Raw genomic sequence first — 142,744 nt, forward strand, 5'->3', positions numbered from 1 at the left:
TATATCTCAACTACTATGTACAGTATATCTCAACTACCACTATACTGTTCCTTGTTCAACTACTGATTCTACTGCCACTATTCTACTGTTATTACTACTGCTACAAGTTTCTACAACCTCCACCGGCACCACCATAACCACCACCACCACTAACCCCACCGCTACACTCTAAGAAAAAAAGGTATTATCTAGAACCCAAAAGGGTTCTTCGGCTGTCCCCATAGGAGAACCCTTTGAATAACACTTTTCGGTTCCACAGAGGAACCCAAAGGGGTTCTATCTGGAACCAAAATGGGTTTTACCTGAAACCAAAAAGGGGACAGCTGAAGAACCCTTTTGGAACCCTTTTTTCCAAGAGTGTACTACTACAACAACAAACAATAACCAAAACAAACCATCTTAAGGCTGATGTAGGTCTTACCGGCGGCGCCTGTGGTAGTTGTCCATTGCCAAAACACAAGTAATAGAGGCAGAGAGAGACCCACCAAGTCCATGTTAGCCCTCCTCTCCCATACACAACCACAGATGAGCGGACAGACAGAGAGATAGAGAGAGAGAGACAGGGGCTCCTGATCCAACCAGCTACAGCTCTCTAAATTAGCTCAGAGTGTGTGCGTTACACACTGGGTCCCCTCTATCATTCAAAGTAGCAGTTTAGGTCTCAGTAAAGTAGAGATGGAGAGGGATTGAGTGAGTGAGTGAGTGAGTGAGTGAGTGAGTGAGTGAGTGAGTGAGTGAGTGAGTGAGTGAGTGAGTGAGAGAGTGAGTGAGAGTGAGTGAGTGAGAGTGAGAGTGAGAGAGAGAGAGAGAGAGAGAGAGAGAGAGAGAGAGAGGGGGGGGATGGACGGACAGACAGAGTGAAGGGGGAGAATTTAAATAATAGTGGAATATAGAGAATGGGGAGAGTGGAGGTGATTGGAGAATTTGTGTGAAAGAGAGCGCTAGAGAAAGAGAGATAGAAAGAGAGGGAGCGTGAGTGAGTGAAAGAGTGCTAGAGAAAGAGAGATAGAAAGAGAGGGAGCGTGAGTGAGTGAGAGGGGGTAGCCGGACGTATTGCTAAACTCTGTCTGGGTTGGTTGATGTATGAGCTTGAAACAAAAGTAGACTAATCCATCCATTGGTAATCTAGATAACTCCTGTACATCGGTGAGAAAGTGGGCATGTTGGCGTGTGTGTATGTCTTATTTGTTTGTTTTCAGAACAAGCTGTTATTAGCGTTTGCATGAAGCACTGGGCAGCAGGACAGAGTATGACAGAGGGAAACAGAGGGAGGGATGGGGATGAACAGACCTGCTTTAGGACCCAGAAGGATGGGGATGAACAGACCTGCTTTAGGACCTAGAAGGATGGGGATGAACAGACCTGCTTTAGGACCTAGAAGGATGGGGATGAACAGACCTGCTTTAGGACCTAGAAGGATGGGGATGAACAGACCTGCTTTAGGACCTAGAATGATGGGGATTAACAGACCTGCTTTAGGACCTAGAAGGATGGGGATGAACAGACCTGCTTTAGGACCCAGAAGGATGGGGATGAACAGACCTGCTTTAGGACCTAGAAGGATGGGGATGAACAGACCTGCTTTAGGACCCAGAAGGATGGGGATGAGCAGACCTGCTTTAGGACCCAGAAGGATGGGGATGAACAGACCTGCTTTAGGACCTAGAAGGATGGGGATGAACAGACCTGCTTTAGGACCCAGAAGGATGGGGAGGAACAGACCTGCTTTAGGACCCAGAAGGATGGGGATGAACAGACCTGCTTTAGGACCTAGAAGGATGGGGATGAACAGACCTGCTTTAGGACCCAGGAGGATGGGGATGAACAGACCTGCTTTAGGACCCAGAAGGATGGGGATGAACAGTCCTGCTTTAGGACCCAGAAGGATGGGGAGGAACAGACCTGCTTTAGGACCCAGAAGGATGGGGATGAACAGACCTGCTTTAGGACCCAGAAGGATGGGGATGAACAGTCCTGCTTTAGGACCCAGAAGGATGGGGATGAACAGTCCTGCTTTAGGACCCAGAAGGATGGGGATGAACAGACCTGCTTTAGGACCCAGAAGGATGGGGATGAACAGACCTGCTTTAGGACCCAGAAGGATGGGGATGAACAGACCTGCTTTAGGACCCAGAAGGATGGGGATGAACAGTCCTGCTTTAGGACCCAGAAGGATGGGGATGAACAGTCCTGCTTTAGGACCCAGAAGGATGGGGATGAACAGACCTGCTTTAGGACCCAGAAGGATGGGGATGAACAGTCCTGCTTTAGGACCCAGAAGGATGGGGATGAACAGTCCTGCTTTAGGACCCAGAAGGATGGGGATGAACAGACCTGCTTTAGGACCCAGAAGGATGGGGATGAACAGACCTGCTTTAGGACCCAGAAGGATGGGGATGAACAGACCTGCTTTAGGACCCAGAAGGATGGGGATGAACAGTCCTGCTTTAGGACCCAGAAGGATGGGGATGAACAGTCCTGCTTTAGGACCCAGAAGGATGGGGATGAACAGACCTGCTTTAGGACCCAGAAGGATGGGGATGAACAGTCCTGCTTTAGGACCTAGAACAGGGGTGTCAAACTCAAATACCCAGTGGGCCAAAATGTAAAACCTGAACAAAGTCACGGGCCAACATTGAACAAATTAACCTTTTAATATGGACCCAAACAAGTTTTGCTTTAACATTGAATATGGAACAAGCATCGCTTATTACCATACAATATATAATTTAATAGTGGAGACATGCAAAATCGAATTTCAAATGAAAAAACACATCAATGGCATTAATTTATTAAATAAATAAAATTTAAATAAAAATTGTATGCCTCTTTTCTATTTGCAGCCTTCTGATTTAAATACCAAAATAAACTTTTTCCACTGGCTAATAATTTTACAAATAAAATGATAATAAATCAATCAACCATTCAAGCCCATGCCTTGTAGCAAGAAAAGGTGCATAAAGAAAACGTTAATTATTGCACACTGGTCTAATCTGATGTGCCCAAGCCAGATACCTGGCATCTCTTCTTGGATGCTAGTTCATCAATGTCTGGGCTCAAGCTCTGAGCTGAAGAAATCCTCAGTATCGAGCGAAGATGTTCATCAGTCAGACGTCTCCTGTGAGTTGTTTTGGTCATCTTCATCGAGGAGAAAAGTTGCTCGAATAGATAAGTGCTGCCGAACATGGAGAGCATCTGAGCAGCTTGGGTGCGGAGCTGAGGCATTGTGTCAGGGATGAACCGTGGAAACTGTGCGGCGCCCACAGCATCATACTTTGACTTCAGCGTGTCGTTGCACTGGAGTTCAATCAGCTCCATTTGGATGTTGGTTGGTGCATTTTCCACATCAACTGCGAAGGGATTACTAAGCAGTTCAAACTTGCATTTCTGGGCATCGAAGTCGGCAAATCGCCGGCTAAACTCAGCGGCGAGAACACTGAGTTTTTCAGCAAACTGTGCGCATGGGAACACGGCGGTAGAGATCTGCGCTTTTATGGATTGGCAGCAGGGAAAATGGCAAGGGTTTCCTTGCAGCATCTGATTCTCCCACAGGCACAGTTTAGTTTTGAAGGCCCTCACTGCAGCGTACATGTCTGTGATGATGCGCCCCCGCCCCTGAAGCTGCAGGTTCCGCGCATCGAGATGGCTCGAGATGTCACAGAGAAAGGCCAGCTCACACAGGAACTTTTGCTCCCGGAGCTCTGCTGTATCCTTCCCTTTGGTTTCCAGGAATTGACATATTTCCTCACGCAGCTCGAAACATCTGTTCAGTACTTTTCCTCTGCTTAGCCATCTCACCTCTGTGTGATACGGCACGTCTGCTTATTCCGAACCACACTCCTCCAGAAAAGATTTAAACTGGCGGTGATTTAGACCTTTGGCTCTTATAAAGTTAACTACCTGTGTTACTGTGGTCATAACATGTTCCATCTTTAGGGCTTTGGCACACAGTGCTTCCTGATGTATGATGCAGTGGTAAACAGTTAGCTCACCTGCACAGTTCTCTTCCCGCATCTTCTCCCGAACCATGCCCACCAGTCCACTCTTTTTACCGCACATCGCTGGCGCACCATCTGTCGTTAATCCAACGAGTTTATCCCACGGCAGCTTTATTTCAGTTACACATTTGGAAACCTCCTCAAAGATTTCCTTTCCTGTGGTTGTGCCATGCATTGATTTGAATCCTAATAGCTCCTCCGTAACACACATATTTGAGTCCACTCCACGGATGAAAACTGACAGCTGAGCAGTATCAGATGCGTCGCAGCTCTCATCCACAGCGAGGGAGACCGCAACAAAATCTTTTCCCTTTTCCATCAGCTGGTCATACAGATTGGTGGCAAGATCACATGTGCGATCAGCTACTGTGTTCCTGCTCAGGCTCACGTTTGAAAATGCTTGTTTTTTCTCTGGGCATACGAGGTCACAAACCTTCATCATGCACTTTTTCATGAACTCTCCCTCATTAAAGGGCCGGGCTGATTTTGCGATCTCTGCTGCCACTATATAACTAGCCTTTACAGCAGCCTCGCTTTGTGATGTGGCTTTTTTAAACATATTCTGTTGTGAAACCAAACTTCTTTTCATCTCCTCTACTTTCTGGCTCCTTTGAGTCATGTCCAGGTCCTTGTATTTGTCATGGTGTTTCGTTTCATAGTGTTGTCTAATGTTGTACTCCTTACTTACAGCCACGTTGACTCCACAAACAAGACAAACAGGTTTGTCTTTTACATATGTAAACAGATATTCTGCCTCCCACTTGTCCAGAAAGCTCCTGTTTTCTGCCTTTCTTTTCGCCATTTTTGGGAAGGGTTAGCTCGCTGACAGTTGTAGCGTCTATGTTGCTATGACTACTGTCACAGAGGAGAGAGCGTTTCTGGGTCCTGTCCTGATTGGCGCGCGAAAACAGCAGAGCATTATGGGATTCGTAGTATTAGTGGTGAATGCGCTGTATAATACCGGCGGGCCAGCTCTAGTAGTAATTTGGTATTGTCTCGCGGGCCAAATATAATTACCCCGCGGGCCAAATTTGGCCCACGGGCCAGAGTTTGACACCCATGAAGGATGGGGATGAACAGACCTGCTTTAGATCCCAGAGGAATGGCCACTCTGCTCCGCTGTGTCTTCAAGTTAAAAAAAAGGTCATTTAAGTAATATTAGAGGAGAATGAAGTTGCCCATAGTATTAGAGGAGAATGAAGTTGCCCATAGTATTAGAGGAGAATGAAGTTGCCCATTGGCACTGATCTAAAGTCAGTTCTGAGTTTCTCCCTTAACACTTAGGCTACTTAGGTTAGAATTTGGTGAAGATACACTTATCCTAGATCTGTGCCTAAGGCAACCCCTATCTGGTGCCAGATTGTCTTCTCCATGACCAATATACTAGTGTTTGAAAATAGAGGAATAATCCACATCCAAAGCAATGACTACAGGCCTGAACTGTTACCTTGGGAACGGTGACACACACACACACACACACACACACACACACATAGATTCATGCTATACACATCACAACTGCTGCTACCAGACTCTTATTTACTGTTACTAATACTGACCCATTTAAACACTTGACCCCCAATCCCCCTTTCCCTGATGTGTAAATATTGTACTATAAATTGTTCCTTCCTGTATACTTATGCTAAAAATGTATTATATTCTACTGAGCCATTTCCTTTGTGTTCTTATTATTATGTTTTATTATTTATTTTTGGTGTTGGATTGTCGAGAAGGAACCTGCAAGTAAGCATTTCGATGGACGATGTATATCGGTGTATATCGTGTATCGTTAAATAAAGGCTAAATAACAACAAAAAATACATACAACTAATAAAACGTGAAACTTGAAAGTGAGAACAGAGCCCTCTAGCGTTGGTAAGTGGCAAGAACAATAGTGTTTCGTCGTGTGCAGCAGCAACAGGACATTTGTACAATGGATGCAAATCCTTGACGCATGAAAACAATTGTAGACGCCAGGGGGAGCCCTATTCACACAATATTGTGGATGGAGTTCTATCAACAATAGAAAGGACACTTCGGGTCCTCTCTGTTTTGCCAGGAAATGTACATATTTTAAAACATATCTGCTATTTGCATATTATATTTGGAGGGAGATATTATTTCCATAAAACCACTGAATATGCATATTGCTATATATAATGCTGACCACAAGTCTGTTTTTGTGAGATATGCACAATTGGTTTGGGACCAAAATATTTGGACGTTTTCTATTATGTCTATGTGTTGTCTTGATAGGCGTAAATTCAACAACTAGGCCTAGAGCTAAAGCCTATAACTTTTCATCTCTCGTATCAACGGTATTTTTCTTTTTACAACGCCCATTAACAATAACCTACATCCTTTCCTCTTCCAATTTGCTCTCAGCACTGTGCGGTTGGCCGTTCAAACGTGCAACCCATTGAATAATGTTATGCAATTGCTATGACCTATAACAGCTTTCTATTGGCTCGGCAACATCGTAGGGGGCGTGGCGAATACTTTTCTCCCTATACCATTGGTTACACATGTGTAGGGGGGCGTGGCCTATCGGCTTCATTCACAAATCTCGGCTTGAGCGCCTCTTGTTCATGAGCGCGAGGAACTTAAAGGACCCGGCACATCTTCAGAGCGACATGTTTCCCGATCAGCAGTGTGTGTTTGCCCTCCATTAGTTTATTCATGCCGTCGTTATCACATCATCAGAACACAGAGATTAAATAGATAACATTCCTGTGTGTTCTCTTTTTGCCAAACTGTTGTTATGGAATGTGGTCTCCCACAGCCAAACAATGTGCAGGTGCCAGGTGCAGACCACGTGAGAACACAGCCTGGAGAGAGAGAAGGCTAGTTAGTGTCTGATGTCCCCCTCTGGCTTGGCTGTCTAATAGGAGCCTGATACAGCACTGTTAAACTGGGATAGAGAGGGAAGGGGAGGAGATGTGCAGTTTACATAATCCTTCTGTATAGCGTTCCTCCAAGAGGTACACTACAAAGCAAATCAACTTGTCTAAATATTCTGAAATAACTTTGACATGTTTTAAAAAGATACACTTGAAATGGGCATGGTCGAATTCACTTAACAACAAATAACACATATCTAAGTTTAGCTTCCTTAAAGAACCATAAAATCAACAGTACTTTCTGGCTATTTATCAAAGTTAGCTGGCTAACTGCTTTGTAGTATCCTTCAGGTTTATCAGTTTACTGGTGTCTGATCTGTCACTACCCTCACTGACCTGGCCTCTAGTCCTACCTACAGACACCCACCACACCTTTACCACACATATCCTTCAGGTTTATCAGTTTACTGGTGTCTGATCTGTCACTACCCTCACTGACCTGGCCTCTAGTCCTACCTACAGACACCCACCACACCTTTACCACACATATCCTTCAGGTTTATCAGTTTACTGGTGTCTGATCTGTCACTACCCTCACTGACCTGGCCTCTAGTCCTACCTACAGACACCCACCACACCTTTACCACACATATCCTTCAGGTTTATCAGTTTACTGGTGTCTGATCTGTCACTACCCTCACTGACCTGGCCTCTAGTCCTACCTACAGACACCCACCACACCTTTACCACACATATCCTTCAGGTTTATCAGTTTACTGGTGTCTGATCTGTCACTACCCTCACTGACCTGGCCTCTAGTCCTACCTACAGACACCCACCACACCTTTACCACACATATCCTTCAGGTTTATCAGTTTACTGGTGTCTGATCTGTCACTACCCTCACTGACCTGGCCTCTAGTCCTACCTACAGACACCCACCACACCTTTACCACACATATCCTTCAGGTTTATCAGTTTACTGGTGTCTGATCTGTCACTACCCTCACTGACCTGGCCTCTAGTCCTACCTACAGACACCCACCACACCTTTACCACACATATCCTTCAGGTTTATCAGTTTACTGGTGTCTGATCTGTCACTACCCTCACTGACCTGGCCTCTAGTCCTACCTACAGACACCCACCACACCTTTACCACACATATCCTTCAGGTTTATCAGTTTACTGGTGTCTGATCTGTCACTACCCTCACTGACCTGGCCTCTAGTCCTACCTACAGACACCCACCACACCTTTACCACACATATCCTTCAGGTTTATCAGTTTACTGGTGTCTGATCTGTCACTACCCTCACTGACCTGGCCTCTAGTCCTACCTACAGACACCCACCACACCTTTACCACACATATCCTTCAGGTTTATCAGTTTACTGGTGTCTGATCTGTCACTACCCTCACTGACCTGGCCTCTAGTCCTACCTACAGACACCCACCACACCTTTACCACACATATCCTTCAGGTTTATCAGTTTACTGGTGTCTGATCTGTCACTACCCTCACTGACCTGGCCTCTAGTCCTACCTACAGACACCCACCACACCTTTACCACACATATCCTTCAGGTTTATCAGTTTACTGGTGTCTGATCTGTCACTACCCTCACTGACCTGGCCTCTAGTCCTACCTACAGACACCCACCACACCTTTACCACACATATCCTTCAGACAGACCTTTTACAACAACAACGGACGTAAACTCATCGCACCCAAAATGTGACACGTACGTGCATCAACGTTCTACAGTCATGGCGTCTCAGCCTTTTCTAACCAAGGAAGTTTTCTAGGTTCCAGTCTTTCTAGTTTACTTCTCAAGCTCTGACCCTCTGGCGTATGTTAGTTCCCATGAGTCACAGTCAGCTTGTATTCCACCCATACCTGTGCTCTTCTCCATTACTTGCACCATTAATACACATTGTATAGGGCTACAGAACCCTTTATTTACACCAGCTACAGCTTTACAACACTGGAACTCTCATGTCACAGGGAGAGCACCTGTCACTCAACCAGTTGTCCTGTCATCTTTCACCCCTCCTGTCAGCCACCCAGTCATCTCAAAATAGAAAAAGATTAGATTATCAAAGATTTTCATATTGACTGATCTGATATCACTGATCACTTTCTGGCATAGCACCCAGCTAAAGAACATTTAGAGAGGGAGAAGGGTAGAGAGGGGGAAGGGTAGAGAGGGGGTGGGTAGAGAGGGGGATGGTTGGAGAGGGGGTGGGTAGAGAGAGGAAGGGTAGAGAGGGGGATGGTAGAGAGGGGGAGGGTGGAGAGGGGGAAGAGTAGAGGGGGAAAGGTAGAGAGGGAATGTGTGGAGAGGGGATGATAGAGAGGGGAAGGGTAGAGGGGGAAAGGTAGAGAGAGGGATGGGTGGAGAGGGGGAAGGGTAGAGAGGGGGAAGGGTGGAGAGGGGGAAGGGTGGAGAGGGGGATAGGTAGAGAGGGGATGGGTAGAGAGGGGAATGGGTGGAGAGGGGAAGGGTGGAGAGGGGGAGGGTAGAGAGGGGGTGGGTAGAGAGGGGGATGGTTGGAGAGGGGGAAGGGTGGAGAGGGGGATAGGTAGTGAGGGGAATGGGTAGAGAGGGGGAAGGGTGGAGAGGGGGATAGGTAGAGAGGGGATGGGTAGAGAGGGGAATGTGTGGAGAGGGGGAAGGGTGGAGAGGGGGAAGGGTGGAGAGGGGGAGGGTAGAGAGGGGGAAGGGTAGAGAGGGGGATGGGTGGAGAGGGGGAAGGGTGGAGAGGGGGATAGGTAGAGAGGGGATGGGTAGAGAGGGGAATGTGTGGAGAGGGGAAGGGTGGAGAGGGGGATGGGTGGAGAGGGGGTGGGTAGAGAGGGGGTGGGTAGAGAAGGGGGTGGGTAGAGAGGGAGAAGGGTAGAGAGGGGGTGGGTAGAGAGGGGGAAGGGTAGAGAGGGGGATGGGTAGAGAGGGGGGTAGAGAGGGGGGTAGAGAGGGGGATGGGTAGAGAGGGGGAATGGTAGAGGGGGTGAAGGGTAGAGAGGGGGAAGGGTAGAGAGGGGGTGGGTAGAGAGGGGGAAGGGTAGAGAGGGGATGGATGGAGAGGGGTGGGTAGAGAGGGGGAAGGGTAGAAGGGGGAAGGGTAGAGAGGGGGATAGGTAGAGAGGGGATGGGTAGAGAGGGGAATGTGTGGAGAGGGGGTGGGTGGAGAGGGGGAAGGGTGGAGAGGGGGAGGGTAGAGAGGGGGTGGGTAGAGAGGGGGATGGTTGGAGAGGGGGAAGGGTGGAGAGGGGGATAGGTAGAGAGGGGAATGGGTAGAGAGGGGGAAGGGTGGAGAGGGGGATAGGTAGAGAGGGGATGGGTAGAGAGGGGAATGTGTGGAGAGGGGGAAGGGTGGAGAGGGGGAAGGGTGGAGAGGGGGAGGGTAGAGAGGGGGAAGGGTAGAGAGGGGGAAGGGTAGAGAGGGGGAAGGGTGGAGAGGGGGAAGGGTAGAGAGGGGAAGGGTGGAGAGGGGAAGGGTGGAGAGGGGGATAGGTAGAGAGGGGATGGGTAGAGAGGGGAATGTGTGGAGAGGGGGAAGGGTGGAGAGGGGGATGGGTGGAGAAGGGGAAGGGTAGAGAGGGGATGGTTGGAGAGCGGGGTGAGTAGAGAGGGGGTGGGTAGAGAGGGGAAGGGTGGAGAGGGGAAGGGTAGAGAGGGGGGATGGTTGGAGAGCGGGGTGAGTAGAGAGGGGAAGGGTAGAGAGGGGAAGGGTGGAGAGGGGGAAGGGTAGAGAGGGGGTGGGTAGAGAAGGGGGTGGGTAGAGAGGGAGAAGGGTAGAGAGGGGGTGGGTAGAGAGGGGAAGGGTAGAGAGGGGGATGGGTAGAGAGGGGGAGGGTAGAGAGGGGGGTAGAGAGGGGGATGGGTAGAGAGGGGGAATGGTAGAGGGGGAAGGGTAGAGAGGGGGAAGGGTAGAGAGGGGGAAGGGTAGAGAGGGTGTGGGTAGAGAGGGGGAAGGGTAGAGAGGGGGATGGGTGGAGAGGGGGTGGGTAGAGGGGGGAAGGGTAGAAGGGGGAAGGGTAGAGAGGGGGTGGGTAGAGAGGGGGAAGGGTAGAAGGGGTGGGTAGAGAGGGGGAAGGGTAGAGAGGGGTGGGTAGAGAGGGGGAAGGGTAGAGAGGGGGAAGGGTAGAGAGGGGTGGGTAGAGAGGGGATGGGTAGAGAGGGGAATGTGTGGAGAGGGGGAAGGATGGAGAGGGGGATGGGTAGAGAGGGGATGGGTAGAGAGGGGGATGGTTGGAGAGGGGGGTGGGTAGAGAGGGGGATGGTTGGAGAGGGGGTGGGTAGAGAGGGGGGGAAGGGTAGAGAGGGGTGGGTAGAGAGGGGGAAGGGTAGAGAGGGGGAAGGGTAGAGAGGGGATGGGTAGAGAGGGGGAAGGGTAGAGAGGGGGAAGGGTAGAGAGGGGGTGGGTAGAGAGGGGAAGGGTAGAGAGGGGGTGGGTAGAGAGGGGGAAGGGTAGAGAGGGGGTGGGTAGAGAGGGGGTGGGTAGAGAGGGGTGAGTAGAGAGGGGTGGGTAGAGAGGGGGAAGGGTAGAGAGGGGGTGGGTAGAGAGGGGAAGGGTAGAGAGGGGAAGGGTAGAAGGGGGAAGGGTAGAGAGGGGGAAGGGTAGAGAGGGGGTGGGTAGAGAGGGGGAAGGGTAGAAGGGGGTGGGTAGAGAGGGGGAAGGGTAGAGAGGGGGAATGGGTAGAGAGGGGGAAGGGTGGAGAGGGGGATAGGTAGAGAGGGGATGGGTAGAGAGGGAATGTGTGGAGAGGGGGAAGGATGGAGAGGGGGATGGGTAGAGAGGGGATGGGTAGAGAGGGGGATGGTTGGAGAGGGGGTGGGTAGAGAGGGGGATGGTTGGAGAGGGGGTGGGTAGAGAGGGGAATGGGTAGCGAGGGGAAAGGTGGAGAGGGGGAAGGGTAGAGAGGGGGATGGTTGGAGAGCGGGGTGAGTAGAGAGGAAAGGGTGGAGAGGGGGATAGGTAGAGAGGGGGAAGGGTAGAGAGGGGGTGGGTAGAGAAGGGGTGGGTAGAGAGGGAGAAGGGTAGAGAGGGGGTGGGTAGAGAGGGGGAGGGTTGAGAGGGGGAAGGGTAGAGAGGGGGAAGGGTGGAGAGGGGGAGGTAGAGAGGGGGATGGGTGGAGATGGGATGGGTAGAGAGGGGATGTGTGGAGAGGGGGAAGGGTGGAGAGGGGGAAGGGTGGAGAGGGGGATAGATAGAGAGGGGAATGGGTGGAGAGGGAATGTGGGAGAGGGGGAAGGGTGGAGAGGGGGAAGGGTGGAGAGGGGGATAGGTAGAGAGGGGTATGGTTGGAGAGGGGAGGGTTGAGAGGGGGAAGGGTAGAGAGGGGGAAGGGTGGAGAGGGGGAGGTAGAGAGGGGGATGGGTGGAGATGGGATGGGTAGAGGGGGATGTGTGGAGAGGGGAAGGGTGGAGAGGGGGAAGGGTGGAGAGGGGATGGGTAGAGAGGGGAATGTGTGGAGGGGGAAGGGTGGAGAGGGGAATGGGTGGAGAGGGGATGGGTAGAGAGGGGATGTGTGGAGAGGGGAAGGGTGGAGAGGGGGAAGGGTGGAGAGGGGGATAGGTAGAGAGGGGAATGGGTGGAGAGGGGATGGGTAGAGAGGGGATGTGTGGAGAGGGGGAAGGGTGGAGAGGGGGATGGGTAGAGAGGGGGAGGGTGGAGAGGGGGAGGTAGAGAGGGTGATGGGTGGAGATGGGATGGGTAGAGAGGGGATGTGGAGAGGGGGAAGGGTGGAGGGGGGAAGGGTGGAGAGGGGATAGATAGAGAGGGGAATGGGTGGAGAGGGGAATGTGTGGAGGGGGAAGGGTGGAGAGGGGGAAGGGTGGAGAGGGGGATAGGTAGAGAGGGGTATGGTTGGAGAGGGGGAGGGTTGAGAGGGGAAGGGTAGAGAGGGGGAAGGGTGGAGAGGGGGGAAGGGTAGAGAGGGTGTGGGTAGAGAGGGGGAAGGGTAGAGAGGGGGATGGGTGGAGAGGGGTGGGTAGAGAGGGGGAAGGGTAGAAGGGGGAAGGGTAGAGAGGGGGTGGGTAGAGAGGGGGAAGGGTAGAAGGGGGAAGGGTAGAGAGGGGGTGGGTAGAGAGGGGATGGGTAGAGAGGGGAATGTGTGGAGAGGGGGGGAAGGATGGAGAGGGGGATGGGTAGAGAGGGGGATGGGTAGAGAGGGGGATGGTTGGAGAGGGGGGTGGGTAGAGAGGGGGATGGTTGGAGAGGGGGTGGGTAGAGAGGGGGAAGGGTAGAGAGGGGTGGGTAGAGAGGGGAAGGGTAGAGAGGGGGAAGGGTAGAGAGGGGATGGGTAGAGAGGGGGAAGGGTAGAGAGGGGAAGGGTAGAGAGGGGTGGGTAGAGAGGGGGAAGGGTAGAGAGGGGGTGGGTAGAGAGGGGGAAGGGTAGAGAGGGGGTGGGTAGAGAGGGGGAAGGGTAGAGAGGGGGAAGGGTAGAGAGGGGTGGGTAGAGAGGGGTGGGTAGAGAGGGGTGGGTAGAGAGGGGGAAGGGTAGAGAGGGGGGTGGGTAGAGAGGGGGAAGGGTAGAGAGGGGGAAGGGTAGAAGGGGGAAGGGTAGAGAGGGGAAGGGTAGAGAGGGGGTGGGTAGAGAGGGAAGGGTAGAAGGGGGTGGGTAGAGAGGGGAAGGGTAGAGAGGGGAAGGGGTAGAGAGGGGGAATGGGTAGAGAGGGGGAAGGGTGGAGAGGGGGATAGGTAGAGAGGGGATGGGTAGAGAGGGGAATGTGTGGAGGGGGAAGGATGGAGAGGGGGATGGGTAGAGAGGGGGATGGGTAGAGAGGGGGATGGTTGGAGAGGGGTGGGTAGAGAGGGGGATGGTTGGAGAGGGGGTGGGTAGAGAGGGAATGGGTAGCGAGGGGGAAAGGTGGAGAGGGGAAGGGTAGAGAGGGGGATGGTTGGAGAGCGGGGTGAGTAGAGAGAGGAAGGGTGGAGAGGGGGATAGGTAGAGAGGGGGAAGGGTAGAGAGGGGTGGGTAGAGAAGGGGTGGGTAGAGAGGGAGAAGGGTAGAGAGGGGGGTGGGTAGAGAGGGGGGAGGGTTGAGAGGGGGAAGGGTAGAGGGAATGGGTGGAGAGGGGAATGTGTGGAGAGGGGGAAGGGTGGAGAGGGGGGAAGGGTGGAGAGGGGGATAGGTAGAGAGGGGTATGGTTGGAGAGGGGGGAGGGTTGAGAGGGGGAAGGGTAGAGAGGGGGAAGGGTGGAGAGGGGGAGGTAGAGAGGGGGATGGGTGGAGATGGGATGGGTAGAGAGGGGATGTGTGGAGAGGGGGAAGGGTGGAGAGGGGGAAGGGTGGAGAGGGGATGGGTAGAGAGGGGAATGTGTGGAGAGGGGGAAGGGTGGAGAGGGGGATGGGTAGAGAGGGGGATGGGTAGAGAGGGGGAAGGGTAGAGAGGGGAATGGGTGGAGAGGGGATGTGTGGAGAGGGGGAAGGGTGGAGAGGGGGATGGGTAAAGAGGGGGATGGTTGGAGAGGGGGAAGGTTGGAGAGGGGATGGGTAGAGAGGGGGATGGTTGGAGAGGGGGAAGGGTGGAGAGGGGGAAGGGTGGAGGGGGGATGGGTAGAGAGGGAATGTGTGGAGAGGGGAAGGGTAGAGAGGGAATGGGTGGAGAGGGATGGGTAGAGAGGGGATGTGTGGAGAGGGGGAAGGGTGGAGAGGGGGATGGGTAGAGAGGGGGATGGTTGGAGAGCGGGGTGAGTAGAGAGGGGATGGGTAGAGAGGGGGATGTGTGGAGAGGGGGATAGGTAGAGAGGGGGATGGTTGGAGAGGGGGATAGGTAGAGAGGGGAATGGGTAGAGAGGGGGAAGGGTGGAGAGGGGGATAGGTAGAGAGGGGATGGGTAGAGAGGGAATGTGTGGAGAGGGGGAAGGATGGAGAGGGGGATGGGTAGAGAGGGGGATGGTTGGAGAGGGGGTGGGTAGAGAGGGGGATGGTTGGAGAGGGGGTGGGTAGAGAGGGGAATGGGTAGAGAGGGGGAAAGGTGGAGAGGGGGATGGTTGGAGAGCGGGGTGAGTAGAGAGGGATGTGTGGAGAGGGGGAGGGTTGAGAGGGGGTGGGTAGAGAGGGGGTGGGTAGAGAGGAGAAAGGGTAGAGAGGGGGTGGGTAGAGAGGGGAAGGGTAGAGAGGGGGAAGGGTGGAGAGGGGGAGGTAGAGAGGGGGATGGGTGGAGAGGGGGATGGGTAGAGAGGGGGATGGGTAGAGAGGGGGAAGGGTAGAGAGGGGAATGGGTGGAGAGGGATGTGTGAGAGGGGAAGGGTGGAGAGGGGGATGGGTAAAGAGGGGATGGTTGGAGAGGGGGAAGGTTGGAGAGGGGGATGGGTAGAGAGGGGGATGGTTGGAGAGGGGGAAGGCTGGAGAGGGGGAAGGGTGGAGAGGGGGATGGGTAGAGAGGGGAATGTGTGAGAGGGGGAAGGGTAGAGAGGGGAATGGGTGGAGAGGGGATGGGTAGAGAGGGGATGTGTGGAGAGGGGTAAGGGTGGAGAGGGGGATGGGTAGAGAGGGGGATGGTTGGAGAGGGGGTGAGTAGAGAGGGGGATGGGTAGAGAGGGGGATGATGTGGAGGGGGATAGGTAGAGAGGGGGATGGTTGGAGAGGGGGATAGGTAGAGAGGGGAATGGGTAGAGAGGGGAAGGGTGGAGAGGGGATAGGTAGAGAGGGGATGGGTAGAGAGGGGAATGTGTGGAGAGGGGGAAGGATGGAGAGGGGGATGGGTAGAGAGGGGATGGTTGGAGAGGGGGTGGGTAGAGAGGGGGGATGGTTGGAGAGGGGGTGGGTAGAGAGGGGAATGGGTAGAGAGGGGGAAAGGTGGAGAGGGGGATGGTTGGAGAGCGGGGTGAGTAGAGAGGGGAAGGGTGGAGAGGGGGATAGGTAGAGAGGGGGAAGGGTAGAGAGGGGGTGGGTAGAAAAGGGGGTGGGTAGAGAGGGAGAAGGGTAGAGAGGGGGTGGGTAGAGAGGGGAGGGTTGAGAGGGGGTGGGTAGAGAGGGGTGGGTAGAGAGGGAGAAGGGTAGAGAGGGGGGGGTGGGTAGAGAGGGGGAGGGTTGAGAGGGGGAAGGGTAGAGAGGGGGTGGGTAGAGAGGGGGAATGGGTAGAGAGGGGAAGGGTAGAGAGGGGGTGGGTAGAGAGGGGGAGGGTTGAGAGGGGGAAGGGTAGAGAGGGGGTGGGTAGAGAGGGGAAGGGTAGAGAGGGGGAAGGGTGGAGAGGGGGGAGGTAGAGAGGGGGATGGGTGGAGAGGGGGATGGGTAGAGAGGGGATAGGTAGAGAGGGGGAAGGTTAGAGAGGGGGAGGGTTGAGAGGGGGTGGGTAGAGAGGGAGAAGGGTAGAGGGGGATGTGTGGAGAGGGGGAAGGGTGGAGAGGGGATGGGTAGAGAGGGGGTGGGTAGAGAGGGGTATGGTTGGAGAGGGGGTGGGTAGAGAGGGGAATGGGTAGAGAGGGGGATGTGTGGAGAGGGGGAAGGGTGGAGAGGGGATGGGTAGAGAGGGGTATGGTTGGAGAGGGGGTGGGTAGAGAGGGGGATGTGTGGAGAGGGGGAGAGGTTAGAGAGGGGGATGGTTGGAGAGGGGTATGGTTGGAGAGAGGGGTGGGTAGAGGGGAATGGGTAGAGAGGGAATGGGTAGAGAGGGGGTAAGGTGGAGAGGGGGGATGGTTGGAGAGCGGGGTGAGTAGAGAGGGGAAGGGTGGAGAGGGGGATAGGTAGAGAGGGGGAAGGGTAGAGAGGGGGTGGGTAGAGAAGGGGTGGGTAGAGAGGGAGAAGGGTAGAGAGGGGGTGGGTAGAGAGGGGGAAGGGTAGAGAGGGGGAAGGGTAGAGGGGGAAGGGTAGAGAGGGGGAAGGGTAGAGAGGGGGAAGGGTAGAGGGGGGAAGGGTAGAGATGGGGATGGGTAGAGAGGGGGAAGGGTAGAGAGGGGAAGGGTAGAGGGGGAAGGGTAGAGAGGGGGAAGGGTAGAGAGGGGAAGGGTAGAGAGGGGATGGGTAGAGAGGGGGAAGGGTAGAGAGGGGGAAGGGTGGAGAGGGGGATAGGTAGAGAGGGGAATGGGTAGAGAGGGGAATGTGTGGAGAGGGGAAGGGTGGAGAGGGGGAAGGGTGGAGAGGGGGAAGGGTAGAGAGGGGGATGGGTGGAGAGGGGGAAGGGTAGAGAGGGGGATGGGTAGAGGGGAAGGGTGGAGAGGGGGGAGGGTTGAGAGGGAGAAGGGTAGAGGGGGGATGGGTAGAGAGGGGGATGTGTGGAGAGGGGGAAGGTTAGAGAGGGTGGAGGGTTGAGAGGGGGGTGGGTAGAGAGGGAGAAGGGTAGAGGGGGGATGTGTGGAGAGGGGGAAGGTTAGAGAGGGGGGAGGGTTGAGAGTGGGGTGGGTAGAGAGGGAGAAGGGTAGAGGGGGATGTGTGGAGAGGGGGAAGGGTGGAGAGGGGGATGGGTAGAGAGGGGTGGGTAGAGAGGGGTATGGTTGGAGAGGGGTGGGTAGAGAGGGGAATGGGTAGAGAGGGGGATGTGTGGAGAGGGGGAAGGGTGGAGAGGGGATGGGTAGAGAGGGGTATGGTTGGAGAGGGGGTGGGTAGAGAGGGGGATGTGTGAGAGGGGGAAGGTTAGAGAGGGGATGGTTGGAGAGGGGTATGGTTGGAGAGAGGGGTGGGTAGAGAGGGAATGGGTAGAGAGGGGAATGGGTAGAGAGGGGGTAAGGTGGAGAGGGGGATGGTTGGAGAGCGGGGTGAGTAGAGAGGGGAAGGGTGGAGAGGGGGATAGGTAGAGAGGGGGAAGGGTAGAGAGGGTGGGTAGAGAAGGGGTGGGTAGAGAGGGAGAAGGGTAGAGAGGGGGTGGGTAGAGAGGGGGAAGGGTAGAGAGGGGGATAGGTAGAGAGGGGGAGGGTTGAGAGGGGTTGGGTAGAGAGGGGATGGGTAGAGAGGGGGGTAGAGAGGGGGATGGGTAGAGAGGGGAATGGTAGAGGGGGAAGGGTAGAGGGGGAAGGGTAGAAGGGGGAAGGGTAGAGAGGGGGAAGGGTAGAGAGGGGGAAGGGTAGAGAGGGGTGGGTAGAGAGGGAGAAGGGTAGAGAGGGGGTGGGTAGAGAGGGGGAAGGGTTGAGAGGGGGTTGGGTAGAGAGGGGGATGGGTAGAGAGGGGGTAGAGAGGGGGATGGGTAGAGAGGGGGAATGGTAGAGGGGGAAGGGTAGAGAGGGGGAAGGGTAGAAGGGGGAAGGGTAGAGAGGGGGAAGGGTAGACAGGGGGAAGGGTAGAGAGGGGGTGGGTAGAGAGGAGAAGGGTAGAGAGGGGGAAGGGTAGAGAGGGGGAAGGGTAGAGGGGGAAGGGTAGAGAGGGGGAAGGGTAGAGAGGGGGAAGGGTAGAGGGGGAAGGGTAGAGATGGGGATGGGTAGAGAGGGGGAAAGGTAGAGAGGGGGAAGGGTAGAGGGGGAAGGGTAGAGAGGGGGAAGGGTAGAGAGGGGAAGGGTAGAGAGGGGGATGGGTAGAGAGGGGGAAGGGTAGAGAGGGGGAAGGGTGGAGAGGGGATAGGTAGAGAGGGGAATGGGTAGAGAGGGGAATGTGTGGAGAGGGGGAAGGGTGGAGAGGGGGAAGGGTGGAGAGGGGGAAGGGTAGAGAGGGGATGGGTGGAGAGGGGAAGGGTAGAGAGGGGGATGGGTAGAGAGGGGGAAGGGTGGAGAGGGGGAGGGTTGAGAGGGAGAAGGGTAGAGGGGGATGGGTAGAGAGGGGGATGTGTGGAGAGGGGAAGGTTAGAGAGGGTGGAGGGTTGAGAGGGGGTGGGTAGAGAGGGAGAAGGGTAGAGGGGGATGTGTGGAGAGGGGGAAGGTTAGAGAGGGGGAGGGTTGAGAGGGGGTGGGTAGAGAGGAGAAGGGTAGAGGGGGATGTGTGGAGAGGGGGAAGGGTGGAGAGGGGATGGGTAGAGAGGGGGTGGGTAGAGAGGGGTATGGTTGGAGAGGGGGTGGGTAGAGAGGGAATGGGTAGAGAGGGGGATGTGTGGAGAGGGGGAAGGGTGGAGAGGGGGATGGGTAGAGAGGGGTATGGTTGGAGAGGGGGTGGGTAGAGAGCGGGATGTGTGGAGAGGGGGGAAGGTTAGAGAGGGGGATGGTTGGAGAGGGGTATGGTTGGAGAGAGGGGTGGGTAGAGAGGGGAATGGGTAGAGAGGGGAATGGGTAGAGAGGGGGAAGGTTAGAGAGGGTGGAGGGTTGAGAGGGGGTGGGTAGAGAGGGAGAAGGGTAGAGGGGGGATGTTTGGAGAGGGGGAAGGTTAGAGAGGGTGGAGGGTTGAGAGGGGGGGTGGGTAGAGAGGGAGAAGGGTAGAGGGGGGATGTGTGGAGAGGGGGAAGGTTAGAGAGGGGAGGGTTGAGAGGGGGTGGGTAGAGAGGAGAAGGGTAGAGGGGGATGTGTGGAGAGGGGGAAGGGTGGAGAGGGGGATGGGTAGAGAGGGGGTGGGTAGAGAGGGGTATGGTTGGAGAGGGGGTGGGTAGAGAGGGGAATGGGTAGAGAGGGGATGTGGAGAGGGGGAAGGGTGGAGAGGGGGATGGGTAGAGAGGGGTATGGTTGGAGAGGGGGTGGGTAGAGAGGGGATGTGTGGAGAGGGGGAGGTTAGAGAGGGGGATGGTTGGAGAGGGGTATGGTTGGAGAGAGGGGGGTAGAGAGGGGGAATGGGTAGAGAGGGGAATGGGTAGAGAGGGGGTAAGGTGGAGAGGGGGATGGTTGGAGAGCGGGGTGAGTAGAGAGGGGAAGGGGTGGAGAGGGGGATAGGTAGAGAGGGGGAAGGGTAGAGAGGGGTGGGTAGAGAAGGGGGTGGGTAGAGAGGGAGAAGGGTAGAGAGGGGGTGGGTAGAGAGGGGGAAGGGTAGAGAGGGGGAAGGGTAGAGAGGGGGAAGGGTAGAGAGGGGGAAGGGTAGAGGGGGAAGGGTAGAGATGGGGATGGGTAGAGAGGGGGGAAGGGTAGAGAGGGGGAAGGGTAGAGGGGAAGGGTAGAGAGGGGGAAGGGTAGAGAGGGGGAAGGGTAGAGAGGGGGATGGGTAGAGAGGGGGAAGGGTAGAGAGGGGGAAGGGTAGAGAGGGGGAAGGGTGGAGAGGGGGATAGGTAGAGAGGGGAATGGGTAGAGGGGAATGTGTGGAGAGGGGGAAGGGTGGAGAGGGGGAAGGGTGGAGAGGGGGAAGGGTAGAGAGGGGGATGGGTGGAGAGGGGGAAGGGTAGAGAGGGGGATGGGTAGAGAGGGGAAGGGTGGAGAGGGGGAGGGTTGAGAGGGAGAAGGGTAGAGGGGGGATGGGTAGAGAGGGGGATGTGTGGAGAGGGGGAAGGTTAGAGAGGGTGGAGGGTTGAGAGGGGGTGGGTAGAGAGGAGAAGGGTAGAGGGGGATGTGTGGAGAGGGGGAAGGGTGGAGAGGGGATGGGTAGAGAGGGGGGTGGGTAGAGAGGGGTATGGTTGGAGAGGGGGTGGGTAGAGAGGGGAATGGGTAGAGAGGGGGATGTGTGGAGAGGGGGAAGGGTGGAGAGGGGGATGGGTAGAGAGGGGTATGGTTGGAGAGGGGGTGGGTAGAGAGGGGGATGTGTGGAGAGGGGGAAGGTTAGAGAGGGGGATGGTTGGAGAGGGGTATGGTTGGAGAGAGGGGTGGGTAGAGAGGGAATGGGTAGAGAGGGGAATGGGTAGAGAGGGGGTAAGGTGGAGAGGGGGATGGTTGGAGAGCGGGGTGAGTAGAGAGGGGAAGGGTGGAGAGGGGGATAGGTAGAGAGGGGGAAGGGTAGAGAGGGGGTGGGTAGAGAAGGGGTGGGTAGAGAGGGAGAAGGGTAGAGAGGGGGTGGGTAGAGAGGGGGAAGGGTAGAGAGGGGGATAGGTAGAGAGGGGGAGGGTTGAGAGGGGTTGGGTAGAGAGGGGATGGGTAGAGAGGGGGGTAGAGAGGGGGATGGGTAGAGAGGGGGAATGGTAGAGGGGGAAGGGTAGAGAGGGGGAAGGGTAGAGAGGGGAAGGGTAGAGAGGGGTGGGTAGAGAGGGAGAAGGGTAGAGAGGGGGTGGGTAGAGAGGGGGAAGGGTTGAGAGGGGGTTGGGTAGAGAGGGGGATGGGTAGAGAGGGGGGGTAGAGAGGGGGATGGGTAGAGAGGGGGAATGGTAGAGGGGGAAGGGTAGAGAGGGGGAAGGGTAGAAGGGGGAAGGGTAGAGAGGGGGAAGGGTAGACAGGGGGAAGGGTAGAGAGGGGGTGGGTAGAGAGGGAGAAGGGTAGAGAGGGGGGTGGGTAGAGAGGGGAAGGGTAGAGAGGGGGTTGGGTAGAGAGGGGATGGGTAGAGAGGGGGGGTAGAGAAGGGGTGGGTAGAGAGGAGAAGGGTAGGGAGGGGGGTGGGTAGAGAGGGGGAAGGGTAGAGAGGGGGATAGGTAGAGAGGGGAGGGTTGAGAGGGGGTTGGGTAGAGAGGGGATGGGTAGAGAGGGGGGTAGAGAGGAGGATGGGTAGAGAGGGGGAATGGTAGAGGGGGAAGGGTAGAGAGGGGGAAGGGTAGAAGGGGGAAGGGTAGAGAGGGGGAAGGGTAGAGAGGGGGAAGGGTAGAGAGGGGGTGGGTAGAGAGGGAGAAGGGTAGAGAGGGGTGGGTAGAGAGGGGGAAGGGTTGAGAGGGGTTGGGTAGAGAGGGGGATGGGTAGAGAGGGGGGTAGAGAGGGGATGGGTAGAGAGGGGGAATGGTAGAGGGGGGAAGGGTAGAGAGGGGAAGGGTAGAAGGGGGAAGGGTAGAGAGGGGGAAGGGTAGACAGGGGGAAGGGTAGAGAGGGGGTGGGTAGAGAGGGAGAAGGGTAGAGGGGGTGGGTAGAGAGGGGGAAGGGTAGAGAGGGGGTGGGTAGAGAGGGGGAAGGGTAGAGAGGGGGAAGGGGAGTGAAGGATAATGAGAGAGATTTTCCTTTTAGTACTTTATTTGCACATTGTGACAACACTGTACATAGCCATAATATGACATTTGAAATGTCTCTACTCCTTTTGAACTTTTGTGAGTGTAAAGTTTACTGTTCATTTTATATTGTTTATTTCACTTTTGTTTATTATTACATTGCTTTGGCAATGTAAACATATGTTTCCCATGCCAATAAAGCCCTTTTAATTTAATTTAATTAAGAGAGAGAGAGATCGGGACAGGTAGTGGGGTGGTCGTACTCGTCAGCACCAGTGAACCCTGTGAAGGGGAGGATCACTGAGTTCATTCTGCTTTGGAATGTATGGGGGAGGAAAGCCCTTGTATCGACTTAGGACCTCACGTTAGCCTATATATACACACCCAATAACCCACCATCATAAAGGACCTCACGTTAGCCTATATATACACACTCAATAACCCACCATCATAAATGCCAAGAGTGTGCAAAGCTGTCATCAAGGCAAAGGTTGGCTACATTGAAGAATTTCAAATATAAAATATATTTAGATTTATTTAACACTTTTTTGGTTTCTACATGATTCCATATGTGTTATTTCATAGTTTTGATGTCTTCACTATTATTTTACAATGTAGAAAACAGTACTAATAAAGAAAAACCCTTGAATGAGTAGGTGTGTCCAAACCTTTGACTGGTACTGTAATGCCCAGAAAAACACCAGCAAATCTGAAAGTGATCCCTGTTTCACATCAAACCAATTAAGATATTATTAAATAAAAAGTAGCTCATACATTGCTGTACTATTTAAATACTTAATGTTAAAAACACATTTTTAGAGCGATATGATGATAGATGTATACACAGTGAAACGATGGACAGGTTTTCGCCAACAGGGACAGTGAATGGGAAATGTTGAAGAGGAGTGTTGCTGAGTTCATAGTGAGTTGTTGCTGAGTTCATAGTGAGTATACTGTATGCTATACACTGTATACACACCCAGAAAACAGCAAATCTGAAATGAGTTCCTGTTTCACATCAAAGCAATGAACACCTTTATTAAATCAAGAGTAGCCTATACATTATTGTTGTATGTGTGTGTGTCAAATCATTCTAATCAAAACAAATTGCATTTTCACGTGCCGAATACGAGTTAATAAATGCTTGCTTACAAGTCTTTCCCAACCTTTAAAAATTCAAGAGGAATAAAATACACGAATACACAAGTGTGTGTGTGTGTGTGTGTGTGTGTGTGTGTGTGTGTGTGTGTTGTGTTTACGTGCGAGTGTGTGTGTGTGTGTTTACATGCGAGTGTATGTGTGTTGCATGGTGAAGAGGAGGGTCATTGGGTTAATGTTTAGCTGTATGTATAAGGGGATGGAAAGCTTTAGGTCCCTAAGCACCGTATGCTATATGCCTCTGTGACTGTATTGGCTTTCCAAGCCTAGAAGACCATATCAAATCCTAAAGTGTTTACTATTTGACCATAAAACACACAGTGAGTGAGGAGAATATTTGCATTGTTGGGAAGTTTGTGTTACCTGTCCACACATCTCTGTATTGAAAACACATTTACACATTTCTGACTTATTGAAAACCATTATTGCCTAACATTGACATTATACAGTACAAAACAACACAAACAGCCACATTCACAAAAAAACATACTGGCATGGATTCTACAGGCTGCAGCAGCCCATAATAATTGTATCAATATAATCTTCGTTCTCCTATCTGTTCCTGAGGTAGCCTATTTCACACGTTGATAATGACTTGTGGTTTGTGTGTTTCTCTAGATCAGAACGATGAGAACAGAACTCTGTTCCAGACCCGGTGTGAGGGGTGACCTTGAATGGTGCCGCGCATTCACGTGCGCACTTCTCATGTCCATGAGAGAACCCTTAGCCCACCAGTTTATTCAGTTATAGGCCTGCCTAATATAGCACTTAGGACTAGACCATCAGGTACAAATTAGTCAGCATATTGGCCTACGCCTCTATCCTAAATATTTTATACAGTATATCTAATTTTTGTTCGAGGCATTCATTACAATAACTCTACAGGCCTAAAAAGGCGTGCTCGTGTTTACACCGCTCAGCCGTAGTAGACTGAGGCACGAGTAGACTGACTACCCACTCAGCCCTAACCACGAGCCCCACATGCATGGGCGGGGCTTTGAGTGCCCCGCTGACCAACCAATCAGCAGGCAGTAAAGAATTCACTGGCTGCATGGATCCACCAATGGAGTTTGTAACTTCAGACGAACAACCAATAGGGCACGAACAAATGTGGGCACGTGTATCCGTGCACATGTTGAAGATCGTAAACCGTGGAGATAGAAAGAACTAGCAAAGAGGCAAACCAATGAAAGTCCGGTGATCGTGAGAGGAAGGAGACTGCCGACCTGATGTTCCAACGAGTGTGAGACAAATATCTGCAAGTGGGTTACAGAGATAGACGTTATCAAGGCCGTTTCTGGCAACCGTGGCCGGTTCTACTGCTGTTATTTTGTTGCAATATTTCAGGTGAGAGTTCTCTTTAAAATGTTACATTGCTACATTCCTGCGCGGTTTACGGAATTGACTGTGATAGACTATACCAGAGACATGATACAATGTTTCCTTAATTACGTTCGTTGTGTTTAGTGTAGGCTACTCCTGATTTGTTACATCGTTGATGGTAGATGTAATACAGTGTTATAGAGCTGTAGGCTAGCGTTCATTCTAAAAGCATGGAACAATTGCTAGACCTTTGTCAACGTCAGACTTTAACATAATATATTACATTTGTGAGTGTTCTTTATAAGTATAATTATTGTGCTGAGTGTCATTTGTGTCAGTTGTAATGTTTGTGTTTGTCATGATCACGTTTCTCAAACACACACAAACACACACCACCTGAGACACAGTCAAATTCCCCTGCAACCTACATACCTACACGGGGCCGGGCCAACACACACACACACACACCGAAAGAAAGCTGAGGAGTGTATAGGTTTTGGCTCATATGATGCAGTGGGTTGATCCATTGGTCCATGTTACGTCTTTGTATTACATAATATTGGCATGCATCCAGACATTCATCTTTACATTCCCAAAAAGTCTATCCAAATGATAGGCGTAATTGGGAAAGCACAAGCCCCAGGAAAGAGCCACTATAGTTATAATCAATCTGTCATAATCGATTTTAGGATTGTTACACTTATATTCCCCAAGTGTACTGTGGTCTTCTGTGTCAGACTATTAAACAGTGACGTGAATGAATAAGTGTGTGTGTGGAATCAAAACAAATTGTATTTGTCACATGTGCCGAATATGATGTGTGTAGACTTTACCGTGAAATGCTTACGAGTCTTTCCCAACAATGCAGAGTTAAAAATACACCATTCAAAATCAAGAGGAATAAAATACACAACTACATGTGTGTGTGTGTGTGTGTGTAGTTATAAAACTCACAACTTCTATGACAGACTATTAAACAGTGAAGTGAATTAATAAGTATGTGTGTGGATGTGTGTCTGTCTGTGTGTGTGTACATTGCAGAGGGACTATTGCCACTGGGGGGTTTGCTCTCTAGCAGAATGTGCTTGGCGAGACTTTATCAGTGTGTGTGTGGGATGTGTTAAACGGTATGTTGTGTGTGTGTGTACATTTGTGTGCGTGGAGGGTGTATATACGAAAGTGTGTATTTTTGGGTGGTGGGCATTAGACCGTGTGTGTGTGTGTGTGTGTGGAGATACTGGTGTGCTCATGTTACCCCTCTTAATGTAGTCTGAGGTCACAAACCAACAGGGACTCCCAGAATAGAGAGGGGGCAATACTGTCTACAGAGGAGGGGGTTAGAGGGGAGGAAGAGATGGGAGGCAGACAGAAACAGAGGAGGGGGGTGGTATAATGAGTGAATCAGAGTGAGGGGGGATGGAGAGAAAGAGCGAGTCAGAGGAGAGGAGCGAGAGAGAACCCTGGAGGCCGAGGAGGAGAGAGAGAGACCCAGCCTGCCTTATTGGATTCTACTACTGCTTATTCTACTCACACCCTTCCCCCTCGCGTTTCACTCTCTCTTTCCCCATCTCCTCGCCCTCAATGGGAGCCAGACATGCACTGCCATTGTGTGCCTACTGCATACCCCCAGTCACACTCCACATCATGTTTAACTAGGCCACTGGTAGACCCACCATTTTGAATTGCTGTTATTATTTTGGGGTTGTAGGATTTAAAAAATGTCTCCCCTATAGCAATTTCCACAGCAATGTTGCTCTTCCTCTTTCAATTCAAATTCAATTGAAGGGCTTTATTGGCATGGGCAACATATGTTTACATTGCCAAAACAAGTGAAATAGATAATAAACAAAAGTGAAATGAACAATGGAAAAAAAAATACCTGTAAACATTACTAACAAAAGTTCAAAAATAATTAAAAGATATTTGAAATGTCATATGTGCAAATAGTTAAAGTACAAAAGGGAACATAAATAAACATAAATATGGGTTGGATTTTTCTTTCTCTCCGTTGAATATACAATGTCATTTGGCTGTTGTCATAGAGGACACATTTTGTTACTTGGCAGTTATTCTAAATCTTTTCTCTGTTTACCCCACTCCCCCCTGCTCTCTCGCCTCTCCCCCTTCCCCCTCTCTCTCCAATCACACAGTGATGCAATCACAGGGCAGCACTTCCTCCCAGCCCTCTGTTGATTCGCTGAGCTCCAGTGACAGCTACCTGTTCAACCACTCTGAGCAGGCGGAGGATGACACTGACGTCTTCCTGTCTGAACGCTCCCCCGCCGTCATCCTCGGCACTGGGGGCATGGTCAGGGGCAACGGGAGTGCCGGGGCAGAGAGTCCCGAGTCCCAGTGGGCGTGTGACGGCTTCACTGACCGCGAGGAGGAGGAGTCACGGGGTTCAGAGGTCACTGGAGGTCACCCCAGGGTCACAGCTGAGAGACAGAGAACAAGCGAGACGGAGAGAGAGAAGACAGAGGGAGACCTGCTCTTTGCCCAGAAGGTGAATGTCAGAGAGAGATGAAGGGATTGGGATGGAAGACACAGTACTGTACCCCATTAATAATAATCATTTCTCTCCCTCTCTCCCTCCCAGTGTGCTGAGCTGCAGGGATTTGTAAGGCCCCTACTGGAGCTGCTGAATGGACTGAAGGGGGGACGATTTGACCGTGGTAAGCACCATTCTCCTACACTGGTGTGTGATGCTGCAGCCTGTATTGATCTAGTCTGTATGGATCTAGTCTGCAGCTACTGTGTCTGTAGTTTTCATCTGTAGGCGTATTGGTGTGTCTCGTGTGTGTGTGTGTGTGTGTGTTGACTGTAGCGTGTCAGACAGTGTTACAGTGAATGCTGACTGGAGGATTGTGTATTTGATTGACAGGTCTGAGTAGTTTCCAGCAGAGTGCAGCCATGGACCGCATCCAGAGGATCGTAGGGGTCTTACGGAGACCCAGCATCGGGTAAGGCCACACACACACACACCTGTTTATGTGCATACTGGACTCAACCCTGCACTACTCAGTTTCAGCATTCTGTCACAACAGCAGAAAAAGAGAGCTTTCATAATAAGTAGTCCAGTTTGAATGTTTAGAGACAGAAGTGGATTTAGTCTGGATCTGTGTTTAGTAGATGAGAACAGGAATGTTAATGTCCATGCTAGTCTTAGAAGGGTTGTTTTCTAAACCTTATAATCCTCTCTCTCTCCATTCTCTCCATCTCTCTATTCTCTCCTCCCTCTATCTCCACCTCCATAGGGAAAAGTATATGAACACTCTTCTCCAGGTGGAGACGATGCTGAAGATGTGGTTTCCACAGGTGTCCCCCTTGGCCCCACCTACTGCCCCTACCATCTTCCCCCCTCACCTCTCCCCCCGGGACAGCCCCAGCAGCACCCCCCCACACAGGCACAGAGACCAGTCGCACATCCCTGTGAAGGTGAGAACAAACACGCGCACACACACACACACACACACACACACACACACACACACACACACACACACACACACACACACATAATATGTTGATAAGTTGTGGCTGACAACATTCTCTCTGTCTCTCTCCAGAAGCGCAGACTGAGTTGGTCAGACACAGACTCTGACACCCCTCCTCCTGTACTCTTTAAGAGGCTCAACGCCGGTGGAGGAAAGGAGAGGAGGAAGGAGGGGGGAGACGTCCCCTCGGCAACTTCAGGGGTACCCCCACACCCCCAGGACCCCACCAGCAACCAAGAGAATGAGAGAAAGGAAGATGAGGACAGCAAAGAGGGAGAGGGCGAGTCATCAAGCAACAAAGCGGGGCTCTGTTCTGAGCCCGGTCCCACCTTGGTTCTTGTAGTGCCCATCCTTTCTCCCTGGAAACCAATGGAGGGGAAACAGCTGCTGCCTGTCATGCCACCTCCCACCACCAGGGGCGGTCCAGCCATGCAGGACAGCGTAATCTCTTCCACCACGCCCTTCAACAACCTCCAAAGTCAGCAGCAGCCAATCGGGTGCCAAAGCCAGCCTGTTTCCGGGATGACTGGGAAAAAGACAGTAAAGACCTGTCAGGGGCGGGTCCAGGCTCATTCAATCACGGCAAAGCCTTTGAAAAGGGGGGAGTGTAAGAGCAGGGTTAACCCCGCCCCTTTATAGACCTGATGCACTGAGCACACTCCTCCGCCCAGCAGGCTAGTGTGACTACGTCAACATGCTAAAGCTGCTGTGATAGGGAGAGTCAGGGGTAGAAATAGGCTGCAGTCCAAACACTTTATGTTTAGCCCCTCAGCCCTCGCACTAGCCACTCTCCCTTGGGGGAATCCCCTTTGAAACCGGATGCAGTTTGATTGCCATCTTAAGTGGAGGTCCAATTCACTAACGTTGCCCCCTCGGCCCTCGATTTAGCTCGAGGAAGCGAGTGAAGAACTTTGGTCACTTGTGGGGTTTATATGACCCACAATTCAATGCAAATTGTAGTCATGTATCATACTCCGGTGGCCGCGAATGTCACGTCACTCACCACGGCTGCATTTTCGGCCTGTCAGAAAAAATGATGATTCTGGGGCAAAAAACGTATTTAGTCAGCCACCAATTATGCAAGTTCTCCCACTTAAAAAGATGAGGCCTGTAATTTTCATCATAGGTACACTTCAACTATGACAGACAAAATGAGAAAAAAAATCCAGAAAATCACATTGTAGGATTTTTAATGAATTTATTTGCAAATTGTGGAAAATAAGTATTTGGTCAATAACAAACAAGCAGGATTTCTGGCTCTCACAGACCTGTAACTTCTTCTTTAAGAGGCTCCTCTGTCCTCCACTTGTTACCTGTATTAATGGGACCTGTTTGAACTTGTTATCAGTATAAAAGACACCTGTCCACAACCTCAAACAGTCACACTCCAAACTCCACTATGGCCAAGACCAAAGAGCTGTCAAAGGACACCAGAAACAAAATTGTAGACCTGCACCAGGCTGGGAAGACTGAATCTGCAATAGGTAAGCAGCTTGGTTTGAAGAAATCAATTGTGGGAGCAATTATTAGGAAATGGAAGACATACAAGACCACTGATAATCTCCCTCGATCTGGGGCTCCATGCAAGATCTCACCCCGTGGGGTCAAAATGATCACAAGAACGGTGAGCAAAAATCCCAGAGCCACATGGGGGACCTAGTGAAGGACCTGCAGAGAGCTGGGACCAAAGTAACAAAGCCTACCATCAGTAACACACTATGCCGCCAGGGACTCAAATCCTGCAGTGCCAGACTTGTCCCCCTGCTTAAGCCAGTACATTTCCAGGCCCGTCTGAAGTTTGCTAGAGAGCATTTGGATGATCCAGAAGAAGATTGGGAGAATGTCATATGGTCAGATGAAACCAAAATACAACTTTTTGGTAAAAACTCAACTCGTCATGTTTGGAGGACAAAGAATGCTGAGTTGCATCCAAAGAACACCATACCTACTGTGAAGCATGGGGGTGAAAACATCATGCTTTGGGGCTGTTTTTCTGCAAAGGGACCAGGACGACTGATCCGTGTAAAGGAAAGAATGAATGGGGCCATGTATTGTGAGATTTTGAGTGAAAACCTCCTTCCATCAGCAAGGGCATTGAAGATGAAACGTGGCTGGGTCTTTCAGCATGACAATGATCCCAAACACACCGCCCGGGCAACGAAGGAGTGGCTTCGTAAGAAGCATTTCAAGGTCCTGGATTGGCCTAGCCAGTCTCCAGATCTCAACCCCATAGAAAATCTTTGGAGGGAGTTGAAAGTCCGTGTTTCCCAGCAACCGCCCCAAAACATCACTGCTCTAGAGGAGATCTGCATGGAGGAATGGGCCAAAATACCAGTGTGTGAAAACCTTGTGAAGACTTACAGAAAACGTTTGACCTTTGTCATTTCCAACAAAGGGTATATAACAAAGTATTGAGATAAACTTTTGTTATTGACCAAATACTTATTTTCCACCATAATTTGCAAATAAATTCATTAAAAATCCTACAATGTGATTTTCTGGATTTATTTCTCATTTTGTCTGTCATAGTTGAAGTGTACCTATGATGAAAATTACAGGCCTCTCGTCTTTTTAAGTGGGAGAATTTGCACAATTGGTGGCTGACTAAATACTTTTTTGCCCCACTGTATATATGACATTGATTTTAGCGTTGCCAAATTGGCTTAGTCTCGTAGTGAGGAGCCTATAAAACCTAGCTAGCTTCATAAACATTTTTGGGAATTCTGAAATGTATTGCAATAAATGACCAAACTGTAAAACTAGCTAGCCAGCTATGGAGAACTGTAGCTAGCCAGCTATGGAGAACTGTAGCGAGCCAGCTATGGAGAACTGTAGCGAGCCAGCTATGGATAACTGTAGCTAGCCAGCTATGGAGAACTGTAGCTAGCCAGCTATGGAGAACTGTAGCGAGCCAGCTATGGATAACTGTAGCGAGCCAGCTATGGAGAACTGTAGCTAGCCAGCTATGGATAACTGTAGCTAGCCAGCTATGGATAACTGTTGCTAGCCAGCTATGGATAACTGTTGCTAGCCAGCTATGGATAACTGTAGCTAGCCAGCTATGGATAACTGTAGCGAGCCAGCTATGGATAACTGTAGCGAGCCAGCTATGGATAACTGTAGCTAGCTAGCTAGCTATGGATAACTGTAGCTAGCTAGCTAGCTATGGATAACTGTAGCGAGCCAGCTATGGATAACTGTAGCGAGCCAGCTATGGATAACTGTAGCGAGCCAGCTATGGATAACTGTAGCTAGCCAGCTATGGATAACTGTTGCTAGCTAGCTACGTTAGCTTGCTAGATACACGAATAGCTGTGGGTTGGTTGTTTTTAAGCTCAACTTCAATATTTCCACTAAGGACGTTGCCTCCGATCATCACACTCTAATTAGAATTTGGACTGCAGCCATGGTTTTAGGTGCTGATGAGTTTCCTTCATGATGGATCTTTTGCAACTCCCTAAACGCAATTAGGACCATTAATGAAAATGATATCTGAGAGACTACAGTTATTACTACATGAGAACAGAATGTGTCCTTGTGAATCATAATCACAGTTCCATAAATCAGATTTTTTTGCACAAATAGTGGTTGTAGATTGGAAGGTTGGTAAGCACCTCTTATAGCCCATCGCTTGTTTATAGAATATTGGATTTCTGATTGACCGAATGATATACTCTCTTACTCCACTTAAGAAAAGGTAAATGCTACTATGCAAACTTAATCGAAACGCTGTTGGCTTAGGAATATTTGGGATTCAGGTGGTTGGAGGCAAGGAGGTGAGAGGTGACGAGGAGAGGATGGTTAGAAGGACAGATGGAATAAGATTTGGGGATTAAGGATAGTTATATTCCTGGAATGATATTCCTGGAATCTCCTCAGAGATGATGCTTCCAGTGAATAACAGCAGACAGACAGTTCAATAGACCGAGGCATTACGGATAGAAGTGAGGAATAATCATTAGACTACTGAATGACCTCTAGAGCTGAATAACTGCAGACAGACAGTTCAATAGACCGAGGCATTACGGATAGAAGTGAGGAATAATCATTAGACTACTGAATGACCTCTAGAGCTGAATAACTGCAGACAGACAGTTCAATGGACCGAGGCATTACGGATAGAAGTGAGGAATAATCATTAGACTACTGAATGACCTCTAGAGCTGAATAACTGCAGACAGACAGTTCAATGGACCGAGGCATTACGGATTGAAGTGAGGAATAATCATTAGACTACTGAATGACCTCTAGAGCTGAATAACATCTAAGAGGACGTGGCAGGGACCTCTACTGAAGTCTAAAGAGGTTTAGAATCTATTCAATGTCAATCCATCAACATGACACAATCTGTTTGTGAAGACGGATGCAAGGTGTTTTGGGTGAAGATCGATTATGACTGAAACGAATGAACCACAACTGGGTTTTATTCTGTGTGGAGAAATGTGAAGCGGGTTATCCGGTAAACAGTAAATCACATTTCAATGGCCTAACCGGTAGGGGATAGAATACCAAACAGACCTTAGATCAGCTTCTAGGGACAACTTAATCCTTTAAATGGCTCAGTGGGAGACTCTAAAGACCACCCTGAGAGAAGAGTCCACTCACAGACAGACAGAGACAGACAGAAATCCTGTTTATTTATTCACATGTTCACTTGACAACGCTGCATTTATTTATTACCTTTATTTATTAATTGGCAGCTGTGTTTCTCGCTCTTTGAACTTACAATTGGTTGACCGATTGGTTGACTGATGCTCTTGGGAAAGTTGCTGTACAACGGTTTGTTTGTGGTTTTTACTGTTATGATGGGACAAATTTTGGGGGGGATGATTGGACTTTTGGACTATTGTGCCTTTACCAAATAGGATGTGTACAAAACAACAAAGCATTTTATTCTTTCAAAGCATTTTCTACAGCATTTTGATAATTTGCTTGTCTTTCTTAATAGCACAGTGCACAATCAGTCGAATAGCACAGTACACAACGCCTAATTCCTGCCTTCAATCTCTTATCTGGCTTCCAGGGGCCTGTTGGGCAAAACTAGCTACCAACAGATCCCACAACAGCAAGGCAACCTCTACTCCAACCTGTACAGTGGTCATGTGTACAACACAATAGTATTCTATACATATACATCATAGTCTTCTATGAACTAACGACAGTGGCTAATTTATTTCCGTTTTTAGATTGACAGTTGCCTCTTCTCCGGGGTGTATTTTATAGTTGATTATGTAGGTCTGACTGGAGGATATGATCAGCGCTTGCTATCTCCTGTGTGCTTCTTGGCGCTCGTCAAACTTGAAAAACGTGAGGATCAGAGCTAAAAGGGAGACCGTATGAATATTTATTTTGCACCATCATCGTAAGCTGCTATACATAATTTGACTAAAACATGATTGAAATATTCCTCATAACAAATCATTAATACACATGTATTTACTAATGAAACATAATTATATATGCCATTCAGCAGACGTTTTATCCAAAGCGACTTACAGTCATGCGTGCATACATTTTTACATATGGGTGGTCCCTGGAATCAAACCCACTGTCCTGACATTGCAAGCACCATGCTCTACCAACTGAGCTCCAGAGGAAATACATGATACAGGGTTTACAAAGAGTTTACTTATACTTAATCAACTGTTTATATGTAGAGCTTCCAGTAAAGCACTGCTAAAACAAGTTCATATGGTTGCATCCATACTCCCTATAGCTTTCTCCAAGGAGAGCCACAACTGAACACACAATCACTGGTAGCCTCCATGTTACCTACCTACTGTCTTTACTTGGGGCTGGGGGATGTTTTTATGCTTGAGGTATAAGTTGCTCTTAACCACAGGTCTGTGATCAGATTTTTCCTACCCCCAATCCTAACGTTTATCATTAGGGTTTGAAAACACACCTGACCCCGGGCCTGTGGTTAAGGGCCACTTCTACCTACTTGTGTTTTTTATACAGCTATTTTGTGACAGAGAAACTGATTGCACAGATTTTTGTGATCTCTTTTCCATGTATGTTTTCTACTGCAGAGACCACCGCTGATTGGTCAGAAATAATATGTCTTGTTTATTTCAACTGCCTTTTTATATCTTAGTAGATGCTGTACTCACCCCCTCTACTCCTCCCCCTCTCTATCCTCCACCCTCCCTCCTCCCCTTCTACTCCTCCTTCCTCCCCCTCTCTATCCTCCTCCCCTCTCTACTCCTCCCTCCCTCTCTGCCACATTCTACTACTTTTGCTCTCCTCCCTTTCTCTCTCTCTCTCATCTGTTCATCCCCTCTCTCATATCTGTTCATCCCTTTCTCCCCCTCTTACTTTCTCTCACTTTCTCTGTTTCTCACTCTTACTCTGCTGTCACTCTGTGTTACTCTTCGGAGTACTTTTTACATTGATGATACAAAAATAAAATCTTTTAATAAATTACACTTTTGAAGATGAATTTCTTTAGTTCTCTGTTATGTGTGTTTGCATGGGTGTTGGTATGTTGGGTTAGAGTGTATTGGTATGCTGGGTTAGTGTGTTGGTATGTTGGGTTAGAGTGTATTGGTATGTTGGGTTAGAGTGTGTTGGGTTGGAGTGTGTTGGTATGCTGGGTTAGAGTGTGTTGGTATGTTGGGTTAGAGTGTGTTGGTATGTTGGGTTAGAGTGTGTTGGTATGCTGGGTTAGAGTGAGTTGGTATGTTGGGTTAGAGTGTGTTGGGTTAGTGTGTGTTGGTGTGTTGGTATGCTGGGTTAGAGTGTGTTGGTATGTTGGGTTAGAGTGAGTTGGTATGTTGGGTTAGTGTGTTGGTATGTTGGGTTAGAGGGTGTTGGTATGTTGGGTTAGAGTGTGTTGGTATGTTGGGTTAGAGGGTGTTGGTATGTTGGGTTAGTGTGTTGGTATGTTGGGTTAGAGTGTATTGGTATGTTGGGTTAGAGTGTGTTGGGTTGGAGTGTGTTGGTATGCTGGGTTAGAGTGTGTTGGTATGTTGGGTTAGAGTGTGTTGGTATGCTGGGTTAGAGTGAGTTGGTATGTTGGGTTAGAGTGTGTTGGGTTAGTGTGTGTTGGTGTGTTGGTATGCTGGGTTAGAGTGTGTTGGTATGTTGGGTTAGAGTGTGTTGGTATGTTGGGTTAGAGTGTGTTGGGTTAGTGTGTGTTGGTGTGTTGGTATGCTGGGTTAGAGTGTGTTGGTATGCTGGGTTAGAGTGTGTTGGTATGTTGGGTTAGAGTGTGTTGGTATGTTGGGTTAGAGTGAGTTGGTATGTTGGGTTAGTGTGTTGGTATGTTGGGTTAGAGTGTGTTGGGTTAGTGTTTGTTGGTGTGTTGGGTAGTTTACAGCACTGAGGGGGCAGATGTGACTCGATGGGGTGTGGATTTAGAGCTTGTACATTTCAGAGAGAGAGAGAGAGAGAGAGAGAGAGAAAAACAGGGAGTGGGAAATGGGTCTTGTTATTAGACTGAGCCTCAGTAATCTGAGGGGGGGGGGGCTTTATCCTCCTCCCAGCTGCTGCCTGGCCTGCCTCCTCTACTACGTAATCTATGTGCTTGTTTACTACATGACATTAACATGAAATCTACTACTTTCATTGTACAGTTACATAACACTACACTGATGGATCTGCTGGATGCATACATATTTCTACCTAATCTGATTGAGGTGTGTGTGTGGGGCGTTATCCTCTCAGAGGGGGATCGAAGGAGGTAAGTCAAAAGTGTTAATACTGTACATATACTGTACAAGTTACATCCTAGCAGTCTGGAGGAGGATACTGGATACACACACACACACCTAAATCAGATGAGGTACCCCTCCAAATTAAAATATGTCTGCCTAAAGACACACATATACTATCCCAGATGCTCTGAAGAACTGAAAATACACAAACACTCACTGTGGACACATGATCAGAAATAGTACACTGTGAAACTGATGGCACAGTTGACTTGGGCCATGGCTGCATTACAAACACTTAAAAGACACACCCTCTCTCCTCAGGCTTCAAATTAAGTGGACACTTCTGATGATGAATCATGACGTCTGATGAGTTGACACTTGCAGGGCAAGGGGTGAGGGAGGAATGAATACATTTTAAATGGACCGCCCTTGCCCGGAAATTCATCAGTCCCACGGTTGTGTTGTCAGTCATCATGGAACCACCGTAGCTGTTGTGTTGTCAGTCATCATGGAACCACCGTAGCTGTTGTGTTGTCAGTCATCATGGAACCACCGTAGCTGTTGTGTTGTCAGTCATCATGGAACCACCGTAGCTGTTGTGTTGTCAGTCATCATGAAACCACCGGTAGCTGTTGTGTTGTCAGTCATCATGGAACCACCGGTAGCTGTTGTGTTGTCAGTCATCATGGAACCGCCAGTAGCTGTTGTGTTGTCAGTCATCATGGAACCACCGGTAGCTGTTGTGTTGTCAGTCATTATGGAACCACCGGTAGCTGTTGTGTTGTCAGTCATCATGGAACCACCGTAGCTGTTGTGTTGTCAGTCATCATGGAACCACCGGTAGCTGTTGTGTTGTCAGTCATCATGGAACCACCGGTAGCTGTTGTGTTGTCAGTCATCATGGAACCACCGGTAGCTGTTGTGTTGTCAGTCATTATGGAACCACCGGTAGCTGTTGTGTTATCAGTCATCATGGAACCACCAGTAGCTGTTGTGTTGTCAGTCATCATGGAACCACCGGTAGCTGTTGTGTTGTCAGTCATCATGGAACCACCGGTAGCTGTTGTGTTGTCAGTCATCATGGAACCACCGGTAGCTGTTCTGTTATCAGTCATCATGGAACCACCGGTCGCTGTTGTGTTGTCAGTCATCATGGAACCACCGGTCGCTGTTGTGTTATCAGTCATCATGGAACCACCGGTCGCTGTTGTGTTGTCAGTCATCATGGAACCACCGGTCGCTGTTGTGTTATCAGTCATCATGGAACCACCGGTAGCTGTTGTGTTGTCAGTCATCATGGAACCACCGTAGCTGTTGTGTTGTCAGTCATCATGGAACCACCGTAGCTGTTGTGTTGTCAGTCATCATGGAACCACCGGTAGCTGTTGTGTTGTCAGTCATCGTGGAACCACCGGTAGCTGTTGTGTTGTCAGTCATCGTGGAACCACCGGTAGCTGTTGTGTTGTCAGTCATCGTGGAACCGCCGGTAGCTGTTGTGTTATCAGTCATCATGGAACCACCGGTAGCTGTTGTGTTGTCAGTCATAATGGAACCACCGTAGCTGTTGTGTTGTCAGTTATCATGGAACCAACGGTCGCTGTTGTGTTGTCAGTCATCATGGAACCACCGGTAGCTGTTGTGTTGTCAGTCATCATGGAACCACCGGTAGCTGTTGTGTTGTCAGTCATCATGGAACCACCGGTCGCTGTTGTGTTGTCAGTCATTATGGAACCACCGTAGCTGTTGTGTTGTCAGTCATCATGGAACCACCGTAGCTGTTGTGTTGTCAGTCATCATGGAACCACCGGTAGCTGTTGTGTTGTCAGTCATTATGGAACCACCGGTAGCTGTTGTGTTGTCAGTCATCATGGAACCACCGTAGCTGTTGTGTTGTCAGTCATCATGGAACCACCGGTAGCTGTTGTGTTGTCAGTCATCATGGAACCACCGGTAGCTGTTGTGTTGTCAGTCATCATGGAACCACCGGTAGCTGTTGTGTTGTCAGTCATTATGGAACCACCGGTAGCTGTTGTGTTATCAGTCATCATGGAACCACCAGTAGCTGTTGTGTTGTCAGTCATCATGGAACCACCGGTAGCTGTTGTGTTGTCAGTCATCATGGAACCACCGGTAGCTGTTGTGTTGTCAGTCATCATGGAACCACGGTAGCTGTTCTGTTATCAGTCATCATGGAACCACCGGTCGCTGTTGTGTTGTCAGTCATCATGGAACCACCGGTCGCTGTTGTGTTATCAGTCATCATGGAACCACCGGTCGCTGTTGTGTTGTCAGTCATCATGGAACCACCGGTCGCTGTTGTGTTATCAGTCATCATGGAACCACCGGTAGCTGTTGTGTTGTCAGTCATCATGGAACCACCGTAGCTGTTGTGTTGTCAGTCATCATGGAACCACCGTAGCTGTTGTGTTGTCAGTCATCATGGAACCACCGGTAGCTGTTGTGTTGTCAGTCATCGTGGAACCACCGGTAGCTGTTGTGTTGTCAGTCATCATGGAACCACCGGTAGCTGTTGTGTTGTCAGTCATCGTGGAACCGCCGGTAGCTGTTGTGTTATCAGTCATCATGGAACCACCGGTAGCTGTTGTGTTGTCAGTCATAATGGAACCACCGTAGCTGTTGTGTTGTCAGTTATCATGGAACCAACGGTCGCTGTTGTGTTGTCAGTCATCATGGAACCACCGGTAGCTGTTGTGTTGTCAGTCATCATGGAACCACCGGTAGCTGTTGTGTTGTCAGTCATCATGGAACCACCGGTCGCTGTTGTGTTGTCAGTCATTATGGAACCACCGTAGCTGTTGTGTTGTCAGTCATCATGGAACCACCGTAGCTGTTGTGTTGTCAGTCATCATGGAACCACCGGTAGCTGTTGTGTTATCAGTCATCATGGAACCACCAGTAGCTGTTGTGTTGTCAGTCATCATGGAACCACCGGTAGCTGTTGTGTTGTCAGTCATCATGGAACCACCGGTAGCTGTTGTGTTGTCAGTCATCATGGAACCACCGGTAGCTGTTCTGTTATCAGTCATCATGGAACCACCGGTCGCTGTTGTGTTGTCAGTCATCATGGAACCACCGGTCGCTGTTGTGTTATCAGTCATCATGGAACCACCGGTCGCTGTTGTGTTGTCAGTCATCATGGAACCACCGGTCGCTGTTGTGTTATCAGTCATCATGGAACCACCGGTAGCTGTTGTGTTGTCAGTCATCATGGAACCACCGTAGCTGTTGTGTTGTCAGTCATCATGGAACCACCGTAGCTGTTGTGTTGTCAGTCATCATGGAACCACCGGTAGCTGTTGTGTTGTCAGTCATCGTGGAACCACCGGTAGCTGTTGTGTTGTCAGTCATCATGGAACCACCGGTAGCTGTTGTGTTGTCAGTCATCGTGGAACCGCCGGTAGCTGTTGTGTTATCAGTCATCATGGAACCACCGGTAGCTGTTGTGTTGTCAGTCATAATGGAACCACCGTAGCTGTTGTGTTGTCAGTTATCATGGAACCAACGGTCGCTGTTGTGTTGTCAGTCATCATGGAACCACCGGTAGCTGTTGTGTTGTCAGTCATCATGGAACCACCGGTAGCTGTTGTGTTGTCAGTCATCATGGAACCACCGGTCGCTGTTGTGTTGTCAGTCATTATGGAACCACCGTAGCTGTTGTGTTGTCAGTCATCATGGAACCACCGTAGCTGTTGTGTTGTCAGTCATCATGGAACCACCGGTAGCTGTTGTGTTGTCAGTCATCATGGAACCACCGGTAGCTGTTGTGTTGTCAGTCATCATGGAACCACCGGTAGCTGTTGTGTTGTCAGTCATTATGGAACCACCGGTAGCTGTTGTGTTATCAGTCATCATGGAACCACCAGTAGCTGTTGTGTTGTCAGTCATCATGGAACCACCGGTAGCTGTTGTGTTGTCAGTCATCATGGAACCACCGGTAGCTGTTGTGTTGTCAGTCATCATGGAACCACCGGTCGCTGTTGTGTTATCAGTCATCATGGAACCACCGGTAGCTGTTGTGTTGTCAGTCATCATGGAACCACCGTAGCTGTTGTGTTGTCAGTCATCATGGAACCACCGTAGCTGTTGTGTTGTCAGTCATCATGGAACCACCGGTAGCTGTTGTGTTGTCAGTCATCGTGGAACCACCGGTAGCTGTTGTGTTGTCAGTCATCATGGAACCACCGGTAGCTGTTGTGTTGTCAGTCATCGTGGAACCGCCGGTAGCTGTTGTGTTATCAGTCATCATGGAACCACCGGTAGCTGTTGTGTTGTCAGTCATAATGGAACCACCGTAGCTGTTGTGTTGTCAGTTATCATGGAACCAACGGTCGCTGTTGTGTTGTCAGTCATCATGGAACCACCGGTAGCTGTTGTGTTGTCAGTCATCATGGAACCACCGGTAGCTGTTGTGTTGTCAGTCATCATGGAACCACCGGTCGCTGTTGTGTTGTCAGTCATTATGGAACCACCGTAGCTGTTGTGTTGTCAGTCATCATGGAACCACCGTAGCTGTTGTGTTGTCAGTCATCATGGAACCACCGGTAGCTGTTGTGTTGTCAATCATCATGGAACCACCGGTAGCTGTTGTGTTGTCAGTCATCATGGAACCACCGGTAGCTGTTGTGTTGTCAGTCATCGTGGAACCGCCGGTAGCTGTTGTGTTGTCAGTCATTGTGGAACCGCCGGTAGCTGTTGTGTTGTCAGTCATCGTGGAACCGCCGGTAGCTGTTGTGTGTGCTTTATATGCGCTACAGTCGATTATGATTGCATTTCATATCTTGGCTAGAAGACAACTCCTCCTCAGACATTGAATACCAGCCATCTGACAATATCAGGTATATCGAAAATGATTATATTACGATGTCAGGTAAAGTTGTACGCGCTAGCTAACGTTTCTAAAAGTTAACCAAACAAAAACATGACTTTTACCATACGTGTTTTTGCCGTCATATGCATTAGTAGCAAAATGTCTAACTTATTTACATTCGTTTTTACTTACACTTGTATGTTGACTTCTCCATATTAATGTTGGTTGTAAGTTTTGTCTGACTTTTCTTAGCGAATGTACAATCATCGCGAATTGAATTATGGGGCGTTTCAGGCCCCGGAGTGAACAGAGCTGGGCTGAGGGTCTTACGTTGCCAACTTTGCTTACTTGGCTAATTGTTTGGACCGATGGAAAAGATGGCCGGGGGATTCCCCCAAGGGCATAAGGCGAGGGTAAGTGGAGGAGGGTGTGTCTTTTACGTGTTTGGAACACAGCCCCTGTGTTTTGGGTAATCATGTCACATGACCTAGATTTGAACCTTTATTTGAAGCCTTTCCCAGAACTTTGAATTACACCAAAAATGTAACAAATTGTCTGAGGATGGTGCTGGACCATCTAACAGATTTAACTAAAGATGGTTGTCCAAAACACAGAGCCCTAGACATGACACCTTCCATGCTGACATTGTCACAATGGAGACTGAATATTCTGTTTAATTCAAATACACAAACATCCAATTATAAATTAAACTCTATTTATTTTCTTATAACAAAACTGAATAGCTATTAAAGTTAATTGTTTTATTACGTTTTTTATTAAGTTATTATTATTGCTATTGAAGTTGTAATTTGACAAAAACACTAACAACCACCCATTGAGTTACTGTGTGCCATGTCTTTAACTCCGTTTTAAATTCAGTGCTGGACTTGTCCATCCCTGCTCCTCCCCAACAGGCAGCGTATCCATGGAGTTGAACGTTGAGTTAGGGAGCAGAAATCTGAGAGGGTGTGGTTCTCCAAGCTCAGACAGACAGGATAGAGCACTGCCATCCCATCCTCCACCAACCAACACTCACAAACAAAAAAAACACACACACAGAAACACATACAAGTTACAAAACTCAGGTGTGCACACGCACACATCCCCTGACATAGTGACTTGCTGATTCAGTACCGGGCCAATCTCTTCTGACACACTGACGGGTTCTAAGCTACAACAACAAAGACCGCCTCCCCCCTGCTTCCCTCCACAGCCCCCCCTTGTATCCATGCAGTTTTTAGCTAGAGAAGCCCCTGCCTCCTCCCTCCCTCCCTCCCTCTCTAGCAAGGGCAGGAGGAAGGGAGGAAGAGGAGGGGGAGAAAGAGGAGTGGATATGTAGAGGGCACATAGAGGAAACATGATGACTGCTGAGTGGGGTTTAGGGAACCAAGAAGTAGAATTTAGTGTTTATTTTGTGTGTGTTCAGTTGTATTCTTTATTTTGAACATTTGAATTAAAGAAAGTTAATGCCTACACTTAACCCTAAACACTTTGAAATTTGACGTTTGGAACAACTTCAAAATGTGACATTTGAGAAACATGGCTGTGCCTGCTGTGTCTCTGTCTCTCTATCCCTCTCTCTCTGTGCCTGCTGTGTCTCTGTCTCTCTCGGTCTCTCTATCCCTCTCTCTCTGCACCTGCTGTGTCTCTGTCTCTCTATCCCTCTCTCTCTGCACCTGCTGTGTCTCTGTCTCTCTATCCCTCTCTCTCTGCACCTGCTGTGTCTCTGTCTCTCTATCCCTCTCTCTCTGTGCCTGCTGTGTCTCTGTCTCTCTCGGTCTCTCTATCCCTCTCTCTCTGCACCTGCTGTGTCTCGGTCTCTTTATCCCTCTCTCTCTGCACCTGCTGTGTCTCTGTCTCTCTATCCCTCTCTCTCTGCACCTGATGTGTCTCTGTCTCTCTATCCCTCTCTCTCTGCACCTGCTGTGTCTCTGTCTCTCTATCCCTCTCTCTGCACCTGCTGTGTCTGTCTCTCTATCCCTCTCTCTCTGCACCTGCTGTGTCTGTCTCTCTATCCCTCTCTCTCTGCACCTGCTGTGTCTGTCTCTCTATCCCTCTCTCTCTGCACCTGCTGTGTCTGTCTCTCTATCCCTCTCTCTGCACCTGCTGTGTCTGTCTCTCTATCCCTCTCTCTCTGCACCTGCTGTGTCTGTCTCTCTATCCCTCTCTCTGCACCTGCTGTGTCTGTCTCTCTATCCCTCTCTCTCTGCACCTGCTGTGTCTGTCTCTCTATCACTCTCTCCGTCTCTGCTGTGTTTCTGTCTCTCTATCCCTCTCTCTCTGCACCTGCTGTGTTTCTGTCTCTCTATCCCTCTCTCTGCACCTGCTGTGTCTGTCTCTCTATCCCTCTCTCTCTGCACCTGCTGTGTTTCTGTCTCTCTATCCCTCTCTCTCTGCACCTGCTGTGTTTCTGTCTCTCTATCCCTCTCTCTGCACCTGCTGTGTCTGTCTCTCTATCCCTCTCTCTCTGCACCTGCTGTGTTTCTGTCTCTCTATCCCTCTCTCTCTGCACCTGCTGTGTTTCTGTCTCTCTATCCCTCTCTCTGCACCTGCTGTGTCTGTCTCTCTATCCCTCTCTCTCTGCACCTGCTGTGTCTGTCTCTCTATCCCTCTCTCTCTGCACCTGCTGTGTCTGTCTCTCTATCCCTCTCTCTGCACCTGCTGTGTCTCTGTCTCTCTATCCCTCTCTCTCTGCACCTGCTGTGTCTGTCTCTCTATCCCTCTCTCTGCACCTGCTGTGTTTCTGTCTCTCTATCCCTCTCTCTCTGCACCTGCTGTGTCTCTGTCTCTCTATCCCTCTCTCTCTGCACCTGCTGTGTCTCTGTCTCTCTATCCCTCTCTCTCTGCACCTGCTGTGTCTCTGTCTCTCTATCCCTCTCTCTCTGCACCTGCTGTGTTTCTGTCTCTCTATCCCTCTCTCTGCACCTGCTGTGTGTCTGTCTCTCTATCCCTCTCTCTCTGCACCTGCTGTGTTTCTGTCTCTCTATCCCTCTCTCTCTGCACCTGCTGTGTCTCTGTCTCTCTATCCCTCTCTCTCTGCACCTGCTGTGTCTCTGTCTCTCTATCCCTCTCTCTCTGCACCTGCTGTGTCTCTGTCTCTCTATCCCTCTCTCTCTGCACCTGCTGTGTTTCTGTCTCTCTATCCCTCTCTCTCTGCACCTGCTGTGTGTCTGTCTCTCTATCCCCCTCTCTCTGCACCTGCTGTGTTTCTGTCTCTCTATCCCTCTCTCTCTGCACCTGCTGTGTTTCTGTCTCTCTATCCCTCTCTCTCTGCACCTGCTGTGTCTCTGTCTCTCTATCCCTCTCTCTCTGCACCTGCTGTGTTTCTGTCTCTCTATCCCTCTCTCTCTGCACCTGCTGTGTCTCTGTCTCTCTATCCCTCTCTCTCTGCACCTGCTGTGTCTCTGTCTCTCTATCCCTCTCTCTCTGCACCTGCTGTGTCTCTGTCTCTCTATCCCTCTCTCTCTGCACCTGCTGTGTCTCTGTCTCTCTATCCCTCTCTCTCTGCACCTGCTGTGTCTCTGTGTCTCTATCCCTCTCTCTCTGCACCTGCTGTGTTTCTGTCTCTCTATCCCTCTCTCTGCACCTGCTGTGTCTCTGTCTCTCTATCCCTCTCTCTCTGCACCTGCTGTGTTTCTGTCTCTCTATCCCTCTCTCTCTGCACCTGCTGTGTGTCTGTCTCTCTATCCCTCTCTCTCTGCACCTGCTGTGTTTCTGTCTCTCTATCCCTCTCTCTGCACCTGCTGTGTTCATTCACTGTGCTCCATTGAAAGTTACGCGAGGCAAGCCATGCTGTACTCTACTACTGACCGCGCACACACACACGCACACACTTACTTGTACTCACCCTAATCCTCCAGGGCTGAATGCTGACTAGTCTCAAAACAACGTTGATCTGTATTAAACATGCACACTGCCAATAGGGGGCATAGAGTTAACCATCACTACACTAGTCCTGCCTATGAACTGCAATACCAAGGGAGGGAATAGAGTTAACCATCACTACACTAGTCCTGCCTATGAACTGCAATACCAAGAGAGGGAATAGAGTTAACCATCACTACACTAGTCCTGCCTATGAACTGCAATACCAAGGGAGGGAATAGAGTTAACCATCACTACACTAGTCCTGCCTATGAACTGCAATACCAAGAGAGGGAATAGAGTTAACCATCACTACACTAGTCCTGCCTATGAACTGCAATACCAAGGGAGGGAATAGAGTTAACCATCACTACACTAGTCCTGCCTATGAACTGCAATACCAAGGGAGGGAATAGAGTTAACCATCACTACACTAGTCCTGCCTATGAACTGCAATACCAAGGAGGGAATAGAGTTAACCATCACTACACTAGTCCTGCCTATGAACTGCAATACCAAGAGAGGGAATAGAGTTAACCATCACTACACTAGTCCTGCCTATGAACTGCAATACCAAGGGAGGGAATAGAGTTAACCATCACTACACTAGTCCTGCCTATGAACTGCAATACCAAGAGAGGGAATAGAGTTAACCATCACTACACTAGTCCTGCCTATGAACTGCAATACCAAGGGAGGGAATAGAGTTAACCATCACTACACTAGTCCTGCCTATGAACTGCAATACCAAGAGAGGGAATAGAGTTAACCATCACTACACTAGTCCTGCCTATGAACTGCAATACCAAGGGAGGGAATAGAGTTAACCATCACTACACTAGTCCTGCCTATGAACTGCAATACCAAGAGAGGGAATAGAGTTAACCATCACTACACTAGTCCTGCCTATGAACTGCAATACCAAGGGAGGGAATAGAGTTAACCATCACTACACTAGTCCTGCCTATGAACTGCAATACCAAGAGAGGGAATAGAGTTAACCATCACTACACTAGTCCTGCCTATGAACTGCAATACCAAGAGAGGGAATAGAGTTAACCATCACTACACTAGTCCTGCCTATGAACTGCAATACCAAGAGAGGGAATAGAGTTAACCATCACTACACTAGTCCTGCCTATGAACTGCAATACCAAGAGAGGGAATAGAGTTAACCATCACTACACTAGTCCTGCCTATGAACTGCAATACCAAGAGAGGGAATAGAGTTAACCATCACTACACTAGTCCTGCCTATGAACTGCAATACCAAGAGAGGGAATAGAGTTAACCATCACTACACTAGTCCTGCCTATGAACTGCAATACCAAGGGAGGGAATAGAGTTAACCTCCACACTACTGAACCTACTGTTTAAGGAATATATAGATAAAACATTTTAAAGGATTCAAATATTTAGATAGCAGACATATCACATTTGTCCTTGCTTGGTGGCCATTATGTCATCAGCAGGGGGCAGACTAAAATACATGATGTGGACCATATTTTCAAGGACACCGAAGTCTCTCATAACACAATGTGGGGATATTTGGGGAAGAGTCATGCTACGATCCTCATGGTGACACCATCTTACATGGCTTCTCAATTATTGAAGCAAAGTGACTGAATGAGAAACAAAGAAAAAGGTGAAAGATAAAGGTGGGATGACAGAGGGAAAGGGTGAAAGCAGGATGGTGAAAGAGGTATAAACTGGCGTGCTTCTGCCGAGTATGTAAATGAGGGTTATTTTGCATGTACCTTGACAACACACATGAACACACACCCTGATGACTGATACACTCTGCCCATCTGTGTGTGTATTAGGGGCTGTGGCTCAGTGCTGTGGCATGCAGCTCAGTTTGGTGTGAAGTGAACACACATACACACACACAGGGTTTGGAGAAGTATATACAGCAGCGTGACCCAGAGTCCCCTGGTACCGGAACCTTCTAGAATGATTTAGAGCCACTGTCAGACACACAGGACTACAACTGGGTTAGAATGATGAAACGCCACCTGATCTGCTGGGCTGGGGAATCACATAGTTTGATGCCATTCCATTGTGTATGTGTGCCATTCAGAGGGTGAACAGGCAAGACAAAAGATTTATGTGCCTTTGAACGGGGTATGGTAGTAGGTGCCAGGCGCACCGGTATGTTTCAAGAACTGCAACGCTGCTGGGTTTTTCATGCTCAGCAGCTTCCCGTGTGTATCAAGAATGGTCCACCACCCAAAGGACATCTAGCCAACATGAGACAATTGTGGAAAGCATTGTAGTCAACATGGGCCAGCATCCCTGTGCAACTCAATATTAGGTAAATACTACTAATGTTTGGTATACTCAGTTTATGTGCCCTTCAAATGAAAACATTGTAGAATAAAACACAACACTGACAGTAATGTTATTTGATGAATAAGTATGAAGCTTTTTCTCAAACCAGACCAGAGGATAGAGGTTGCATTCATACACAGCCCCTCCATTCAACCAGCGACCACAAAATAGTGCCATGCACTGCGGGTGCTACTGAGTACTATGAAGACACCATTGAGAGTCTGTGTGTGTGTGTTTTGTGGTGGGGAGGTCGGGGTCGAGTGTGTATGGGGTGAGGGTACTTGTGATATTGTGTGCGTGAGTGAGTGTGTGGGGAAATGGGTTGAGGGGTCTGTGTGCGGGGTCTGTGTGCGGTACAGTCACATTGTGCCATGATGCTGTTATATAATGATCTGGCTAGTGGAATGTCAGACAGACATCTCAGACAGAGTTCAGTGTGTCAAATCGGAGGGCCTGTTGTCCGGACCTCTGGCAGTCTCTATGGGGGAGCCACAGGGTTAAATTCTCGGGCCGACTCTTTTCTCTGTATACATCATTTTATTTTTATTTTATTTCACCTTCATTTAACTAGGTAGGCTAGTTGAGAACAAGTTCTCATTTACAACTGCGACCTGGCCAAGATAAAGCAGAGCAGTGTGAACAGACAACAACACAGACAAGTCAATAGCACAGAGAGAGAGAAAAAAAAAGAATTTATATACAGTGGGGCAAAAAAGTATTTAATCAGCCACCAATTGTGCAAGTTCTCCCACTTAAAAAGATGAGAGAGGCCTGTAATTTTCATCATAGGTACACTTAAACTATGACAGACAAAATGAGAAGAAAAAAAATCCAGAAAATCACATTGTAGGATTTTTAATGAATTGATTTGCAAATTATGGTGGCTAAAAACAGGGCTGGTATCTGTGCAGAAGGTAAAAGCCGCTAGCAGTGGCTAACAATGACTAAATAACTTGTAGCTAATTAGCTGGTTAGCTTCTGGAGGTTCTTGAATGTGTTCTAAAATTGAAAATAATAGCGATTCCGTATCACATTGGGTGATGAACTTCAATGCCATACAACTCTCCTTCCGTGGCCTCCAACTGCTCTTAAATGCAAGTAAAACTAAATGCATGCTCTTCAACCGATCGCTGCCCGCACCTGCCCGCCCTTCCAGCATCACTACTCTGGACGGTTCTGACTTAGAATATGTGGACAACTACAAATACCTTGGTGTCTGGTTAGACTGCAAACTCTCCTTCCAGACTCACATTAAGCATCTTCAATCCAAAATTAAATCTAGAATCGGCTTCCTATTTCACAACAAAGCATCCTTCACTCATGCTGCCAAACATACCCTCGGAAATCGGACTATCCGACCGATCCTTGACTTCTGCGATGTCATTTATAACATAGCCTCCAACACTCTACTCAGCAAATTGGATGCAGTCTATTACAGTGCCATCCGTTTTGTCACCAAAGCCCATATACTACTCACCACTGCGACCTGTATGCTCTCGTTGGCTGGCCCTCGCTTCATATTCGTTGCCAAACCCACTGGCTCCAGGTCATCTATAAGTCTTTGCTAGGTAAAGCCCTGCCTTATCTCAGCTCACTGGTCACCATAGCAGCACCCATCCGTAGCACGCGCTCCAGCAGGTATATTTCACTGGTCACCCCAAAGCCAATCCCTCCTTTGTCCGCCTTTCCTTACAGTTCTCTGCTGCCAATGACTGGAACGAATTGCAAAAATCACTGAAGCTGGAGACCCATATCTCCCTCACTAACTTTAAGCACCAGCTGTCAGAGCAGCTCACAGATCTACAACTACTGGTCTCAGATGACCTACATCACGCGCCAGGAGAAAGAGGAGATAAAGAGGAAAAGGGGGCTCGGAAAGGAACATAGCCCACCTGTAAATAGCCCATCCAACTACCTCATCCCCATACTGTTATTTTTGTTTTTGTTCCTTTGCACCCCAGTATCTCTACTTGCACATTCATCTTCTGCACATCTGTCACTCCAGTGTTGAATTGCTAAATTGTAATTATTTTGCCACTATGGCCTATTTATTGCCTTACCTCCCTTATCTTACATCATTTGCACACACTGTATATAGACTTTTTTCTCTATTGTTATTGACTGTATGTTTGTTTATTTAATGTGTAACTCTGTGTTGTTTGTGTCGCACTGCTTTGCTTTATCTTGGCCAGGTCACAGTTGTAAAGGAGAACTTGTTCTCAAATAGCCTACCTGGTTAAATAAAGGTGAAATAAAAATGTTGAAAATACATTTTTTACCAAACTAATTTTTTGCCAGGGCATTTAGTCAGTCCATCCCTGCATGTGAGTATGATGAATTGGAAAGATGTGTGTGCTTTGTTTGTTAGAGAGCCCGGTGAAAGTGAGAGAAATATGGAGATATAAAAAGAGGTGGAATGAAAGAAAGAGAGAGTAAATAATAAAAAACAGAATTCCACAAAAAAAAAATGTGTTTGTACTATTTGGCTGTACAGCACAGTACAGTTGCAGTAGTAGGCCTAGATCATTATAGAACAGCAGTGCAAGGGTTCTAAAGCACTACTGCAGTAGTAGTACTAGGAACGGGGAGAGGTGGAGAGGGAAGGGAGGGAGTAGACTAGAGGGTGGAGAGGGGCGGGAGAGCGTTGCATGTAATCCGGCAGACCGGGGGTAGCCCCCGGCTCACACTGCAGCTCTCGTGCTCAAACTACTACTACTGGACTCAGATGACCTACATCACGCGCCAGGAGGAAAAGGAGAGAAAGAGGAAAAGGGGGCGCGGAAAGGAAATAACCAAATAAACAAGGCGGCATCTTCAACATTATCCAGTGTTTTCAACCAATTCTATGAATGCATGTCAGTTTGTTTACGCATCACGTAGTGAATGAGAAAACGCATTAATGCAGTTGTATCTATGTCTCAGTGTATATATTTTATTCGAAATTCAAGTTCAATTGACAAGGCCGACCTAGGCTGTAGCCTATAACGTCACTCTACTCCCGACTGGTGGCCAAAAATCCAAAAGGCAATAAATTAGAGTTGCCTACTACTGGGCTGCGTTCAGTACGAAAACGGAAACGGGGGTCATGAATTAGCAATTAAAATACGGGGAGGGGTTGTGGATGAAAATGATTGGCTTCAATTTAAATATGTCACTCATTGCTTTCAGCCAAACCCACAAAAACGGAGCAAACATACCTCAAAGTCTGTTCAATAAAAACGGCCAAAGACTCCAGCCACAAGACTGCTAAATAGTTAATAAAATAGCTACCCAGACTATCTGCATTGCACCTTTTTGCACTAACTTATTTAGACTTATCACATAGCCAGCGCTGCTGCTATTGTTTACTATCTGTCACTTTATTCCTATTATACATTATGTACATATCTACCTCAATGACCGTATATACCCCTGAATATCGACTCGGTACTAATATAGGGGAAGGGCCCGTAAGAAAGAATGTCACTATTAGTCCACACCTGTTGTTTACAAAGAATGTGACACATCTGATCTGAACGTTTTGGGGGGAACGTGCCGTTCAGTACAAATCTATATCAAATCAAATCCAATTTTATTTATACGAAACGTAGCAAAGGTTCAATCGAACTGAACACACTCTTGTACTCAAGTGACAAACTGCTACAACAAGACAGTCATCTGTGTCAAATGCACGGTGAGTGGTAAAATTGTAGACTACCACTGGAAAATCTGTATTTTGATGAAGGTACTCTGCCTGCAGCATAGGCTATTTTTGTTATCTTTGGCCTCACCCCCCTATCTAAAAAACCTATTGCAGCCCTCATCCTCCACATACAACACCAGTTCTGCCAGTCACATTCTGTTAAAGGTCTCCAAAGCGCACACATCCCTGGGTCGCTCCTCTTTTCAGTTCGCTGCAGCTAGTCTTCATTCAAAGACTACATTTTGGACACGCTTACTGACAGTTGTGGTTGCTTCGCGTGATGTATTTCTTTCTCTACCTTCTTGCCCTTTGCGAGGTTGTCTGTGCCCAATAATGTTTGTACCGTGTTTTGTGCTGCTATCATGTTGTGTTTTCATGTGTTGCTCAGTGGCGGTTCTAGACCATTTCAACTGGGGTGGCCAAGCTGGGGCCAGTTACATTAGACGTTATTGTAGTCATATTGTTTTCTTCACTGCATTGCAGGCATTAGCAGGCAAAAGACCATGTTCGTAATCATTCAACAATTTATTTGCATTTCCATTACAATTGCATTACATATTCAGTATCAGGTCACATCAACTGTATTCTCCAGTTTTTGTGTTTTTTTTTGTTGCAAAAAGATCAGCAAATTCATCTAGACTCAAGGCCTTTGTCCTCCTTGACTCAATACTTAATAAACCCAAATTGCTTAATCTGTCATCTGACATTGTGGACCTGAGATACGTTTTCATCAGATTTAGTGCAGGGACTTCTCTTTGAGAAACACATCCCTTGTAGGGTTTAGAGTTTGGATGCCATTCATAATGTCACAGTGTTTGTTAGGGAACCTTCTGTTAAGCTCACTGAGCATATGATCTGAAACAGGGTTGTACCAAAACTGCCCTTTTCTTGTTCGGAATCTGACCCACTGTACTGAGTACACAGTCTCCATTAAATTGAGAGCTTTTTTGGTCGTTTTGCAGGGGGGTGTAATTGCAGTATCACATTGCTCAGCTGTGTTCAACACTTCATTCCATAGGTCATCAAAAAATGACTCATCCCTGTAGTCATTCAAAGTTTGAACTAAGGCTTCAACTAAATCAACAGCCTTTGACAGGTCAAGTGATGAAGACTGTAGCATATCTGATAGAAATGTTGCTTCTCCAAACACTTTATGGAGTGTAACAAGGCACACAATGAATTGTAAATCTATCTGTGCAAGCAGACCTCATGCCTCAACAGATCTGTCACCATTGTGTTCTTGGACTATGTCTTGCAGGACTCGCTTAATGGCAGGTAATCTATCCATAATAGTATGTAGAGCCATATATCGACATGCCCGGTGAGTGTCACTTAGTCTCTGAAGCTCTCTAGGTGCACCTGGGTACATCTCTTTTTGTATGCTAAGCCATTTTTGATGCACATATGACCTGGATGTGAAGACGTAAAGTCTTTCTAGTAAGGAGAAGAACTGTCCGACCTCAGGGACAGCTTTGACTGTATCCACTAAAACTAAGTTTAGACAGTGTGCACTGCAGTGGATGTAAAAGGCTTTGCTTGTTCTTTAATGTGTGCCTGGACGCCTGAATGCTTGCCACTCTTAACGGAAGCACCGTCATATGCTTGGCCTACTAGGTTGGTTTTGTATTCAAGACCATGACTTTCTAATATGTTTATGATTCTGTCAGTAAGCCCTGTTGCATCTAGTCAATCAGCAGATTCAAAGCGGAGAAAGCTCTCATGGACAGCTCCTCTGAAATAGTACATGAGTACTAGAGATATCTGCTCCTTTTTAAAACATTTATTTTTTATTTTTACATCTTTTGTTTTGTCTGCCATTATGCGAAAGACATCACTGTTTTTCAATTCTATAATTTGTGTTCAAACCATGTCTGCCAAACACCTCAGAACATCATTCTGAATCCCTTTGCTTGTATATTTTCCATTATGAATGGAAGTCAACCTTTTTTTCACAGTTGCGTCATGCTTAGCTATTGTTTCTAGGATTGCCATGAAGTTCCCTTTATTATCTGACTCTGCAGACTCATCGTGTCCTCTTTCTGCAATGTTTTGTGTGGCTGTAAGTAGTAGTACTTCTATTGTTTTAATATTGTCCCTATTTTCTTGAACCGGTTTGTTGTGTTCCTTGTTTAGGGCATTTACCAGTGTTGCATTACTTTGTACAGCTTTCTGATAGTCTCTCCATGTAATCATTGCTTGTTTGTGCTGCTCAGACTTTGCATGAACTGCAAATCCCCCCCTCTTTGTAAGTTGCCTTGTTCCAGTTGTTAAAACCCAAATGTGAATCAAATACAGTCAGACTTTGCGAGGGCTAAAATGCCTGCAGGCGTAACAAAACACAGAGCCTGATTCTTTTGAATATTCAAGGCAGGGGTGGATATGGTATCAGGCCGCCTTGAAGCTCCTCCTCCGGTCCCCCATCAGACTTCTTGGGTATATGTTCATCATTGGCTGCACCGGTGGTTCCTCTCGGGATTTGCTGATATCTGCCAAAGAAAAATATATATCATTAAAAGTATCTATTTGGGCAATTTTAGATATACCATTGCCACCAGGCAACTTCTGAAATCCATCTGATATCTAGATCACAAGCCCAACAGCATGTTAAATAAGAATTCATTTCAATCACAAACCGACTAATTTCTATACACCATTTAAACTGACTAATTGCACTGCTTTACAAGTAACCACAGATTTATTCAACATCACATCAACCATCTGGCTCTGTCTCACTGTCTGTCTTGATGTCCTTCTTTCTCTTCATTTTTGGTGAAAACTAAAGAGCAAAAGCAATGGGGACCACACGTATTAATTAATTAACTTAAAATAACTGACTTGCTAGGTAACTACCTTTATGTCTAACCGTTTTACGTTACGTGTGGTTTAAGTAAAAACACTCAGCACCATGAGTTTGTTGATCATATATTTTATCCTTTTTCATACTGCCACAAAGTAACAAACAGCCAGGTTAAGATGATTTTACGTTACACTTCTATAATGCATTTAATACAAATACAACATATTAACAATTACTCACCTCTATACCCCCCCCCCCCCAGGACCGCTAGTGGTGTTGCTGCCATGATATGTTGTTGTTTTTAGGTCTCTCTTTGTTTAGTGTTGTGGTGTCTCTCTTGTCGTGATGTGTTTTGTCCTATATTTTATTGTACATTTTTAATCCCAGCCCCCGTCTCCGCAGGAGGCATTTTGGTAGGCCGTCATTGTCAATTAGAAGGTGTTCTTAACTGACTTGCCTAGTTAAATAAATAAAAACTATTATTCACGCATTGATTTTATGATTGATTTACGATAGGCGGCAACAACGAACAAGTACTAACAGTAGACGAAGTTACCTCACTTGTTTCCGCTTCCGGGTTCTGAATTCAGAACGTCGTGTGAACGCCGCGCTAACAGAAAGTTTATTCACAGCGGCTTGTATTTCAATCTTTTAATATTAATGTTTTAGAATATAATTGATATAAGAGGATATATTTACCTGGTAAGGAAGAAATCGTCTGGTTGGTAAGTTGATCTCACACGGGGGAATCGGACAGTTGTAGCTTGCTAGCTAGCTACAAGAGTTCAATGCTAGCTAGTAGTTGAGACAGCTAGCAAGTTAGCTAGTAGTTGAGCCCTAACTAGTTAGCCAACACTGGCAAAAATCGGTGTTGACAGGTGAGGTGTTGACAGGTGAAATGTGAATAGGCAAGGGAAACAGAAACAGCAACTGTTTGTTAACTTGGCAAGCAAACTAATCATAATTTTTAGTAGCTAACTTAACGTTAGCTGGGCAGATACACGTGACACTGGTCTGTTTGCCAACTTTGCTGATCACCTATCCATGCCACTAAGGTTAACGTTAGCTACTTGGCTAGCTAAGAAGTTTGTATGTTTCTGTGTGTCTGTTTGTTTACCGACTACCATTGTGTTGTAGACGATGTCTCTTCCTAAACGGGAGGTGGAGGAGCTACGGCCCTGGGTGGAACGGACCGTGAAGAAGGTGCTGGGGTTCTCTGAGCCTACGGTCGTTACTGCGGCCCTGCACTGTGTAGGCAAGGGCCTGGACAAGAGGAAGACCACGGGTGTGTGAGAGGGGGATTATGAGGGCAGTTGGTGTGTGACATGTTACACTGAAATTATGGCAGAAAAGCTGTGTTGTACGCTGTCTATCTGTTTTGTTAGCCTATTTTTCCAGAACGTCTGTTTTTTGTGTGGGTCTGACTCAAATAGATAACTGTTCAGTAGTCTTTAAATGTTGTATTTGACCCATGACTCCTAACCTTTGACCCATCAGACCAGCTGCGTCCATTCCTGGATGAGTCTGCCGGTGGGTTCGTGGAGAGACTCTTTGAGGCCCTGGAGGAGAGCCGCAATTCCCGTGGGAACAAGGGTGCTGGGGAGAGGAACCGCAAGAGAGACCTTAAGGTAGACCTCACCACACACTGCTGCTGCTGTTGTACCACACATTCCACATTAACCTGTAGCCTGTAACCAGTAGCTACCTACATGTTTAGACCATGGAGATGGAACACATTAACCTGTAGCCTGTAACCAGTAGCTACCTACATGTTTAGACCATGGAGATGGAACACATTAACCTGTATCCTGTAACCAGTAGCTACCTACATGTTTAGACCATGGAGATGGAACACATTAACCTGTATCCTGTAACCAGTAGCTACCTACATGTTTAGACCATGGAGATGGAACACATTAACCTGTATCCTGTAACCAGTAGCTACCTACATGTTTAGACCATGGAGATGGAACACATTAACATGTATCCTGTAACCAGTAGCTACCTACATGTTTAGACCATGGAGATGGCACACATTAACCTGTAACCAGTAGCTACCTACATGTTTAGACCATGGAGATGGAACACATTAACCTGTATCCTGTAACCAGTAGCTACCTACATGTTTAGACCATGGAGATGGAACACATGAACCTGTATCCTGTAACCAGTAGCTACCTACATGTTTAGACCATGGAGATGGAACACATGAACCTGTATCCTGTAACCAGTAGCTACCTACATGTTTAGACCATGGAGATGGAACACATGAACCTGTAGCCTGTAACCAGTAGCTACCTACATGTTTAGACCATGGAGATGGCACACATTAACCTGTAACCAGTAGCTACCTACATGTTTAGACCATGGAGATGGAACACATTAACCTGTATCCTGTAACCAGTAGCTACCTACATGTTTAGACCATGGAGATGGAACACATGAACCTGTATCCTGTAACCAGTAGCTACCTACATGTTTAGACCATGGAGATGGAACACATGAACCTGTATCCTGTAACCAGTAGCTACCTACATGTTTAGACCATGGAGATGGCACAGATATCAGAAGGCATTGAATGGGTGTAAACGATAGGCTAGATGAGTTTCTACCATTATCAGAGATTTCAACTCAGTAACTTGGTTATCTACAGAAAGTCATTGTCTCAAGGCTTGATCTTTATTATGTTAGTGTCATACATATCTCCCCTGGGAGCAGGAAACAGTGAATGGATATTCCCCAGGAGGTTGTTTAAAGTACTCATTGCATTGGTTAGATAGCTTGGCTGTGCCTCAGGCTATTGCCACCTACTGATGTTCCCCCAGGATGTGTTTGGTGATGAGGTGGAGGTGGGTGCAAGGCGGGACGTCCCTGAGGCAGGAGATGGTGTGCCGGTGAAGAGGAAACGTGTTCCCCGCTTCGAGGAGGTGGAGGAACCAGAGGTCCTACCTGCACCCCCTACTGAGAGCCCTGTCATGCTCACTAAAATACAGGTAGCCACACACACACTGTTTCCCAGATGAAACACACATGTACCAAGATCCTGCTTCACACACAGACGTGTCACGATCCTTGTGAAATGAATCAATGTGTTCATTCCCTCTGTCTCTGTCCTCAGATCAAACAGATGATGGAGGCTGCCACCAGACAGATAGAGGAGAGGAAGAAACAGCTGAGCTTCGTCCCACTGTCTTCCCAGCAGGTGAGACTAATCTTCCTCCACTCTCTCCATCTCTTGAAGGATCGGCTGTCTTTTCCCCTCCTTATAAATGAAAAGTGTAGATGTCTGACAGATATTGTGGACTTGTGTTGTTACTGTCTCATCACAATCTCCTGTCCCCCTCCAGAGGCTGCCCCTGCCCACTCCCCAGCCAGACCCCCCCTTCGCCTCTCATCTTCTCCCCGCTCCCTCTGCCCCCTCCTCGGGCTCGGCCCAGTCCATCGCTCCCTCCCAGGCAGCTACTTTCATGAACGATGCCATCGAGAAGGCTAGGAAGGCTGCAGAACTGCAGGCCCGCATCCAGTCGCAGTTAGCCATGAAGCCTGGTATACTGGGAGCCATTGGGAACACTGGAGGACCTCATAACCTGGTGGCGCTGGCTAACCTACACGCCATGGGGATAGCACCACCGTGAGTATAGCATACACCACAGACCCAACTTTAGACACTTCCACAAATACATGTCATACTACAGGGAGGCTTAACACATGTATGTCATCTGAGTTTGTGTGTGTGCTGGGTGTAGGAAGGTGGCGGAGGCCCGTGAGTCAAACAAGCCGGCCCCTCTGATTCTGGATGATATGGGTCGGACCGTGGATGCCAGCGGCAACGAGGTGGAGCTAACACACCGCATGCCCACCCTCAAAGGTACAACACTCTCCTCTACTGTCACAATCAGCATGCTCTATTCCCCGATCTTCAGTCACCTGTCTGACTGTTCATTCATCTCCTCTCCATCCACAGCTAATATCTGACTGTGTTCATTCATCTCCTCTCCATCCACAGCTAATATCTGACTGTGTTCATTCATCTCCTCTCCATCCACAGCTAATATCTGACTGTGTTCATTCATCTCCTCTCCATCCACAGCTAATATCTGACTGTGTTCATTCATCTCCTCTCCATCCACAGCTAATATCTGACTGTTCATTCATCTCCTCTCCATCCACAGCTAATATCTGACTGTGTTCATTCATCTCCTCTCCATCCACAGCTAATATCTGACTGTGTTCATTCATCTCCTCTCCATCCACAGCTAATATCTGACTGTGTTCATTCATCTCCTCTCCATCCACAGCTAATATCCGTGCGGTGAAGAGGGAGCAGTTCCGTCAGCAGTTGAAGGAGAAGCCTGGCGAGGACCTGGAGTCCACTATCTACTTTGACGGGCGGGTTAACATAGCACCCGCCCAGCGAGCCAAGAAGGGCTTCAAGTTCCATGAGCAGGGACGCTTTGAGAAGATCGCCCAGAGGATCAGAACTAAGGTACCAAATCTGACCCCTGACCCGTCACCTTCCACCTCTCACCATAGCCTTCTATTATTTTGAAAGTGTTTCACAACAATTGATCAATACACAGAGAGGAACAACTATTTGTAGAGTGTAACATTAACTGCAAAATGGAAATTAAACAACCAAAACCACCTCTGTCTCCTGTCCAGGCCCAGTTGGAGAAGCTGCAGACAGAGATCGCCCAGGCAGCCAAGAAGACTGGGATCCAGGCCTCCACCAAGCTGGCCCTCTTTGCCCCCAAGAAGATGCTGGGGGATGGGCAGGTGCCCATCATTGAGTGGTGGGACTCGTACATCCTCCCCTCCAACATTGACCTGTGAGGCTTTACACATTTAATCCCCACTTTACTAGCTCAATATAGTCATCTTAACACCTATATCCAAGTTGTATACCTTTGAGGAATTGTCATAAGTCTTCCACCGTTGTCCAGATTTCTTGTTGTGCTGATCACATCTCTCTCAGATCCACAGAGACCAATTTTGTGGCGATGGAGTTGTTTGGAGTCACAAACCTGGTGGAGCACCCTGCTCAGATCAGCCCCCCAGGTAACCACACACATCCCTGCTTTGATGTTACTATTATGTCAAGCTCCTGGATATTAGTCAGTGGGTTAGTTTCATCTCACCCGGCTGCCTGTGTAGGTGTGTTTAGCATGGGCTGAAAGTTGACTGTGTTCTATTTGGAACGGGTGTGACCCGGGGGACCTGTTCAAGCCCAAGGCGAAGTCGGCTCAAAACAAAAGTGACCTAATTAAGCGTGTTGAGTAATGACTAGGATTCTGTTTTCACATGACAAAGGGATTGGTTTTGATAGAAACCCTTTATCTGGCTTCCAGGTGAAAACTAGTTTGAAAATTCAAACATATTTTATGGAAAAGAGATGTCTGTTTCTGAACGATGCGCCATGCCGCCTTGTTGACAACCTGACCGAGAGGCGTAGAGTACTGTTCGGTTTGAGAAGGCAGCTCTAAGTGTTGGTCTCCTCTCCAGTGGACACAGACAAGCCAGGAGTGACTCTGGGAGTGTACCTGACTAAGAAGGAACAGAAGAAGCTGAGGAGACAGACTCGCAGGGAGGGACAGAAAGAGCTTCAGGAGAAGGTCCGACTGGGGCTCATGCCCCCCCCAGAACCTAAAGGTAGGATAGAGACCAGGGCTGTTGAAGTAATGCTGCTGCTCTTTTCTCTTCAATTTGAAGTTTTACTGAGTGGTAGTCCTGTTTGAGGCCTGTGTTCCTCCCCGTTTCAGTGCATCTCTGACCTTGAGTGTGTTTGTCTCGTCAGTGCGCATCTCTAACCTGATGAGAGTGCTGGGTACGGAGGCAGTACAGGATCCCACTAAGGTAGAGGCCCACGTCAGAGCACAGATGGCCAAGAGACAGAAGTAAGTCAAACCACTACACATTCCCCTCTTTTCTCTTACCCCTCCCTCATCTATTAACCCATTTCTCCTCGCTCTCTCTCCCCCCTCTTTTCTGCCTCCCATCTATCACTGCTCCCATTTCACCCACTTCCTGACCATTTCTGTAGGTAGCTACTGTTTTCCTCCCTCATCTATTAACCCTTTTCTCTTACCCCTCCCTCATCTATTAACCCTTTTCTCTTACCCCTCCCTCATCTATTAACCCTTTTCTCTTACCCCTCTCCTCTTTCGCTTACCCCTATTTCACCCACTTCCTGACTCACCATTTCTGTCCTCTCCCACCATATGACATCTCTCACTACATAACCAGCTGTCTGTGTGTTTGTCCTCAGGGCCCATGAGGAGGCCAATGCAGCCCGGAAGCTCACAACCGAGCAGAGAAAAGAGAAGAAGGTGAAGAAGCTGAAAGAGGACCTGAGTCTTGGAGTTCACATCTCGGTCTATAGGTGAGTTAGGGTTTGTCTCTGGATAGCGTAAGGTTTTGTGTGCAGGTAAGTCTCTGTGCACAGGTAACTATTTACGTCTTAGTGTGTCCGTGTGCCTTTCCTACTCATTCGTACTTGCTCGCTCACCCCCTCGCTTTCCCTCAGGATCCGTAACCTCCACAACCCGGCTAAGAAGTTTAAGGTGGAAGCTAACGCCAACCAGCTGTACCTGACGGGCACCGTGGTGCTACACCGAGACGTCAACATGGTGGTGGTGGAGGGAGGTGAGAGAGGGGAGGGGGTGAGAGGAGAGGGACCATATTAGTCTCTTTAAATGGGGTCTACTTTCACTGAGTGAACCATTCAAGTTGCCTTTAATTACCATGAATTACTCATGAAAATCTCATAACATTTCTTATGACTTGTTGCTGTAAATGGGTTCTTCTTTACCCCAGAGTTAACTACATGACTGAGCATGCATGTACTGTTCTCTCAGGTCCCAAAGCCCAGAAGAAGTTCAAGAGGCTTATGTTGAGCAGAATCAAATGGGAAGAACACAACTCCAAGAGAGATGGTGAGAATGTAATTTATATATACAGTACCAGTCAAAATGTTGGGCACCTCCTCATTCAAGGGTTTTTCTTTTTATTTGTATCATTTTCTACATTGCAATATAATAGTGAAGACGTCACAACTATGAAATAACACATGGAATAATGTAGTAACCAAAAAAGTGTTAAACAAGTCAAAATATATTTGAAGTCTTAGATTCTTCAATGTAGCCACCCTTTGTCTTAATGACAGCTTTGGACACTCCTGGCTTTCTCTCAACCAGCTTCATGAGGTATGCTTTTCTAACAGTCTTGAAGGGGTTTCCACTGAGCACTTGTTGCCTGCTGTTCAACTCATCCCAAACCATCTCAATTGGGTTGAGGTCGGGTGATTGGAGGCCAGGTCATTTGATCAAATCAAATGTAATTATATTGCCCTTCGTACATCAGCTGATATCTCAAAGTGCTGTACAGAAACCCAGCCTAAAACCCCAAACAGCAAGCAATGCAGGTGTAGAAGCACGGTGGCTAGGAAAAACTCCCTAGGAAGAAACCTAGAGGAACCAGGCCATGAGGGGTGGCCAGTCCTCTTCTGGCTGTGCCGGGTGGAGATTATAACAGAACATGGCCAAGATGTTCATTAATGACCAGCATGGTCAAATAATAATAATCACAGTAGTTGTCGAGGGTGCAACAAGTCAGCACTTGAGGTGCTGAACAGTTGAAACTGGAGCAGCAGCACGTCCAGGTGGACTGGGGACAGCAAGGAGTCCTCATGCCAGCAAGGAGTCCTCATGCCAGCAAGGAGTCCTCATGCCAGCAAGGAGTCCTCATGCCAGCAAGGAGTCCTCATGCCAGCAAGGAGTCCTGAGGCATGGTCCTAGGGCTCAGGTCCTCCGAAAGAGAATTAGAGAGAGCATACTTAAATTCACACAGGACACCGGATAAGACAGGAGAAGTACTCCAGATATAACAGGCTGACCCTAGCCCCCCGACACAAACTACTGCAGCATAAATACTGGAGGCTGAGACAGGAGGGGTCAGGAGACACTGTGGCCCCATCAGATGATGCCCCCGGACAGGGCCAAACAGGAAGGATATAACCCCACCCACTTTGCCAAAGCATAGCCCCCACACCACTAGAGGGATATCTTCAACCACCAACTTACCATCCTGAGACAAGGCCGAGTATAGCTCACAAAGATCTCCGCCACGGCACAACCCAAGGGGGGGGGCGCCAACCCAGACAGGAAGATCACATCAGTGACTCAACCCACTCAAGTGACGCACCCCTTTGATGCAGCACTCCATCACTCTCCTTGGTCAAATGACCCTTACACAGCCTGGAGGTGTGTTTTGGGTCATTGTTCTATTGAAAAACAAATGATAGTCCCACTAAGCCCAAACCAGATGGGATGACGTATGGCGGTAGAATTAGGTGGTAGCCATGCTGTGCCTTGAATTCTAAATAAATCACTGACAGTGTCACCAGCAAAGCACCATCACACCACGACCTCCATGCATCAAGGTGGGAACCACACATGCGGAGGTCATCCGTTCACCTACTCTGCGTCTCAAAGACACGGCGGTTGGAACCAAAAAACTCAAATTTGCACTCCAGACCAAAACTACATGGTTTAATGTCCATAGCCTAGTGGTTAGAGAGTTGGACTAGTAACCGAAAGCTTGCAAGTTCAAATCCCCGAGCTGACAAGGTACAAATCTGTCGTTCTGCCACTGAACAGGCAGTTAACCCACTGTTCCTAGGCCGTCATTGAAAATAAGAATTTTTTCTTAACTGACTTGCCTAGTTAAATAAAGGTAAATAAAATGTCCATTGCTCATCTTTCATGACCCAAGCAAGTCTCTTCTTCTTATGGGTGTCCTTTAGTAGTGGTTTCTTTGCAGCAATTTGATCATGAAGGCCTGATTCACACAATCTCCTCTGAACAGCTGATGTTGAGATCTGTCTGTTACTTGAACTCTTTGAACCATTTATTTGGCCTGCAGTTTGAGGCTGGTAACTAATGAACTTATCCTCTGCAGCAGAGGTAACTCTGGGTCTTCCTTTCCTGTGACGGTCCTCATGAGAGCCAGTTTCATCATAGAGCTTGATGGTTTTTGCGACTGCACTTGAAGAAACTTTCAAAGTTCTTAATTTCCGTATTGGCTGACCTTCATGTCGTCAAGTAATGATGGACTGTCGTTTCTCTTTGCTTATTTGAGCTGTTCTTTTCATGCCATGGACTTGGTCTTTTACCAAATATGGCTGTCTTCGGTATACCCCCACCAACCTTGTCACAACACAACTGATTGGCTCATAAAATACTAAAAACAGCAACAAATCAACTCCAAGTGATTGTAATTTTTGCAAATCTGTTCAAGTATTCCGAACATACAAGATGTATACAGTGGCAAGAAAGTATGTGAACCCTTTGGAAATACCTGGATTTCTGCATAAATTGGTCATAACTTAATCTGATCTTCATCTAAGTCACAACAATAGACAGTGCTTAAACTAATAAACTCAAACAATTATACACTTTCATGTCTTATTGAACACACCGTGTAAACATTCACAGTGCAGGGTGGAAAAGTATGTGATCCCTTGGATTTAATAACTGGTTGACCCAACTTTGGAAGCAATAACCTCAACCAAATGTTTTCTGTAGTTGCGGATCAGACCTGCACAACGGTCAGGAGGAATTTTGGGCCATCCCTCTTTACAAAACTGTTTCAGTTCGGCAATATTCTTTGGATGTCTGGTGTGAACTGCTCTCGAGGTCATGCCACAGCATCTCAATTGGGTTGAGGTCAGGACTCTGACTGGGCCACTCCAGAAGGTGTATTTTCTTCTGTTGAAGCCATTCTGTTGTTGATTTACTTCTGTGTTTTGGATCATTGTCCTGTTGCATCACCCAACTTCTGTTGAGCTTCAATTGGCGGACAGCCTTACATTCTCCTGCAAAATGTCTTGATAAACTAGGGAATTCATTTTTCCCCCTGTGATAGCAAGCTGTCCAGGCCCTGAAGCAGCCAGGAAAGCAGCCCCAAACCATGATGCTCCCTCCACCATGCGTTACAGTTGGGATGAGGTCTTGATGTTTGTGTGCTGTGCTGTTTTCTCTCCACACACAGTGTTGTGTGTTCCTTCCTTCCAAACAAATCAACTGTAGTTTCAACTCTCCACACACAGTGTTGTGTGTTCCTTCCTTCCAAACAAATCAACTGTAGTTTCATCTGTCCACAGAATATTTTGCCAGTAGCGCTGTGGAACACCCAGGTGCACTTTTGCAAACTTCAGACATGCAGCAATGTTTTTGGACAGCAGTGGCTTCTTCCCTGGTATCCTCCCATGAACACCATTCTTGTTTTGTGTTTTACGTATTGTAGACTCGTCAACAGAGATGTTAGCATGTTCCAGGGATTTCTGTAAGTCTTTAGCTGACACTCTAGGATTCTTCTTAACCTCATTGAGCATTCTGTGCTGTGCTCTTGCAGTCATCTTTGCAGGATGGCCACTCCTAGAGAGAGTAGCAACAGTGCTGAACTTTCTACATTTATTGACAATTTGTCTTACCGTGGACTGATGAACATCAAGGCTTTTAGAGATACTTTTGTGAACCTTTCCAGCTTTATGCAAGTCAACAATTCTTCATCTTAGGTTTCTGAGATCTATTTTGTTCGAGGCATGGTTTACATCGGGCAATGCTTCTTGTGAATAGCAAACTTACATTTTGTGAGATTTTTTATAGGGCAGGGCAGCTCTAACCAACATCTCTCATCTCATTGATTGGAATCCAGGTTAGCTGACTCCTGACTCCAATTAGCTTTTGGAGCAGTCATTAGCCTAGGAGTTCATACTTTTTCCAACCTACACTGTGAATGTTTAAATTATGTATTCAATATAGACAAGAAAAATACAATTTGTTATTAGTTTAAGCACACTGTTTGTCTATTGTTGTGACTTAGATGAAGATCAGATCAAATTTGATAAATTTGTGTAGAAATTCAGGTAATTCCAAAGGGTTCACATACTTTTTCTTGCCACTGTATGTGATTGTATACAAATGTAAGCATGGTTTGAAATTGTTGTAGTCAAATGTTATATCTGTATGGGCTTCTTGAGGTCAATTTGCAAATGATTTGTAATTATGTTCTGCCCGCCTGACCATCTGCTTAAGAAAAAATGGGCCCATAGCTGAATCTAGTTGATGATCCACGCTTTGTCTTATTGTTTATATTACATAATACATCACTGTAGTTGTTTTGGTTCTGAATCCTTTTCCTTTCTCGTCTGTCAGATCCAGATGCAGACGATGAGACCAAGAAGAACAACAGATGCAGCCTGGTCTGGGAGGTGAGTGGTTAACCATGACATCTTATTTCACTAATGCTCCAGGAGTGTAATGCATGCTTCATATAATAATCATGTTCATCTTGGACAACTGGCTTCTTTAAAATGGATTGATTGTAAACACAGTATAGACTGATCTAATCTTGTCTTTCTCTTTCTTCCCCTGCTGTTTTCTCTCCTGCCGCCATCTGTCCCCTCTCCTCCTCCTCCCAGGGCACGGCTAAGGAGCGTAACTACGGGGAGATGAAGTTTAAGCAGTGTCCTACAGAGAACATGGCTAGAGAACACTTTAAGAAGCATGGAACAGAACACTACTGGGACCTGGCTCTGAGCCAGAGTGTGCTGGAGAGCACTGATGACTGAAGGGAGAGCATCACTAGAAAGCTGAGGAGGCAGAAGGATCCCTTACCACTGACCCAGGGTCCGATAGTTGTTCATCCTCATAATGGTTAGGAGTTATCTGATCCTGGATCAGTGGTGAAGCGCATTGTTACCTCGTGCACCAGAGACATACAAAGGTCAGGGGTGATTCTACCCCTCTTACAGATACATTCACAACCCCAACCCAGCCTTGTATGGCTGACTGCCTGCCTGTTATTGTGTGGTGACTTGACTTAAGGCAGGGAGGGAGACTGATTGGGAGTGAATGAATGAAAGGAAGTGCTGGTTAGAGAATGGATGAGGGCGAGGTCGTAGATTAGGAGGGATATATGGTGTGTGTATAGATATTATTGAGCGAGGTGAACACTGTTCTGCAATCACATTTTGTGGAAGAGTTGATAACTGTGAGACCATCTTTCTAGCAGTTAGTGTGTCATTCAGGCTGTCAGTTGCTGTGTGTCAGTGTTTAATACTTTGTCTGACATCTCCACTGTGTGAGTGTTCTATAGTTTGCTATTGGCTTCTCTACCTGACTACAGTTCCTGAGTAAGCCCAGCTGTGGTCCAAATACAGTTCTGAAATATTGCCGCAATGTAATATTCCCAAGCAAAAGCCCTGTTTCGAATAAACAAAAACCAACCTATCAACGTAGAAGTAACTAAAGACTTTGAAACGTACGAGATCGTACATTTAACTATGGTTTGTGTCATGTTTTTGGCCTTTTATTGTATTTTTAAAGAAAATTGATACAATTGTTTTTTGTGGAATGACCACATTTAGTGGAATGACCACATTTAGTCAAGTATTGACTGACCCAAAATTGTTTTATTTTCTTTAGATGTTTGTTTTGGATAAAGTGTCTTCCCTTAATGTTTGATCCTGTATATTTAGCCAATAAACACATGCAGGACAATACAATACACTTTGTAATGAAAAATGAAAGCTTTATACCTTTGTGCACTTTTTAAATTATTTTCAGCTGCTGCATTGGATTTGTAACACAGTGAGAGGTGACATTTTATAATGCTTGCGATTGGATGCAACCAACTTTAAACATACAGGCAGGTCCCTTTCGGGTTGTAAATATTGGTCAAACTGTTGGAGTTGCCAGTTTTCAGAATCTGACCCTAGATCTGTAGGGGGCGTGTCTCCTCTCGCCTGTCTGTCACACTTTTGCTACCTTCATGACTCAATGCGGTGTCCATGTCTGCAGTACCAGAGAGGACTGGAAAAATGGCGGCGGGTTCTGGAGCTGTTAGCGGCCATGGTGGCCGCGGCTCTTTGGAGGCCACCCTGGACCGCAGATTCCAAGGAGTATCCAACACTATGGAGTCTATACAGGGACTGTCGACCTGGTGCATTGAAAATAAAAAGTATCACAGCCTTATCGTTCGGTACTGGATGAAGTGGCTCAAGAAATGTGAGTAGCTAACGTTAGCTTGTCATTCGTTAGCTAACTTCCCTGCTACTATACACACGTTAGCTAATCAATTATGTTCCTAATGTGTTACCGACTTAATGTGGACTCCATAAAGTTCATGCAAAGCTAACTTATAGTTAGCTGCCTTGCAAGCTAATGTAACTAACTAGTTATAGTAAGGTAGTTAGTGCTTACCAGTAGCTGCAGTTCAACATATCGTTATGTATATTAACGTTAGCTAGCGACGTGTGATCAATTTCGTTTGCTCGAACCTGACCTGTCTACACATATGGTTCGACATTGCGCCTGTTTTGTGCGCATCGCATACGCTATGTTTTTGCAGAACTGCAGAGGACAGAGGAGCCAGGTAATTAGCTAGCTAGCCAAACTATCAAATGTGTTTGAACTAGAGTTAAAATGGGGGTAGTGTTGACAGAGCACAGGTGATACATATTGCTGGGTAAGTAAGTGGGCTGAAAAACTGGCCTTTAGGAAGAAATCTGGGTTAGGCCCAGGGTCGATTGTATGGTTGTTTTAACGGGGTGGCAAAGAGGGGGGCAACACCAGTCGTGTGGCCATGGGAAATTAGCAAATTGTATAACAAAATGCATTAAATTGGCTTAAAATACGACGCATTGTATTGCATAAATGTGTCAGACCCGCCGGCAAACGGGTGGTTAGCTGGGTTAGTTTAATACATAATATCTACAAAAGCATTCAAGAGAGGAACAAAGTACGTGTTCTTTTTTTTTTGGGGGGGGGCGGCATATTTTCCTCATGATTCGTCAACTCTCACACAGTTGCTGTCCTGCACATCAGATCGCTGCATGTTCTGTGTGTGTCTTGACCAATCAGATTAGGGAGATCACAGGCCGTGCACAAGGCGCAAAGCGCTCAGCACTTTCCTGCATAGGTCTATTTATTTAGTAAATGTGATAGCACATCAGCCCCGACAGGCACAAGCAAAAACTCTTAACCTCTTAAAGAGGCTGCGAATTTTTGCAGCATCCTACACCTAAACATTAGCGATCTGGTATGTTGTATGTGAAAACGAGACGATTTCTCAGTCTGATAATCTGTGGGCTACTAACAACACACAGCCTACTATGCACCCTATCCCCCTGGCCAGGGTAAACTAAGCTGTTCTGTATTTATGGCCCATTTGTTTGCATTAGGAGAGCATGTGATCAAGTTGGATTTGTATTCATACTTGGGCTGGCTAGGCTACCTAGACTTTTTCAATCCAAAGTGATTAACTGGAAATAATTGGTCAACACAATAGTGATTACATAAGAGTTAGTTTTTATTACCATCTACAGTTGCATAGGTCTACATGATACAAACCTGTATAAAGCAACCTCAGCCCGGAGTTCTATTGTCCATTCATAGTGGTCTCCGGCTGTGGTTTAAAACATCATTCATAGCAACAAGGTTGCTGCAGTCTGACAGGGTTTTCATCCTCCCCAGGGCCAGGAGTTGTCTGACCTGATTAGAAAACTGGTCCCAGTATAGTCCATATAAAACCTTTTTACAACTGATTAATCACTGTCATAATGTCTGGTGTTTTACCTGGTTAGGTTATCAGACCAGGAAGAACTCCAGGCCCAGTGGAAAATATGTTCCCTCCCACTCTGACACTTGTTGCCACCTCTGCTGTTTCAACTGTTAATTTGTATCTGCCCAAATGTATTAAAATAAATACATTTGAAGTGATCCGCATTCAAGTTAGATACTACCACAATGTCCAGTGGTAACTCCCCCATCCAAGACATTTTTTAAAGTTTAAGATGCATGTTTCAATACAATTTAAAAGCTCTAAAATGCTATTTGGGGAATGGCAAAAATAACTCCAGCCATTATCACTTTGGCTGCTATAGCTTTATTCACCTCAGTCAATAAGGGACATGCATAACATTCTAGAACAAACACATGCCATAGTCTACAGCAATAAACAGCTACCCTGGCTATACACTGGGAAACTAGTTTAGTTTGCTGTCAAACAGCAGTTACCTAGCAATTTTCCACCTCTGCACTGCTTTCATCAACTCAACTGAGAGAAGTCATGTTGGGCTCTGTCGTCCCAAAAAAGCTAGCCAGCCAATCAAACAGCCTTCCCGCCAGAACAAACCCACTGTCCTTTCTCTCCAATCTGAGCCAGATTGACAGCGCTCTGACCCAATGAGAATGGCGGGACACTAAGGGTGGCCAATCATATTTCAGGGGTGGCTAGTGCCACCCCTCACAATGCCCCTGGGTAGGCCTAGCTAAGATTTTAACTCCAGTGTTTGGCATAGCTATGTATATACTAGCCACCCCTCACAATGCCCCTGGGTAGGCCTAGCTAAGATTTTAACTCCAGTGTTTGGCATAGCTATGTATATTTGTCAAACACTGGGGTTAAATTCTTAGCTAGCTAGAGTAGGCCTAGACCTAAACTTTGACTGTCATTCATTGTGTTTTTGAGGGGTTATTTAATGAAGTGCGTGGTGTGATATGTCATGGAAATAGATATGCCAGTGTTTTGTTGTTTATGGAAACGGATGTTGCCCACTTTCCTTGCCTCCAGCTATAAAGGTTTAGCTGGTTTTCAATGCTTTCATTTCCCTGAGCAGTTTTTGTTAATTAAAAATGAATTGCACTGCAGTAGACTAAACATTTGCACGGTTGTATGTGTTCCCATCTCTCTCTGTCCCTGTCATTGGCTCAACCACATGTATATCTGTTGTCTATGGTGCTGTGCTTTATGTATGATGTCCTCAAACATTCAAGCTTTTGAACTCAGTCAACCAAAGATAAAGTTGGTGAGTTGTAGGCTTCGTTGTCCAGGTTAAACATTCAAATGAAATGTTTTAATTTTCCCGGTATGTTGGATGTCTGTGTTAACGGTTCCGTTCCTAGGGTTGTGTTGTAATGCAGTGTTTCCGCTGTACTCATTTAACTGTGGCGCTGCGCCACGGCAAGATCATTGCCGTCACGCCCCAAAAATATGAAACATAAATATTTCTGTCGAGGCACACTTTGGTGCCAGAACAGTCCAGTCAACATTTATTTTCCCCCTGCAAACAAAATGTAATGACTAGACAAATCAGATAACTGCATAGTAGAATAGTTCATATATTTCCCTCTTGAGATTAATTCATGTTATGAGTGCTATAGGGAGGGAAACCTGCATTCTAACAAATGGATGCACAACAATTCTTGCGATCGCAGGGAAAAGCAGTTTTAATGGCCTTTGTTAAAAAGAGGGTGTTGTCAGCTTTCCATTCCTACTTTATTTATTTCTTAACTCCTGAATATGTGCCAACTGCACCAGAGGTTTTTAGCAGCATCATGGTTCAGCACATTATCACCGTAATTTGCTGTGAGTGTATAGGGGAGAGTGGGGCTAAATGTAACAGTCCATTGTAAGGTACCTTGGGGTGAAACACCTCCCTTCCTCGCTTGTTTTTGGGGGGTGACAAAACAAAATGTGCTGAAACAGATGCTATTTTTAGTTGAGGAAGAGCAGTGGCAACAAGGGAAAGTGTGGGGGGTGTGACATGAAGTGGTTTCGGTGAGAAGTAGAGGCAGGGGGTTTGCATTACCCCGGGTGGCGGAATACCCCAAGTTACCCTAACCGGTAGGCAGGGCTACATTATATTCACTATTTATGCACATTTTTTGAGACAGACATTTGACTAATAGGATGCTAACTAGTTAAAAGATCACATTTGGGATCTAGCTAATGAACAGCCCATTAGGGTCAATGCAGATAAGCAACCCCATGCTTCAGCCTATTTATTTATAGCCTCTATGCTGCATCCGTTGGGCTACAGGTGATAATGCTTAATGCTAATAGCATACCTGATAATATGGACCATGCATACGCTATATGCATGGTCAAATATGTTAAAATAATAGTTCGTTCAAATGATTATCTTATTGGGTCTCCCCCCAATGCAACAAAAATATTCCAGAGAAAATAGTGTTGTAATGTGTTGCATGACCAACTGGAAATAACTAACTGTTGGTTAATCTCGGTCATGTGTTTCTGCTATGAGATTGAGAAAACACATAAATGTATATTGTTTACAGTAGTAGGGGCCTATGTGATGTTCTGTTTCTGAACACATACCTTTTTTCCACTTGCAAAATGAATCCTACTGTACCTGAGCTGGTGCAGGTAGTGGTACATATTTTACCACTACAACTTGAGTTCATCGCGGTTTGGTTTGGAAGGCTTAAAGCGTGCTAATTAGGTACCCAAAATATCTGGTCCTGGCTGGCTTGTACTAGGTCAGGGAGTTCTGTGTTGGGTCAGGAGGAACCAATTTCTGCAAATGGGCTGTCTCTCTTAGGTACGCTAAGCCTAATGCTGTTGTAATGCCAGTTGACATGCATCATTTGCCCATGATTGTTATCTGATGGTTCACGTGGCATCGCCGTCTGCCTGGCCAAATTGCCAGGTACCTCACAATACCATATTATCGCCATACTTTGGTGCCGATACTATGCGTATTGTGATTTTGATACTAAGATTTTATTGCGTTTTGAAGTTCCAAAGATATTGCTCACCATATGTCCGCTGCAGATGCACTAGAGGACCATGAGAACGTTTTAATCAGTCATGGAAATAAGTGCTGAAAACAATTGGTTCCCTATTTAAAATGATTGAGAACAAGCTATGGAAAAATACTGGAGTTTTGTTGCAGGTGCAGCCAACTAGCCCAAAATAATATTGCCACATTGTCAAAACGGTAAGAAATATAATCAAAAAGAATATCCTGATATGTAACTATAAATACCCCCCCCCCCCATCACTATGGCTTTGGAGGTTGAAACTTTAAACCCCCAGACGTGGCCCTGAGTGTGTCTGTGTTCGTTGGTCTGTGTCCACCTAAACTACGTTGTCCGCTGTAGTAGAACAGTGATGCTCAGTCACACTCCTGTGTGTGTCTGTGTTCGTTGGTCTGTGTCCACCTAAACTACGGTGTCCGCTGTAGTAGAACAGTGATGCTCAGTCACACTCCTGTGTGTGTCTGTGTTCGTTGGTCTGTGTCCACCTAAACTACGGTGTCCGCTGTAGTAGAACAGTGATGCTCAGTCACACTCCTGTGTGTGTCTGTGTTCGTTGGTCTGTGTCCACCTAAACTACGGTGTCCACTGTAGTAGAACAGTGATGCTCAGTCACACTCCTGTGTGTGCAACAGGTGTTCCATCCAAGGCCCCACATTTACACCCAATAACATGTCCAAGGCTGTAGTAGAACAGTGATGCTCAGTCACACTCCTGTGTGTGCAACAGGTGTTCCATCAAAGGCCCCACATTTACACCCAATAACATGTCCTAGTCCATAATTATTCTGCAATATTCTCAACTGAAGATTTGCAATATAGCTTAGGCCAGGGAAGGAAGCTGGGACCCTGTTGCCATTGAAAGCGATTGTTTATTTGATATTTGAACTGTTTCCCCTTCCCCACCACTCAGACTTAGTTAGGCCTAGACTTAGTTAGGCCTAGACTTCAGCAAGTTCTATTTTTTGACTCCAGGATCTTTTCGAAGAAGAGTCGTTTCATGTAATGAACTTAGGATATGAATTAGAACTCATTGTTACATTCATTGGATATCTTGGGGCTCGATTCAATCCACAGTGCTAGGCAAGTCAGTTAACACGTTCTTATTTACAATGACTGCCTACCCCGGCCAAACCCGGACCACGCTGGGCCAATTGTGTGCTGCCCTATGGGACTCCCAATCACGGCCGAATGTGATACAGCCTGGATTCGAACCAGGGACTGTAGTGACGCCTCTTGCACTGAGATGCAGTGCCTTAGACTGCTGCGCCCCTCAGGAGCCCACGCTGTTTGGTTTGCGTGCTGTAGACAGCATAGAGCTGGTTGTGTACTGTTCTGTGCCTAGTCTTCATCTCTTCCTCACCTGGTTGAATACTTTCCAACTCGTCCTCCCTGAAGGCATCTTCCCATGGGGAGTCAGGGGGGACGTTTCTCTCTCCTTTGACTTGACAACCTTTCCCCACTTGGACTCAACTGAGATGTATGAAAGGCTTCTGTCTTGTTATTTTATGTTACAAAGTGGTAATGCATCTGTTTATTTTGTTACCATTTACTAAGATATACCCTACTTAGTTGGTTTACACTAGTCATCACAGCTGTCCTGCACAAGATGCTGAGGCTGTAGGGCGTAGGCTAATATCACTTTCAGTTTATCAATAAGGCTTCAATGACCCTAATTGATATTGTGGGACTCGTACATACCGTTTCTAGTCTTGTCTGCATCAGAACCTGATCTGTGTTTGATTTGTGTCTGTTTTCCCTACTCCATCAGCTGTCACTTTGAAATACCTTAACTCTGGGTGTGCAGGCTTTTGAATGTATGGAGTCATTTACATTTTTTACAATTACGTGAATGTCATGAACGCTGTCTTGTGTCAGAGTGTGATAACGCTGTCTGCTGAAAACAATGTGTCATGAATGAATCGGTGGCGGTGCTGAACATTATTATTGACATTGTGAGTACTGTGTTGCATGCTGCATCTTTGAACATGTTCAACTGGATCTTCATATATTCAGGGAGGGAGACGTTAGTCTTTATATTGCTGTTCAAGCTGCGTTTTTCCCCCAACAACCAGGCTTCATTTATGTTGGACTCCATTTACCTGCATGACAAGCCTATTTGGTTTCCATGTCTTAGCCTTGCCTGTAACACAGGGCTTCAGTTGGAGAAGTTGTCAGTTGAAAAAAGTGTGCGCTGCAGTAATGATGTTTTGTCTGTGCGTTAATTATGCATTAGATAGAAAAGTGAATATCAGCTTGTCATGACATCTGTCTGTCACTTAGTAAAAGCACTGCATTGTTTATCATTTCAGTGAAGTTTCCCATCGACACTGGTTGGTTTTGCTATATTTCCACAATTGATTAGCAAATGCATGAGCTAATAGGTCTTCCACTGGGCGGTCTAGGTTTAGGCTGGTCATCCACTGGGCGGTCTAGGTTTAGGCTGGTCATCCACTGGGCGGTCTAGGTTTAGGCTGGTCATCCACTGGGCGGTCTAGGTTTAGGCTGGTCATCCACTGGGCGGTCTAGGTTTAGGCTGGTCATCCACTGGGCAGTTTAGGTTTAGGCTGGTCTTCCACTGGGCGGTCTAGGTTTAGGCTGGTCATCCACTGGGCGGTCTAGGTTTAGGCTGGTCATCCACTGGGCGGTCTAGGTTTAGGCTGGTCATCCACTGGGCGGTCTAGGTTTAGGCTGGTCATCCACTGGGCGGTCTAGGTTTAGGCTGGTCATCCACTGGGCGGTCTAGGTTTAGGCTGGTCATCCACTGGGCGGTCTAGGTTTAGGCTGGTCATCCACTGGGCGGTCTAGGTTGAGGCTGGTCATCCACTGGGCGGTCTAGGTTGAGGCTGGTCATCCACTGGGCGGTCTAGGTTGAGGCTGGTCATCCACTGGGCGGTCTAGGTTGAGGCTGGTCATCCACTGGGCGGTCTAGGTTGAGGCTGGTCATCCACTGGGCGGTCTAGGTTGAGGCTGGTCATCCACTGGGGTGTTTAGGTTTAGGCAGGTCATCCATGGGACTAGGGTGGTCTATGCTCAGGCTGGTCAAGGTTTTTGATGTGGTTAAACATCAGGCTTCTGAGGACCCACTAACCCTCTTCCTCCTCCACCTATTCTTCTTCTTCCCTGTCTTCCTCTCCTCCTTCTCTCCATCAGCGGACACCAACCACCGCCTGAATCTGTTCTATCTAGCCAATGATGTAATACAGAACTGCAAGAGAAAGAACGCCATCGTCTACCGCTCAGCCTTCGCTGAGGTGCTCCCCAACGCTGCACTAATGGTCAAGTGAGTGAACTGAGCTGGATTATATGAATATTGTGAGGCACATCCTAACTTCCATTTGAGGCACGTTTTAATTGTCAATGGGGAGACCTAAGTAAACATCTGATTTAGGTGGAAGTTAGGATTAGCCCATGATTAAATTGACCACCAATCTCTTGCTGACTGAATCTGTGCCCTTCTAACCTCTTGCCCTTTGACCTGCTGTCTTGCCAGAGACCCGAAGGTGCGTAAGTCAGTGGAGCGGATCTTCACTATATGGGAGGAGAGAAATGTCTATCCTGAGGAACTCATCACCCAGCTCAAAGCCAACCTGGCCAAGAAGGAGAGAGAGAGGGAGAAAGAGAAGGCTAAAGAGACTCCTCCTCCGCCAGGTCAGTCTCCTATGCTCCTATTTCTTTCTCTCCTCACCATCTTTTCCTTTTTCCGTCTCTCTATTTCTGTAACCTCTGGGTCTGTATGAGTCAACAGGTCAGTGTGTTGTGTTGTGGTTTTGTCCTGTAGCCCCAGTCAACCCCAAAGCTGCCCTGAAGTCCAAGATTGTGGCTGATTTCATAGTAAGTGTATTTTTTTCTGCCCTCTGCTAAATTGCTTTTACCCTTTTAAAGAGGTAATCTGCAGTTACTACATACATGTTTGGTTTTGATAAATTAATGATTTGTACCCATTGATTCTTGAAGAATATAACTTTTATAAATTCCTCATGCGCTTAGTTCAACTGTCACACCCCATCAGACCCCCAAATATAAGCTTGTTTTGCTCCAATATTTGTAAACAACAAATGTAAACGTACACTATATAGCCTCCAAACATGGTTAAAACGATAATGTTGATATCATGGATGGTCAGTCCTTGTATCAATAGCTCTGTCTATGAATTTGAGTGGTTACTTTTCTTTAGCCCTATCCCTCAGCTTTTTACCCAAACAGTGGCGGGGATGATGCTTTATTGTTTCAACTGATGATTGGCCCTTGATGGAGTTGCACACAATAATACTCTTTCCCTTCTTCCCCACGCCCTCCCTCTTTCCTTCCCCCTCGATCTCCAGCCCCAGTCGTTCATCGAGCAGCTGGCAGGATTCAAACGGGTGGTGGAGGAGGAGGAGCTGAGAGAGACCCAGCTGACAGCTCTCAGAGTGGACGTCTGCAGCACGGAGGCCCTCAAGAGACTCAAAGGTCAGTGGTCAAAACAGGGTTAAGGCCAGGGTTCATGCCTAGGGCTGTTAAGGTGACCGTATTACCGCCACACCGGCAGTTACAAGTCGTCATGACTGCAGTCAAATTCCACGTGACCGTTGAATCACAGTAACTAGGCGTCTCCAAAACTGCGCTCTGATGTCCCCTATAGTCAGTAGTAGCTTACCAAACCTGCTAATGGCCTGGTACTCAGCGCTCTATTGACCCTCAAATCACTCTGACATCAATGCAATGGAAAATCAAATGGAACACTTCATGAGAGCCCTGGCGTTAAGAGTTTGAGGGGAATAGGATCACCTGTTGTGTAGCGAGAGTCGGCTCATAGCTGGTTGATGCATAGAATAAAGTACATGTTCCTATAAGCCCATGTTGCACAACATTTCTATAGGCTATGCTATTCAATTGCGTGAGAAAACATAGTTTTGAAGGCCTCTAATAAAAAGAGGAGAATCCCATCATCTTTCTATAGTCTAGGCCTCCTATATTTATTTCTCAACTTTCCTAATATTAAGCACATTGTAAAGCAAAGCAATCAGAGTAGCCCTCCTGAGTGGTGCGGCGGTCTAAGACACTGATCAGTGATAGAGGCATCACTACAGATCCGGGTTCGATCCCGGGTTGTGTCGTAGCCCGGCTGCGACCGAGAGACCCATGAGGCGGTGCACAATTGGCCCAGCGTCGTCTGGGTTAGGGGAGGGTTTGGCCGGCTGGGATATCCTTGTCCCATCGCGCTCTAGCAACTTCTTGTGGCGGCCGGGCACATGCACGCTTACTTCGGTCGCCAGCTTTGCGGTGTTATATCCGACATGTTGGTGTGGCTGGCTTCTATGTACTCTTGTTTAAATTACTTATTTTACGCTTGTCCTCCGTCCATCTCTACCCCAGACAAGGCCGGAGGGAACAAGTTTGCCAAGGACTTTGAAGAGGGCAGTCAGAAGCTGCAGGAGTTTGTCAGTTTCCTGGAGAACCAGATGCCTGTAGGGCCCCCTCTGCTGGAGGCTCTGGGAAACGCAGACGTCTTCTATGAGATGCAATACAAGGAAGTTAAGATCGTGGCCAGCGTGAGTATCAATCAATCATTCACGCGATCAATCTGATCATCATCTATCAAATAAATAATCGAATCAAAATCTTATACATCTAATTCTATGGTTCTAATTTTCAAGGCCTACAAAACCTTTGCCAACCGCGTGGTCAACCTCAAACGTAAACTGGATGCCCTCAAGTCCTCCCTTCCCGGTCCCGAGGACTCTCCCATCCCCTCCCCCTCCGAGGACGCTCCCTCACCCACCGGCTCTGACTCCCCCTTCCTGGGGCTAGGAGGAGACCAAGGGGGTAGGCTGGGCTTTGACCCGGACCTGGATGGGAGTGCCATGGACGAGAGGGACATGGGGGTTGTGAGAGAGGGGGACAACAGAGATGTGGAGGACATGGATCTGTCTGAGGAGGACATGGAGACAGCCAACACAGGTGAGATGGCAGTAGGGAATTCTCAATGAGACTAAACCTTGTCAAAATAAACACGCTAACCCCTTGTCAAAATAAACACGCTAACCCCTTGTCAAAATAAACACGCTAACCCCTTGTTTCCGTCAGCAGAGAAGCAGTCGTCATCAGCCACCGTTTCCAAGGTGACCAGCTCCAAGACCGCAGCGAAACCCGCCCCTGTCACACTCATTCGAACCTCCACCGAATCCCCTCTCAAAAAGGCAGCCTCGTCTACCCCCACGCCAGTGACCCCCAGCACCCCTACGAGCGCGGGTGTGAGTGGTCCTAGCGGTCCAACCGCTCCTCTGGGAATGAACCTGGCCAATGTGGACCTGGGCAAGATCAGCTCCATACTGAGCAGTATCACATCAGCTATGAAGAACACAGGTGTGTGTCTGTACTTGGCAAGATAAGCAGAGTTAATATATGGATTCTGTGACACACTGGTACAGAAATGTTATAACATGTTTGCATAATATTGTTCTCTCTCTCTCTTTCTCTCTGTGTGTCTCTGTCTCTCTCAGCAGCCAGCCCTGTGTCTCGCCCCTCCCCTGGAACTCCCACCACCCCCTCTGGCCAATCATCTTCCTCCAAAACCCCAGTTGGCCCCACCCCTCCTAGCCCAGCCCTGGCCAGCATCCTGTCCAGAGTGAACGTCACCCCTGAAGGCATCCTCAACGTCCTGTCAAAGACCCAAACACAGAGTGAGACACACATAAGACAGTAAACCAGACAGGCAGATTTATAGACAGACTTTGAGATGGGAAATGCAAGGCTTCTGTTGAAATTGTTTTGGAGGGCACTTTTTATGTTGAGTAACTTGTGTATCTGCTGGTGTAATTATCTCTACCCACCCCACTTTCTCTCTCTCTCCCCATATCTTTGTTTCTCTCCATCTTCTCTTCTCTCTCCTCAGGTCTGTCCTCTCTGCTGAGGTCTGGTAGCTCCTCCTCCTCTGCCCCCTCCTCCCATGCCTCCCCAGACTCCTCAGCAGCCAAGGGCCCCCCCACACCCACCACTCCTAGCAACACCAAACCCCCCCTGACCAACAGTCTCAAACGAGACACACCTGAGAGGAGCAGAGGAGCCAGGGATTGGGAGAAAAACCGAGAGGCCTCCCCTCCTCCTCCTCCCTCTCTCCCTAGCCGCTCTGTCTCTCCTCCCAGCCTAGAGTCTAAGATCAACCGTTTCCTCCAGGGGAACCCAGGGTTCAGTCTGGGCCTGGGGGATGGGAGCCCTCTGCTGGGGGGAGACGGGGTAGACGGGACCCCTGTCAGGGATGAAAGCGGGGGCACCCCCACCCAGGACGAAATCATGGACACACCAGGGGTGTCTCCTCCGACCCCCTTGGCCTCAATAGTGACCCCAAGAGCTTAGGCTCATCCATAGGTCATGATCTTTCACCCACGGCCTACCGCAGTGACCCTTGGGACGCCGTCATCACCCCAACAGGAAGCAGCAGCGACGTGGACTTCCTCTCTTCCTCTTCTCGTTTCCAAGGCTACGGAGCGGGGAAGAAGGCCGCCAAGCTGAAGGAGGAAGATTCGAAGAGGAAGATTAGCTCTTCATCACTGGGAAGCAGCAAGGTGAAGAAGGATGGACAGAACAGTCACGGGAAGAGTCACGGGAACAACAGATCAGTCGAAGGAGAGAGGAGAGCGTCCATAGGTTCTCGCAAGACCAGCAGCGGGTCAGAGGAGGGAGGAATGAGTGGAACGAGGGATGAAAAGGGAAAGAGGAGAGGAGAGGATGGTGGGGGCTCATCTGACGGGGAGGGGGGGCAGTACCACCGTATCGAGACGCTGGTGTCGCCTTGCACAGAGGGAGCACCTTTCCAATCACTGGGGGGCTTCTCAAACCGCCAGCCAACCGGAGAGCGCATCCAGACGGTGGAAAGTATCCGCGTGATTGGACAAGGGCTGCGTCGCGGGGGTGGAGAAGGGGAGGCCAGGCGGAGGGATGTGGTACGATGAGGAAGGGTACCTGGATACCCAGCCCCCCTCACCTTCCCCTCAGGGCGGCTCTGACGACATGACTTCACCCCCCATGCCTCCCCCAACCTCACACCACCACCTTCCTCCCCATTCTAATCACCCTCCCCACCCTCATCCGCACGGCCCCCCACCCCAGTTTCAGATGCCCCCCTACCATGGGGAGAACCCCCAGGGTCCCCTCCCCTCACACCTCCACCATCACCCCCTCCTCCCTTCTTCAACTCCCCTCCTCCACCCATCCCACGCCCTCCACCCTCCCATGCCCCAGCTCCCTCCACCTCCGCGCAACTTCCTCCCCCCCTCGGCAGTCATGGTAGGTGGGGTTCTAGTCCCCATTGACCGCCAACTGCCCCTCCCTCCCCAGGTCCGCCCAGACGGAGGAGACCGAGGGGGGATGGGAGGGGGACCCAGGGGGGGTAAAGGTGGTCCCACTCCCCTCATGTCCTCTCTGTTAGGGGAGCCCCCTAAGATGCCTCGTCCCGGCACAGTCAAAGAGCATTTCACTCCCCGCCACGCACCCCCTCTCCACCGCCCCGGCACCCCCGGTGCCCCGCCTCCCTTATTGGGCCGTGTCAAGGATGGCATCAACCTCCCTCCTCCACCCCCCTCCTCCTCCACCCCTCCCTCTCCCTCAGGCGACCCCCTGCTTCCTCGCCCCCAAGCTCCTCCGCTCCAGCACCCTCCAGCTAGCCCGCCTGCTCAGCCCCGACACCCCAACCCCAACCATCCACACCGTCCCTCGCCATCCCTCCTGCGCCTATCCTCCCCAACCCCCGCCCCCATCAACTCCACCCCCAGAGACCTCTACTCCACCCTCGCGGCCCCCTGTCCACCCGCACCTAAACCGAGAGCCACCCATGTTCCGCGGGGCAAGCGTCCTGGCCCTCCATTCGGCGGGGGCCGAGGAGGTCCCTTCTACCCCCCCAAGAGACCTTTCTTACCCCCACGCTATTGAAATGTTAACCCATGCTGAATGAAAAGCAACCCACACACCTAGCTACCCAACACGGGGAGAAGATGTGTAGAACCCTTATGGTATGAGCCCAGTCTGTCCTCACTATGTTAATTCTAGTGGAGTCATTTGTTTTACTACATTTAGCTGATCGCACCTTGACACAAACTAGCACGTCACCTCACCACAATACAGTACCAGCTTAGCAATTATGTGTTATGGATGAAATAGGTAACCAAACCAAATCTGCCTCCCCCTCCCCTCCTCCAATCCCCAGGAGCAACAATGTTCTCTGCTTCCCCTCACTAAAGCAGTGAGGGAGTAATGGAGGTGTGAACTAGAAGGAAGACGACAAGCACAGATCAAATAGAAACAGAAACAGGTGGTTATTCTATTTCACTAAAATTCTACTTACCTCCGGTATTGTGTGAATAAACTGATATAAACACTTTCAGAGAGAGAGAGAGAGGGATAGATGGGATGGGCTGGAGGGATAGAATGGATGGGCTGGAGGGATAGATGGGATGGGCTGGAGGGATGGGATGGGATTGGCTAGAGGGAGGGAGGGATAGATGGGATGTATGGGGGGGGGGAGGGATAGATGGGATGGGCTGGAGGGATGGGATGGATAGATGGGAGGGGGTTTGATTGAGGAACAAAGTTGCTCCCTGAGAGTGTGTCCTAAATACAACCATTTTTCTCAATAGGATTTGGTTATCTAAATGAGTGCTGACTTTATGGTCAGTGCTGTTGTGGAGTTTCTCCACCATAACCCCAACGTGCTCCCAGTGCATCGTATTCGAAATAATAACCTTGTTTCTCTCCTAGAGGTTTTCATGCTTAAGTCTCTCTTCCCTCTGTATATTTCTCAGCTTTTAAATGTATAGACTGATTGAGTTGGCTGTGTTGCGACTATTAAACCTCGGTTGTTTGTGTAAAGAGCAGAGTCATCGCTATTCGCTAACTTGTGATTGACGCCATTGTGAAGAAGCCTTAGCTGTAGTTACACACAGAGGCAGCGATGTTTGTGCTTCTCATTGCTCTAACAAAACACCACTCTGTCCATCTCCATTTCTCCAATCTGAGGGGGGAGGAGAGTGAAGAATCGTCCAGTGTAAAGACTCAGTTAACAGATAATGATGAGTTGCGGAGACTCTCAGTAGTTGAGGCGGGTGCTTTAGAAGTTTGAACTATGAACCCGCTGTCTCTACTAGGCCATCGCTACCTGTATTGTCTTTAATAAAATCCAGTTTCAACCCAACCAAGGGGAGGGTACTACTTTCTTTGATAGTCACTGTCATGGATACCGGTAAGACCAGTTGCAGCAGTTGTCATGGATACCGGTAAGACCAGTCGCAGCAGTTGTCATGGTAGATGTTATTTTGGTCTAGTTTTTCAAAGCTGAATTGAAATGCTGAAACATTACTTATAACAGCACAAACAATGTCATTTTTCCCCCAACTGCTAATTTGTTCTGAGTTGTTTTGGATTTCTTGCTGTGATTTTTTATTGTGGCTGTAACCTCATGTCAGATGTAAAATATCTATACTTGCCTATGCATGTGCAGTGCACTGTCTCTGTCCAGTCCAGAAGTCCTTTTTGTTTGTTACTTTTGACCTGTTCCCTTCGCTACCTTTCCTAGATTTAGTCTCTTTCTCTTTCCTCCTTTCCTTCCTCTGACGCTGTACATTTACAACTGTAGAATACCAAGTAACACCAATGAAGAAGTGATGAGTGAATTGTCTGCAAACATTCATTACTCATTAAGATAATGGACACCTATGTAAATGCTCCTCTAAATTTCCCATCAGTGTTAGTTTATCAGTTTCTAGTGTTCTGCTATACATTTCTGAATGGAAGAGATGCTGTTCTGAATCAATGGTACAGAGCAGCTACTACTCTCACTCTGACTGTATGTATGAAGTGATGCTTCTCTCTGTCACTGCTGATAATGACCAGATTAACGCAGGCCAGTTGGTTTGTGCACGTTTCCCTGCTGTACAGTAGACTAATGACTTCCCTTCTAACTCGTACCTCAGTTAGACAGCGAGCCGCCAGGATGGATTCTAATCATTTTCTTTCAACAGTTTGTTTAAATAATATTGTCATTCAATGTACTCTTGAGTTTGAAATATGTTTGTTTTGAATAACTTTTGAGTGAAAATGCTTAAGATTTGAGGAATCTAATGGTGTGTGTATAGTATGCATTAACTCTGTAATGATTCAGTCATGAAGGGGTAGTATCCATTAACTCTGTAATGATTCAGTCATGAAGGGGTGGTTGTGTTATGTTCTCTGTGTATAGTATCCATTAACTCTGTAATGATTCAGTCATGAAGGGGTGGTTGTGTTATGTTCTCTGTGTTTAGATGCATTGCTATTCTTTTTATGATCATCAATGATGTTCTATCATGAATCTTTTGAGTGTCCAATCCTTTCTGATGCTACTGCTCTCCTCTCTCTACCACTGAGCCGTCCTGTAGTTCAGGGATTTACTATGTTTACCTATATGACTGTCACAATTTAGACATACAGCCAGGCATTTACTTCATATGAAGACTTTACAGTTTAAACCACACTCCATGGAGTCCTACTGCATGTGTTTTTGTTTTAAAGACGGCATCTGCATTTATGAATATTCAATTCATAATCAACCACTTGGCCTTACCTTTTAGGCACTTGTCGATCTGGGAGGATTACATAGGTGTAAGCCAATCAGAGGCAAGGTGCAGCTATTACCGTATTGCACCTATCCAATCCTTTCATATACGTGAAGTGCGTAGTAGAGACTAGGGGTTGATTTGGTGACGGGGACAGGCCACAGAGCACTGACATGAAGACAGTACTGTACCATATCGGTTAAGACCAGTGGTGGCTGGTGGCACTTCAGATGGGGAGGACGGGCTCATAGTAATGGCTGGAATGGAATAAATTGAGTGGTATCAAACACCTGGTTTTCCATGTGTTTTTATATCATTCCATCCATTATTATGAGTTATCCTCCATTCACCAGCCTCCTCTGGTTGAGTGAGGTAGTCACTGCCATGCTATTACACCCATTGTGAGTTAAGTTATATTATTGAGTCTGAAGATCCTAACCCAGAAGTGGGTTACCATTTTTATTGTTTTCTATGCGCACACACACACATACACACACACACACACACGTGATTCCATCCAACAGCATCTACCCCACCCATCTGCATTTAACTTTTTTGATTGACACTGATTTTCTTGGTTGTGTAGCTCACATCCTTGCACAGAGCTCTAGTCCACATGTCTTTGCTGTCACATCCATAGTTCCTCCCAAACCAGTCCACTGCATGTATGACGCACAGTTGACGGTCTGGCGTTGAGTCTGTAACCCACCCACCCAATATTCAGTGCAGTCACTGCACAGTACTTTAAATGTATTACCCCTATCCCATTTAATGAAAGGCAGTTGAGATCATATTGTAATATTACCACATCTCAGTGGCTTCCTCTCATCACCTTCATATACTGTTCTGATAAGACCAGATAGGTGGAAGCAATGTGGGGCAAGTGTGCTAAAAGTATTTATTTCACCGGTTTCCTTCATTCAGATCAGTGTAGATGAAGGAAAGGATGCAATGAGAGCCATTGAGATGCTCTTCATACAAACATAAATAGGTTTCACCTTATGAGAGTACACACGTCTCATATCTGTGTGGTGGTGGGGTTCCAAGTGAGAGACATTGATGGTGAACAAGTATTTAATTGTGCTTCATAATGGTCCATATTTCAGGTAGTAGCCAATGAGAAGGACATTGCCCCTAGACACTGATCTAATATAATTTTGGCGTTTTACCCCTAATGAGATTTTGGAATCAGTATTTGGGGCAACCTGATTTCTAAGGCTTTAACTCAATTTGTATTTTTGTGATTCCTTGTGTCCTATCTTCTCACCCTCCTCAAATGTATTTGAGGAGAAGATCCAAGGTCCCACCCACTAGGGCATTCTACCCAGGGACCTACCCATTTCAGTGTATTTTCAGTGACACTTTACAGGTGGTCCTAAATCCCCAGTTAATTTACTCTAGCGCCCCCAAGCGTTCTTTCAATATTTTTTCTTATAGGAGCCAGTCTGCGTCACTTGCAAATCCCCCTTTTCTCTAAAATCATATTGACGTTTGTTAGTACATCAACACTATGTAACTCTTTTGAAGTATATTTTACTTAAGTTATTTACATTTATGTAGAATAAATGAAACCATATTTACGTGTATATCGGTAAAATAAAATGACCAAGGTATGTCTTAACTTATACACAAAGACGTCTACAACCAATATGAGCTTTGAACCAATATACCTTATGTGGAAAGAAATAACGAAACCCTATTGATCATATCAAGATCATACCCATGCGCTCGTTACTGGTGTCTTGACTGTACGAATTGAGGTGGCAAGGCTTCTCAAACTAATCCTAGTTATATGCTACTTTTATATTCTACTTTATTTATTAAAACAATGTAAACGAGGCTATTCATACTATTCCTTCCAGAAGTCTGTTGAAAGTAGCCTAATTTCTGCCCCGCGTCAGAGGCGAGTACTTTTGAGCTATGCGCGTGTAATAGCCTAATAACGGTGCTCTGAGCTACAATATTCTCTGCTCTGTTCCTCTCTCTTCATGCGGCCAATCAATGAATGGATGTGTGTTACTTGCTGGCTCTCACAGGGACCAACCCGGTTGCCTCACCGTTGATCAATTCTCTTCAGGCGCTGCACAGATGCAGTGATCTTCTCATATTGAGATGAGTTTCTTGAACGCTCCACTCTTGATCTTGGGCGTAATTTGACCAAATGTAGGAATTGAGCATACCTATGTTAAATGGATTCAGGTCATTTTCATGGATAGTTGGTTTTAGATTAATGCTGTGAAGTTAGTCTCGTGTACCTGAAAGTGATCTATCCGAATGTTAAGTACTGATTAGTGGGCGCCACTGAGGTATATAAATGAACGGTGAGCGCGCTTTCATTGTTGACGCTCACCAACGTGCGCGCACTTGCCACCGTCAAGTTTCCGCCCTCTTCCCTTGCTGGCCAATCACTTTTCTTCACCATCTACTTCATTCTTCCGGTATTATGGCCGCTTGCAGTGTAAGGGACAACGAGTGTGAAATGTTATGATTGTGGAAAGTGTTCGGTGAAACCGGTGGATTAAGGATGCTCGTGACCGTGATGTTACGGTTTCCCGTCTGTCGGCCGTCAGTTCGGGCAGTACTTCACTGTCAGAGGCGCTTTAGCAAGGTGTGCAACCTTATTAAACCGTTTTCTGTTATGAAATGTAGCTGTACTGGCCTGCTGAGTACAGTATCATTGGGTTGTGTAGCCAGCCTTCTCCAAATCAGTGGTGTAGCATTGTCCTATGACCGCTCAGGTACATAGGTGTGGGCGTGTCCTCTGACAAACCATTGGATGGATCTATGAATAGCCCTGAGAGTGTTCTGACGGCCAAACAAGACTGCGCTGTAAACTGTCATGTTATTTGTGTCTGTGTGACCACAAGGTTACACATTTTTTTTAGGAGTGTTGGGAGGGGACAGTTCTCAATTAAACTTATTATTGGGTCCTTTCTCTCTGTCTTTGAAATATGCAACTACTAATGTATGTATGATCATAATGCAACTACTAATGTATGTATGATCATAATACCATACGTTTTGTTATGAATGCCATATTGTGCAAATATTTGATTTAAAACGATTACATGGTAATAGTATGATCCCTGTTGTTCATATTGACCCTGTGCTCTCTTCTTTCCTAATTTCTTCCCCCCTGCCTTTTTAGATACAGGCATCCCCTGCTTTGTCTGAGCGCGTGCGGGTCTTTGAGTCTCTCAGAGAGAGACAGGGACAGCAGAGGACAAGCGGCGCCACGAAACAGGCCTTCAGCGTCCAATTGGCTGATGGCAGGACGGTGAATGGCACCACAGGCGTGACCACGCCCTCAATCATCGCTCAGAACGCATGGTTAGCCTCTCAGACATTGTGTGTGTGTTTTTATAATGTATTATTCAGAATCCCAAAAGTCAGGGAAGGGTTATCCCCAGTGCTTGACTTCAATTCAATAGGTGCTGATACTTATTTTGAGTGCCGGTACTGTTTTATATTTAGGTAAAGGAACACTGAAATACTTTTGAGATAATATTTTATAAAAGGTGCAGGAACTCAAGCAGTAGAAATGTTGAGGTGCTGGTACTCTGCTCCATTGAGCTTCTGTCCAATTCAAGCACAGTTTATCCCTCAGAACACGTGCCGTGTTTAGACAGGCAGCCCAATTCTCTTATTTTTCCCACTAATTGGTATTTTGATTCATCAGATCAGGTTGTTTTCAGAGCTGATCTGATTGGTCAAAAAATATCAGAATTGGGCTGCCTGTCTAAATGCAGCCTGAGTAACTCCCTGCAGAATCCTACAGGCCTTTCTCAGTCCCTGGGACACATAGGTGTCCCATCTCTTTGCTTTCAGATTGGAATTAGGTGAAATTGGATAGGTGTAAGCAAACATATTGACATTGTCTCTAACCCTCCAACACTCTGTCTGCAGTGTGAAAGGTGCTCTGGTCTGCAGGGTGAATGGAGAGCTGTGGGAGCTGCTTCGCCCCCTGGAGGCTGACTGTGAACTACAGCTGCTAGGCTTCAACACCACAGAGGGCAAACAGGTACTTACTAAGGACATTCTCATTCATCTAACCCAATAGAATATGATACATGTAGAGGAGGCAGAGGTTGACCTCTTCTCTATCTTATCCCCTCTCGCTCATCTCTTTCATTTTCTCCCTTTCTCCCCCAGGCGGTGTGGAGGACAGGAGTGTGTGTTGTGGGGTGGGTGTTAGAGAGGGTGTTTGGGGTGGATGTGTGCAGAGAGGGCGTGTCAGAGTCCGGCCTCTACTGTGACCACCTCCCGGAGAACAGGTAAGACATTTCCCTCTCTTTGTAATATAATATATGCCATTTTGCAGATGCTTTTATCCAAAGCAACTTAGTCATTACATTTTACCCCACTAACCACACTCCTTTAAGATAGAAAAGCTGCTTTGAAGGAAGGAGGGAAGAAAGGATGCATTTGTTCTCTAACGGAGCTCCTGGGAGGAGCTATCATGTAAATGGGATAGTTCTGTTTTCTTTGTGGTTTTTTTTGGATACATTTGCTAAAATGTCTAAACCTGTTTCTGCTTTGTCATTATGGGTTGTGTGTATAGATTGAAGGGGGGGGGGACTATTGAATCAATTTTAGAATAAGGCTGTAACGTAACAAAATGTGGAAAAAGTTGTGGTTAGAATACTTTCCGAATGCACTGTATACACAGAGAAACAGTACTTACCCCTGGTCTCTCTCCAAGTGCCCTGTCCCTAGCTGAGCTAGAGGAGAGATGTAAGGAGGCCGCTGGCCAGAAGCTTCCTCTCTCCAGACTGGAGCTGAACAGGCAGGAAGTTACAGAGCTCTTCCAGGTCAGAGGTCATTGGCTCTGTTTGTCTGTCATTGGCTGCATCTGCAATGGCATCCTATTTCTTATGTAGTTCCCTATATAGGGAATAGGGTGCCATTTAGGACATTGCCATTGTGGTTGGAAACAGGCATTTGGATCAATACCAGTACTATTTTGGACCTTACCTGCACTAAATGTATTTGGCTTAGAGTGTTTGGTTAGTCGTGTAATGACGCAGGGATAGTATTACATTACATTACTGAATTAGGTGAAGTATGTATGAAGTTGGTACAGAATGAGACATTTGATGGCATTACGGTTATGGCCCACAGTATTCTAGAATGTAGGTGTGTTGCTTTGCTCCCACCTGTAGCAGCTTGTGGAATTGACTGTTTTCATGTGTTGTCTTTAACCTCTGTAATGGTCATCTAGGAATGTCTGTAATTCAAGGGGTGTGGCTGTGATACACTAGTGTGTACGTGTACTAACTGACTGTGTTCTGTCATCTAGGACAATGCTCTGAGACTCCAGTTGATTGAAGAACAGATGAGTGGTCCTACTGTCACAGTCTACAGGTTTGTTGCTCAACATCTCACAGCCTGATACAACACACCACATGGTAATGCTACAGTCATGGTCTGTTTTTAAGGAGAAATGACTGTATACTAGGATGATATGTCCATCTCTTCCTGTTCCGTGTGTGGGTCAGGTGTGGAGACAGCATAGGAGTCTGCAATGGTCCTCTCCTCCCTAACACTGGTCTCCTCAAGGTCTTCAAGATGCTGCAGGTATGTGTGTGTGTGTCAACCTGCCTGCATATCAGTTCAGTAAGGAATATACAGTTCTTGTCTTCTTCTCATGACTTCTAAACTACACTGGATGTAAAACTTGAATGTACAGGATAAAAAAACAACAGTAAAATGAGTTTCCATCGCGTCTTCATTTCTACTGATGGTTTTGTCACAAACCATGTTCAGTTATGTAGCGAATGTTCCCACTGGTCCGGGCATGTGTGTTGTAGCCAACAGCTGGCACATAGTGTGGGTATAGCCTACATGATGAGATTATTATGGACAAAAGAGCGAGATTATTTTTATTTGTCAAAAGGCAGCCAAGCATCAGACCCTTGATACAGTATTTGGAAAGGAGCATTAAGCTCACCACCTTGCCTTTTCACCACCCTGACGTTCATAATAACTTATTTCATATGTACTCTAATAAACTGCATGCTTTCCTGACGTGTCGTAGTGGGAGGACCACACAGACCTGTCATCGCGTGACTCCAAGTTTACTTCGATATGATGGTTATTTATATAAATATTTTTGCATAAAAGCATTTCCACCGCCATTTTAATTTTACACACAAAAAGATCTCATCTTGTCTAGCATGTTTTGTCTACATTTGTAAAGTTTGCTGTTTCCATCCAGCCTGGCATTACTTAAATTTTTTTTTTTTTATCCAACATGTACTTTACTTGCATTAAAAAGGCTGGATGGAAACCTGGTTACTGTTTAACTCATAACATGGGCTGTGACATTACCATGCAATATTGCCATTAACTCTGACCTCTTCCTGATACTAATGTGTACTGGGGCTGCACAGGTCACACTGGAAATTCCTTACTGACAGTCACTAGCCAGTTAAATGACGCACTGGAGACTAACAGGAGACTAACAAGTCAGAACAGCATGTCACATGGAAGACAAGCGAAACAAAACGCTGCTTGTTTTTTTCCTAGAACCATTAGAACTGTAGCTTGGTAGCCCGTGATGCCAACAATGACCTATTTGCTGGTGCTGAGCAATTAGTGCTTGAGGTCTGTTCAGTTTCGGTTTGATGATCTGGTTTATCTCTACAGCAACTGCACATTGAGCTCACAGAAAAAATTATGAACTAAATCAAATTCAAATAATTGAACTGACGTTGGTCAAGTAGTTGATCTAAAAACCAACATTTTGGTTAATCGCTCAGCACTACTGTTTGCTTTCAAAGTGGAATTGCCATACTGGTATTGTACTGGTCAGAATGGAATTTCCACTTTCCACGCTGGGAGAGCAATAGCCACAGGATGTTGTGATTGTCAGTGACCAATTTCCAGCCCCACCAAGTCAAATCCTGTCAATCTGTATTGTCCCAAGGGGAAAATGGAACAAAGATGTATATATATATATATCCCAGCCATCTTTGTTCCATTTTCCCCCATTTTCTAAAACTTTTGACCGGTAGGTAGTAAGTATGTGTATATATATATATATATTACTCACTACCTACCGGTCAAAAGTTTTAGAACACATACTCATTCAAGTGTTTTTCTTTATTTTTACTATTTTCTACATTGTAGAATAATAGTGAAGACATTAAAACTATGAAATAACACATATGTAATCATGTAGTAACCAAAAAAGTGTTAAACAAATCAAAATATATTCTATGTTTGAGATTCTTCAAAGTAGCCACCCTTTGCCTTGATGGCAGCTTTGCACAGCTTTGCACACTCTTGGCATTATCTCAACCAGCTTCATGAGGTAGTCACCTGGAATGCATTTTAATTAGTGCAGTCGCAAAAAACATCAAGCTCTATGATGAAACTGGCACTCATGAGGACCGCCACAGGAATGGAAGACCCAGAGTTACCTCTGCTGCAGAGGATAAGTTCATTAGAGTTAACTGCACATTAGATTGCAGCCCAAATAAATGCTTTGTGAAGTTCAAGTAACAGACACATCTCAACATCAACTGTTCAGAGGAGACTGCGTGAATCAGGCATTCATGGTCACATTGCTGCAAAGAAACCACTACTAAAGGACACCGATAAGAAGAAGAGATTTGCTTGGGTCAAGAAACACGAGCAATGGACATGAGGCTGGTGGAAATCTGTCATTTGGTCTAATGAGTTCAAATTTGAGATTTTTGGTTCCAACCGCCGTGTCTTTGTGAGACGCAGACTAGGTAAACGGATGATCTCCGCATGTGTGGTTCCCACCTTGATGCATGGAGGAGGAGGTGTGATGATGTGGGAGTGCTTTGCTGGTGATAGTGTCTGTGATTTATTTAGAAGGCACACTTAACCAGCATGGCTACCACCGCATTCTGCAGCAATACGCCAGCCCACCTGGTTTGGGCTTAGTGGGACTATGACCCAAAACACACCTCCAGGCTGTGTAAGGGCTATTTGACCAAGAAGGAGAGTGATGGAGTGCTGCATCAGATGACCTGGCCTTCACAATCACCCGACCTCAACCCAATTGAGATGGTTTGGGATGAGTTGGACCACAGATTGAAGAAAAAGCATCCAACAAGTGCTCAGCATATGTGGGAACTCCTTCAAGACTGTTGGTGAAGCTGGTTGAGAGAATGCCAAGTATGTGCAACGCTGTCATCAAGGCAAAGGGTGGCTAATTTGAAGAATCTAAAATCTAGAATATATTCAGATTTGTTTAACACTTTATTTTGGTTAGTACATGATTCCATTTGTTATTTCATTGTTGTGATGTCTTCACTATTATTCTTCAATGTAGACAATAGTACTAATAAAGAAAACTCCTTGAATGAGTAGGTGTGTCAACTCTTGACTGGGGCTATATATATTGGACACCTACTCATTCAAGGGGTTTTCTTTATTTTTACTATATATACTGAACAAAAACATAAACGCAACAATTTCAAAGATTTTACTGAGTTACAGTTCATATAAGGAAATCATTCAATTGAAATAAAACCATCAGACCCTAATCTATGGTTTTCACATGACTGGGAAAACAGATATGCATCTGTTGGTCACAGATGCCTTAAACTACAATTTGCCTCATGCAGTGCGACACATCTGCTTCGCATAGAGTTGATCTCGTCACGATATCTCTGTGCATTAAAATTGCCATCGATAAAATGCAGTTGTGTTAATTGTCCATCCGTAGCTTATGCCTGCCCAAACCATAACCCCACCGTCACCATGGGGCACTCTGGTCACATTGACATCAGCAAACCACTCGCCCTCCTGACACCATACATGTGGTCTGCGGTTGTGAGACTGGTCGGACTTACTGCCAAATTCTCTTAAACAACGGCTTATGGTAAAGATATTAACATGACATTTTCTGGCAACAGCTCTGGTGGACATTCCTGCAGTCAGCATGTCAGTTGCACGCTCCCTATAAAACTTGAGATATCTGTGGCATTGTGTTGTGCGACACAACGCACATTTTAGAGTGGCCTTTTATTGACCACAGCACAAGGTGCACCGGTGTAATGATCATTCTGTTTAATCAACTTCTTGATATGCCACACCTGTCAGGTGGATGGATTATCTTGGCAAAGGAGAAATGCTCACTAACAGGGATGTAAACAAATTTGTTCACAAAAATGGAGAGAAATAAGCTTTTTGTGCGTATGGAACAGTTATGGGATCTTTTATTTCAGCTCATGAAACATGGGACCAACACTTTACATGTTGCCTTTTATATTTTGGTTCAGTATATTTCTCTTTTCTGCTACTCTCTCTCTTTCTCTGTCACACTCTGTCTTGTCTGTCCCCCCTCTTTCTGTTCAGGTGTCTCCCGTAACGTTGACTAATCCTGTTGGCACGTCAGGCGTGATGCGTGTGATGGGTGTGGCCTTCCCAGGAGAGAGGGAGAGGGAGGAGTGGGAGAGGGAACAGGAGGAGACACGGAAGAGAGACCACAGACGCATCGGCAAGGTGAGGTGGACGGGGAGCGGGAAGAAAAAAGATCTAGGCCCAATAAGCATAGATATATAAACAACTGGAGACAGGTTGTCATTGGTACCACAGCGCTACTGTAGCTAGCGGAGTAGTGTAGAAACTATTGCTAACAAACTAACCTATTTTAGCAGGCTAGCTTAGCATCTTGGCTAACTGAGAGGCAAGTGCGACGGTGTCTCAAATGGAGCGTATACTGATATGGGGGAGGTGTGTTTTGCCTCCAGGACCAGGAGCTGTTCTTCTTTAATGACGTCAGTCCTGGAAGCTGCTTCTTCCTGCCTAAAGGAGCTCACATCTACAACACACTCGCTGACTTTATCAAGGTAACACACGCGCACACAGACGCATCACAATTGTTGTGCTTGAAATATTATTTATTTTTATTGATATAAAATAGACTAACTTACACACAAATGTACTATATTTACCAATTCTATCTTACTAGCTACTGCTTCTACAAAATAGATCAGATATTCACAGGAAGCCTATCTCTGCTGCCAACTCCAACACCTCTGGAATGGCTTGTAGTTTCCCCATCAGAAAAATGCCACTGGTCTCCTGGTCCCAGTCTGTATTTCATCTATGGGATAGTGTTAAATGCATAGAAATAGAATGGTCAAACCATAAACTTGAATTAGGAGTCCAGTTCTATTCATTATATTTCTATGCATTAAACACTTTCTGACAGGCCAAATCCAGAACTGGGCCCTGAGCTCACACGCTGCTCGTAAAACCCCCTCCTAAATCTCCTGTAGAACTCCACCTTGCGCTTCAGCTCCATGTGCTTGTGAAACAGATGTATTTTCTCCTGCTCAGGCAGGTGCTGGTTGTGATGCCAGCAGCTAGCCATGTTTAGGGGCTTCCAGTGCCACTCACACTGCAAGATCTCTGAGAAACTCGGTCAGGACCAGACCTAAATTCACACAAAACCAGTTCTATATGTACCCAAATGCATGCTAACCAAGGAATGTTGAGTACACCAAACTCAACAATGAACCAAATCTTTGTGAGAATACACCATGATTCGAACCATTGATAATGGGATTTGAAGGTCTTGCAGGAAGATACTGATGTCTCGGTGCCATCCATGTTACAGACTGGTGAAATCGTTGATGTAGAAGCTCATTTTTGAAAACTTGATGGCAGAAACCAGAGTGAAACAGTATCTAGAGAGTTGGGCCAATGCGGTCTCTGTCTGAACGTTCCGAGAGCACCACTTTCTCCTCTATAGCCGTTGCTACGTGATAATTGACACTTCCACATTATGCTGTTTAATTCTGATCGTTTTCAAAACCGATGAAGATCCAATTTGTTGACACAAACACAATACCGACTTGAATACACATTATCCCAAATGCTAATCAGTAAAAATGTATTTTAAATTCACTGCACTGTTTTCTTTGTTGACAGCGGGTCACTTCATAGGGAACTGTCAAAAGAGACATTCGTACTGTTACATCACCATCATGTCAAGAATAAGGTGCTAGCTAGCATGTCAGCTGTTCTAAAGCCTGGCAGAAATATCTTCATATATGGCTCTGGCAGAAACAAGTCCCTCGTCTAGTCTTGGTGTTGATACCACCAAAACAGTTCCATATCAACATGTGTGCCTATCAATCAAACATTCTAAAGTTGCTTTTTTCAATTGTGAGATCATCATATTCAAATGTAAGTATTCTTATGAATAGAATGACCACGGCAAGGAAAGGGAACAACTTTCAAATCAACACTGTTACTCTTATCAGCCAAACGTTCCAAATTCAAACATTCTACCAACTTTGCTTTGGTTGACTTAGGGTGCATTAGTTAATTCACTCTGGCAATCTACTCTCGTCTGAGTGTGCCAGAGTGCAGAATAACTGATGAATTAACGAACGCGCAACCCCCATTGACTATGACCGGTGTCAGAAAACGTTGTCAAATAAAAGTAATTTAATTGTTGCAAGCAGCACAGTTAGTCACCAACACTCTGGATAACATGCAGACAGCCTAACCAACTCTGCTAGGGTGAGTAAAATGGTCAGTGAGGTGTTCTCTCATTTGTGTCTGGAAGTAGTTAGCAAGTTAGCCAACTTTAGCCAGTTGGGTGATTAACTGCCGTTGTGAGGTCAGAACGCTCGATCAACCATACTCCTCGGTCAGGGCGTCCAGTGTGTGCTCTGAAAGCTCCTAGAGCGGAAAACTCTGAATTTGTGAATGGAGAATCTGACAACACTCTGAATTGACGAATGCCCAGAGCGCTCTATGAGCACACTATGGAAATCCAGAGTGAATTTATTAGGGATAGGGGGCAGCATTTTCACTTTGGATGAATTGCGTGCCCATAGTGAACTGCATCCTACTCTGTCCTAGATGCTAATATATGCATATTATTATTACTATTGGATAGAAAACACTCTGAAGTTTCTAAAACTGTTTGAATTATGTCTGTGAGTATAACAGAACTCATAGGGCAGGCAATCTTCCAAACAGGAAGTGGAAATTCTGAAGGCTGGTCGAATTTGAAGTCATCGCCTATTCACATCCAAACAAGATATGGATCTGTTCGCACTTCCTACGCCTTCTGCTAAATGTCCTCATTCAGTAGAATGTGGAATGAAGCCTCTAGTGTGAATTTTGACTGAACGGGAGGGGAATGATTCACTGGCCTGGCAGAATGCCATTTCCTCGTTGCACAATTCTCTGTTGATATCGCATGAGTTCCATGACTGTAGACAAAAACGAATGCTCCGGTTGGAACGTTATTGGATATATATGAAAAGAACATCCTAAAGATTGATTCTATACTTAGTTTGACCAGTTTATTCGACCTGGAATATATCTTTTTGAAGTTTTTGTCCGAGTTCGCCTGGACCAGCGCCAGCTTTTGGGCATGTGAGCTAAACGTGGTAGCGAAAGCAGCTAATTGAACACTAGTAATGGACATTATGGAACAAAACAACCATTTATTGTGGAACTAGGACTCCTTGCACTACATTCTGATGAAAGATCACCAAAGTTGAGGGAATATTTATGATGTTATTTCGTATTTCTGTTGACTCCAACATGGCGGAGAAATATATTTACTTCTGAGCTCCGTCTCAGATTATTGCATGGTATGCTTTTTTCGTAATGTTAAAAAAAAATCTGACACAGCGGTTGCATTAAGAACTAGTGTATCTTTAATTATATGTAAAACATGTATCTTTCGTCAGAGTTTATGATGAGTATTTCTGTTATCTGACAGCTCTCTGAATTTCTCCTTATATTTTGGAGGCATTTCTGAACATGGCGTCAATGTAAACCGATATTTTTGGATATATATATGCATATTATCGAACAAAACATAAATGTATTGTGTAACATGATGTCATATGATTGTCATCTGATGAAGATTTATCAAAGGTTAGTGATTAATTGTATCTATAATTCTGCGTTTGTGACTATCTTTGGCTGGGAAAAATGGCTGTTTTTTGGGGGGGGGGGTTTGGTGATCTAACATAAATATATGTATTTTCGCTGTAAAACATTAAAAAAATCGGACATGATGGGTAGATTAACAAGATGTTTATCTTTCATTTGCTGTACTGGATTTCAAAAAAATATTTTTAATATCCCGTGCCACCTTTCCAGCGGAATGTTGGGGGGGGGGGTTCCGTTAACCTGTCTAGGACACACGTTCTGTTAACACCCCTGGTATTTTTTATGATTTTAGAATAGAATGGCCACAACAATCAGCGAAGTACGCTTCCGTGTGCACACACGCACACAGCCGCTCATTCAGACATCTTTACCCTGACGGTAACCTCAGGACACTCCTGTTGTAGTCAGGAAATCACTGCAATTACTACACTGTGACTGTCAGTTTTCCAAATAACCCTGGATGACACACGCACAGAGAATAAATATGTCTGTAATAATTAAGATGTTACATCCCTCTGTTCCTCCCTTCCTTCTCTCCACCCCCCCCAGACTGAGTACAGGAGGCGTGGCTTCCATGAGGTTGTGACCCCTACTCTATACAGCACTGCACTGTGGGAGCGTTCGGGTCACTGGGAACACTACAGTGAAAACATGTTTACTGTGACCGGTGACACACACACCTATGCACTCAAACCCATGAACTGTCCTGCACACTGGTGAGAACACACACACCCCTACATTCTGTCTTACTCTGCCCCACACACTGTTCAGGACTTCTCAATAACAGCTCTCTCTGTTCCAGTCTGATGTTTGAGCAGCGTGTAAGGTCATGGAGGGAGCTCCCGTTGCGTTGGGCCGATTTCGGGGCACTGCATCGGAACGAGCTGTCCGGCGCTCTGGGTGGTCTCACACGGGTCCGCAGGTTCTGCCAGGACGACGCACACATCTTCTGCACTCCTGAGCAGGTACACACACAATTCCTGTCATTTGAACCTTTTTGGATATTTGTCTCACATTTTCCACCCTGGAATTCCTAGGACAGTAGACAGTGGGAGAAAGTGTGATTGTATCCCTGACTCTCCCAATGATTCCCTTATCCCATTAAACCACACACACACTTGCGCTTATACACACACTGATTCACATGATATTGTGAGGTTTGTTTTCCACTTTAGCTAATCCAATCACTGGAACAGTCAATAAATCAACTGTTCCTCCTCACTCATCTCTAAGTTAACCCTTAACCCCAAAAGCCCTGGACTCTCCAGTTTCACATCTGTTTATTTATACTGTCTTACAATATTGCATTTACATGATCTATTCTGTCTCCATCACGCTGTCCTCCTTTTCTGGCTGTACTCCTGCCCCCCCAATCCCTTCCTGTACCCCCCCCACACACTCTCTCTCTGTCAGTTGGAGGAGGAGATCATAGCGTGTTTGGACTTTGTGAGGAGTGTGTATCGAGTTTTTGGATTCTCCTTCCACTGTCTCCTCTCCACCCGACCTACACCCTGCCTGGGGGAGCCTGCACTGTGGGACCATGCTGAGCAGGTACACACACACACACACACACACACACAACATACAGACAGATGTACACGCACAGAGCCAGCTGTGTAAATGTGTGTTTACTGTCCCACAAGTGATGTCTATAAATCCCAGCACATAGCCTCTATTGTAATCATAATGATGGACACTTACAGTGGGGCAAAAAAGTATTCAGTCAGCCACCAATTGTGCAAGTTCTCCCACTTAAAAAGATGAGGCCTGTAATGTTCATCATAGGTACACTTCAACTATGACAGACAATGGACATGTACTGGCTTAAGCAGGGGGACACGTCTGGCACTGCAGGATTTGAGTCCCTGGCAGCGTAGTGTGTTACTGATGGTAGGCTTTGTTACTTTGGTCCCAGCTCTCTGCAGGTCATTCACTAGGTCCCCCCGTGTGGTTCTGGGATTTTTGCTCACCGTTTTTGTGATCATTTTGACCCCACGGGGTGAGATCTTGCGTGGAGCCCTAGATCGAGGGAGATTATCAGTGGTCTTGTATGTCTTCCATTTCCTAATAATTGCTCCCACAGTTGATTTCTTCAAACCAAGCTGCTTACCTATTGCAGATTCAGTCTTCCCAGCCTGGTGCAGGTCTACAATTTTGTTTCTGGTGTCCTTTGACAGCTCTTTGGTCTTGGACATAGTGGAGTTTGGAGTGTGACTGTTTGAGGTTGTTGACAGGTGTCTTTTATACTGATAACAAGTTCAAACAGGTGCCATTAATACAGGTAACGAGTGGAGGACAGAGGAGCCTCTTAAAGAAGAAGTTACAGGTCTGTGAGAGCCAGAAATCTTGCTTGTTTGTAGGTGACCAAATACTTATTTTCCACCATAATTTGCAAATAAATTCATAAAAAATCCTACAATGTGATTTTCTGGATTTTTTTCTCATTTTGTCTGTCATAGTTGAAGTGTACCTATGATGAAAATTACAGGCCTCATCTTTTTAAGTGGGAGAACTTGCACAATTGGTGGCTGACTAAATACTTTTTTGCCCCACTATATCCAATCAGTGTTGATATATGGCCATGTGGATGTAACGAACTCAAAACCCTGTCTGTTCTGTGGCTGCTGTTTATGCTCCCTGCCTCTTCCTCTGTGGAGTAAAGCTCAGGAAATTAACACAGAGAGGAGAAACTCAATGAAGAAATGAGATCCTTTCTTTCCATTTCTCTTTCCCACTTTCTTTCCCTCTTTCACTCCCCCCCACTCTCCTCTCTCTCTACCTCTCGCTACCTCTTTCTCTCTGAGCAGCAGTTGGAGAGGAGTCTGCAGCAGTTTGGAGAGCGCTGGCAGTTCAACCCAGGAGATGGAGCGTTCTACGGGCCAAAGGTCAGTTACACAAGACCCTTCTGTCTGAACGTTTTGTAACGCTGCAACCCGCCCTGAACAGAGTCATGTTATTAACACTCACACACTCCCACATCTTCCTATTGTCCTAGATTGACATCCAGATCAAGGACGCCATTGGTCGACAGCACCAGTGTGCCACCATCCAATTGGACTTCCAGTTACCAATCAGATTTGACCTGCAGTATGTGGGGTGAGTCACTCATCTATGTCAGTTCAACCTTTGTGTTCTGGGATGTTCCCTGATGCAGCTTCTGCTCTTATTTAACTAATGGTAGATTTAATTGGGTTGCACATGGCTGGCAACGTTATTAGACTGAGTGAATTTAAAGCTAGAATCCTAAATTGTTGCATCCATTTTTGGACTTAATTTTGGACTTAATTTATCATTTATAATTTTATAAAATATATATATTATATAATAATCTCTGCAAAAAAAGAAACATCCCTTTTTCAGGATCCTGTCTGTCAAAGATAATTAGTAAAAATCAGAATAACTTCACAGATCTTCATTGTAAAGGGTTTAACCTCTTATAGCTACCCCACCCCCCCTAAATGTGAATTGAATGTAGGAGAATATAACACATAATAACGTTGTTTCTTTTTATTGTTGTATCATCATCTTTAAAATGAACAAGATAAAACAAACATTCAGATAGGATGATGTGGACAATTTCAGTGAAAAATATAAGAGGGCAACAGTACTTGTGCAAAGTTTCAGAAGGATAACTTCCAAAATGAGTGTGCTACATGACATTTATCATGAAGTCACCCAGGTGTCCCACACAAGTAGCCCAAATGTACCCAAGTGGCCAAATTGGTGAAGGTAAACATTTTGAAACAAATAACTATATACAAAATGCCCCCCCCCCCCCCCCCCAAATGGGGAAAGAGATATGAAGAAAAAAATATATACATTTACAATATAACATGGGTAACTATTTACACACTTTCAATATTTGGAAGACCCTCAGTCCTCTATCAAATCAAATGTATTTATATAGCCCTTCATACATCAGCTAATATCTCAGAAACCCAGCCTAAAATCCAAAACAGCAAGCAATGCAGGTGTAGAAGCACGGTGGCTAGGAAAAAATCCCTAGAAAGGCCAAAACCTAGGAAGAAACCTAGAGAGGAACCAGGCTATGAGGGGTGGCCAGTCCTCTTCTGGCTGTGCCGGGTGGAGATTATAACAGAACATGGCAGAGATTTTCAAACGTTCATAGATGACCAACAGGGTCAAATAATAATAATCACAGTAGTTGTAGAGGGTGCAACAAGTCAGCACCTCTAGAGTAAATATGAACAGTTTAGGGTTCCATAGCCACAGGCAGAACAGTTGAAACTGGAACAGCAGCAAGGCCAGGTGGACTGGGGACAGCAAGGAGTCATCATGCCAGATAGTCCTGACGCATGGTCCTAGGGCTCAGGTCCTCAGAGAGAGAGAAAGAGATAATTAGAGAGAGCATACTTAAATTCACACAGGACACCGGATAAGACAGAAGAAGTACTCCAGATATAACAAACTGACCCTAGCCCCCCGACGCATAAACTACTGTAGCATAAATACTGGAGGCTGAGACAGGAGGGGTCAGGGGACACTGTGGCCCAATCCGATGAGACCCCCGGACAGGGCCAAACAGGAAGGATATAACATCACCCACTTCGCCAAAGCTCTACACAATATTGTGCTGCTGAGGTATAATAAACAGATATATATGAGTACAGGGAACATAAGGTTGAATATATTATTATAGACCTGCTACATCTACTGTCTCTATTATATTATAACAGACCAGCTAGATCTACTGTTTCCATTTCACTTTGGCCATTGTTGTGGGCCTGCCCTCCCCTCAACAGCCTCAAATAGGCTATTTAATTTAACAAATAATATTTTATATTATTAATTTCAAACAACTGCATTAGCATGAGAAGAACTTACCAGTCCAAAACGGTGACATTGTTCCTTTTCTGCAGGCACGTTACAGATTATACACAGGAACTGTCCTCTCCCTTCAAAAAATATTCCCGAATATTCCTCTACTTGGGAATCGCTAAATGAATCGTCCTACAACAATCTGTCTCACTTTTCCGATCAATTTCTTCTAAAATAGTGTGTACATCTCTATATCTAGACTTAGATTTAGCTTTCCCTGACTTAGTCGCCATACTGATTGATATATAAACAGCTGAATCTGCTCGTTTACCAAAACAACGCTGTGCGTAAAATGCGTAGCTCCTTCCGGACTAAAACTTCAATAGCGAATGACTCTCTTTACGCCTGAGTTTACGACATGGGTTGGTCTTCCAACACACAACCATTGCATATTGCCGCTTACCTCAGCTCATTGGCTATTTACCGAGCTAGATTTCAAGACGTTCAGTGGTCATTGGGTTAAAATACAGTCAGTCAACGAGACAGTGGTCATATAATTGGTGCACAATGAGCTCGTCACTTGTTGTCTTCCAATCGTTTTTTTCGGGTCAATACGTTCCGCAAAATGACCCATCAAGTTTGGTTGTGTTACAAACAAACAGTTGATTGCAAGGAAACCAAACATGACTGGATAAAGTCAGGTATAGTCTGTGTATTTACGTCGGATGTTTCGTCGAAAATTGAATGACACGAAATTCAACGAGATAAGCGTTCACAAAATGTTTTGCGTTAGGCTATAAAAAATGGATTTAACCGAACAAAAGACCATTCATTGTGTAACAATGAGCCTTTGGATTGCAAACAGAGCAAGATCTTAAAGGTAAACGATTTATTTCAATGCGATCTGTGATTTTGTTACGCAAGTGCTGGTTGAACAAGTAGTTTGATATGGGGGTCTGTGCTCAGATAATCACAGCGTATTCTTTTGCAATAAATACATTTTAAAATCAGACAACGCAGTTGGATTAGCAAGATTCTAGGCTTTTGAAGCATTTGAGACACTTGTATTTTCAGGAATGTTTAATATGACTATTTGTGGCAAACACCGTATGTTGTCGAATTCAAACCCGGATCTGGTATGGGTGGTTCAGAGAGGTTAAACACTTTCCCATGCTTTTTAAATAAACCGTAAACAATTAATGAACATGCACCTGTGGAACGGTCAATAAGACACTAACAGCTTACAGGCGGTAAGCAATTAAGGTCACAGTTATGAAAACTTAGCACACTAAAGAGGCCTTGCTACTGACTCTGAAAAACCCCAAAAGAAAGCTGCCCAGGGTCCCTGCTCATCTGTGTGAATGTGCCTTAGGCATTCTGCAAGGAGGCATGACTGCAGATGTGGCCAGGGCAATAAATTGCAATGTCCGTACTGTGAGACGCCTAAGACAGTGCTACAGGGAGACAGGACGGACAGCTGTTAGTCCTTGCGGTGGCAGACCACGTGTAACAACACCTGCACAGGATCAGTACATCTGAACATCACACCTGCGGGACAGGTACAGGATGGCAACAACAACTGCCCAAGTTACACCAGGAGTGCACAATCCCTCCATCAGTGCTCAGACTGTCCGCAATAGGCTGAGAGAGGCTGGACTGAGGGCTTGTAGGCCTGTTGTAAGGCAGGTCCTCAACAGACAACACCGGCAACAACACCGCCTTTGGGCACAAACCCACTGTTGCTGGACCAGACAGGACTGGCAAAAAGTGCTCTTCACTGACGAGTTGCGGTTTTGTCTCACCAGGGGTGATGGTCGGATTCGCGACTAGGGCCATTCCCCCCCAGAAATGTCTGGGAACTTGCAGGTGCCTTTGTGTAGGAGTGGGGTAACATCTCACAGCAAGAACTGGCAAATCTGGTACAGTCCATGAGGAGGAGATGCACTGCAGATGCACCTTTGTTCAGGGACACATTATTCCATTTCTGTTACTCACATGTCTGTGGAACTTGTTCAGTTTGTCTCAGTTGTTGAATCTTATGTTCATACAAATATGTACACATGTTAAGTTTGCTGAAAATAAACGCAGTTGACAGTGAGAGGACGTTTCTTTTTTTGCCGAGTGTTTCTACGTACAGTGGGGAGAACAAGTATTTGATACACTGCCGATTTAGCAGGTTTTCCTACTTACAAAGTATGTAGAGGTCTAATCTTTATCATAGGTACACTTCAACTGTGAGAGACAGAATCTAAAACAAAAATCCATTGAATGATGTCTGTGAGTATAACAGAACTCGTATGGCAGGCAAAAACCTGAGAAGAAATCCAAACCGGAAGTGGGAAATCTGAGGTTGGTCGATTTTCAACCCAGCCCCTATTGAATACACAGTGGGATATTGGTTATGTTGCACTTCTAAGGCTTCCACTAGATGTCAACTGTCTTTAGAAACGTATTTAAGGATTCTACTGTGAAGTGGGGGCTCATAAGGGCTGTTTGAGCCAGGTGTCTGGCAGATTGCCACATGCTCTGAGGCACGGTCACGAGAGAGTTAGCTCTCGTTCCATTGCTTTTCTACAGACATAGGAATTCTCCGGTTGGAATATTATTGAAGTTTTATGTTAACATCCTAAAGATTGATTCCATACATCGTTTGACATGTTTCTACGGACAGTAACGGAACTTTTTGACATTTCGTCTGCAACTAGGGAATGCGCTTCATGACTTTGGATTTGTTTACCAAACGTGCTAACAAAGTAGCTCTTTGGACATAAATGATGTACATTATCGAACTAAATCAAACATTTAATGTGGAACTGGGATTCCTTGGAGTGCATTCTGATGAAGGTCATCAAAGGAAAGTAAATATTTATAATGCTATTTATGACTAATGTTGACTACCCAATATGGCGGATATCTTTTTGGCTGCTTTGTTGTCTGAAAGCTGTACTCAGAATACTGCATGGTTTGCTTTTTCCGTAAAGTTAGAAAAAAATCTGACACAGCAGTTGCATTAAGGAGAAGTGTATCTATATTTCCATGTCTAACAATTGTATTTTCATCGACATTTATAATGAGTATTTCTGTAAAATGATGTGGCTCTCTGCAATATCACCGGATGTTTTTGGAACTAGTGAATGTAACGCGCCAATGTATACTGAATTAAAAAAAATATATAAATATGCACTTTATCGAACAAAACATATATATGTATTGTGTAACATGAAGTCCTATGAGTCATCTGATGAAGATCATCAAAGGTTAGTGATTAATTGTATCTTTTTGTGACTCCTCTCTTTGGCTGGAAAAATGGCTGAATTCTTCTGTGACCTTAGCGGTGACCTAACATAATCATTTGTGGTGCTTTCGCTGTAAAGCCTATTTGAAATCGGACACCGGTGAGATTAACAACAAGATTACCTTTAAAACGGTATAAAATACATACATGTATGTTTGAGGAATTGTAATTCTGAGATTTCTGTTTGAATCTGGCGCCCTGCACTTTCACTGGCTGTTGTCATATCAATCCCGTTAACGGGATTGCAGCCCTAAGAAGTTGTTTAACAAACTATAGTTCTGGCATGTCGGTTAGGACATCTACTTTGTGCACGACACAAGTCATTTTTCCAACAATTGTTTACAGATAGATTATTTCACTTATAATTCACTGTATCCATTGGGACAGACGTTTACATACATTAAGTTGACTGTGCCTTTAAACAGCTTGGAAAATTCCAGAAAATGATGGCATGGCTTTAGAAGCTTCTGATTGAAATCATTTGAGTCAATTGGAGGTGCACCTGTGGATATATTTCAAGGCCCACCTTCAAACTCAGTGCCTCATTACTTGACATCATGGGAAAATCAAATGAAATCAGCTAAGAACTCAGAATGTGTTGTTTTTTTTATTTACCTCCACAAGTCTGATTTATCCTTGGGAGCAATTTCCAAATGCCTGAAGGTACCACGTTCATCTGTACATACGCAAGTATAAACACCATGGGACCACACAGCTGTCATACTGCTCAGGAAGGAGGCGAGTTCTGTCTCCTAGAGATGAACATACTTGGTGCGAAAAGTGCAAATCAATCCCAGAACAACAGCAAAGGACCTTGTGAAGATGCTTGAGGAAACGGGTACAAAAGTGTTTATATCCACAGTAAAATTAGTCCTATATCGACAACCTGAAAAGCCGCTCAGCAAGGAAGAAGCCACTGCTCCAAAACCGCCATAAAAAAAAGCCAGACTACGGTTTGCAACTGCACATGGGGACAAATGTCGTACTTTTTGGAGAAATATCCTCTGGTCTGATAAAACAAAAATAGAACTGCTTGGCCATAATGACCATCATTATGTTTTGAGGAATAAGGGAGAGGCTTGCAAGCCGAAGAACACCATTCCAACCTGTGAAGCACGGGATGGCAGCATCATGTTGTGGGGATACTTTGCTGCAGGAGGGACTGGTGCACTTCACAATATAGATGGCATCATGAGGATGGCAAATTATGCGGATATATTGAAGCAACATCTCAAGACATCAGTCAGGAAGTTAAAGCTTGGTCGCAAATGGGTCTTCCAAATGGACAATGACCCCAAGCATACTTCCAACGTTGTGGCAAAATGGCTTAATGACAACAAAGTCAAGGCATTGGAGTGGCCATCACGAAGCTCTGACCTAAATTCTATAGAAAATTTGTGGGCAGAACTGAAAAAGCATGTGCGAGCAAGGAGGCCTACAAACCTGACTCAGTTACACCAGCTCTGTCAGGAGGAATGGGCCAAAATTCACCCAACTTATTGTGGAAAGCTTGTGGAAGGCTACCTGAAACGTTTGACCCAAGTTCAACAATTTAAAGGCAATGCTACCAACTATGAGTGTATGTGAACTTTTGACCCACTGGGAATGTGATGAAAGAAATAAAAGCTGAAAAATTATTCTCTACTATTATTCTGACATTTCACATTTTCTTAAAATAAAGTGGTCATCCTAACTGACCTAAGACAGGGAATTTTTACTTGGATTAAATGTCAGGAATTGTGAAAAATTAGTTTAAATGTATTTGGCTAAGGTGTATGTAAACTTCCAACTTCAACTGTACATACATATACATACACACACACTACCGTTCAAAAGTTTGAGGTCAATTACAAAAACAAGGATATTTCTAAGACAAAATCAGTTTGTCCATAAAATAACAACAAATTGATCAGAAATGGGGTGTAGAGATAGCTAATGTTGTAAATGACTATTGTAGTTGGAAACGGCTCATTTAAAAAATAAATAATGGAATGTCTACATAGGTGTACAGAGGCCCATTATCAGCAACCATCCCTCCTGTGTTCCAATGGCACGTTGTGTTAGCTAATCCAAGTTTATAATTTGAAAAGGCTAATTGATCATTAGAAAACCCTTTTGCAAGTATGTTAGAGCAGCTGAAAACTGTTGTGCAGATTTAAAGAAACAATAAAACTGGCCTTCTTTAGACTAGTTGAGTATCTGGATTATCAGCATTTGTGGGTTCGATTATGGCCAGAAACAAAGAACTTTCTTATTAAAACTCGTCAGTCTATTCATGTTCTGAGAAATGAAGACTGTTCCATGTGAGAAACTGAAGATCTCGTACAACGCTGTGTACTACTCTCTTCACAGTACAGCACAAACTGGCTCTAACCAGAATAGAAAGAGGAGTGGGAGGTCCCGGCGCAAAAGGACAAGTACATTAGTGTCTAGTTTAAGAAACAGACGCCTCACAAGTCCTCAACTGACAGTTTCATTAAATAGTACCTGCAAAACACCAGTCTCAACGTCAGCAGGGAAGAGGAGACTCTGGGATGGTGGCTTTCTAGGCAGAGTTGCGAAGAAAAAGCATGATCTCAGACTAGGCAAAAGAACAGACACTGGACAATGTTTGTAAACAACATAAATAAACACTGTATAGCCTCATAACAAGGTTAAACACGTTGATATCATGGATGGTCAGTCCTTGCATCCATAGCTCTGAATTTCAGTGGTTCTCCAGGCTTATCCCTTCAGAGGTGGGGTGTCTGCTTTGTTATTGTAGCTTTAAGACTGAAGTGATCTCCTCTCCCCTACCCCTTTCTCACCACATCTTTCTCTCTTCCCTCACCCTCTCTCTCCCTTGCTCTCTTTCACCCTATCTCTCGCTCTCAGGGGGGATGGAGAGACCCACAGGCCAGTGATGGTCCACAGAGCTGTTCTGGGATCACTGGAACGCATGATCGCTATATTGGCTGAGAATTTTTCGGGGAAATGGTGAGAAGTGTGTCTGTTTCTATGTCTGTGATTTGATAAATCTAAAATGATACCGCTTTGGTTACCCACATTTCTCTTTCCTTTCGGTCTCTTTCAGGCCTCTGTGGTTGTCTCCAGCGCAGGTCATGATTATTCCTGTAGGGGGAGGTAGTGAGTCGTATGCGCAACAGGTCAGGACTCAAAATATCAGATCTGGGGCCATATGTATCAAGTGTCTCAGAGTAGGAGTGCTAATTTAGGGTCAGTTTTGCATTTTGGATCTCAATTCTTAAGATTACATGGAAAGGAGGAACCTGGTCATAGATCAGCACTCCTGCTCTGAGACACATTATACACATGGCCCTTGTACTGCAGGCTGAATTCAAACCCCCCCTCCATACACTCACACACGCGACCAAACACAACATGACTCAGCACACATCAAAAGCTGTACCCCTCAATGACTCCAGAGGTCGAAGGCTAATCCAACACTACCCATACACGGTTCATCATGACTCTGAAAGGGACTTGATTTGAGGTTAATTTTGTGATCAGGTTTTCATTTATTTAACACATGGGAACCAACAATGAAACAAAGGTAGGTACGTACATGCCACTACTCACATGTCAATATATTCTACAAGTTCCATCTGCCACATGATTAATGAGCCAGCAGCAGGTAAGACCAGACACAGGAGATAACATGGAATATAGACATGTAATGTTTCTGAGGCCTTTATCAGGACACGGCTCCTGTTTCTGTCTTGACTTGTCTTGTAAAAAGCCTGCCAGTCACAACATTGCCAATACATCCTCCTGTATGTAATGCGCATGTAGCCCCAGGGGAGGAGAATCTATCAACACTGCTGATCTGGGGTCTGTCATGATGATACATAGCCAGGTAATACAGCCACAAGTGTCTCGGCCCTCAGGGTGGATTTTAAAAGGTGCCCTCCTATCTGTTATTCTACCGTAGCCTGGTTCCTGTCTCCTCTACCACCACTGTGAGTGATGTGTGTTTTGCTCTTGTTAAGGTGGTCCGACAGTTCCGCGAGGCCGGCTTCATGGCTGACGCGGATGATGACCATGGTGCCACCTTAAATAAGAAAATCCGCTCTGCACAGCTGGCCCAGTACAACTACATATTTGGTAAGAGTGCGTGGGTGAACATGGATTAGATTACTGTAGATTCAAAATAAACTGACACAGCTTGTAAACATATTGATTCAATAATTGTTTATTTCTGTGTGTGTGTGTGTGTGTGTGTGTCCAGTGGTAGGTGAGAAGGAGTGTGTGGGTGGCACGGTGAGTGTAAGGACCAGAGGGGGGAAGCAGCTAGGGAGGAGACCGACAGAGAAGGTCCTGGCATCACTCACACACCTACGAGACACTAGGAGCAACCAGGATGACTTCTAACACACACACCTGTTGTGGATGAAGAATTGCTCACTGTACTTTTGTAATAAAATATAATAACTTAAATGTTTAAACTCTGCTGGGTGTCTTTTGAACACACTTTTTCTGTGTGTGTGTGTGTAACTGTCATTATGGACATGGTCATGTTAATGGGGCTGGTGTGTGTAAGTGTTTCATTGTGTAGCACTGGTTGGAGAGACATCCATTTTAGGAGTCTTATCGGGGTTTTCAGGCAACAGTTGTGATTGGTTGTTAATACTCAAATCGGCTCAGCCCTGTTACGTAAGACTGTCATCACTACCTTTAAATGACTGGAATAGGAAAGGCAGGATACGCAGGGAGCGTGGGGGGATTTGACTAAAATAGGAGAGGGAGCCCTGTGTTTAGTGGAAACAGGAAAGGCAGAACGAAGGTCGGAAGGTTTGAAGTTTTTCCCTCTTTTTAATTGAGAGAGGGAGCGACGGAACGGAAAGGACATGAGTCACAACAGTGACAGAACAGCTAGGAGAGACAGGGAGGGGGGGGGTCACAGATCAAACACGGACTAGACTGGACAAAGAACCTCTTCAACAAAACGGCTATTGGCCAAAGGCGGCGGTTTCGTGTGCTTAGTTCTACGCAAGCACTTCACTGCCGAGACAGAGAGGGAGGCCGAAAGGAGTTGAATTGGGTTCAGGCCAGGGGGCTTTTGGTGTGTATCGGTCCCTAGAGCCAGACACTTAGTGGGTGACCAGACTGAGCATTACCAGAGGAGGAGTGGTTGGACTTGGCCCCACGTTCCAATCACACAGATTAACGGTCAGGCGATTTAAAACAGACCAAAGAATGAGGCTTATATCCAATACGCAGGATAAATGCCTTAAATTCCTTGTCCCCCTCTTGAATGGCTTTCTTTCTCTGAAATGATTAAAGTCAGGGAGTTTGGTGCTGTAAGTGTTCCAGAGTGGTGACATGGACCATTAGTATCAGTGAACATTCCCAAAACCATTAGTTACTGATAACTACAAGCCCATCAGTCGGTCACTCCCCTCCTTACAGTATTCCTTCCCCCGATCTCTCTCGCTCTAATCTCTTTCTCCCTACTCTTTCTCTCACTTTACCCTAGTTGCTTTCATTGAACACACAAAGCAATTGTTCATTTGGCAGTTCGAGTCGCACAGTGTTCATTCTGAAATTATTTTTAGCCAGGGGGTTGAGAGAGAGGTGGGTTGGGGGGCAGAAAGAGGTTGGCCTTTTGACATTAAAGACAATAACAAAGGGAGGTATAGATCACCATCTAGTCCTAGGACTGCCTGTAGGCTATAATGTAACATGTCAATAAGACTATAAGAGGATGAAATGAAATCATTTGTTTAGGGGGTTGTTTATAAATATAGTAGGTAGCCTACAAGTCCAGATGGGTACATAAAAGACCCATTTTGCACACAAATGGCACCCTATTCCAATTGACATGTCCCAAATGGCACCATATTAACCCTGACCTGTCCCAAATGGCACCATATTCCCATTTGACCTGTCCCAAATGGCACCCTATTCCATTTGACCTGGCCCAAATGGCACCCTATTCCATTTGACCTGGCCCAAATGGCACCATATTCCCTTTGACCTGTCCCAAATGGCACACTATTCCCTATGTAGTTCACAGCCCTGTGGGTTCTGGTCTAAAGTAGTACACTATAAAGGGAATAGGGTGCCATATGGAACACAGTCCAGTTTCAAGTCATCCTTTCTGTGGGAAGGGGGCCGGGAGGCAGGGTGACCGTGACCAGAGGAAGTCAAACATGGTGGTATTGTTCTGTTCTGCTGGTATCACTGAGAACCACCAAACACTGATTGGTGGGACGTGGACCTGAAATAGACCCCTGTGCCTGGACTCCCTTTCCCCTCCACCTCCTGTCTGTGTGTGTGTATATATGTTTAACTGTCCTTGTGAGCACCAGAAGTCCTCGCAAGGATAGTAAAACAAGGAAAATGTATTTTGTCGGTCCACATTTTGCTGGCTCCCTGAGGAAAAATACTATTTTAGGTTAGGTTTAGGGTTAGAATTAGGGATAGAAATAAGGTTAATGTTAGATTTAGGGATAGGATTTTGGATGGGAATCAATTCTTTGGGATAGCAATGCAATAGTGTGTGTGTGTGTGTGTGTGAGAGGGAGAGAGAGAGTTTGCTGCCAGGTGGGCTGAGAGTCCAGCCACTGAAAACAATAACAGGAGGTCTGTTGGCCTTTGCAGCAAACAGTGACAACAACCTAGCAGTGTAGAGCCCTCACTCTCTCCTCTCTCTCGCTGGGCGTGTGAGTTGGCTGGTAATGTTTGGATAGGGGCAAGCCAATTAGTGAAGGAAATATGATTATTTCTGACGGGGGTGTGTGGTGGATGGAACACTTAGTTGGAGCGATGTAGCTCACTGTTACACGCTCCAGTTGCCCAGCTTCAGTCCCTTGAAATGAATTCCTTATTAAGAAACAGACTGGGGGAATAAATCCGCTGTAAGGATTCTGCTGGATATACACCAAACCGTGGGCCCACCCGCACTGATCACTAGACACACACACACACACACACATAGAAGCCCCCCCAATATTTCCCAACTTCTGTCCTGATCTGGTCGTTGAGGTTTTCTAAAGTCTTTATTTGATCCAGTCGTCTCTCCCAGTCAGGTGGCCGTCTCTCCCAGTCACGTGGCCGTCTCTCCCAGTCACGTGGCCGTCTCTCCCAGTCAGGTGGCGGTCTCTCCCAGTCAGGTGGCGGTCTCTCCCAGTCAGGTGGCCGTCTCTCCCAGTCAGGTGGCCGTCTCTCCCAGTCAGGTGGCCGTCTCTCCCAGTCAGGTGGCCGTCTCTCCCAGTCAGGTGGCCGTCTCTCCAATCCTCCTGTGTGGACTTCACACCTCTCACTGGAGCTGTTTACATCTGGCCCTGCATATACAGTGCCTTGCAGAAGTATTTACCCCCCTTGGCATTTTTCCTATTTTGTTTCATTACAACCTGTAATTTACATTTTTATTTGGATTTCATGTAATGGACATACACAAAATAGTCCAAATTGGTGTAGTGAAATGAAAAAATAACTTAAACACGGAAAAGTGGTACGTGCATATGTATTCACCCCCTTTTGTTATGAAACCTCTAAATAAGATCTGGTGCAACTATTTACCTCCAGAAGTCACATAATTGGTTAGATTGCACACAGTTGGACTTTTATTTAAGTGTCACATGATCTCAGTATATATACACCTGTTCTGAAAGGCCCCAGAGTCTGCAACACCACTAAGCAAGGGGCACCACCAAGCAAGCGACACCATTTAAGACCAAGGAGCTCCAAACAGGTCAGGGACAAAGTTGTGGAGAAGTACAGATCAGGGTTGGGTTCTAAAAAAATATCAGAATCTTTGGACATCCCACGGAGCACCATTAAATATATTATTAAAAAATGGAAAGAATATGGCACCACAACAAACCTGCCAAGAGAGGGCAGCCCACCAAAACTCACAGACCAGGCAAGGAGGGCATTAATCAGAGAGGCAACAAAGAGACCAAAGATAACCCAGAAGGAGCTGCAAAGCTCCACAGCGGAGATTGGAGTATCTGTCCATAGGACCAATTTTAGCAGTACACTCCACAGAGTTGGGCTTTATGGAAGAGTGTCCAGAAAAAAAGCCATTGCTTAAATGTTTTTTTAGCAAACTGGTTTGGTGTTCACCAAAAGGCATGTGGGAGACTCCCCAAACATATGGAAGAAGGTACTCTGGTCAGATGAGACTAAAATTGAGCTTTTTGGCCATCAAGGAAAATGCTATGTCTGGTGCAAACCCAACACCTCCCATCACCCCGAGAATACCACCCCCAGTGAAGCATGGTGGTGGCAGCATCATGCTGTGGGATGTTTTTCATCGGCAGGGACGGAGAAACTGGTCAGAATTGAAGGAATGATGGATGGCGCTAAATACAGGGACATTCTTGAGGGAAACCTGTTTCAGTCTTCCAGAGATTTGAGACTGGGATGGAAGTTCACCTTCCAGCAGGACAATGACCCTAAGCATACTGCTAAAGCAACACTCGAGTGGTTTAAGGGGAAACATTTAAATGTCTTAGAATGGCCTAGTCAAAGCCCAGACCTCAATCCAATTGAGAATCTGTGGTATGACTTAAAGCTATACACCAGCGGAACCCATCCAACTTGAAGGAGCTGGAGCAGTTTTGCTTTGAAAAATGGGCAAAAATCCAAGTGGCTAGATGTGCCAAGCTTATAGAAACATACCCCAAGAGACTAGCAGCTGTAATTGCTGCAAAAGTTGGCTCTACAAAGTATTGCCTTTGGGGGGGGTGAATAGTCATGCACGCTCAAGTTTAATGTTTTTTTTGTCTTATTTATTGTTTGTTTCACAATAAAAAAATATTTTGCATCATCAAAATGATACAACCCCCCCCCAAATCTATTTTAATTCCAGGTTGTAAGGCAACAAAGTAGGGGGGCGAATACTTTCGCAAGCCACTGTTGCCAGTAATGGATGCACCCTCACACACTCTCTCACAAACACACAAACACACATGATCTGTGAAGGTTTCATGCCCATGGAGGCATACACACACACACACACATATTTACGCTTGCACACACACAAACCCAATGAAAGTGCTAGGTCTGGAGAGGCCCTGCATATAGCCAGTAATGGATGTACCCTCACACACACCTCGGTACAGTTCTAGCTCTGACTTCACTTTGCTCTCAAATATATCTGCTATGTTCAACAACGCACAGCTGACCTGATTTCCTATCCTCTTCTCAGCAGAGAGAGAGGAGGAGGAGAGATGGAAAGAAAGAATGATTTGACAGGAGCAAGGATCGAAGTTGAAAAGAGTGTGTGTGTGTGTCGGCCCGCCTGTCTCTTCTTTCCAACCACCCTGTGAGAGAGGCGTTTGGTTTATTTTCTCTCCCCAGCGTGGTGAGATGATGCCAAGAGGGAGAGTGAGTTCTTTTCTCAGTTCAGAGGAAGGTGAGGCGAGGAGGCTTGGACTAGTTTAGGAGACAGCAAGAATAAACCTGCTTTCTGCCTCTTTATAAATATTTACTGTATGACTCCTCTCGAAGCAGCTAGCTGGAGGTAAATTCTGGCTTTATGAAAGAGACAGAAAGAGGCAAGTGGAGGGTTAAAGAGCGAGAGAGAGAATGAGAGAAAGAACTGGAGAGTGAGAGAAAAGAGAGGCCATCGGTTTTGAATTCTGCTGTGTGAGCTGGTGCCAACCTGTGTGAAAAGAGGGACTAGAGGGACAGAATATTGAGAGAAGACAAAATAACAACCTGCACAAATAACACACCTGCACACACTTGCACCTGCATATTTAACCTTTGACATAACATAACTACATTTGTTGGGGGCAAAAACAGGAGCAAGTGATCAGTGTGTGTGCGAGTGCTTGTATGAATGCTACAAAATATATTAGATGGAAATGTGTGACATTGACCTAAAAAGGGGGGACTTTTTTGAGAAAGGGAGGGAGGGGGACAGAGCAGAGAAAGAGAGAAAGTGGGGAACAGTTTTGGAGACTGATCTGACTGGTGGTCTGTAAACGATTCACAGTGAACTTCTCACTATGTCCTTCTAGCCAACCAAACCACATCAGAATGTCCTAGCCCAACCAAACCACAACAGAATGTCCTAGCCCAACCAAACCACATCAGAATGTCCTAGCCCAACCAAACCACAACAGAATGTCCAAACCACATCAGCCCAACCAAACCACATCAGAATGTCCTAGCCCAACCAAACCACATCAGAATGTCCTAGCCCAACCAAACCACATCAGAATGTCCTAGCCCAACCAAACCCTACCCAACAAACCACATCAGAATGTCCTAGCCCAACCAAACCACATCAGAATGTCCTAGCCCAACCAAACCACATCAGAATGTCCTAGCCCAACCAAACCACATCAGAATGTCCTAGCCCAACCAAACCACATCAGAATGTCCTAGCCCAAAAACCACAAACCAGCCCAAACAAACAGAATGTCCTAGCCCAACCAAACCACATCAGAATGTCCTAGCCCAACCAAACCACATCAGAATGTCCTAGCCCAACCAAACCACATCAGAATGTCCTAGCCCAACCAAACCACATCAGAATGTCCTAGCCCAAACAAACCACATCAGAATGTCCTAGCCCAACCAAACCACATCAGAATGTCCTAGCCCAACCAAACCACATCAGAATGTCCTAGCCCAACCAAACCACATCAGAATGTCCTTCTATGCTTCATATGCTATTGTATGACTGATTAAAACGTATGATATTATACGTCCTCAAGGTATTATGATATGGAACGACCGCAATTCCATTCATGATGTAACCTAACGTAACATATCATACTAAATTAAGTGTCACAGATTTACATACTGAATAATATGAATTGTTTGAGACCACATTGCATTTTCCCATGCCAAGTCTAGACAAACTGTACTGAAGAGCTTTGTTGTTGAGGTTGGGATGACTCAGTACAGTAAAGTGTCAAAGAAAGTGTTGGTGCAGCATGTTAATCACTTGACCATTAAGCCAAGATGATACAGCAATATATTGCAATCCTTAACATGAAGCTCTCCTAATCCATCTCAGAACCATTATTGTGAGCACATTTGTAGGAGCTTAATTTGACCACTCTTTTGTTGTTGAGAATTTTCCTGCTATGCAGGAAATGCAGATCAGCTTTGTGATTTACATAAATTCCCTGAAAACCCACACTAACACACGGTTGGTTATATATCAGTATTGAACTTTTCATGTAGTCTACTTTTGGCCAGCCAATAGCCTAACCACTGATCAAGCAACATTATGCACTAAACATTCCAATCCTGTTGCTGCAGGATTATTTTGCTGTGACAATATAGGTCAAATTAAAATCCTACACCTGTAGCTGTGTTATGAGTCTTCCCATGCAAACTCCCCTTGGTGGGTGTGAGAGTTAATGTGAAGTTAATGTGTTAATGTGGAGACAGACAGAGAGAGTGGAACCACAGGAGGCTGCTGAGTGGAGGACAGCTCATAATGATGTCTGGAACGGAGCCAATTAAATGGTATCAAACACATGTATTTTATACCACTCCACCGATTCCGCTCCAGCCATTTAACACGAGCCCGTCTTCCCCAATTAAGATGCCACCAACTTCCTGTGATAGACACTACCTCCCCTCCTAGCCTTCTCTCACCTGCCAAAAGACCACCCATTCTATTGGCCACCTCACTTACTGTCCAACTACCCTCCCTCCCTCCCTCTCTTTCTGTTCAGACTCCGCTATTCTTTCCTTTCCTCTCTTCCCACTCTGTTAAGAATACACAGTCCTCTGCTTTGATCTGTCCATCTATAAGATGCTGCTGGAATGGAACAAATATTGACTCCATCTGACCCAGACAAATCCCTCCCTCCTTCCCTTTCCAGCTCTTTCAATTCAATTCAAGGGGCTTTATTGGCATGGGAAACATATGTTTACATTTCAAGTGAATATCAAGTGAACTGGATAAACAAAAGTGAAATAAACAACCAAAAGTGAACAGTAAATATTCCAAAAGAATAAAGACATTTCAAATATAATATTATGTCTGTATACAGTGTTGTAACGATGTGCAAATAGTTAAAGTACAAAAGGGAAAATAAATACGGGTTGTATTTACAATGGTGTTTGTTCTTCACTGGTTGCCCTTTTCTTGTGGCAACAGGTCACAAATCTTGCTGCTGTGATGGCACACTATGGGAATTTATCAAAATTGGATTTGTTTTCAAATTCTTTGTGGGTCTGTGTAATCTGAGGGAAATATGCGTCCCTAATATGGTCATACATTTGGCAGGAGGTCAGGAAGTGCAGCTCAGTTTCCACCTCATTTTGTGGCCAGTCTGCACATAGCCTGCCTTCTCTTGATAGCCAGGTTTGCCTATGGCGACCATTCTCAATAGCAAGGCTATGTTCACTGAGTCCGTACATAGTCAAAGCTTTCCTTAAGGTTGGGTCAGTCACAGTGGTCAGGTATTCTGCCACTGTGTACTCTCTGTTTAGGACCAAATAGCATTCTAGTTTGCTCAGTTTTTTAAATTCTTTCCAATGTGTCAAGTGATTTATCTTTTTGTTTTCTCATGATTTGGTTGGGTCTAATTGTGTTTCTGTCCTGGGGCACTGTGGGGTCTTTTGTGTTTGTGAACAGAGCCCCAGGACCAGCTTGTTTAGGGGACTCTTCGCCAGGTTTATCGCTCTGTATGTGATGGCTTTGTTATGGAAGGTTTGAGAATGGTTGGTTGTAGAATTTAACGGCTATTTTCTGGATTTTGATCATTAACAGGTATCGGCCTAATTCTGCTCTGCATACATTATTTTGTGTTTTATGTGGTACACTGAGGATATTTTTTCAGAATTTTACATGCAGTCTCAAATTGGTGTTTTTCACATTTTGTGAAATCTTGGTTGGTGAGCGGACCCCAGACCTCACAACCATAAAGGGAAATGGGTTCTCTAACTGATTCAATTATTTTTTGCCAGTTCCTAATGGTATGTCAAATTTGATCCTTCTTTTGATGGCATAGAGAGAGAGACTTCTGTCATTCATTCTTTCTCTACTCCCTCTTTGTCACTGTCTCCCCCTCTTTTACCCCTTTCTGCCTCCACCCTCTAACGTTGGGCCCCGTTCTCTCTCTAATTCATTACCCCTTCTCTGTGTGTGTAGTATAGTATTAGGTCAGCCTTAAATGATATTGTTTATGAAGCTACTGAGGCATTTTAATAGTCTTAGGATATGAGGATACACAGTGTATCCCCATAATACATCCTCTGTAAGGAAACTCATCATATCTGGTTCTGTTTACTAAACCCCTCTTCACTCTTCCTCTCTCTATCCCCCTCATCGTTTTATATCCTCTCTCTCTCTCTCTCTCTCTCTCAACTCAACTCAACTCAACTCAATTCAACTCAAAGGGCTTTATTGACTTGGGAAACATGTTTACATTGCCAAAGCAAGTGAAATAGATAATTAACAAAAGTGAAATAAAGACTAAAAAATGTACAGTAATCATTACACTCACAAACGTTCCAAAGGAATAGAGACATTTCAAATGTCTCTCTCTTGCCCTCTCTCTCTCTCTCTCTCCTGTTCCCAGAAAGCCTCATTAAACTTAGCACTCTGACAATGAAAGGGTCAAGGGTATGTGGCAAGAGTAAGAATGCCTGAGGTGTGTAGTGTCTATGTGTGTGGGTTGGTGTGTGAGGTTGCAAAGGGGTGCAGAGGTAGTTAGGGTGGGGGGGATTATTGTTCCCCTAGGGTGGAACTGCCCCGGACCACAGTGCTATTACTCACTACAGCCACCCGAGACAAATAACAGATCTACAGTTATATACCACACACCCTCTTGTGTGATATGGTGATTGCTTGCTAATCAGGGCTGTGTGGTTGGCCGTGCGTGTCCAACAGGTCCCACACTCTGGTGATATGGTGATCGCTTGCTAATCAGGGCTGTGTGGTTGGCCGTGCGTGTCCAACAGGTCCCACACTCTGGTGATATGGTGATTGCTTGCTAATCAGGGCTGTGTGGTTGGCCGTGCGTGTCCAACAGGTCCCACACTCTGGTGATACAGGAAGAGGGATGGAGAGAAATAGAGAAGAGAGAATAATCAAGAGGAATATAGAAAAGGGTGTGGAGAAAGGGTCAGGAGGGTCAAGAGAGAGAGCGAGAACAAGACAGAAAGGGAGAGCGATGGAGAAGGGCACACAGCACTGGAGAGATTACCATGGTGACCACACAAACATAACCTGTTGTTACGCTTTGATAATGGATCAGTTCTGTTGAGTATCAATATGACAGCAGGTCTTTCACACACTCTCTAATACAATGTAGTTAGTATTGACCCTTGCTCTCTCTCTCTCCCACCCTTCTTTCTCTCTCCCATCCTTCCCTCTTCCCCTCTAGTGTTTAACTCATAAACCTGTGGCAAACGCAGCCGGAAGCAGTGACAATTCACTCAGGCCAGTCTTATCGGTGTTTGCAGACAACAAATAATGCCACTAAACTTACTGCCGCGCCAGTTCCAGTTATGCTTTTGAACCGAAAATCATCGCCACCCCTCTGCTCCTCAACCGCTCCCCAACCACTCTCTCTCTGATGTGGTATCGCGCGCGCTGCGTTTTGGGTCCACTTGTATTTATCGCCCCTCCAGATTTGGAACGCAACGCGGCCAATGGTTTCCCTCGGGAACGCTCGCGCGCTGTACCATGTCACTTCTATTCCCGATTAAACCGGTTATAAAAACGGGTCGGGACCGATGCATGCCAATAACAAACACATCAGAACTAAAACATCCACAAAGACGGACATTTCAGAAGTTGATAACAATAAACTATGTGGGTGTGTCTGTTTGGTCTGTCGACTATTCTCATAAGATATTTGCATGATTGATACAGTTCTGTGGAAGGATTCAGCCCACCTACGTTTCATAGTCGATGTCGTAAAACAGTAGTCTTGAATTGTTTTTATTTCATTTATTGGCTCTAAAACAATAAGGGGGTTGCGTGCGCGCCACGGGGTGCTACTGTCAGCGCTGCCAACTCTGAGCTCCCTGAGCAGTTGTCAACAATGAGTTGATGATTATTAGTGATCAGAACAAGTCTGTACAATAAAACATTCTTATAGAGGGTTGTTGTACAACTCAGAAAGCGGCTCTCAATTACTCAATTATAGATTAGTCAGAGTGGTGCCCGCGTGTGTGATATGGAAGGGAGAGAGAGACTGAGAGAGAGAGGGTTGTGTAATCTGTCCATTTTGTATCGCTATTTTTCCCCCCTTCAGGACCCCCGGCTGCCAGACGTCACACCAGTTTAAAACAACGACAAGAAAAGTTGTCGGGTGAACGAGAGAAAAAAACTGTGAAACCCTTCCCCGATCCGAATCCAGGGAGGAGTGAGTGAGTGTGACAGAACGAGGGGGATCAAGAGAGAGAGAGCACGCGAAGGAACCCTCTCTCACAACCACACAGAAGACAGTGGTTGTTCTGGCTATCGCCGAAAGGAACTGATAATAACTCACCCCGGGAGTCAACAAAAACATATATACGGTGGTCAGAAAGTCGTTACCGGAGGGGAAATACTTCAGGGCGAGGCCACCGACAGAATGCGTCTCAGGTTTCTGTACAGGTAAATTGGGGGGACTCTATTGACCGATAACCTGCTCCACGCTTTCATGTGTGCGAAATGTTTCTAACCTAATTTTATTTCAGTGGCGATGTAGCCTACAGTAAGTGTAGTAGTGTACAGTAAGTATATGTTATCTATACGCATTTAAAACTGTTGAAAGGTCAACTGTTGTGAATACAGATCCTGTGTGTGCTATCGCATATAGGTGAAGCGTACAACGCATGTGTTGCGTTGCATGGGCACGATATGTAGAATTAATTTTCCCTCGGGCTGGGGTTGAGGTTAAAACACACTGTGTCTGGGCAGATGTTGTAACAGTTCCCACTCTCTCTCCTTGTCCACCTTCTCTCGCTCTCCGTTTTTATTCTACAATGTGCCACTGTAAAGAGAAACGTGGACGCGGGTAGGGGGTCGTTAGTTCAGGCTGAGCGGATCTGTTGTGTCAGGCTGTGCGGGACCTTTGTCTGTGGTTTTGGGATAATTGTTTAGTCTAGTGTGGGCCTGGGGACTGTGGGGAGGGTTTCAGTCGGAGGGGAGACGGCGGCGGTACACACATTGGAGAAACTGCACCAGTCACTGCGGTCACATGTGGCCTGCGGATTTGTGATTGCGGTGATGTTATGGGATTGTGGTGTGTCTTCACAGTTCCCACAATAATTGTGTTGGTGCATCTCAAATGATCTACTTTAGCCCAGTGCGCATGCGTCCTGAGTTTGTAGCTATATAAACCCACTTTAAAGGAACCTATAATCATGTGGCCAATATAAACCAAAGCCAGAGGCCCCACTCTCCAAGTCTCAAACTATTAAAACAAGTGTACATGATGATTTGTGATTGCGTTTGGATGTGGGCTTGTGTGTTTAAAAGCCACAGGGTGTGGACAGGTGGGAGGAAAAACACGGCTGATGTTTGGACGCATTAGTTTGTTTGCACCTTCTCGGCGCGGTCAGATTGATTGAGATGTATGCGGCTGAACCGCCAGGTCAAAGAAACAGTTATTCCTGAATTCACACGGGGAGCAGGGAAAAAACGACGCATGGTGTGCACCTCTAACATAGCAAGGTCTGGAACATACCACAGAGTGTCAACTGAACTACTGAGAGTTAGTTTTACAGTATGTCCTAAAATGAAAGAAAACACATTATGCACGGTGCTTTTACTCATGATAGAACGTTTATTAAACAGCTACTAGACAGGCTCTGGACTGTTAGGGAAAGAGAAGTATGTGTTGACTATTAAATTATATAATTTATGAAGCTACTGAGGCATTTTGATAGTCTTAGGATATGAGGATACACAGTGTATCCCCATAATACATCCTCTGTAAGGAAACTCATCATATCTGGTACTGTTTACTAAACCCCTCTTCACTCTTCCTCTCTCTATCCCCCTCATCGTTTTATATCCTCTCTCTTTCATTCTCTCTCTCTCTCTCTCTCTCTCTCTCTCTCTTCCCTACCCTTCTCTCAGGGTTTATGTGCTGTGGGGTTTTGTGGCAGTCACATCCTCTCTGACCAAGGCTGAGAAGAAAAAGGTGAGCAGTGGTTTTACCATAGTGATGGTGATTTGAGGCGATTAGTGTCTGTAATCGTAGTTTAGGGTTCTGGTGGATCAGCCCATGAAAGCCTGCAGTGAGTGGTGCACCATCTCACTGTGTGACCAGTGGTCAGTTCTGGCGCCGGGTCAGTGGTCGTGAGTCAGTAGTGGTCTCGGCTCTGTGTCAGCTGTGTTTTTGTGATGTCACTCATTACCCAAGTCCCCTGGTGGCGGAGTGGTCCCCTGACACAGAGACAGGTGTGGCCGTTATTTGACCTATTGTAGCCCTGGACATGCTCACACACACACACACACACACACACACACACACACACACACACAGCTCTGAGTTATGAAATGAGAAACAGATCCACAGAGGAACACATCAAAGCCTTGGCTGTTAAACATGCAAACACAGCGCACTGGGTTCAGCATGCCAGGCCAGAGCTGGATGTGCCACAGCACTTCCACAAGGCCATCCATCCATATTCCACAAGGTTGATGATTTTATTCCTCAGTTCATAAAACTGCTTTAAAGCTACTGCCAGGATAAGTGAACTTAGCTCAGACGTCTTCTATTTCCTAGCCCGCTGAACAACATCTAGGGATTCTGGCACTGAAACTTTGACACCAATTGAAGGCAGATTTGCTCAGGCAGTGGCCAACAGAACTAGAGAGGCCTGTCTAGGAAACACAGCTCTCACAGTCTCATGTCAGAATTAGACGTTCATCCATGTTTCTCAAATGTCAAACATCAAATTTCAAAGTGTTTAAGGGTAAATTTAGGCATTTATTTGTATATTTTTTAATGTTTTGTTAACCCATCCTCCACCTCTCTTAGGAAGACATATATTTTATATATATATATATATATTTTTTTTTTTACAGCTTTTCTGCTACGTATACATACTTTTTACATATACATTTTACATACACAATGTGTATTGTGAAAGATCATACACATTTTACATACATGGTACTTTTATATAAAGCAATCATATAACAATAATAAATTACCAAACAAAAAGCTCTTTAATCCCGCCCCTCAGCCACTCTCAGCCCATCCCACCTATCACCATAGACCTCAGCTCTTTAATCCCACCCCTCAGCCACTCTCAGCCCATCCCACCTATCACCATAGACCTCAGCTCTTTAATCCCACCCCTCAGCCACACTCAGCCCATCCCACCTATCACCATAGACCTCAACTCTTTAATCCCACCCCTCAGCCACACTCAGCCCATCCCACCTATCACCATAGACCTCAACTCTTTAATCCCACCCCTCAGCCACACTCAGCCCATCCCACCTATCACCATAGACCTCAGCTCTTTAATCCCACCCCTCAGCCACTCTCAGCCCATCCCACCTATCACCATAGACCTCAGCTCTTTAATCCCACCCTCAGCCACACTCAGCCCATCCCACCTATCACCATAGACCTCAACTCTTTAATCCCACCCCTCAGCCACTCTCAGCCCATCCCACCTATCACCATAGACCTCAGCTCTTTAATCCCACCCCTCAGCCACTCTCAGCCCATCCCACCTATCACCATAGACCTCAGCTCTTTAATCCCACCCTCAGCCACTCTCAGCCCATCCCACCTATCACCATAGACCTCAGCTCTTTAATCCCACCCCTCAGCCACTCTCAGCCCATCCCACCTATCACCATAGACCTCAGCTCTTTAATCCCACCCCTCAGCCACACCTATCACCATCAGCCCATCCCACCTATCACCATAGACCTCAGCTCTTTAATCCCACCCCTCAGCCACTCTCAGCCCATCCCACCTATCACCATAGACCTCAGCTCTTTAATCCCACCCCTCAGCCACTCTCAGCCCATCCCACCTATCACCATAGACCTCAGCTCTTTAATCCCACCCCTCAGCCACACTCAGCCCATCCCACCTATCACCATAGACCTCAACTCTTTAATCCCACCCCTCAGCCACACTCAGCCCATCCCACCTATCACCATAGACCTCAGCTCTTTAATCCCACCCCTCAGCCACTCTCAGCCCATCCCACCTATCACCATAGACCTCAGCTCTTTAATCCCACCCTCAGCCACACTCAGCCCATCCCACCTATCACCATAGACCTCAGCTCTTTAATCCCACCCACTCAGCCACCTATCTCAGCCTTTAATCCCACCCTCCCACCTCAGCCCATCCCACCTATCACCATAGACCTCAGCTCTTTAATCCCACCCTCAGCCACACTCAGCCCATCCCACCTATCACCATAGACCTCAGCCACCTCAGCCCATCCCACCTATCACCATAGACCTCAGCTCTTTAATCCCACCCCTCAGCCACTCTCAGCCCATCCCACCTATCACCATAGACCTCAGCTCTTTAATCCCACCCCTCAGCCACACTCAGCCCATCCCACCTATCACCATAGACCTCAGCTCTTTAATCCCACCCCTCAGCCACTCTCAGCCCATCCCACCTATCACCATAGACCTCAGCTCTTTAATCCCACCCCTCAGCCACTCTCAGCCCATCCCACCTATCACCATAGACCTCAGCTCTTTAATCCCACCCCTCAGCCAGCCCATCCCACCTATCACCATAGACCTCAGCTCTTTAATCCCACCCCTCAGCCACCTCAGCCCATCCCACCTATCACCATAGACCTCAGCTCTTTAATCCCACCCCTCACCCCTCAGCCCATCCCACCTATCACCATAGACCTCAGCTCTTTAATCCCACCCCTCAGCCACTCCAGCCCATCCCACCTATCACCATAGACCTCAGCTCTTTAATCCCACCCCTCAGCCACACTCAGCCCATCCCACCTATCACCATAGACCTCAGCTCTTTAATCCCACCCCTCAGCCACACTCAGCCCATCCCACCTATCACCATAGACCTCAGCTCTTTAATCCCACCCCTCAGCCACTCTCAGCCCATCCCACCTATCACCATAGACCTCAGCTCTTTAATCCCACCCTCAGCCACACTCAGCCCATCCCACCTATCACCATAGACCTCAGCTCTTTAATCCCACCCCTCAGCCACACTCAGCCCATCCCACCTATCACCATAGACCTCAGCTCTTTAATCCCACCCCTCAGCCACTCTCAGCCCATCCCACCTATCACCATAGACCTCAGCTCTTTAATCCCACCCCTCAGCCACACTCAGCCCATCCCACCTATCACCATAGACCTCAGCTCTTTAATCCCACCCTCAGCCACTCTCAGCCCATCCCACCTATCACCATAGACCTCAGCTCTTTAATCCCACCCCTCAGCCACACTCAGCCCATCCCACCTATCACCATAGACCTCAGCTCTTTAATCCCACCCCTCAGCCACACTCAGCCCATCCCACCTATCACCATAGACCTCAGCTCTTTAATCCCACCCCTCAGCCACTCTCAGCCCATCCCACCTATCACCATCCCAGCTCTTTAATCCCACCCCTCAGCCACTCTCAGCCCATCCCACCTATCACCATAGACCTCAGCTCTTTAATCCCACCCCTCAGCCACACTCAGCCCATCCCACCTATCACCATAGACCTCAGCTCTTTAATCCCACCCCTCAGCCACACTCAGCCCATCCCACCTATCACCATAGACCTCAGCTCTTTAATCCCACCCCTCAGCCACCCACCAGCCCATCCCACCTATCACCATAGACCTCAGCTCTTTAATCCCACCCCTCAGCCACACTCAGCCCATCCCACCTATCACCATAGACCTCAGCTCTTTAATCCCACCCCTCAGCCACACTCAGCCCATCCCACCTATCACCATAGACCTCAGCTCTTTAATCCCACCCCTCAGCCACACTCAGCCCATCCCACCTATCACCATAGACCTCAGCTCTTTAATCCCACCCCTCAGCCACACTCAGCCCATCCCACCTATCACCATAGACCTCAGCTCTTTAATCCCACCCCTCAGCCACACTCAGCCCATCCCACCTATCACCATAGACCTCAGCTCTTTAATCCCACCCCTCAGCCACTCTCAGCCCATCCCACCTCACCATAGACCTCAGCTCTTTAATCCCACCCCTCAGCCACCAGCCCATCCCACCTATCACCATCCTCAGCTCTTTAATCCCACCCCTCAGCCACACTCAGCCCATCCCACCTATCACCATAGACCTCAGCTCTTTAATCCCACCCCTCAGCCACACTCAGCCCATCCCACCTATCACCATAGACCTCAACTCTTTAATCCCACCCCTCAGCCACACTCAGCCCATCCCACCTATCACCATAGACCTCAGCTCTTTAATCCCACCCCTCAGCCACACTCAGCCCATCCCACCTATCACCATAGACCTCAGCTCTTTAATCCCACCCTCAGCCACACTCAGCCCATCCCACCTATCACCATAGACCTCAACTCTTTAATCCCACCCCTCAGCCACACTCAGCCCATCCCACCTATCACCATAGACCTCAGCTCTTTAATCCCACCCCTCAGCCACACTCAGCCCATCCCACCTATCACCATAGACCTCAGCTCTTTAATCCCACCCCTCAGCCACACTCAGCCCATCCCACCTATCACCATAGACCTCAGCTCTTTAATCCCACCCCTCAGCCACACTCAGCCCATCCCACCTATCACCATAGACCTCAACTCTTTAATCCCACCCCTCAGCCACACTCAGCCCATCCACCTATCACCATAGACCTCAGCTCTTTAATCCCACCCCTCAGCCACACTCAGCCCATCCCACCTATCACCATAGACCTCAGCTCTTTAATCCCACCCCTCAGCCACTCTCAGCCCATCCCACCTATCACCATAGACCTCAGCTCTTTAATCCCGCCCCTCAGCCACACTCAGCCCATCCCACCTATCACCATAGACCTCAGCTCTTTAATCCCACCCCTCAGCCACTCTCAGCCCATCCCACCTATCACCATAGACCTCAGCTCTTTAATCCCACCCTCAGCCACTCTCAGCCCATCCCACCTATCACCATAGACCTCAACTCTTTAATCCCACCCCTCAGCCACACTCAGCCCATCCCACCTATCACCATAGACCTCAGCTCTTTAATCCCACCCCTCAGCCACACTCAGCCCATCCCACCTATCACCATAGACCTCAGCTCTTTAATCCCACCCCTCAGCCACACTCAGCCCATCCCACCTATCACCATAGACCTCAGCTCTTTAATCCCACCCCTCAGCCACACTCAGCCCATCCCACCTATCACCATAGACCTCAGCTCTTTAATCCCACCCCTCAGCCACTCTCAGCCCATTCCACCTATCACCATAGACCTCAACTCTTTAATCCCACCCCTCAGCCACTCTCAGCCCATCCCACCTATCACCATAGACCTCAGCTCTTTAATCCCACCCCTCAGCCACTCTCAGCCCATCCCACCTATCACCATAGACCTCAGCTCTTTAATCCCACCCCTCAGCCACTCTCAGCCCATCCCACCTATCACCATAGACCTCAGCTCTTTAATCCCACCCTCAGCCACTCTCAGCCCATCCCACCTATCACCATAGACCTCAGCTCTTTAATCCCACCCCTCAGCCACTCTCAGCCCATCCCACCTATCACCATAGACCTCAGCTCTTTAATCCCACCCCTCAGCCACTCTCAGCCCATCCCACCTATCACCATAGACCTCAGCTCTTTAATCCCACCCCTCAGCCACTCTCAGCCCATCCCACCTATCACCATAGACCTCAGCTCTTTAATCCCACCCCTCAGCCACTCTCAGCCCATCCCACCTATCACTATAGACCTCAGCTCTTTAATCCCACCCCTCAGCCACTCTCAGCCCATCCCACCTATCACCATAGACCTCAGCTCTTTAATCCCGCCCCTCAGCCACTCTCAGCCCATCCCACCTATCACCATAGACCTCAGCTCTTTAATCCCACCCCTCAGCCACTCTCAGCCCATCCCACCTATCACTATAGTCCTCAGCTCTTTAATCCCGCCCCTCAGCCACTCTCAGCCCATTCCACCTATCACCATAGACCTCAGCTCTTTAATCCCGCCCCTCAGCCACTCTCAGCCCATTCCACCTATCACTATAGACCTCAGCTCTTTAATCCCGCCCCTCAGCCACTCTCAGCCCATCCCACCTATCACCATAGACCTCAGCTCTTTAATCCCAGCCCTCAGCCACTCTCAGCCCATTCCACCTATCACCATAGACCTCAGCTCTTTAATCCCACCCCTCAGCCACTCTCAGCCCATTCCACCTATCACCATAGACCTCAGCTCTTTAATCCCGCCCCTCAGCCACTCTCAGCCCATTCCACCTATCACCCTCAGTTTGATTTCCATGTGCCATATATTTTTCAATTGTGCTGTGATGTTTTACATACATTTTGAATCTTTCTAATTCTATAGTATCCACAGATTGTGAGCTAAAGATGAAAGCCTTTCCTACGAGTATTATTATGTTATTTATTTATTCAAAATCGTCCAAAACTGCTATTTGTAAGGTTAATTTTAAATGAATGTTGTGATTTTCTTCACCATTCCTGAACCTGTGACCAGAAACAAGCTACATAGGGGCAATACCAGAATAAATTATGTAGTGATTCTGTCTCATCGCAGCAAAATATACAGAGCTGAGATTGTTGTATGCCCCATATACAGTGGGGCAAAAAACTATTTAGTCAGCCACCAATTGTGAAAGTTCTCCCACTTAAAAAGATGAGAGAGGCCTGTAATTTTCATCATAGGTACACTTCAACTATGACAGACAAAATGAGAAGAAAAATCCCGAAAATCACATTGTAGGATATTTAATTAATTAATTTGCAAATTATGGTGGAAAATAAGTATTTGGTCAGTAACAAAAGTTTATCTCAGTACTTTGTTATATACCCTTTGTTGGCAATGACAGAGGTCAAACGTTTTCTGTAAGTCTTCACAAGGTTTTCACACACTGTTGCTGGTGTCAACATTTTGGGCCTCAAATGAAACAGGTATATTTTCTGTTTATGCCAATTCCTTTCAGCCAATTTGTATCTTTAATTTATGGAAAGCAAACAAGTTTGTTACCTTGTCCCCTTTCCACTTGCCTCCTCCATATGTGTGGTAATGCTGCAATCAGTTGGTTGTAAGTTTGGATTGAGCAGACATTCTCATATATTTTCAATAGCAGCTAATGAAAATATATGGGAATGCCTGCTCATAACTCCACCGTTTCTATTCATAATATCATTAATAAATATAATTCCTTTTTTTTTTATCCATAAAGAATGTGTTTTTATTAATCAGTATATTTGAGTTTAACCATAACATTTGTTGTAATATTTTTTCTACCTTTTCTGGAGGAAAAACTGAAATTGTAACCAGCTTTGTATGGCTTGTTTAACCTTTCTAACCCTCGACAACATTCCGCTGAAAAGGCAGCACGCGAAATTAAAAAATATATTGGATAAGTCCAATACAGCAAATGAGAGATAAATATCTTGTTAATCTACCCATCATGTCCGATTTCAAAAATGCTTTACAGCGAAAGCACAACATACTTCTCTCTGAGAAGTAACCATTATTTACTATTTTACATCTGGGGTTGCTGTACATACCTTTTAACCCATTGTATAAGAGATTCACAGAAATGAAAGTAATCCAGGTATTTATATATACATTCTAATTGTTCTTTATCAAACAGCATTTAAAAATCTGCTATGAAGACCAGGCCTGGTATCTTTGCTCTTTCATAATGTTCAATTGTTTCAAGTAATTGTCGTATATTATCTCCAATATATCGTCTAAACCTGTCTGATCAGGATGAACAATATCTGGTAAAACCTTTTTATTCTGTGCTATGCATTTCGCCAGTATTTTTGGTGCCTCCAGTTTTATAAATGGACTGGATCTTTATACCACCGGGGCCCTGTTTTAGTAGTAGTAGTAGTAGTAATGAAATCAGACCTTCTTGTTGAGTACCTGAACGTCCACAAATTTCAAATATGTTAATAATGGAGTTAATAATGGAGTAATTAAAACATGCTAATAATGGATCTTTGAGGACATCAAAAAAGGTCTGATATACCTCTACTGGTATATCATCAAGCCATGGTGTTTTTCCAGGCTGAAAAGATTTAATTGCCTCAAAAGGTTCCTCTTAAGTAAGTTGGCCTTCACACAGGTCTTTCTGTAAATGTGTTAATTTTACATTGTTATTAATATTATTAGGAAATACATCTTTACAGTTAACATCATTCAGTGGAAATGGAGGAGACTGAAAATAAAACATTATGCTTAAAATATTTTGCTTTCAAAATATCATTTGGTGAATCATGGATGACTCCATAATTTGTAACGAGTTTCTGTAAATTCTTTTTTGTAACATTTCTATGATAAAGATTCAAGAAAACACTTGTGCATTTTTCACAATTTTCCATCCAATTCGCTTTATTCTTGTAAAACATTACACTTGATCGTTCTTGAATAAGTACCTCCAATTCTTCTTGTTTTTTCTCTAACCAATTTTGTGCTTCTTTAGGCATTAACTGCATTTTTAAGGTTAGGGTTAAGTTTAGGAATTAACTCAGAAATCTTAAGGTTAGGCATGAACTCTGAATGGTTAAGGTAAGGGTTAAGGTTTGGGATAGGCATAAAACAAAAACATAAAAAACAACTTTCTATCACTGGATTTCAACATGCAATCTTTTGCATCAGAGGCAAACGCCCATCCACCATCCCTGTCCGCAACACCCTAGCAACACCCTTGAATGTAACAGCGCTCACTGTTGCCCCTAGTGGCTGGTTCCCACATCATCTCCCGACGTCCTCAGACATGGATACCCGTGATACAAGTCTAATACTGACTTGTATCACGGGTGACCTGGCTGGTTTATCATATGTCTGATGTGTTCTTGTGTGTGTGTTTGTGTTCCAGGCAACGGGCAGAAGATCTCGGCAGGTGGACAATAGTCCGGACGGGGTGTGGTCTGCCTGGGAGGAGTGGTCAGGATGTTCTCAGAGCTGTGGAGTGGGTGTGTCACAGAGAACCAGAAAGTGTGAAGCCCCTCCCCGTTCTCTAAGTCCTCCCCTCTCCCACTCTCTTCCAAACTGGGGGGGTTCATCGTTCCTCCCAGGGAGGGCCGGGGGTCCCAACCATGGCTCTGTCATCTCCGCCATCCGCCCCTTCTACCCCCCTCATTACTCTAGGAACCAGCAATCCCAGTACGGGGGAGGAGGTGGGGGAGGGACAGAGAGACAGTCAGACCCCTTCTATCCCCCCTCACTCCCATCATCCAATCAGAACCCAGGACTGTCTCTCTATCGGGACACTCTTATAGGAGGAGGGGCAGGAGCTGTGCCAGCGCAGTCCTCCAATCCCACGTCTCCCCTCTATCGCCCGGAATTCTCATCACCCAATCAGGGGCCAGGTTCTGTTTACCGTTCCCCCTCATTTCCTGCCCCCCCATCCAGCTACAGCCAACCAGCACATGCCGCCCGCCAGCCAGCCAATCCTGGAACAGGGAGGGTGGGAGGAAGTGGGAGCAGAAGGTCAGTGTTGCCCAATAGGGGGGCTCTGCCTGCTAGTAGGTGAGTATGATTGGATGATCGTGTTGGCAAGGAAACTGTTTACTGTAGATGTTGTGTAAATGTTGTTTTAGACGCCATGTAAATGTTAAGACGTTGTTGTTAAGGCATTAGTAGTTTGAGTTGAGTCATTCGGTCGATGTGAGTCATGGGAGTGTGAGTTGCTGTGCCATTAGATCACTAGTTCTGCTCAATATCATGACCTCGATACAGATAGACTCCTTAGGGCTCTCACTCTCCTGTGCTCTGCCTCTAACTCTCACTGTAGGCTGTAAGCTGTTGGCTCCAGTTGTGGAGAATGTCAATAATTTTAAGAGCAGATAAGAGTTCTGTCATCATGTGTAATATTCCCCTGTCTAACCCCCCCCCCCCCCCTCTCTCTCTCTCTCTCTCTCAGGTCCTCTTCTATCCGTCCAGGTCAATTTGGTTACGGCAGGGTTCCCTTCTCTCTGCCATTACACCGGCAAAACCGGCAGGCCCGCCACACTGAGCACAGCAATGCTACCATAGCAACCCTGGTACTAGAGACCGAGGAGCAGGAGGGAACTGTTGTTAACATTGACCAAATGGACAGACCCGGAGAAGGAGAAGAGAAGAGGAGGGGAGAGAAGGAGAGAGAGGGAGGCAAGAACCACAAAGGGAATAGGGGAGAGAGGGAGCATGAGAGGAGAGAGGAGGAAAGGAAGACAGAGGGGGAGAGTACGGAGTCACCTGTCGCTAAGGCATTAATAATGACAACCATAGCTAAACCAGAAAGGAATGGACAGAGGGACACGGACACTCACAGACAGACGGACAGACAGAGACAAGCTGCTGCGGAGCGAGGGAGGGAGCGAGGGAGAGAAAGAGAGAGAGTGCCCTCGACACTCCCTCACTCACACAGGCCATCTCCCTTCCAGCCCAACCACGACAGAATCATTGATAGACGCGCCCCTCCTCCCCTCCCCCCTCTGCCTCACTCCTACCCCCCCCCCCTCTCTCAACCCTACTCACCCCCTCTCCACCGCTCCTCCCCCGAGCACAGAGAGAGAGATGGGTTCAACCCTCAGCTCCAATCCCCTCACCCTAGACCCCCCCAACCCAACATCTACCCCCTGCAACAACAGCAGCACCCCCACCCCCTGGCCGAGGGGGAGACAGGGGGACAGAGATTACCCCCCCAGAACTACAGGTGTTCGGGAGCAGAGAATGAGTATCGTCGGTGCTTTTCACAGGTAAGAGCAGATGCCTTGAAATGCCTCAGTGGTTGGAGTGAAGAGTTAGTATACCAGTAGTTAACTAGGAGCTGGTTCCTGTATGAGTGTAGAGTTAGTATACCAGTATTAACTAGGAGCTGGTTCCTGTATGAGTGTAGAGTTAGTAACACCAGTATTAACTAGGAGCTGGTTCCTGTATGAGTGTAGAGTTAGTATACCAGTATTAACTAGGAGCTGGTTCCTGTATGAGTGTAGAGTTAGTAACACCAGTATTAACTAGGAGCTGGTTCCTGTATGAGTGTAGAGTTAGTATACCAGTATTAACTAGGAGCTGGTTCCTGTATGAGTGTAGAGTTAGTAACACCAGTATTAACTAGGAGCTGGTTCCTGTATGAGTGTAGAGTTAGTATACCAGTATTAACTAGGAGCTGGTTCCTGTATGAGTGTAGAGTTAGTATACCAGTATTAACTAGGAGCTGGTTCCTGTATGAGTGTAGAGTTAGTATACCAGTATTAACTAGGAGCTGGTTCCTGTATGAGTGTAGAGTTAGTATACCAGTATTAACTAGGAGCTGGTTCCTGTATGAGTGTAGAGTTAGTAACACCAGTATTAACTAGGAGCTGGTTCCTGTATGAGTGTAGAGTTAGTAACACCAGTATTAACTAGGAGCTGGTTCCTGTATGAGTGTAGAGTTAGTAACACCAGTATTAACTAGGAGCTGGTTCCTGTATGAGTGTAGAGTTAGTATACCAGTATTAACTAGGAGCTGGTTCCTGTATGAGTGTAGAGTTAGTAACACCAGTATTTAACTAGGAGCTGGTTCCTGTATGAGTGTAGAGTTAGTAACACCAGTATTAACTAGGAGCTGGTTCCTGTATGAGTGTAGAGTTAGTATACCAGTATTAACTAGGAGCTGGTTCCTGTATGAGTGTAGAGTTAGTAACACCAGTATTAACTAGGAGCTGGTTCCTGTATGAGTGTAGAGTTAGTAACACCAGTATTAACTAGGAGGTGGTTCCTGTATGTCCATAGTGATATAGTATCTGTGGTAGTGATGGCTGGCTGTACAGTAGTAACATGTGTATGTCCATAGTGATATAGTATCTGTGGTAGTGATGGCTGGCTGTACAGTAGTAAGTTGTGTATGGGCAGTCATATGGATACTGTCTGGCTGCTTGTACTCTCTGGGCTTTTACTGTTATGATCGGAATATCCTTCACGCTTATACAAGCAATACTGTGTGTGTGTGTGTGTGGTGTGTAGGTGTGGTGCATGTGTGTGTAGTGCATGTGTGTGTCTGTGTGTGTGTGTGTGGTGTGTAGGTGTGGTCCGTGTGTGTGTGTGGTGGTGCGTGTGTGTGTGTGTGTGTGTGTGTGTGCGTGTGTGTGTGTAACGGCAGATCTGGCCTTGTGGGCTTGCAGGTCTTGTGATTGTAGTGTTATCGACTGGATTACTCTCTGTATAGTAGCTGTAGTGTGTGTGTGGGGTGGGGGATATGGCTGTGACCTGTATCTGTAGTGTGTTGGTGGGTGGGGGATATGACTGTGACCTGTATCTGTAGTGTGTTGGTGTGTCTGGGGGTGGGGGATATGACTGTGACCTGTATCTGTAGTGTGTTGGTGTGTCTGTGGGGTGGGGGATATGGCTGTGACCTGTATCTGTAGTGTGTTGGTGTGTCTGTGGGGTGGGGGATATGGCTGTGACCTGTATCTGTAGTGTGTTGGTGTGTCTGTGGGGTGGGGGATATGACTGTGACCTGTATCTGTAGTGTGTTGGTGTGTCTGTGGGGTGGGGGATATGGCTGTGACCTGTATCTGTAGTGTGTTGGTGTGTCTGTGGGGTGGGGGATATGACTGTGACCTGTATCTGTAGTGTGTTGGTGTGTCTGTGGGGTGGGGGATATGACTGTGACCTGTATCTGTAGTGTGTTGGGGGTGGGGGATATGGCTGTGACCTGTATCTGTAGTGTGTTGGTGTGTCTGTGGGGTGGGGATATGACTGTGACCTGTAGCTGTAGTGTGTTGGTGTGTCTGTGGGGTGGGGGATATGACTGTGACCTGTATCTGTAGTGTGTTGGTGTGTCTGTGGGGTGGGGGATATGGCTGTGACCTGTATCTGTAGTGTGTTGGTGTGTCTGTGGGGTGGGGGATATGGCTGTGACCTGTATCTGTAGTGTATTGGTGTGTCTGTGGGGTGGGGGATATGGCTGTGACCTGTATCTGTAGTGTGTTGGTGTGTCTGTGGGGTGGGGGATATGACTGTTACCTGTATCTGTAGTGTGTTGGTGTGTCTGTGGGGTGGGGGATATGACTGTGACCTGTATCTGTAGTGTGTTGGTGTGTCTGTGGGGTGGGGGATATGGCTGTGACCTGTATCTGTAGTATGTTGGTGTGTGGGGGGTGGGGGATATGACTGTGACCTGTATCTGTAGTGTGTTGGTGTGTCTGTGGGGTGGGGGATATGACTGTGACCTGTATCTGTAGTGTGTTGGTGTGGGGGGTGGGGGATATGGCTGTGACCTGGGATATGACTGTGACCTGTATCTGTAGTGTGTTGGTGTGTGTGGGGGATATGACTGTGACCTGTATCTGTGGTGGGACCTGGTAGGTGTTGGTGGTGTGTGGGGTGGGGGATATGACTGTGATATCTGACTGTGACCTGTATCTGTAGTGTGTTGGTGTGTGGGGGTGGGGGATATGGCTGTGACCTGTATCTGTAGTGTGTTGGTGTGTGGGGGGTGGGGGATATGGCTGTGACCTGTATCTGTAGTGTGTTGGTGTGTCTGTGGGGTGGGGGATATGACTGTGACCTGTATCTGTAGTGTGTTGGTGTGTCTGTGGGGTGGGGGATATGGCTGTGACCTGTATCTGTAGTGTGTTGGTGTGTGGGGGTGGGGGATATGACTGTGACCTGTATCTGTAGTGTGTTGGTGTGTCTGTGGGGTGGGGGATATGACTGTGACCTGTATCTGTAGTATATGTGTTGTGTGTGTTGGTGTGGGGTGGGGGATATGACTGTGACCTGTATCTGTAGTGTGTTGGTGTGTGTGGGGTGGGGGATATGGCTGTGACCTGTATCTGTAGTGTGTTGGTGTGTCTGTGGGGTGGGGGATATGGCTGTGACCTGTATCTGTAGTGTGTTGGTGTGTCTGTGGGGTGGGGTGGGGGATATGGCTGTGACCTGTATCTGTAGTGTGTTGGTGTGTCTGTGGGGTGGGGGATATGGCTGTGACCTGTATCTGTAGTGTGTTGGTGTGTGTGTGTGGGGTGGGGTGTCTGTGGGGTGGGGGATATGACTGTGACCTGTATCTGTAGTGTGTTGGTGTGTCTGTGGGGTGGGGGATATGACTGTGACCTGTATCTGTAGTGTGTTGGTGTGTGTGGGGTGGGGGATATGGCTGTGACCTGTATCTGTAGTGTGTTGGGGTGTGGGGTGGGGGATATGGCTGTGACCTGTATCTGTAGTGTGTTGGTGTGGTGGGGTGGGGGATATGGCTGTGACCTGTATCTGTAGTGTGTTGGTGTGTCTGTGGGGTGGGGGATATGACTGTGACCTGTATCTGTAGTGTGTTGGTGTGTCTGTGGGGTGGGGGATATGACTGTGACCTGTATCTGTAGTGTGTTGGTGTGTGTGGGGTGGGGGATATGGCTGTGACCTGTATCTGGGTGTTGGGGTGGGGGTGGGGGATATGGCTGTGACCTGTATCTGTAGTGTGTTGGTGTGTCTGTGGGGTGGGGATATGACTGTGACCTGTATCTGTAGTGTGTTGGTGTGTCTGTGGGGTGGGGGATATGACTGTGACCTGTATCTGTAGTGTGTTGGTGTGTCTGTGGGGTGGGGGATATGGCTGTGACCTGTATCTGTAGTGTGTTGGTGTGTCTGTGGGGTGGGGGATATGACTGTGACCTGTATCTGTAGTGTGTTGGTGTGTCTGTGGGGTGGGGGATATGACTGTGACCTGTATCTGTAGTGTGTTGGTGTGTCTGTGGGGTGGGGGATATGACTGTGACCTGTATCTGTAGTGTGTTGGTGTGTCTGTGGGGTGGGGATATGGCTGTGACCTGTATCTGTAGTATGTTGGTGTGTGGGGGTGGGGGATATGACTGTGACCTGTATCTGTAGTGTGTTGGTGTGTCTGTGGGGTGGGGGATATGACTGTGACCTGTATCTGTAGTGTGTTGGTGTGGGTGGGGTGGGGTGGGGATATGACTGTGACCTGTATCTGTAGTGTGTTGGTGTGTGTGGGGTGGGGTGGGGGATATGACTGTGACCTGTATCTGTAGTGTGTTGGTGTGTGGGGGTGGGGGATATGGCTGTGACCTGTATCTGTAGTGTGTTGGTGTGTGGGGGGTGGGGGATATGGCTGTGACCTGTATCTGTAGTGTGTTGGTGTGTCTGTGGGTGTGTTGGGTGTCTGTGGGGTGGGGATATGGCTGTGACCTGTATCTGTAGTATGTTGGTGTGTGGGGGTGGGGATATGACTGTGACCTGTATCTGTAGTGTGTTGGTGTGTCTGTGGGGTGGGGGATATGACTGTGACCTGTATCTGTAGTGTGTTGGTGTGTGTGGGGTGGGGGATATGGCTGTGACCTGTATCTGTAGTGTGTTGGTGTGTGGGGGTGGGGGATATGGCTGTGACCTGTATCTGTAGTGTGTTGGTGTGTGGGGGGTGGGGGATATGGCTGTGACCTGTATCTGTAGTGTGTTGGTGTGTGTGTGGGGTGGGGGATATGACTGTGACCTGTATCTGTAGTGTGTTGGTGTGTGTGGGGGTGGGGGATATGGCTGTGACCTGTATCTGTAGTGTGTTGGTGTGTGTGTGGGGTGGGGGATATGACTGTGACCTGTATCTGTAGTGTGTTGGTGTGTCTGTGGGGTGGGGATATGGCTGTGACCTGTATCTGTAGTGTGTTGGTGTGTCTGTGGGGTGGGGGATATGGCTGTGACCTGTATCTGTAGTGTGTTGGTGTGTCTGTGGGGTGGGGGATATGGCTGTGACCTGTATCTGTAGTATGTTGGTGTGTGGGGGTGGGGGATATGACTGTGACCTGTATCTGTAGTGTGTTGGTGTGTCTGTGGGGTGGGGGATATGACTGTGACCTGTATCTGTAGTGTGTTGGTGTGTGTGGGGTGGGGATATGACTGTGACCTGTATCTGTAGTGTGTTGGTGTGTGGGGTGGGGGATATGACTGTGACCTGTATCTGTAGTGTGTTGGTGTGTGTGGGGGGGGGGATATGACTGTGACCTGTATCTGTAGTGTGTTGGTGTGTGGGGGTGGGGGGGGATATGGCTGTGACCTGTATCTGTAGTGTGTTGGTGTGTCTGGGGGTGGGGGATATGGCTGTGACCTGTATCTGTAGTGTGTTGGTGTGTCTGTGGGGTGGGGATATGACTGTGACCTGTATCTGTAGTGTGTTGGTGTGTCTGTGGGGTGGGGGATATGGCTGTGACCTGTATCTGTAGTATGTTGGTGTGTGGGGGGTGGGGGATATGACTGTGACCTGTATCTGTAGTGTGTTGGTGTGTCTGTGGGGTGGGGGATATGACTGTGACCTGTATCTGTAGTGTGTTGGTGTGTGTGGGGTGGGGTGGGGGATATGGCTGTGACCTGTATCTGTAGTGTGTTGGTGTGTGGGGGGTGGGGGATATGGCTGTGACCTGTATCTGTAGTGTGTTGGTGTGTGGGGGTGGGGGATATGGCTGTGACCTGTATCTGTAGTGTGTTGGTGTGTGTGTGGGGTGGGGGATATGACTGTGACCTGTATCTGTAGTGTGTTGGTGTGTGTGGGGTGGGGGATATGGCTGTGACCTGTATCTGTAGTGTGTTGGTGTGTGTGTGGGGTGGGGGATATGACTGTGACCTGTATCTGTAGTGTGTTGGTGTGTCTGTGGGGTGGGGGATATGACTGTGACCTGTATCTGTAGTGTGTTGGTGTGTCTGTGGGGTGGGGGATATGACTGTGACCTGTATCTGTAGTGTGTTGGTGTGTCTGTGGGGTGGGGGATATGGCTGTGACCTGTATCTGTAGTATGTTGGTGTGTGGGGGGGTGGGGGATATGACTGTGACCTGTATCTGTAGTGTGTTGGTGTGTCTGTGGGGTGGGGGATATGACTGTGACCTGTATCTGTAGTGTGTTGGTGTGTGTGGGGTGGGGATATGACTGTGACCTGTATCTGTAGTGTGTTGGTGTGTGTGGGGTGGGGTGGGGATATGACTGTGACCTGTATCTGTAGTGTGTTGGTGTGTGGGGGGTGGGGGATATGGCTGTGACCTGTATCTGTAGTGTGTTGGTGTGGTGGGGTGGGGGATATGGCTGTGACCTGTATCTGTAGTGTGTTGGTGTGTCTGTGGGGGTGGGGGATATGGGACCTGTATCTGTATGTGTTGGTGTGTCTGTGGGGTGGGGGATATGGCTGTGACCTGTATCTGTAGTATGTTGGTGTGTGGGGGGTGGGGGATATGACTGTGACCTGTATCTGTAGTGTGTTGGTGTGTCTGTGGGGTGGGGGATATGACTGTGACCTGTATCTGTAGTGTGTTGGTGTGTGTGGGGTGGGGTGGGGATATGGCTGTGACCTGTATCTGTAGTGTGTTGGTGTGTGGGGGGGTGGGGGATATGGCTGTGACCTGTATCTGTAGTGGTTGGTGTGTGGGGGGTGGGGGATATGGCTGTGACCTGTATCTGTAGTGTGTTGGTGTGTGTGTGGGGTGGGGGATATGACTGTGACCTGTATCTGTAGTGTGTTGGTGGGGGGGTGGGGGATATGGCTGTGACCTGTATCTGTAGTGTGTTGGTGTGTGTGTGGGGTGGGGGATATGACTGTGACCTGTATCTGTAGTGTGTTGGTGTGTCTGTGGGGTGGGGGATATGACTTTGACCTGTATCTGTAGTGTGTTGGTGTGTCTGTGGGGTGGGGGATATGGCTGTGACCTGTATCTGTAGTGTGTTGGTGTGTCTGGGGGTGGGGGATATGGCTGTGACCTGTATCTGTAGTATGTTGGTGTGTGGGGGTGGGGGATATGACTGTGACCTGTATCTGTAGTGTGTTGGTGTGTCTGTGGGGTGGGGATATGACTGTGACCTGTATCTGTAGTGTGTTGGTGTGTGTGGGGTGGGGGATATGACTGTGACCTGTATCTGTAGTGTGTTGGTGTGTGTGGGGTGGGGGATATGACTGTGACCTGTATCTGTAGTGTGTTGGTGCGTGTGTGGGGTGGGGGATATGACTGTGACCTGTATCTGTAGTGTGTTGGTGTGTGGGGGGTGGGGTGGGGGATATGGCTGTGACCTGTATCTGTAGTGTGTTGGTGTGTGTGGGGGTGGGGATATGGCTGTGACCTGTATCTGTAGTGTGTTGGTGTGTGTGGGTGTGGGGATATGACTGTGACCTGTATCTGTAGTGTGTTGGTGTGTGTGTGGGGTGGGGGATATGGCTGTGACCTGTATCTGTAGTGTGTTGGTGTGTCTGTGGGGTGGGGATATGGCTGTGACCTGTATCTGTAGTGTGTTGGTGTGTGTGTGGGGTGGGGGATATGACTGTGACCTGTATCTGTAGTGTGGGGGTGGGGATATGGCTGTGACCTGTATCTGTAGTGTGTTGGTGTGTGTGTGGGGTGGGGGGTGGGAGATATGACTTTGACCTGTATCTGTAGTGTGTTGGTGTGTGTGGGGTGAGGGATATGACTGTGACCTGTATCTGTAGTGTGTTGGTGTGTGGGGGTGGGGGATATGGCTGTGACCTGTATCTGTAGTGTGTTTGTGTGTGTGTGCGGTGGGGGATATGACTGTGACCTGTATCTGTAGTGTGTTGGTGTGTGTGTGGGGGTGGGGGATATGACTGTGACCTGTATCTGTAGTGTGTTGGTGTGTGGGGGTGGGGATATGACTGTGACCTGTATCTGTAGTGTGTTGGTGTGGGGTGGGGATATGGCTGTGACCTGTATCTGTAGTGTGTTGGTGTGTCTGTGGGGTGGGGGATATGGCTGTGACCTGTATCTGTAGTGTGTTGGTGTGTGTGGGGTGGGGGGATATGACTGTGACCTGTATCTGTAGTGTGTTGGTGTGTGTGGGGTGGGGGGATATGACTGTGACCTGTATCTGTAGTGTGTTGGTGTGTGTGGGGTGGGGGATATGGCTGTGACCTGTATCTGTAGTGTGTTGGTGTGTCTGTCGGGTGGGGGATATGGCTGTGACCTGTATCTGTAGTGTGTTGGTGTGTGGGGGTGGGGTGGGGGATATGGCTGTGACCTGTATCTGTAGTGTGTTGGTGTGTCTGTGGGGTGGGGGATATGACTGTGACCTGTATCTGTAGTGTGTTGGTGTGTCTGTGGGGTGGGGGGATATGGCTGTGACCTGTATCTGTAGTGTGTTGGTGTGTCTGTGGGGTGGGGGATATGGCTGTGACCTGTATCTGTAGTGTGTTGGTGTGTCTGTGGGGTGGGGGATATGGCTGTGACCTGTATCTGTAGTGTGTTGGTGTGTCTGTGGGGTGGGGGATATGACTGTGACCTGTATCTGTAGTGTGTTGGTGTGTGTGTGGGGTGGGGGATATGACTGTGACCTGTATCTGTAGTGTGTTGGTGTGTGTGTGGGGTGGGGGATATGACTGTGACCTGTATCTGTAGTGTGTTGGTGTGTGTGTGGGGTGGGGGATATGACTGTGACCTGTATCTGTAGTGTGTTGGTGTGTGGGGGTGGGGGATATGACTGTGACCTGTATCTGTAGTGTGTGTGTGTGGGGTGGGGGATATGGCTGTGACCTGTATCTGTAGTGTGTTGGTGTGTGTGTGGGGTGGGGGATATGACTGTGACCTGTATCTGTAGTGTGTTGGTGTGTGTGGGGTGGGGGATATGACATTGACCTGTAGTGTGTTGGTGTGTGGGGTGTGGGGTGGGGGATATGGCTGTGACCTGTATCTGTAGTGTGTTGGTGTGTGTGGGGTGGGGGATATGACTGTGACCTGTAGTGTGTTGGTGTGTGGGGTGGGGGATATGGCTGTGACCTGTATCTGTAGTGTGTTGGTGTGTGTGTGGGGTGGGGTATATGACTGTGACCTGTATCTGTAGTGTGTTGGTGTGTGGGGGTGGGGGATATGGCTGTGACCTGTATCTGTAGTGTGTTGGTGTGTCTGTGGGGTGGGGGATATGACTGTTACCTGCATCTGTAGTGTGTTGGTGTTTGGGGGTTGGGGGATATGACTGTGACCTGTATCTGTAGTGTGTTGGTGTGTGTGTGGGGTGAGGGATATGACTGTGACCTGTATCTGTAGTGTGTTGGTGTGTGGGGGTGGGGATATGGCTGTGACCTGTATCTGTAGTGTGTTGGTGTGTCTGTGGGGTGGGGGATATGGCTGTGACCTGTATCTGTAGTGTGTTGGTGTGTCTGTGGGGTGGGGGATATGACTGTGACCTGTATCTGTAGTGTGTTGGTGTGTCTGTGGGGTGGGGGATATGGCTGTGACCTGTATCTGTAGTGTGTTGGTGTGTGTGGGGTGGGGGATATGACTGTGACCTGTATCTGTAGTGTGTTGGTGTGTCTGTGGGGTGGGGTGGGGGATATGACTGTGACCTGTATCTGTAGTGTGTTGGTGTGTCTGTGGGGTGGGGGATATGACTGTGACCTGTATCTGTAGTGTGTTGGTGTGTCTGTGGGGTTGGGTGGGGGATATGACTGTGACCTGTATCTGTAGTGTGTTGGTGTGTCTGTGGGGTGGGGGATATGACTGTGACCTGTATCTGTAGTGTGTTGGTGTGTTGGTGTGTGGGGATATGACTGTGACCTGTATCTGTAGTGTGTTGGTGTGTCTGTGGGGTGGGGGATATGACTGTTACCTGTATCTGTAGTGTGTTGGTGTGTCTGTGGGGTGGGGGATATGACTGTGACCTGTATCTGTAGTGTGTTGGTGTGTTTGTGGGGTGGGGGATATGGCTGTGACCTGTATCTGTAGTATGTTGGTGTGTGGGGGGTGGGGGATATGACTGTGACCTTTATCTGTAGTGTGTTGGTGTGTCTGTGGGGTGGAGGATATGACTGTGACCTGTATCTGTAGTGTGTTGGTGTGTGGGGGTGGGGGATATGGCTGTGACCTGTATCTGTAGTGTGTTGGTGTGTGGGGGTGGGGGATATGGCTGTGACCTGTATCTGTAGTGTGTTGGTGTGTGTGTGGGGTGGGGGATATGGCTGTGACCTGTATCTGTAGTGTGTTGGTGTGTCTGTGGGGTGGGGGATATGACTGTGACCTGTATCTGTAGTGTGTTGGTGTGTTGGTGTGTGGGGATATGACTGTGACCTGTATCTGTAGTGTGTTGGTGTGTCTGTGGGGTGGGGGATATGGCTGTGACCTGTATCTGTAGTGTGTTGGTGTGTCTGTGGGGTGTAGGATATGGCTGTGACCTGTATCTGTAGTGTGTTGGTGTGTCTGTGGGGTGGGGGATATGACTGTGACCTGTATCTGTAGAGTGTTGGTGGGGGGTGGGGGATATGACTGTGACCTGTATCTGTAGTGTGTTGGTGTGTCTATGGGGTGGGGTGGGGGATATGGCTGTGACCTGTATCTGTAGTGTGTTGGTGTGTCTGTGGGGTGGGGGATATGGCTGTGACCTGTATCTGTAGTGTGTTGGTGTGTCTGTGGGGTGGGGGATATGGCTGTGACCTGTATCTGTAGTGTGTTGGTGTGTGGGGGGTGGGGGATATGACTGTGACCTGTATCTGTAGTGTGTTGGTGTGTGTGGGGTGGGGGATATGACTGTGACCTGTATCTGTAGTGTGTTGGTGTGTCTATGGGGTGGGGTGGGGGATATGGCTGTGACCTGTATCTGTAGTGTGTTGGTGTGTGGGGGTGGGGGATATGGCTGTGACCTGTATCTGTAGTGTGTTGGTGTGTCTGTGGGGTGGGGGATATGACTGTGACCTGTATCTGTAGTGTGTTGGTGTGTGGGGCGTGGGGGATATGACTGTGACCTGTATCTGTAGTGTGTTGGTGTGTGTGTGGGGTGGGGGATATGACTGTGACCTGTATCTGTAGTGTGTTGGTGTGTGGGGGTGGGGGGATATGACTGTGACCTGTATCTGTAGTGTGTTGGTGTGTGGGGGTGGGGGATATGACTGTGACCTGTATCTGTAGTGTGTTGGTGTGTGTGGGGGGTGGGGGATATGGCTGTGAAATGTATCTGTAGTGTGTTGGTGTGTCTGTGGGGTGGGGGATATGACTGTGACCTGTATCTGTAGTGTGTTGGTGTGTGGGGGGGGGGGGGATATGACTGTGACCTGTATCTGTAGTGTGTTGGTGTGTGGGGGTGGGGGATATGACTGTGACCTGTATCTGTAGTGTGTTGGTGTGTGTGGGGGGTGGGGGATATGGCTGTGACCTGTATCTGTAGTGTGTTGGTGTCTGTGGGGTGGGGTGGGGGATATGGCTGTGAAATGTATCTGTAGTGTGTTGGTGTGTCTGTGGGGTGGGGGATATGGCTGTGACCTGTATCTGTAGTGTGTTGGTGTCTGTGGGGTGGGGTGGGGATATGGCTGTGACCTGTATCTGTAGTGTGTTGGTGTGTCTGTGGGGTGGGGGATATGGCTGTGACCTGTATCTGTAGTGTGTTGGTGTGTCTGTGGGGTGGGGGATATGGCTGTGACCTGTATCTGTAGTGTGTTGGTGTGTCTGTGTGGTGGGGGATATGGCTGTGACCTGTATCTGTAGTGTGTTGGTGTGTGTGGGGTGGGGATATGGCTGTGACCTGTATCTGTAGTGTGTTGGTGTGTGTGGGGTGGGGGATATGGCTGTGACCTGTATCTGTAGTGTGTTGGTGTGTGTGTGGGGTGGGGGATATGGCTGTGAAATGTATCTGTAGTGTGTTGGTGTGTGTGTGGGGTGGGGGGTGGGGGATATGACTGTGACCTGTATCTGTAGTGTGTTGGTGTGTGTGGGGTGGGGGATATGGCTGTGACCTGTATCTGTAGTGTGTT

The 142,744-nt window shown here is 47.1% G+C and overlaps 5 protein-coding genes, 1 long non-coding RNA gene and 2 pseudogenes across 10 annotated transcripts in view; 5 read left to right on the forward strand and 3 right to left on the reverse strand.

The window, feature by feature from the left end:
• LOC135563768 (carbonic anhydrase 14-like) overlaps positions 1–742 on the reverse strand; it is a 32,460-nt gene extending 31,718 nt beyond the window's left edge. Inside the window, exon 1 of one of the 3 annotated variants that reach the window (XM_065007161.1) lies at positions 422–742. In XM_065007161.1, coding sequence (XP_064863233.1) covers positions 422–494 — 73 coding nt within the window. In that variant the 5' untranslated portion in view covers positions 495–742. The remainder of the gene's footprint in view (positions 1–421) is intronic. The other 2 variants (XM_065007153.1, XM_065007159.1) reach the window with 2 other exon arrangements.
• Positions 743–24,002: 23,260 nt separating this feature from the next.
• Positions 24,003–34,084, forward strand: LOC135563769 (uncharacterized). The gene is made up of 6 exons (XM_065007163.1): positions 24,003–24,188; positions 26,315–26,667; positions 26,761–26,836; positions 27,046–27,124; positions 27,419–27,599; positions 27,731–34,084. The coding sequence occupies exons 2-6, from the start codon at positions 26,317–26,319 to the stop codon at positions 28,295–28,297; spliced, it is 1,254 nt and encodes a 417-aa protein (XP_064863235.1). The 5' UTR covers positions 24,003–24,188; positions 26,315–26,316; the 3' UTR covers positions 28,298–34,084.
• Positions 34,085–50,527: 16,443 nt separating this feature from the next.
• LOC115119650 (uncharacterized) lies at positions 50,528–53,005 on the reverse strand (annotated as a pseudogene).
• A 377-nt stretch (positions 53,006–53,382) lies between these two features.
• LOC115119649 (U4/U6 small nuclear ribonucleoprotein Prp3-like) lies at positions 53,383–65,383 on the forward strand. The gene is made up of 17 exons (XM_065007172.1): positions 53,383–53,543; positions 53,956–54,103; positions 54,316–54,446; positions 55,644–55,811; positions 55,937–56,020; positions 56,166–56,449; positions 56,565–56,686; positions 57,117–57,304; positions 57,481–57,647; positions 57,794–57,876; positions 58,321–58,467; positions 58,613–58,712; positions 59,084–59,197; positions 59,342–59,460; positions 59,673–59,750; positions 64,032–64,087; positions 64,298–65,383. The coding sequence occupies exons 2-17, from the start codon at positions 53,959–53,961 to the stop codon at positions 64,445–64,447; spliced, it is 2,136 nt and encodes a 711-aa protein (XP_064863244.1). The 5' UTR covers positions 53,383–53,543; positions 53,956–53,958; the 3' UTR covers positions 64,448–65,383.
• Positions 65,384–65,385: 2 nt separating this feature from the next.
• Positions 65,386–66,229, reverse strand: LOC135563771 (uncharacterized). The gene is made up of 2 exons (XR_010460482.1): positions 66,081–66,229; positions 65,386–65,817 (listed from the first exon to the last, which is right to left on the reverse strand). It is a non-coding gene; the product is annotated as an uncharacterized LOC135563771 (long non-coding RNA).
• Positions 65,669–80,606, forward strand: LOC115119646 (regulation of nuclear pre-mRNA domain-containing protein 2-like; annotated as a pseudogene).
• A 3,815-nt stretch (positions 80,607–84,421) lies between these two features.
• Positions 84,422–107,425, forward strand: LOC115125284 (threonine--tRNA ligase 1, cytoplasmic-like). 2 transcript variants are annotated; one of them, XM_065007175.1, is made up of 18 exons: positions 84,425–84,613; positions 85,154–85,335; positions 85,912–86,026; positions 86,158–86,279; positions 86,708–86,816; positions 87,305–87,369; positions 87,504–87,582; positions 91,342–91,488; positions 91,737–91,835; positions 95,464–95,630; positions 95,717–95,879; positions 96,328–96,465; positions 97,722–97,799; positions 97,910–98,010; positions 105,863–105,964; positions 106,062–106,134; positions 106,978–107,092; positions 107,217–107,425. In XM_065007175.1, exons 1-18 carry the CDS (start codon positions 84,530–84,532, stop codon positions 107,357–107,359), a joined length of 2,082 nt encoding a protein of 693 aa, XP_064863247.1. In that variant the 5' UTR covers positions 84,425–84,529; the 3' UTR covers positions 107,360–107,425. The 2 variants fall into 2 exon arrangements, with proteins under 2 accessions (XP_064863248.1, XP_064863247.1); XM_065007176.1 differs by lacking the exon at positions 106,062–106,134 and having other exon boundaries at positions 84,422–84,613; positions 107,217–107,306.
• Positions 107,426–118,092: 10,667 nt separating this feature from the next.
• The window catches only part of LOC115125283 (ADAMTS-like protein 4), a 99,275-nt gene continuing 74,623 nt past the window's right edge, over positions 118,093–142,744 (forward strand). Inside the window, exons 1-4 of one of the 2 annotated variants that reach the window (XM_065007183.1) lie at positions 118,093–118,520; positions 119,991–120,054; positions 128,931–129,583; positions 129,978–130,794. In XM_065007183.1, coding sequence (XP_064863255.1) covers positions 118,498–118,520; positions 119,991–120,054; positions 128,931–129,583; positions 129,978–130,794 — 1,557 coding nt within the window. In that variant the 5' untranslated portion in view covers positions 118,093–118,497. The remainder of the gene's footprint in view (positions 118,521–119,990; positions 120,055–128,930; positions 129,584–129,977; positions 130,795–142,744) is intronic. The other variant, XM_065007191.1, reaches the window with a different exon arrangement.

This window comes from Oncorhynchus nerka, linkage group LG3 (assembly GCF_034236695.1).
Source record: "Oncorhynchus nerka isolate Pitt River linkage group LG3, Oner_Uvic_2.0, whole genome shotgun sequence".
Classification (NCBI taxonomy): Eukaryota; Metazoa; Chordata; class Actinopteri; order Salmoniformes; family Salmonidae; genus Oncorhynchus; species Oncorhynchus nerka.

Coding starts and splice junctions, on each gene's coding strand:
- LOC135563769 (XM_065007163.1), top strand. CDS start 26,317: ATGCAATCACAGGGCAGCACTTCCTCCCAGCCCTCTGTTGATTCGCTG. Junction 26,837..27,045: donor GGGGGGACGATTTGACCGTG/GTAAGCACCATT, acceptor TTTGATTGACAG/GTCTGAGTAGTTTCCAGCAG. Junction 27,125..27,418: donor TTACGGAGACCCAGCATCGG/GTAAGGCCACAC, acceptor CCACCTCCATAG/GGAAAAGTATATGAACACTC.
- LOC115119649 (XM_065007172.1), top strand. CDS start 53,959: ATGTCTCTTCCTAAACGGGAGGTGGAGGAGCTACGGCCCTGGGTGGAA. Junction 57,877..58,320: donor TGCTCAGATCAGCCCCCCAG/GTAACCACACAC, acceptor TCTCCTCTCCAG/TGGACACAGACAAGCCAGGA. Junction 59,461..59,672: donor CATGGTGGTGGTGGAGGGAG/GTGAGAGAGGGG, acceptor CTGTTCTCTCAG/GTCCCAAAGCCCAGAAGAAG.
- LOC115125284 (XM_065007175.1), top strand. CDS start 84,530: ATGCTCGTGACCGTGATGTTACGGTTTCCCGTCTGTCGGCCGTCAGTT. Junction 91,836..95,463: donor CACTCGCTGACTTTATCAAG/GTAACACACGCG, acceptor CACCCCCCCCAG/ACTGAGTACAGGAGGCGTGG. Junction 96,466..97,721: donor TGTGGGACCATGCTGAGCAG/GTACACACACAC, acceptor CTCTCTGAGCAG/CAGTTGGAGAGGAGTCTGCA.